Below are 115567 nucleotides of genomic sequence, written 5' to 3'. Positions count from 1 at the left end.
TATCTCGTGGCCGGTTGGCTCAGTTGGTGGAGCGGGCGCACGTGTGGAGGTTTATTCCTCGATGCAGAGGGTCCAGGGTTCGAATCCAACTTGTGGCGGTTTTCGTGCGTGTCTTCCCCCGTCTCTCTCCCCTTTCATGTCTGAGCTGTCCTATCATTAAAGGTGGAAATGCCCATAAACAATCTTTAAAAAAGAAAAAGAAAAGATAGTATCTTAATATCTGGTGACATATTGTGGTCATTTTTTTGATTATTATTCAGTGTTTCCTTAAGGATTTTTTGATACTGTGGTAGCAGAAATTTCAAAATCTGCAGAGTCGAACATAGGCGAAACACTGTTATTACATATTGGACCTTTAAATCGTCGTCATGGGTACGTACGTGGAGATACAGACCTGATGTGCATCTGCCAAAAAATCTAATTACACATCACGGTGACGCAGACCGTAACAACTGATTGGTGGGCTTGGTAGCGTTGCATTTCCCCCGACTCATTTCCTGGTTCTCATTCTCAAACAAATAAATAAAAAACATGAAAAGATTTACCACCGTGGTCAGAAATTAGACCTTTTGTTTCTCCCACTAGGGGTACGTTCCATAGCCCTTAAATTGCATCTCCGACTCCTCCACTTGCCTCCCTTCCTTGCGTCTTAGTCCCTCCCACCGAGGAGGCCCGGGAGAGACAAGTGTTTTAGAGAGATGAGATGTCCTTTCCTCTGAAGCGTCACATGAATTCGTCAACTGTTTGGGCAGAGTTAGCAACTCCTTCAGCTGCACGACTTCCTGGGAAGGCTGCTCTCGTGTATCCTCGGCTATAGCTCCTCGATGCTCGCTCCTCTCTCCTCCGGGGAAGAAATAAGAGCTTTGAGACGGCCTTCACCGAGGAGTAGGGTTGGGTGCCTTATTTCGGTGCCTGACTTTACACTACACTCAACAGCAGGTAACGTTAGCCTACCTTTAGCTAGCAGATGGATTAAACATGGTTAAAATGCTGACAGCTAACGTTAAACAGTGTAAAGTGGGACTGTCCTTCAACAGTCTGCTCTGCAGCGCAGCAGATGCCGACGTCGGAAAAACACAAACTGGTAACCTACAGCCTCGCGGTGCATTCAAAGTTATTGTAAAATACCCTTTTCCCATCTGGTGGTTGTTTTTGTCATTCAACAGCAATTTACTGGTGAAATAAGTTATTGTTTATTATAAGTTATAGTTATTACATTACTATTAAATCATTTAATTTTGACCATATGGCCGTAGTAATAAACAAGTTGTTCTTAAATGTCGCCGACTGTTGTTTAGTACCCTTCTTTTTTTTCTTCTGTTTTTTTAACTTTCTTAAAAAGTATCAGTTCAGGCACCGTTTTAAAAGTACCGCTTTAGCACCGGTATCGGAAAAAAACCCAAACGATACCCAACCCTACCGAGGAGGGACAGATCAACTTCCGGTTCAGTCCGAGGACCGAGGAGCTATCAAATAAGGGTGATGAGATTTAGCCACCTAGCCTGGGTAAACCCTGACGAACTTCCGGCAAATTTTAGATTTGCTCTGCAAGTCAGTCTGGCGAAGAGCCCATTCAAGCCCATTTCCAATGTCCCCAAAATTGAGGCACCAATCACAACCGCTGAGGTGGTCTTTACACCAATCACAACCACTGAGGCGGGCTTTACGCGACGATGATAGTGCAGCGACGGCGAGCAGCTTTTTGTTTACATTCAACATGACGGCTACCGGTCTGATTGGTTGAAGGACTATCCAATTGCGCCCAGAGGCATTTGAGCGGCGTCCGTTGGTGACGCCCCTTTGGAAATGAACTGTCAATGAACCTTTCCCAGACCCACTCTCAGTTACAACTGAGAAGGGTCTGGTGTCAACCAGGCTATCAGCCACTGTCACTAGAGTCGGTACTCGCTCCAAAGCTAATTGCCATCACTCTCTCACTCGCTCTACCACACACACACGCCAGCCCAGCTATTCTCTTAAAGAGATCGACACACACACCAACACACAAGTATAAACTTACTACTTACTACTAAACTTACTTACTATAACTACTATATGTTTACTTTACTGATCACGTGCAGTGAATGGTTAATATGCTTTTACATCCATTTTGGTGAGCCCAGAGGGAAGATATGGCATTTTAAAAGTAGCCTACATTTACGGTAGCTAGGTAACGGTAGACTACAGAGAAAGTGTGATATTTTTACGTCCGTTTTGGAAAGACAGAGGGAAAATATTTCAGTCGACACATTAAGTGGAACCGAAATGAGGAACCAAAATTTTTGTTCTAATCCGGTCCGATTCCTACCGGTTGCGTAGGAACCCAACCCTAACACCAACGCACAAGTATAAACTTCAGGCCACTTACGTCGGCTACGGTGAAAGCTCTGCGTGGAGCCTCCGCAGGACCATGAATCAGGCTTTACCAGACGCAGTGCTCAACGTTAACTGTGCCGACCGGGACGCCGGCTTCATCAGCGGGTAACCTCCGTATCAGGGCTTCTCGATTATGGAAAAAATTATAATCACAATTATTTTGGTCAATATTAATATCACAATTACTCATTGACTTTTGGAAAGATGATTAATTAAACTTCCTCCCTAGGGAGGCGCCCATGGGGCATCCTTACCAGATGCTCAAACCACCTCTCCCTGTTCATCTCACATATATTAATACATCATTGCCTATGTATCCTCAATTAATATTAGAGCTTGCCTTAGCTCACAGTCTGATTCATCCGTAACCTAGATTTAGAGCCGACAACTTCAGAGCAAACTTGCTCCCCTTCCCTTGTTTTCAAAAAATGTACTTGCCAGAAGTCAATTTTTACTGGCCCCTATACAAATAGTTTTTTATTAGTGGTTATCTGGGTTACTGGACTACCGGGGCTCAGGGCTCTGGCTGCCGGCATAACTATAGTATATTTACAGTTTGTAATTTAAGGCATTTTTGTGAATTTCAGAGTTCTTGTTAGGAGGAGGCTAGCTAGCTCTCATTGATAGCGCTCCATCCAGCACACTCGCAGACAAGAGGCGTTTATTTCCCCGATCGTTTGTTTAAATAACTCAACACACATATCCATTATAAGATTAACTGGAACCTGTAAGAGATTGCGGGCGTAACAAGCTCGCTGACCGCGCTCTCACTCACTCACACCGGCCATTTTGCAGGAAGAGAGGAGCTGCAGGCCCTGGTGCTCTGTCAGAACAGCGGCGTTTGGAAGTCCAGTAACCCAGAAACGGTGACCGACAGTCGGACAAAATTTGCAATTAGCCATCAATTTTCATTAAACGGCCCATATTTGACCTCTACGTAGTTGATTTCTCGCATAAAAACGTCTCAGAAGTGAATTTAGTGATGAAATAGCAGATGAACAATGAATACAATTTCTGAGATCTGCGCGACCTATTCAGAAGACTACCTGATCTCAGGTCAGTGGTGTAGTATGTAAATGTTGGGGTTTAACAAAGGTAGAGACTAGAGCCAAATAAGGAGGCGTCAACTCGGTGGTTCGTTGAGATTTGCCTGTTTTCAGAGGCAGTTTCAAATTTCAAATTGTGATTTGCAGAGGAAAGAGGTGTCAATGGGATTTTGAGGTTCTATGTATGTCCTATTTACCCACCAAACTGTCATTATTCTACTATGACAAGGTGAAATCGGTTTTGCATTCTATCACCCCTTTAACGTCGGCTACTGACGTAAAACCACATTGCGCGATCTAATCTACATTAAAATACAATTTGGCCTATATAAAGAAATCTCCTGCTTCCTTTACCTGGCTCCGCTGGATACGCTAACAGACTTTTCCAGTGTTACAAAGAAATCTGTGACCCGTCAGAATGTGATACTGTAGCGCCGTATACCTGCCGCAAATCATTCTGTGACTTTGCGGGAAAAATCAGACCCGGGCAGATGAATTACTTAAAACTATATAGAAATAGCGTTCTTTTCACCGTGTAGTCTTGTTTGCTGTTGTGGAACATTGGAACTTCCCACTGAAGTTGTTCAGTTGAATTTCTTTAAAATTAATAGTTGTGGTACAAGAAAGTAAACGGTCCAAGGGGTGAATACTTCTGTAATCCATTGTAGAAGTTTTACAGGCTCACTTTTGTTTGGAGTAGATGAAGTATGTTTACGGTCTGAACTGCTGGGACAAAAGGACTGTAAGTCTTGACACCAGGTGGATCCAGCTTTTCATGTGTTTAAATTAACCTGCTTTAACACAACTGGGTGTGAATTTGCTTTGCTTTACTTGCTCTGTAATCTTGTCTTAATGTCACTTTGTTTTGTAAATCCAATAAAACATGGAAGTTATTTGTTGAGTTAATTTTTAACGGGTCGTCTGTTTGTTGTGCATCAGTACATTTAGTCAGATAGTGTATTTAAGTACAATTTTGAGGTACTTGAGTATTTCCATTTTCTGCTACTTTCTACTTCACTACATCTCAGAGGTTAATATTGTACTTTTCAATGCACTACATATTTATTTGATGAACTTTAGTTTTACACATTCAGATTATAGACACACTCCTAAACACAGGGAGGGGAAGAGAACGGGACACGCTCCTAAACACAGCTTAAAAAAAAAGAAATAGCTCCACCACATTTAAGTGATTTTTACACATTACACACTGGGTCTAACATCTCCCATAATGCAACCTTTTACACATTTCCATTTAACCTTTCCTAACTGATAAGTGGTCACATTATTGAAACTTCAGCATTTTCGTTCTGTCAATGTGTATTCTTCAATCCTTAAATGAGATAACCCTTCAAATAACATTTCAGCTCCCCCACATTCACAGAAGACATCCCACAACTACAAATAGTATTCTTATTGACAAGTAAACTGACCTTATGTGTAAAACGGGTTGAATGTCCCTTTAGAAAATGGATAAGTCGGTGATTATCAGTTTTCTCTCTAATGTAATGCTCTGGGCGCTAGAGGGCAGCGAACCCGTTTTAGTAGCATCTCTTGGCCAGTTAAAGTAGCACAGTAACTAGAGAAACAAACGCATCTACTGTTACTTTTACGACGTGTAGCGACAGCATTTGCGCATTAGTAAGATTCATAGACTGTATGGTAAGATTAGAGGTAATGTAAAAAAAATTGTTACGACACGCTCCACAATGAAAAGCGACTATTTTGACAGCTTGTTTTACGTGTTTCCTCTCTGATGTCTGGCAACCCGGCGGACCAAAGGCTGAGGTCCTGTAGCGGGCTAGCCAACTGATCCCAGACCGTAAACACCTTCTGACAGGCGGCTGTAGGTGTTTGTCTGCCATGCCAAAGCCTGGGTGACCTGAGGCACTCCCTAATAACAGGTACAATTCAACTAATTATCGCGTCTGTTAGCAGACGGTTGGGTTACTAGTTGGCCACGCTAACACGTTAATAAGCTAACGCTAACGTTAGATATTCTGGCTATTAGGCGACTGTTTTATATTGGGGTGTTGTTATTGTGTAGCTAGCAGGCTAATTTTAATACTTCCGGTGCCCAGTTATGATAGCCTGAGTCACGTACGAAGCCCAAATATGTCAATATTCACAAATCTGACCAAACGGCTATGCTTGATAAGCAGTTCGTTTAGCAAAATATACCAAAATCCTCCCAGCCACCTGTGAGGTGCGCGTTGGAAAGCGCTGTTTTAAAGCTATAGCTAGCTAATCCCCACAACCGAACACGCCAAACCAATCTCCATTCAAATAATGTGAAATTTAACCCTGAGGTAACGTTGCCTCTCAAAGTTTTGTACTTGAAGAACACGATTAAATACTTTATTACACATCGTTTCAAGTCCTTATATACTAACAGGCATTTCGATAAAAACAAACAAGCCTCCATTTATATTGTATTGCGCAGTGATGAAACATAAACGCAAAAAAAACCCACTTTAGATGTTATAAAATTAAGTTCTGTTGAGTTAGAAGGATAATACATTTGCCGAACTTATTAAAAGACCCCAACGATTCCTTTAACATCGGATTTATATTATTTGTGCGTTGTACGTGTGTCAGCAAACAAAGAAACATTAAAATGCCAGATTCTTAAATGGAGTTTGGTTTGACATAATAAGCCTTGGAGCTGTAGCCTACCAAACTACACGCATCTGAACTAGAGCAAGAAATTCAACCTAAAGGCTTACTAATACACTAATATGTCGCACTTTGGATGGTCCGTATCATAATAACTAAAATATACATATTTTGTGGCTTTAGAAAACAATTTTATTTTGAAAACGTCCACGGAAATCTCATTATTTGCGATGGCTAGCTTGACACATCCTTGTTTTGTCTTAAAGGTCAATTGACTTTGTTTTTTTTTCTGATTAAAATCCTGCTCTGTTTGTTTTAAATGCCTTCACACCTGGAAGTCTGATTCAGAGATCAGAGTCTGATAAGTTGTTAATAGGTCAAAGGTGGATACTTGGCTTTTCTTCTTGGTCATGTTTTAGTATTCAGTGTTACTCCAAAGAGGTCTGGAGAGTTATGTTCAGGCGGCATCAAACCTTAGGAGAAAGATGTGATGGTCACCTTTTTAAGCTGTGAAACCTCTCTGCTGTGGTTTCATCTCCTGAAAGATTTTTATTGATCCAGAGAAAGCAGAAGTGGTGTCTTCTTCCATTTCACCCGGTCCATTTCATCTTCTCTGCCATCTGCTCACTGTTTTATTGATTCTTGTTGTCTTTTCTTCACCTTCGCTGGTTATTGTCTGCTAGGTTTTCTTCACACGATTGATCTGCGGTATGTGGCTTTAGTAGTACTTCCCCATGCTGAAACACATTCAAAATTAATCTCAGTATCTTGACGTTCACAACCTTATGACAGCTGACAAGTCAGACACTTCTTTGCTTTGATGTGAGAGTGTGAACATTTGTGTCTGTAATAAGTTAACTACAGAAAGAGGTGGAAGAAGATCTTTTAAAGGTGCTGTAGGTAGGATTGTGAAGATCCAGGACTTAGCCAACAAATTTGAACATCAACAACGTCCCCTTTCTGCTAAAGCCCAAAACGGTCTCCTAAGCCCCTCCCACCACAAGGGAGAATGAATGCTGCATGAGCAGTGATTGACACGCAGTTAGACCCCCCCCCCTGGCCCTGATTGGTGCATCTGAACAGGGAGCGGTGGAATTTTACAAATCTCACTACAGGCTGTAGGTGGAGCCAGAGGAGCTGGATTTTTTTTAAATGACCTGCTTCATGTAGTTCTACTAGAACATAGGAGCGAGCGCCCTAGTCTTTGCCAGACCTTCCTCCAAAGCGCGCTGAAGGAGGGTCTGACTAGTCCACACAGCATTCGGGGATGGGAGGAAAACGTGCTCTGGTTTAATGGCATTTCTTTCAACCAATCAGAATCGTCATGGGCGGTGCTAAACTCCACACCGAGTCGATGCAAAATAGTAGTGCGAGAGAGAACTCAGATTGGACAGATAGTCTAGCTAGCTGTCTGGATTTACCCTGCAGAGATCTGAGGAGCAGTTAACCATAGTCCTCAGAAATCCACCGGAGGTTAGAACGCCAACACAAAGAAAGCGGAAGGAAACCTTAACTACATGCATCCAGCGCAATTTTTTGTTATGCGTTTTTATGCTGAATGATTTCCTAGAAACTTATGAGCACAAAGTGGTGCTTTTTGCATTATTCTTTGTGGAGAAACTCCACAAAGAACATCAGTTGAACACTTCATTTTCTGCATTCTGGTGAATTTTTCTGAATCAGTTTATGGTGCAAATGTCTTATTTATGTATACAGGGTTCATACGTTTTGAAAAAACCTGGAAAAGTTTTGGAATTTGAAAAATGCAAATTCCAGGCCTGGAAAGCTTTTGGAAATGTTAAAAGTCCCAGAAAGTTTTTGAAAAGTCATGGAATTTTTTTTTTTAACACAGCATAATAATATGTGATTAATAAATGTATTTTCACGTCGTCCTAACCTCAACATTGTATTCGGGGTACGATGTTACCAATCCCACTATGAACCACATTAATTGTCATTTTCTTGTTAAACCTCTGAGGGTAAACTTTAACACAGATTTCTATTCTTATTGTATAATGTGGACTGACATTTTCAGGAATACATAGTCATGGAAATTTGCCAAAAAGTCATGGAAAAGTATTGGTTAAAATGCGTTTGAACCCTGTGTAAAGGAAAGTATAATAGATTGTTTGCACTAGCCAGTTTTGGTAAACTGTAAATTACGCCTGTGGTGGCAGCTCTATTAACACGGTCAGCATCTTATCACCGGGAAGTGTAGTGTTGTTGATTTTGTAAACTCCAAAAAATCAATCTATTGATGGTCTTACAGCCCTGCTGCCATCAGCAAACATTGTTTGGATGTTTGACCTTTTTGTTTGACCTTTTTAATCTCCTTACTGTTGGTTGTTTGTTCTCCTGTTCACACGCATGTTAAGCTTCAGGCTAAGACGTCAGCTGAGTGACGGTAATCTCAAGTGTGTAATGCAACGGTCTGTTGGGTTGGAGGGGACGGACATTCCTCTACACCACTGAATACCCTTCGAGCATGTAGGGTCACGAGGACCATGGGAGGGTGGGGGGTGTAGTGTGACTCATCCCAGCTGAGCGGCCCGACATGAGGCCGCCCGCCCGCTCGCTGGGGTGGGGAGTCTGTCTGTCTGTCTCTCTGCTGGACGGGTTCCCAGTTAGTCTTTACTGTCTGGAGCTGAGGGAGGATGAAGCTAGTCTCCGAGCAGCGGGATGAGGTGGGTACATCAGCTGTCAGATGAAGAGTTTTAAACCTGTGGACAGTGGTCGAATGTAACTAAGTACATTTACTCCAGCACTGTACTTAAATACAGATGTTGAGCTACTTGTATTTTACTTGAGTCTTTTTCTTTTCATGCCACTTTCTCCTTCTACTCCGCTACATTTCAGAGAGAAATATTGTACTTTTTACTCCACTACATTCATCTGACAGCTTAATAGTAGCTAGTTACTTTACAAATGTAGTTTATAAAATCTGATGTTTTATTATAAAGTAAACTAGCCAACAATATAACGGCTACAAGTCCAGCTGACATGATTAGACCGTTAAACACACAACTGGTTGGATCCTTTACACTTTCTACAATGGGAGGGGTTTTCTGCATCGAGTACTTTTACTTTTAATACCTTCTTTAGTACATTTTCCTGATGATACTTACATACTTGTACTTTAGTAACATTTTCAATGCAGGATGTGTACTTGTAACAGAGTATTTTTACAGTGTGGTATTAGTAATGATCAGATCTGACAGAAGAAACTTGTTTTTTCAGAGGACCTTTCAACAGTGAATGCAAACTCAAGGCCAATAATTTGATAAAGTGTTAAAATGTGTGTTTGCTAAACTGAAATATCTCAACGTAATACGTATTTTAAAGTCTCGCATTGCCAGACCCTCCTCCACAGCGCTGCGGAGGAGGGTCTGGCTAGTCCACACAGCATTCTGGGATTGAAGAACAAACTCTCTGGGTTGTTTGCATTTCTTTAAACCAATCACAGTCATCTTGGGCGGCGCTAAGCTCCGGACGCAGCAACGGTGACTCTGCTAAATAATCAATGGAAGGAACTTGTTTTGGTGGAATATTTGCACCCCGCAAAAGAAAACGCCACATACAATATTAAACAAAGTTAAAGGAACACGCCGACTTATAGAGACTTTGTCTTATTCACCGTAACCCCCAGAATTAGATAAGTCCATACCCTTCTCATCTCCATGTGCGTTGTAGCTCTTTCCGACGGCTCCACCGGTAGCTTAGCCTAGCACGGATCCTGAAGGTAATTGGTTCAACCTCCATCTGAATAATCAAGAACACATAAAGCTGTCAAAACTGGCCTAAAAGACTTGAATGTTTCTCCTAAAAAAAACACGTAGGGTTCGGACGATATCTACATTGCACATAATGTTCATTAGAGGGCAAACTTGCAACAAGATGCATAACTAGGTATATTTATTTCAAGCTTTTCCCTTTTTGAATGACGAAAAGGTTCCAGCCGCCTGCTGGCATGGAGAGTTCCTTCCTCTCTTGCAGGCGTAGACAACGTGGTAGTTGGCGGTCGGCTTTAGTGATGTGTTCAAGTGCAACTTTTGGGCCAAGACGACGGCGAGGTGAGGCGACGCCACATTCGGCCTTCGTCGCTACTAGTTCTTGGCCGTCCATCAGCCAACTTGGCAGCAAACGGTGGAAAAATAACCTCATTTCATTATTGGAGAACAGTCTGAAAGGGACTTTTTTTGTCTGATAGCTTCAATCTCAGCTGGTGATCCGAACAAAGTGGTTAATATTATTATATAGGATGTTACTCAGCACATACTGTATGTCTACAGGAATACATATGGAGACATGAAGGAATCATAAGATCTGTTTTGAGCTTTGTTTTCGTCAGATGTCAACAATCGGTCAAGTATTTCCCCGTGTTTTTGATTGGAAAGAAGTCCTACTGCCATACTTTATTAATTACTATCTATCTATAGTTGGAGTAAAGACTAAACCAGACTAATATATCTCCACAACTATTGGATGGGTTACCGTGAGAGCTGCAACGATTGGTCAACTCATCGATTATCCAATCCATAGAAACCTAATCGTTTTTTTTGGGTTGTTTTGGGTCTCTGTGGTCATTTGGCGTCTCTTTGCAGTCAGTTTGTGTCCCCTTTGCATATCTTTTTTTTTTTTACATCATTTTTGACCGTTATTACCTGATCTGTGTCTAAAACGTTGCAAAAGCTAGAACAGAAAATAAATAAGTAACTCTCAAAAAGCTTAAAGACAAAACTTTCTAAAGAAGTCCAACAATCATTAGAGTGGAGAAAAGTCTTTCCATTACATTCATTCAGCTTAGCTTCTGCACCTAAACCTTATAATGGCAGCGATAACCCAGCATTCATGTAACTGCTCTGGGGCCAATTCTTAATGTAAACATTGATACTTTTATTAATGCAGCAGGTTAGAGGGAAACTTATAAAATGGTACAACCTCTTTCAAGCAAAATAGTTTTTTTCGCAATTCAAATATTACTATTACTAATCCAATTGTTATTGAATCGGAATCAAATCGATTCAGGAAAACGGTGTCCTGGAGCACAGCGCCAGCTCCGACAAAGCAGCGCCTTTTCTTAACCACGCTAAGCGGTTCTTTTTGATTTCCCCCCCTCCAGGATCCAGACCTCCAGCTCCTTATGGCTGTATATGATGAGAACATCCTGAAGAATCATTTCTACGTGGCGTTGGAGAAGCAGAGACCGGACCTCTGCAGCCGAGTGGCAGAGCTCCACGGCATCGTGAGTCTCACCTGTTGTTACCTGATTATTTGGCTTGTTAAAACCAGCCGGCGTGTGTCTCAGTCCGTCAGAAAGCATAAAGGACAACAAAAGAACATAGGTGACAGAACGGGTGCTTTCTGGATGACCGGACAGTTGCTAAACGTTCACGAACACAAGAATTCAGTCATTTCATCAATAAAAAAATAATTGTTAGTTGCTGGTCCTGTTAGCAAGACGAGCTCGCTCTCTCTTTTTAACCCTCATGTTTTCCTCGGGTAAAATTTGACCTGTTTTAAAGTTTCTATATCAGAAATTTGGGTTTCTTTCAACCAAATTTCCCCAAAATAACGCTCCTCACAAGTAAAATTACAGATCAGTTCACTACTTTTATTGAATTGTGGGTGTTTTATTTAATACTATATCATATCAAGAATGTGGTATGATTTCATATAAATGAAGTTTATTGACTATGAATTCCAAGAATAAGTGTAAAACTAGTCATTGCATTTGCATGTTAGTGGTGTGTATATACTGGTGGTAGTGGGGGGGAAAAGAGTCGAAAACGTCAAAGTGACAAAAATATCAAAAAAGCGACAAAATGGCAAAAGAACAAGAAAAACGAACAAAAGTGCCCGAAGCCTGGAAAAAAAGACATTCTGAAAGCCGGGAGGACAACATAAGGGTTAAAGATAATTGTTTTGGGGCATTTTCGGCCTTTATTTTGACAGGTTAGCTGAAGACATGAAAGAGGACAGAGAGGGGGGGGAATGACATGCAGCAAAGGGCCGCAGGTCGGACTTGAACCGGGGCCTGCTGCGTCGAGGAGTAAACCTCTATATATGGGCGCCTGCTCTACCAACTGAGCTATCTGGGCGCCAGTCTCTCTCTCTTTGATGAATTCTGTGTGTGTTGGTGCAGATGTTTCTGCAGTTTACTTTAATCAAGGTCTACCTCAGTGGTGTAGTCTAGTTTTTTGTAGTAAGTATACCGCCTCATACGCGGCCGTCTCAGAGCGACACCTCATACGTTTTTTGTAACGTTACCACGTACAGTATAGCATCAGTCTCATCCGGCTCATATTCTGTAGTTTCTGTAACGTTAACGTCCGCTGCAGTGTCCCTCGAAGCGGCAGCAGCATAACTTCAGGGGCAGGCTTACCAAAACACTGAAAGAGTGTACATTCGCTGTTTGTTCTCCTTTAGTGATTAACATTAGTTAAAGGAGAATTAAAGTCTCCAAGTACTGGATACTCGATAGGAAAAAAAAAACGACCAAAATCGGTGCTAGCAAACTGGAGTTGCTGCAGCTAATGCAGCTACGCTCCGATCTGCACACTACTGTTTTACCATTTCCCGCAACAACTGAATTCCCACGGGACTTCAGCGCGAGACTACAGCCAGCCTTCAGTAACGCTATCACTGAGCAAGCCACAGGCATCATTTAGACCGTTTCCATGTAGTTACATAGTCACTGATATGGTCATAGCCGCTACAGTGCTATTTTTGAGGGAGAATAAACTTCAAGTTTTCGTCGCGAAGGCATGACCTCCGTGATCGACTCTTCTGGGCTTTCGGTGAAGCGACTGATGGAAAAAGAGGTGGGTGACAGTACAAACTTTGAATTTAAACGGTTTCTTCACAACGTCTGAGTTGAAAACACATCTTTTTGTCACGTAAGGGCCCTGTTCATGTTGCACAGACATTTTAATTGTTCATGCTTAACAGACATTTTGTGTCTGTTAAGAGGCACAAAGGCCCTCATATATAAGATGCCCCCACAACCGGCATTTTAGCTCACTGGGAGCTCTGGCCATTAGCTGCAGCATCTCCAGTTTGCTAGCACCGATTCTGGTCTGTGTTTTTCCTATCGACAGTACTCGGTGACATCTAGTGATCAAGATTCAGGTAAAACTCGGCCGGAATTCTCCTTTAATTTCATATTTGTGCAGAGAATGTCCGCCAAGCAACTGTGTTTTTGTTCGCTACGTAACGTTATCCTTGCGCTTTTGTAAGTGGGTATACGGAACTCCTTGGCCTTTCCTAGTGGCTGTACGGCGTATACCTGCGTATCACGTGGACTACACCACTGGTCTACCTTTTGTCTTGTCCGGTTGTTCAGTGTGTGTGCTGCTTTCTGGCTGCCAAAACAAAAGAAATGTGGGCGGAAACGGCCGTCATGTGTGTGGCGTCCAGTCTGGGTAGAATTAAATTTTCACTCAAGTTTGTTCCCAGCTTAACGTGTCATCCTTCTTTCTTTATAAGCTAAATGTGACCATCCAGACTTCATTTTTCTAGACCTTTTTTAGACTAATTCTCTGAAATGAGGAACTATTCCCTATCTGATGTCTGTCTCCATTTTGCATTTAGGGGCTTTTTGTTTCTGGCAGTTTAATGTTTCCTTGTACTGCGGAGGCTTTCTGTCTAAAAGAGACTTGAAATGTGGGAAATGGGATGCCAGAAAAAGGCAAAACAAATTTCCTGGTAAGATGGGATCCCGGAGGCAGAGAAGGGGAACCTCTGAATAACAGAAAACCACACAAAAATAAGCTAAAAGCTTCATGGCTTAAATGAGAACAACAGTGTCATTGTTTTGCTGCTTTCAGAGGTTTAAAAATTGAGATACAGTAACACGGAAATAAAGGAGAAAATACTGCAGTGAGAAAATGCAACAGCACAATAGAACCTGAGACATTACAGGTGTGAATAGACCACAAACGTGTCTGCAAGTTTCTCTTCTAGCAAAACGCTGCAGCAGCAGAGTCACCGTCGCCGCCTCCTCTCTGGTTGAAGGCTGAATCTTTTGTAAATATTGACACCTATTTAGTCAGAAACTTCTACCAACATCTGAGTCCTTTTTCATGAATTTTATACATCCTCGAGTCCAAGTACAAGTCAGTCCGCGAGTCCAAGTCAAGTCACGAGTCCAGAGAATAGAGTCCGAGTCCAGGACTCGAGTCCGAGTCCAGGACTCGAGTACTCCATCACTGGTTACAGAGGCGACTTCTTTTCAAAGTTAAACTTTTATGTTGAGCTGTCAGACCACTTCCTGTCTTGAGAGCAGGTTGAGCGATCATTTCAACAAGGTACTTTTGTTTGTGGTTTCAGCAGCTTCCTCCTCTCAGCCCACACTTTCCCTCCAATGAGTTTCTCAGTTTATATATAATCGGGGAAGGAGACAGAGTTCAGGGTTTTCCCTACCACTATAAGGCTTATGGCCGAATGAATGTAAAATCAACGTGAGCATCAAAACTAACTAAACGACTTTCCTCAGATCTGGTGATTGTAGTCGGTAGCGGACTTCTTTAGGAAGTTTTGTCTTTAAGCTTTTTGAGTGTTATTTATTCATAACGTGCTCTAGCTTTTCCAACGTTCTAGGCACAGACATGGTGATGATAACCGTCTAAACTTATGTGAAATTGCATATTGTTTTATTGAAAAACGTGACATTTTCTTGAAGGACGACCCCTAGACTCTAAAACCCAAATATGTGCACCGTAAGCTGCAGACACACAGAGCCGACTGCCAAACGTCGGCAGAAAAGCCAGTTGGACTGATCAGTGTCCCAGAGTTGGTCAAAAAAGTGGCTCTTAACACACCAAAGCGACGAGACGTAATACGTCTCCATAACAGCAGGTGGCGCTAATCTGTATTGTCGCCCAAAAATGAAAACCGGCAGCTGATTGGACGAACGCGTCACATGGGTCTGGTTTCTCTGGAAATTCAAAGCCAGACTGTCATGGCGGCTCGTTCAGAATACGATCTCATATTGTACTAAAATAGTTCACCGAAACGTGTTTCTGAAAACATTTTAAGGGAGAAATAGGCCGTGCAGTTGCTGAATCTGTCTTCATTTCAGATCATCAGTCATAGTCACGCTCATTCCGCTCCCCGTTTCCGGGTTAGCTCTCTACCAATCAGATGGGTCATTTGAGTCCGACTGCCGGCAGTGCCCGCCCCGCCGATTATACATGTCAAACCGCCCAAAATGAAGGACGACGGCCCCTCGGACAGACGACGGCACGGAACACACCGAACAGACTCGAGTCACTGACCTCGCCAGACCGTCCAACGGCCGATTATCGGCTTGGTGTGTCAGCTAAGTCTTCCACAAAGTGAGGGAAAACGCTGGAATTAAGATTTTAGAGCTGCAAAGATTTATCGATTAGTTGTCAACTATTAAATTAATCACCAACTATTTTGATAATCAAATAAACGCTTTGAGACATTTTTTTTTAATGAAAATTGGTGAATATTCTCTGATGTCAGCTTGTTAAATGTGAATATTGTTCTAGTTTCTTCTCTCCTCTGTGACAGTAAACTGAATATCTTTGAGTTGGGGACAAAACAAGACATTTGAGGACGTCATCTCGGGCTTTTTGGAAACACTGATCCGCATTGTTCACCATTTCCTGACCTTTTATACAAACAAACAACTCATTGATTAATCGAGAAAAAAATTGACAGATTTATCAACTATGAAAATAATCGTTAGTTGCAGCCCTGTTGCGTTTATTTAACTTTGTCGGGGGTTCAAAGTGTGTCAGACGGAACTTCAACCCTTGTGTTGTCTTCCTGTCGACTATGCACCTTTTTGTTTGTCTGGGTCAAAATTTTAAATTAAACTTTTTTTTCAGTGGTTTTGGTCGTCTTTTTCGACACTTTTGTTGCTTTTCCCGATCTCTTTTTTTTTTTTTTTAGCTTTTCCCCCAATGTTTTGAAGCTTTCCCCGACACTTTTGTCACTTTTTTCGATGTCTTCGTCGATGGTTTTCTGGGCTTTTTTAAAACGTTTTTTTTAAAAAGAAATTTTTTAAACATTCTTTAATCTATTTTTTTTCTTTCTTCCAAATGCTATAAAATGTAATAAAACACCCAAATTCAATGAAAGTATTGAAGAAAGTTTACTTGTGAAGAGTAACGGTTGTATGGAACCATCCACGTTATTTATTTTGTTGACAATTTGGTTGAAAGAAACCCAAAGTTAAAAAAAGAAGACATTTTAGCCTTTAATAGACAGGACAGCTGTAGACAGGAAAGGGGGGAGGAGAGAGGGGGAAGACATGCAGCAAACGGCCACAGGTCCGACTCGAACCTTGAGCCGCTGCGTCGAGGACTGAGCCTCTGCATATGGGCGCCTGCTCTACCAGGTGAGCTACCCAGGTGCCCGAGTTGGTTAATAAGTTTACAGGAAATAATCAAATGTTTTGTATCCCACGTTGCCGACCTCCTGCAGGTTCTGGTGCCTTGTTGCGGAAGTTTGGCCGTCAGCAGCTTCTCAGACTCTCAGTTCGACAGTTATGTCCTGCAGCCTGCGGAGGACGGATACCACACTGTGGATGGAAAGGTTCGTCCTGCTTCACTTCATAAACATCGGCTTCATCCGAGGCACTTAAAATTCTTAAGAAAATTTAAGGTCAATCAACAAAATCAGGTACACAAACTACAAAGAAAAAAGGTCCTGTGGGTGCTGCTTAGAACAAAGAAACCAATATAACTGAAAGAGGCAGCCGTAACGGTTTGTTGATGGTAACATGTCACCCAGTGCAACAGTGTCTTTATGGCTCAGAGGAAGTAGATGTACGTAAGGGTTAATGTAGAGCGAGGCGGTCTAACCCCGACAGAGTGATGCAGGACTTGAATCAGCCTGAAGGGCTTGTGTTCGCTATAATGACCGGCTCGCTCTACGTTACCCCGCCCAATACACGGCTACTTTGCAAATATATCAATCATTTGAGACAAAGTTTGATCTGAAAACGATTTTTTTTTATTGATTTTAAAACGATTGTATTGCTTCCGCTAGCGAAAATAGTCCATTCCTTCTCTACGGTTGTAAAAATGACGTCCATAGCTACGCAAACTCTGTAGCCTACTAGGGGTGGGGGAAAAAATCGATACAGCATAGTATCGCGATATTTTCTGTGGCAATACTGTATCGATACACAGACGAAAGTATGGATCTTTTATTATATATGTGTTGGTCAGTCTGTCTGCTTGACAATCCCATTTTGCAGCAATAAAATTGAAGTGAGATGAACAAACAGAGAAAAATTTAAAGTTGGAAAAAAGGTAAGAAATTGCAATATATCACAGAATATTGCAATATGTTTAAAATCGCAATAATATCGTATCGTGACATAAGTATCGTGCTGATATCGTATTGTGAGGCCCCTACTGATTCCCACCCCTGTAGCCTACCTTGCGATATAATTCACGTTAAAGCTATAGTGCGTAGTTTCTGTCGCCCCCCATGAGGTAATGACAACAACACTGTCGGCGCGTCCACATGATCCAAGCCTTCCGTTGGAAGGCTGTGATACACACACTAATTAATGTCATGGGATTTCCAATCCCACAAATATTGAATATTGCCAGCCTGTCAGCTAATTTGTATTAAAACATTTGGAACAGCTTGTGCTAGAAAAGTCACTTGATTTTGGAGCAGCCAAGAAGAGAGAGCATCATTCTTTGAATTAAGACTTTGACACTAGCTATTGTAGATTTAGATTTATTGGATTTATTAATTATATTTAGTAAATATATACTGTAGCAAACTACCCCCAAAGATCACAAAAGTAAACAAATAATGAAAGATATGTCTCTTTTGCATGCTAACAAATCTGTGGCATTATTTTTTTTTAAACAGACCCTCATCCCAACCCTAACCCTCTTCTGTCAGAAGATCTGTTCTGTGTTTTGTATGACGATAATCCGGATTTACGTACTTTATCTTTGTAATAAAAATAACTGTGTAGCTCAGAGGTCTTACCCTTAACATTTAAGTTTTCATTTATTATTGTTGTACGCAGGGCTCAACAATAAGGATTGCCCGATGGCCCCGGGGCAAGTAAAACGCCACGTCGGGCAAGTAAATATAACATCCCACTGGCCCGTTCGGGCGAGTGGGTCCAGAAGTCATGACAATCAAATAAACAACGTCTGACCGACATTGAAAATAGCGTTATGGACACTGAGGGCCAGATGTACGTACATTTGCAAACGTAGCGTTATCAGCGCCATGGCCAACCCACAGAAAGCGCACGCTGTGATATTTCAGCTTACGTCGTATTTAACAAAGCTGCAGTTCATCGGGTAATCAGCGCCTTTCTCCGCCCACTATACCGTAAATTGCGCTGTAGCAAATGCAAATACGTAGATTCACACGCAATCGCAAGGTAATGTAAGTCAATAGAGGCCAAACAGCATTGATAAACACGCTAAAAAAGCGATTATGCGTCTTGATAACACGGCAGTAATTTTTCTGCAAAAGAACTGCTAAAGTTTGAAGCTGGTTGGCATACCAACTCAACAACATTTATTTAGTTCTTACTTGTTAATAGTGTAACTGTTATTTGTTAAATTATTGTAGTTATGTGTTAGGTATTGTAATTTCCCCTTACGGGATTAATAAAGTATACATTATTATTATTATTATTATTATTATTATTAGGTGACTTAGGTTTACTTATTATATATTTAAGTACTTTAAACGTTAATATTTTGTTAAATTTAAATAATTTTCAATTTAAAAAAACTCCATAAAAGATCCTTTCTTTGATGTCATTTTTCAGTTTTTCAAGAATCGGTTAGGAATCGTTTTAAAAGTACCGGTTTGGCATCGGAATCGTAAAAATCCAAACGGTACCCAACCCTATGTGAGACACGGTGAATGGGACTTCTGCGGGAATATTTACGTTGACGTTTTTGTCCTCATTCATCTCGTTTCCTTCTTGCCCAGGTGCTTCAGTTGACATACCTGGAAACCCAAAGTTGCAATGTAACTATTGACCCTACGGCGGACAATAGAAGATAGACTGTTTATAAAGATGGAGTGATAGGCGCTCACCAGATCTGCTGCCGTTGTCTAGGATGGAGGACAGGATCTTGCTCCACTTTTCCCCACTTTTTCCCACAGCTGATAAATTAACCAGACTTCTTTCTGCGAATGAATGGATGTCCTCCAGAGTGATCAGAACTGCAGCCATGGCAACGCTCTGTTATACAGAATTAGCAGAGTGCAGAATGCCGTGATTGACCAATCAGAATCAAGTATTTAACCAAACCATGTAATAACAGGCTGTGATACACACAATAATTAATGTCATGGGATTTCCAATCCCACAAATATTGAATATTGCCAGCATGTCAGCTAATTTGTATTAAAACATTTGGAACAGCTGATTGAAGCCTTGTATTTCAGTGTCAGTTTTAGAAAAGTCACTTGATTTTGGAGCAGCCAAGAAGAGGGAGCATCATTCTTTGAATTAAGACTTTGACACTAGCTATTGTAGATTTAGATTTATTGGATTTAGTCATTATTATTTAGTAAATATATACTGTAGCAAACTACCCCCAAAGATCACAAAAGTAAACAAATAATGAAAGATTGAAGAGATGAAGTCTCTTTTGCATGCTAACAAATCTGTGCCGTTATTTATTTTAAACAGACCCTCATCCCAACCCTAACCCTCTTCTGTCAGAAGATCTGTTCTGTGTTTTGTATGACGATAATCCGAATTTACGTACTTTTATCTTTGTAATAAATAACTCTACTGTAGCTGCTTACCGGAGGCGTTGGTCTCGTCGTGTGTTTCAGGAGGTCAGGATCCAGGACAGGCAGGTCCTGCTGGGGTCCGGCTTCCCGGCTCCGGCCGCGGTCCCCATCCTGTTTGAGGAAACCTTCTACAATGACCGGGAGCAGAGCTACAGCATCCTGTGCATCTCCAGGCCGGTGGAGATGGAGCCGAGCCCGGCAGAGGTCAGCCCGTCGCCCCCGTACTGCCTGAAGAGCGTGGACGACGTCAGGGAGTTCCTGGGCCGCCACGCCCAGAAACTGGACAAATTCATCCACGGCTTCTGTCAGGCCTTCAAAGAGACAGAGAGGAAGGGACTCCGACACCACATAGTAGGACACATTCTCTTTCCTTTTTTTCCTGTTCCTTCCTTTTCTTCGCCTTCTTTCCCTTTGTCTGTTGTCTTCACTGTTCTTCCACCATCTTCCTCTTTGTCTTCTTGACTTCTTCCACTTCCTTTATTTCCTCCCCTCTTCATCTTCTTTCTTGTTTGTCTCTTCTACGTAATGCCCTAATTCTTTTCAGTTTCTTACTTGCTTTCCTTCCTGCGGCATACTTTCTTCTTCATCGTGTCTTTCTTTGTTTTTTATTTTAAACTTTATCCAGGCAGGATTGTTTTAGCTGACGTACTTGAGAAAAAACATAAAGCAAATCATTTTATTAAACAATTGAAATACAGCTTTTGTGGTTGAGCGTTACAAATTTGGATTTAAAGAAATTAGGACTTTCACAGGCTCCTACACACAGACTAAGAACTTCTAGAGATAAAATTTCTTAATATTTCCTTCCTAGTACCGTATTGGTCCGAATATAAGACGACCCTGATTATAAGACCCCTCCCGCCTCCCCTGTCAAGACTCACTTTTGGAAAAATACTTTTTGAAGACCAAATCTTGTTTTTATAAAGAAAATAATTTGATTTGAAAATAATTCTAATAAAAACACATTGAATAAAACAAGTTAGGCTGTTGTTTTTAACATATTTTAGAAGGTGTCACAGGGCCTCCAGCTGAATGACTGCTCTGGTAATGGGCATCCCATCATTACGTAATCACACTCTCCTGTCAGTCTCTTGGAAGCGGCCGCTTTCCACCATATAACGTTACCGTGCTTTTGGACGGTCGTTGAGGCGCCGTCTAAAACTCTGCCATTTCGACCGGCTGTTGGTAACATTAAAATTGATTATGGATCATGTTATTTCTATAGTTTATAGCTGACTTTACCAGCTGACTTCTCTATTGGCTGTTGAAACAGGTGCTGTCACTTACGTTCTAAAACCAGCCTCTGCGACTTGAACAGCTGAAAGTCCAGACCCCAAATATATAGACGACCCCACTTATTCAGACGTATTTCCAGGAAAAAAAAAATCTTATATTCAGACCAATACATATGTAACTTGAAGAATAATTCAAGGTAACTCTTATAAGATGACAGCACTGTACTGACAGTCCTCCTGTCCTCTCTCTCCACTCAGGACTCGGTGAACGGTCTTTACACTAAATGTCTTCAGTGTTTGCTGAGAGACTCTCGTCTGGTGAGTAGAACTCAACCTCCAACTCATGGAGATACCGGGGAGGTGTTGGGTTAGACATGGATACTGAGTTTCAGTTCAGGTGCAGGATTCTTTGAAACCCATATTTCTACACTGAATATGACATAATATGTATGAGGCGCGCTTTGTTAAGGGAGGGAGCAGCGGAGACAGCAGGTCTGGACAGCTGTGTCCAGTAAGAGTAGCTGCTAATAAAAAGCTCAAATTAACACTACAAATGCTTCACAATCAAATCCCCCTGTTGTTTTGTTATTTAAGAGCTTTTATTGTGAAGCAGCAAAATCAGGAAGTGTTGGCGTTTCATTAGAGAGAAGACACACCAGCCCGATAATTGGGCGTCGGGCCGTCTGGCGAGGTCTGTGACTCGAGTCTGTTTGGTGTCGGCCGTCCGAGGAGCCGTCGGCCTTCATTTGGGCCGACCCGACATGTTCAGTCGGGGACAGGACAGTCGGGACTCACCCGGAAATGGGGAGCGGATGAGCCGCTCAAACGAAATCTTTTAAACTGACCTTTGTTGATCTGAAATGAAGACAGATTCAGCAACTGCACGGCCTATTTCTCTCTTAAAATGTTTTCAGAAACACGTTTCGGTGAACTATTTTAGTACAATATGAGATCGTATTCTGAACAAGCCGCCATGACAGTCTGGCTGTGAATTTCCGGAGAAAAAAGAACCACGTGACGCGTTCGTCCAATCAGCTGCCGGTTTTCATTTTCTGATAAATAATCAGACTGTTAATGGAAACAATACAGAGCAGCGCCGCCTGCTGCTATGGAGACGTATTACGTTTCGTGCACGCGCAGAGCGTACGCTCAAGTCGGCGTCGCCTCAGTGTGTTCTGAGACATTTTTTGGACCTCGGGACCCGACTGATCAGTCCGACTGGCTTTACTGCCGACGGTCGGCCCGTCTGGTTGGTGTGTCAGGGCCCTTAGTCTGGATCAACGGAAGTGCATTTCCAGGATAAAGCCTGGCTTTAAGACGATTGTGATTCGTTTAAAGAAATGCAAACAACCCTGAGCGTATTTGTTCTCCTATCCCAGAATGCATCTGTGGCGTAGCCAAACCTTACTCCACAGCGCTGTGGAGATAGAGCTGGCAATGCGAGATTAGGACTCCTTCAACAGTTAAAATAAAGCAGATATCTGAAAGTACAAACAGAGACGCAGGAGAGATCCTCGTTATGCAGAAAGGCCCCGGTTCCCCTTGCTCTCGCTGAGCGCCGTGTGGCGGGGAAATGACCTACCGACGTCTGATAAAATTGTCCACATGCTGTCCACACCTCACTGACATCTGAACTTATCACGACCCTTGGGATGTGATCTGGCTGATCAGATCCCAACATGAGTAAAACACACATAAATATACATCTATACTACAAAGATGTGGTTGAAATGTATAACAAGATTTAAATAGACACAAATTAAAACCCATGAAATCAGATAAAACCAGAAAAAAAACAAAAGAAAAACGTGTTAACACAATACATCACATTGAAAAGACAAGTTTAACCACCGACATAAAAGTTGAAAATACAGTGCTGCTCTACCTACCTAGATATTGGCATGGGGTACTTTCCATAAAATCATCTCTCAATGAAAATCAAACCAGCTGTTAGGATAACTGCAATAAAACCATGCCAATCTCTAGGTATGGTGAAGGGTATGTGATGATGTGGGGCTATTTTAATTCCAAAGGCCAAGGGAACTTTATCAGGATGCATAGTATCCTGGATCCATGAAATAACTGGCCTTTAAAAATAAAAATCTGCCTGCTTCTATGGGAATTAAACATAGGGGTGAACTGACTTATGCCCCCTGTATTTTAAGGAAGAACATTTATTTATTTACGATACATTATTCATTCACAAAGAAAATTGGTGTCCTTAAAGGTTGGATTTTTCCTCATTTTTTTAATTAAGGCATTAAGATCAATTTCCAAAAGATGATTTTTTTTATTCCTCTTTTTAGTCAACTTTAGCATGGGTTCATAAACTCATGAGCAGCACTGTAAACGTTTGAATACATTTTTGCAGGAAAGTTTTTGTCGCCCATCACTTCCATTTATAAGAACATTACTGTTTGTTCATCACAGGACGTCCCAATTGGAAGTTAGTAACTTGTCAGACAGTTGGCCATCATGTGCTGCGGTTTAATGTCACAACCTGTTCTGTGAGATTGGGTGTTATTAAATTTGTCCCTCTTTACAGTTGATATTATTCACACTTTGTTGACTGAGGACAGCTTACTGCTGATAAAAAAAAACTTCTCCATGCCAGTTCAGAGTTGCATGCGTCGTTAGTTTTGGTCTCTGTGAGTCTTTGTTTAAGGAAGAGGAGCAGTTCTAGTGTTCCCTTCAGGTTCTCTAAAGTAAGCGGTGTCCTCTGAATGACCTGACCCCTCAACTGTGGCACGAACATGTAGATCAGTAATGACGCCACAGGACATGACGATGTCTTGTTAAGCTTTCTCTGGACTCTAATGCCATCTGCCGTGTCTCTCCCTCGTCTCGACGTTCTGCCTAATCTCGGTAACAGGATGAGTTGCATCACATCCTGAACAGTAACGAATGCATTCCTCTGCATGTACTGCTCTGGTGAATGTGTGTTTTCTGTTCCTACAGAAACTTCTGGCGAAGCAGGAGCTTCAGATGACTCTGCTCAAGCAGGCGGTCGAGGTAACTTCCCTCAGAGTTATTACACATCAACTTCACCCTCTCTAGTTTCAGTAAATGGGTTAAAGTCGAAAAATGTTTGTTTCTGAGGCTGCATTTACATTGCTACGTTTTGGTTTGAAAACAAATATCTTTTGCCACGTTAACACCTAGCAATCACGCTGCTGTGGCGTTTCCGAGCCCCTAAACCGGAGACATTTGGAAACACTTCTGACCCGTTTTGGTTTGGAATCTGTGGGGTTGTGTTGCCGTCTCAACGGCCGCAAACGGAGACCTTTGGCAACACCGACACTGACGCCAACGTTTCTCCGCCTGATTGGGTCATGACGTCTCGTTCTCTGAGACTAATGCTGCGTTCCAGGCAACCTGTAACTCGTGTTTTCACAACCTTCTGCCCGTGAAAGCGCCCTGGAACGGCAGTCAAACCCGTAACTTACTATTCGTGAACTTGTACCAGATCGTTGTACTCCCAGTTACAGATTTTGACGTCACACACACATAAACAACAATGGCGACCCCTGTTGATGCTGTACAGACGCCGGTGATTAACGGTGAGAAATAGAAATAAATAGACATAAATAGGCAACGTAAAGTAATTCCGCACATTGTAATCAAAACAATACACATACGATTGTGTACTACTGCAGGTTATGTTTATTAAATGAAGCGCAAAATATGTCGCCGACTACAAATGGCTAGTATCAGTTAGCGCTAGCTAACATCAACGTTAGGTAGCCGCTAGCTAACGCTAGCTAGAAGGGTTTGTTGTGACTCTGCCTGGAACGCTACCAAGTCGTGACTTGAAGTCGTAACTTATGGGCTAAAAATTGTGTCTGGAACGCAGCATAAGCTACTAACATCACCATGGCAACTACCAGCAGCGGGCGGAGTATACACGCTGCCTTCTGTTTATGCCCAGTATACCAGAATGTTGATGACATATTTTTGTTTTGGCCGTGTTAGTTTAAAGATTAGTTCTTTTACTGGAGGTAAAAACACTTGTGTGCACGGAGATCGCTTTTGGCTCAAAACTCTGCTTATAAAACTAAATGTAGCCTGAAGCACATTTCATCAGACTTGATAAGGGAATATTGTGCACATTCTTACTCAGCATCACAATTGATTTACGATACTTAATGTTTCGGCGCCTTTGGATCTTCGTCAAGAGTATTTATCTCCTAAATGGCTCCTAAATGGTGCACTGAGCTCCCCATTGACATCAGGACGGCTGAAGGCCTACACATCTTCCAACTGCACCTTGGATAATAAAAAATAAAAAAAATGTATAGTTGTACTTTCATATGGCTCTTTGTAGTTTGGCTTATTTAAAGCTAATGTACTTGCATTTGAAAGCACTTAATTGGAAGTCGCTTTGGATAAAGGCGTCAGCTAAGTACTATAATGTAACTTACCACAATGCTTAAATGTGCTTTAAGAAAGCAGAAAGAAACGCGAAAGGCAGAGGTATGTCCCTCTTTCGTTAATGTATTTTAAAGATGGAGGCGCTACATGGCGGCCGTCATTCGAGCGACTAGCTTGTATGCATTCTGAATGATTCTAAATGTCAGATTCTACACTTACTAGAATATTTTCATTAGTTGATGGAAGTAATTACACATGAAAGTTTTTTTTTTTTTTTTGTTTTTTTTTTTGCTAAGAATCAACTCAAAAAATTACACAATGTAGGTTTAAACCGTAGAATAAAAGTTACTTTTGGTAAAGGTTAGTTTTTGACGTTCCCACTGCGAATGATGAAGCTAAAAGACATTTAAACCATTACAAATATAAAAACCCACCCTGAAGTTAACTGGCAGCCAATGGAGGCTTTAATATTTTTAGTTAGAGGTGTAAGCTTTGTGTCCAAAACAGACAAACCTGTTACTTGAATTCATATTTTAGCAGTTTTATATCCTTCCTCTTTCTTCATGGTCTTATATAATGCTGCGTTCCAGATACAATTTTTAGCCCGTAAGTTACGACTTCAAGTCACAACAAACCCTTCTAGCTAGCGTTAGCTAGCGGCTACCTGACGTTGACGTTAGCTAGCGCTAGCTGATACTAGCCATTTGTAGTCAGCAACATATTTTGGGCTTCATTTAATAAACATAACCTGCAGTAGTACACAATCGTATGTGTATTGTTTTGATTACAATGTGTGTAATTACTTTACGTTGCCTATTTATGTCTATTTATTTCTATTTCTCACCGTTAATCACCGGCATCTGTACAGCATCAACAGGGGTCGCCATTGTTGTTTATGTGTGTGTGACGTCAACAACTGTAACTGGGAGTACAACCATCTGGTACGAGTTCACCAGTAGTAAGTTACGGGTTTTTCCAGGGCACTTTCACGGGCAGAAGGTTGTGAAAACACAAGTTACGGGTTGCCTGGAACGCGCCCTAAGCCAATATATATAATTTAAAAATCCCCTTTAATAATAAATGAATAACTCAGTTGGGTTCAAATTAAGCTGCTAATTCACCAAATTAAATTCTTTGTCCTGACTTCTTTTGCTAATAAAACAGATGCCGGTGCTGTGATTGCAACTTTTCTTTCTCTCAGCTGTTGTGTTAACTGAAATGTTTTTCTTCTTATCCCAGATGTACGTTCATCATGGTATCCATGACTTAATTTTTAACTTTGTGGGAACGCTTGAAGCCAGCCAGGTATGTTTGCGATCTCACTGCTCTACCACACTGACCGTATACTCTGTGATGGAAATATGTTCTTAACAAATGAAGGAACAGACTTATTACATATCTTCTACATATACACTTCTCGCCTCTTGTAGTGTCTTGCCATACAGATAGTTTTGGCTTTATATGTCCAGGTTTTGAGATTTCTCCCTCTGCCCTTTTACAATGGAGAATTCAGAGTTTTATTTGTGGAGCTCACAGCTTTGAAAATTACTTTACTTACTTTTTTTTTTTAACACTTAAGCAACTTTATTTTCCAGAAACAGTGTTGTGGTTCCTCTGGATACTTTACAGTTTTGTTGGAGCTACTTTCTGCTAAAGGATATCGTAATGGCTGGATAGAGTTAGTGATTTTCTTTTTTGCTGTGTGTGTGATTTGAAAATAAGAAAAACTGGATGCCGATGTACTCGGTAGGGATCGACCGATACTGGGTTTTTTAAGACCGATACCGATTATTAGTAGTTAATGAAACCGATAACCCATATTTGGAACCAATATGCATTTTACATTTACAGTGAAAATGAAAATCTTTAAGTCAAGATAAAGATTCTCACTTCTGTTCCATCTTTGTTGGGAGTCACACATGTGTAGTACCTAGGTAAGGACTACTAGCCAGTCAGAAGCAGAGTATGAGGGCGTGCCCTGACAGTACCTAGGTAAGGACTACTAGCCAGTCAGAAGCAGAGTATGAGGGCGTGCCCTGACAGTACCTAGGTAAGGACTACTAGCCAGTCAGAAGCAGAGTATGAGGGCGTGCCCTGACAGTACCTAGGTAAGGACTACTAGCCAGTCAGAAGCAGAGTATGAGGGCTTGCCACGCTAGCAGCTAGGCGAGCATTATAACGTGTGTTCCAAAGTGACCACGGTTGTCTCTGAAGTAAAGGCTGGACTACAATAGAGCTGTTTGGAGCAGTTTGTGAACAGTGTTTTCTGTTGGAGATGGTAAGTCCCTTTGGGGTGGACTTTGGGCTTTTTGACTTTGTAAACCTATAACATGCACAAAAAAGATATATAACACAATAAAGGAAAGGGGAAAAGCCATAAAGCATAATATGAGCTTTTTTTAGCAAGTATTTAATAAAGTAGAAACTTCCAACATAATCCCCAGTAACAGAGTCAGATAGTGTTGTGGGCGGGACATTAAGTCAGACTCAGTGGTGAGAGAAATTGAAGCAGAGGTGAGTGTTTTAAAAACACAGATACAGATAATCAATTAAAAAAAAAACCCTGATGTAATGTGTCACAGAGCGGCTCTCATGTCTGCTCTGCTGCTCGTCAACAGGACGCCGCCTTCAACAAAACCAGCAGGAGTCTGCAGGAGCTGCAGCAGAAAGAGCTGGGAGTCAAACCGGAGTTCAGGTCAGTTCAACATGTTGCAGCACCTGATAGTCTATGCATATGGTAGTCTGTTTATATCCAATCCATGTCTATCTCAGTTTCTCAAAGACCAAGGTGATGTCTTTAAGGTTTTAGTTTTTTAAAGTCCAAAACACAAAGTTATTAAGTATATTAATACAAAACAGAAATGATGATATACATGATATAAAAGTGCAGGAAACTTTGCTATTAGAGAGGCTAAAAACATCGTTTTCTGACATTTTTGCATCACATTTTTCTTAATTGATTATCGTAATGGACCGACTAATCGTTGCAGCTCTAATTTGACGTGACCTAAGTATGGAGTTATACCTTGTGACAACCAGTGACATGTTTAACTCCTCAAACTGTTCTGCTGACTGTAAGAACCTTTTCAGAAGTTTCAGAAAGGAGTTTATTGCCACAGTACTTTCCCTACGTGGAATTTGCCTTGGTGATTGCTGCATACAGTACATCCAAAACAAACATATTAAACATTATTAAGAATAAACAATAAATACAGAAACAGAAAATAAACTGGGACGAATATATATATATACTAGGGCTGTCAAACGATAAAAAAAATTTAATCGCGATTAATCACTGAATTTCTATAGTTAATCGCGATTAATCGCATGTTTTATCACATGATTAAAATTCTATTATTTTGCATTTCAGAACTGTTTTTAAGTACATATTAACAATGGAAAGCCATTCTTACCAGTGGATCTTGATTGGGAATCAAATGATTGCAAAGAAAGTGACTTTATGAACTTGATTTTAAGATTTGTATTTGTTTGTTACTTATTTACTTAAGATAAATGCGTGAATCTAGTCACACATTTGAATCTAGAGTCAATATAGTGTGCAGTAACTTAAAGTAATTTTGATTACTCACTGACGTCCAGTGATCACCTTGCATCACTTTGCAGCAGTTCCAGTGTGGCTGCTTTCTCCATGTCGTACAGGCTGTGTATGCGTGAAAACTACTGTCCCCCTCGACGGCAATGTATAAGACGGGTCAGAACATGCCAACCGTAGTATGTCTTTAAGACCCGAGTCTTCTACAATGCTGAACAGATCTGCAGTTAGTTGCCACCCATTTTGCAAGAGCGTTAGTCATTTTTTGGGATTTTGGTTTCGTCCGCAGGTCGGCAAGCAGCACTCTCCAAAATAGTGCTTTGCCTGAACCCGCTAGCATCAACCTGAGTCACGTTAGCTGTACTACTGTGCTTAGCTCGTGGGTGGTAGCTCAAGCTTGACGTGCTTCGGTGATATTTTAATTCGGCTGTACACGATGTGCATATGGCTTTCGACCCGTCCGGGAGTTTTGGAAAATAAAAAGCGCCATTCAGAATTTCGTTGCTGCTGTCTTTCTCCATCATGCCTGCAGCCTGCAGCAGCAGGATGTGTTGTTACGAGGAAGTATGGCAAAGGGTCAAAATAATAGCCTGTTAGGCACGACGCAAAGCTGAAGAGGGAGTTAGATTTTTAAGTGGCATGTGGCACGTGCCAGTGGCATGTAATCTGGTACTTCCGTATGTCAGTTGTGATTGCGTCTGAATTGACGCCGTAGCGAGTAGTATGAAAGGGCGAAAATCCGCTTAGGTACGTTGGTCGGGGTGGAGGATGGGTCAAACACAGGACTTTCACCTAGAAGAGATGGGATCGAGTCCCGCGTGTGACTTTGTGCCCCGCGATTGATATTTCACGTTTGTTGTTTTCCTAACCCTAACCCCGTTATTTTTTTCCTAAACCCAACCAGTTGTTCTTTTCCTAAACCCTAACCTAACCCCGTCCTTCTTTTCCTAATCCCAACCGTTTCTTCTTTTCCTGAACGCAACCTGCGTGTCACGTAGCCTCGCGATAAGATATAGCGTCGCAATAACACGCCACGTGGCTTTAGAAAGTGCCACGTATATTTTAACGAAATCTTACTTTATAAGTTATTTTAACGTTATAAGTTATATTTTACGTCTTACGGTGAAGAACTAAGTTATATTTTAACGATGTATGTGATATTTTACATCTTACGGTGAAGAACATGCCACTTCCGGCTGCCACATGCCACTTAAAAATCTAACTCCTACTGCGAAGCTGAGTGAAGTGAAAATAAATTAATAAATGGCGCAAGCGATAAAAAAAAAAAAAATGTAACGCGTTATGCTCGTCCCTTAATCACATTGCGATTAATGCTGACAGCCCTAATATATATACACATACATACATACATACATACATACATACATACATACATACATACATACATACAAAATATTTTCTAAATATATCTCCAAACTAAAGACCCATTTTATGCACACAGGATCCTGAATATGAGATCCTCCCATCTAGCAGCCGCTATAGAGCCAGTAGGTGCAAAAGCAACCGCCTTAAGCTTTCATTTGTCCCCACATCAATATGACTACTGAACAAACAACCAGTCCAGTCCTCATCACTATGATACTGTGCTGGCCTTAACCAATGTAACCTGTGAAAGTTTACTCACCATGTGCTATAGCTTATATTCCCAATTTGAATTCTTTGTTTGGGCAATTCCCGTATTAAGCGTAACTTACTTTATAATGAGGCACATGCAATACTTTACTATATCAGGGCCTGTGCAATATCCTCTTAACTAGTGGGTGATCTCTATTCATTTTTCTTGTCCTAAAGTATATTGTTGTCTTGTTATATATTGTCATGTACTGTACTGTCTGTTGATAACTAATGCATGTGTTTGTATGCAGCTGTTGTCAGCGCTTCTTGCCCAAGACAGATTTCCTATGGGACAATAAAGTTTATCTTATGTTATGTTTTGCTCCTCCTGTTGTTGTGTTTCTACAGTATAAACTTGTCTCGGGCAAAGAGGGAGCTGAGTCAGCTCAACCAGCAGACCTCCCCGCTCCTCAAACTGCTCTGCCTGCGCCGAGTCGCCCTGACCGCCACCCAGACCCCCAGAGGCACCGGTATGCACCGTCTGAGTTTTTGTTTTTTATTAATGCTGCCCCCTCCTAGTCAAATACTTGACTAATCCAGCGATCTTCAACAGGGGAGTCAGGAGTCAATGCAGGGGGGCCTCCAAATTATTGTTGATTCTTGAAAGTTTTTTTCAAAAATGAAAAATATTCAGATTTCCCTTCATTGGAACTGAAGAGTCCAAATCAGGAAAAACAGCTGCAAGACCAAAAGTACACAGACGTAGGTGGTCAGAAGTGTCCACGCACTTCTGGTAATTTAGTGTAGCACCTCCCTAAACTACATACAGTACATTAACATCTCTTCACATTACCCATTTTTATTTATAATAAATTAGGGATGCTATTTTAGATTTTTTGTTTCTCTGACCGATAGCCGACCCTCGTTAACCATCATACCTGTTGACAGACGAGCAGCCAACTGAGTCCCAGTTCACATGTCCGGGGGAGTTAGCAGCCAAGATGTTGCGTGCTTGTTTTGGTCTCAGTCGAATAAGATTTCTTAAGACGATTAGTCATTTTTTATTGCTTGTTCATGCTGAATTACTTATTTCCAAGAAACCTATGAACACATTGTTGGTAAACACAAGGTTTAAAGTGGTGGGTTTTCATGATTCTTTGTGGAGAAACTCCGCTTTACAGATCTGTCGATGAAATTAACTAATTGATTGGCTGACAAAATCATATGAGTGTTAGTCGAGGGCAGCTTGTGTGTGTGGATGTGAATATATCTGTTTATTAAACCTCCAGTTCTTCAGTTTTCTGATCTCCGTCTCTAGATCAAAAGGGTTACCACTCATGATGTTTGCTGATAAAAGTTAAAATGAATGAATCTGAAGAGTGGAACTTAATTTTTACTGCAATTCAACACTTCTATCAGTCAATTCAATTCAATTTTATTTATAGTATCAAAGAGTTATCTCAAGACACTTTATAGATAGAGTAGGTCTAGACCACACTCTATAATTTACAAAGACCCAACAATTCCAGTAATTCCCCCAAGAGCATGCATTTAGTGCGACAGTGGTGAGGAAAAACTCCCTTTTAGGGAGAAACCTGGGACAGACCCAGGCTCTTGGTAGGTGGTGTCTGACGGTGCCGGTTGGGGGTGTGATGAACAGTGGCAATAATAGTCACAATAAAGATAATGGAATTATGACTAGAATAGTATTTGTAGTAGTTCATGGCATAACAGGACGTAGCAGGGCACTGAAGGGTGTAGCAGGGCACTGCAAGGCACTGCAGAGTGTACCATGGTGTAGCAGGGCATAGCAGGGCGCGGTGCAGGACCACGGCAACAGCTGCAACCATGATTTAGGTGCCACCCTAATCCAAGGAAAACTGCTGGGCAAAAAAACATAAGGGGCCCTATCTTGTACCCGGCGAAGTGCAAAGCCTGACGCAAGTGTCTTTGCTAGTTTAAGACCGACGCAGACCAGTGCATATTGTTATCTTGAGGCAGCGGGAAGTGATCATGCTAGTGACCAACAAAAACCTGGTCTGAAGTCAATAACGCAGCATTTCATTGTTATTTTAACAGCAAATTAGTAAAATGCACCAAGGCTTATGCACAGCACGCACACACTATGCTTGTTACACACACGGGGAAGCGCAGCAGCACACACATGCAGAAGATTACAAATAAAAATATTACGGTGCAAATCCTCCATCATAACAGCAATGCTCCAAGGTACAAACGCGCCTGGCTTTTAAAGGGAATGGGAGGTGATCTCTGATTGGTTTATTGCATGTTACGGCCAAAACACACCTCTGATTAATGAATACACTAAATACAACCCTTTAGAACCATGCACCCGGTGCACGGACCCTTTTTTCTGCTGTCAAACTAGCAAAAGTGGATTTGAACACACCCTAAACACACCTGCGCCAGGCGCTTCACGCTGTGTGCTTAGATCGTTAAAATAGGACCCAAGAACTCCGGGGAATAAGCTCCCCAGAGGTAAGTTAGTAACAAGCATTTCTGGGACATTGATGCACACAGATGGAAAGAGAGAGGAGCTCAGTGTGTCAAAGGAAGTCCTCCGGCAGTCTAAAACTATAACAGCATAGACTACAACAGTCAGAAGATGCTGCACATTTATATGTTGATAACAATAAGTAGAAATGAGGGGAATTATGAACTCTGCTGTCATTTCAAAGAAAAGTGGTCATTTAAGTTACCCACAACATCACAAAATTCTACACATGCTTTTCTTTACCTCCATTTGTATCTCCTGCTGTTGTTACACATTTATTTCTGATGATTATTGGAGAAGTGTGGCTACATCTACACTACAACGTACTTATTTTTACACGGGTTTTTGAGACAAAAACGATCTCTGTCCACACAAGAGTTTTAGCTGCAGTAGCAGAACTAATCTCCTTACATATTTACACGTCTGACAACACATATCACATGACCATTCACACACACTGGGCATGTGCTTGCCGATGTAAACAGGAAGCAGATTGTCTGACGTTACTCTGCGGTTGAAAATCATGAATGTATGAGTTGAAAACACAAAAAATACTTTGGAGAAAGAACAACTATGGTGAAAAGTAAGAGCAGGAATTTATTAGACTGACTGACGTGGGTCCTTGTTTCCAAAGGTCTCCGTTTGTGCCCCTCCAGACTACAAAGCAACCCTGGAATTTTAAAACCAAAATGGGGGCAGTTGTGTGTCCAAATGTCTCTGTTTTAGGGGTTCAAAAACTCCTGAGTAGTGTGGACGCGAGGCGTAAAAGTAGCAAAAGTTTTTAAACTAAAATGTAGTAGTGTGAATGTAGCCTTATGTAGTCAGTCAGCCGGTCGCCTCTGTGGACAGGCAGACTGAACTCTCCGTGATCGCTAAACATCCTTGTAATCTGATCAGCATGTAGGACAATACCTGCTCTGTTAGCCTCTATCGTGTTTGTCCAGTTTGCTTTGGAAATCTTATCTTATTGGCCCACAACAGCCCTCGCTGTCAGCCTGCAGAGTGGTACGATCCGCTTCTAATTAATGTTTGTCAAGCGGTCAATTTAGTCATTTTGGTTTGGACATAGGGAGAGTATCCTCATGTGTTTTATGTTTTTGTGTTTTCAGTGTTTCACCTAACTGAGTGTGTGTTTCTCTGCAGTCTGTATAGAGGCTGTGTGTGCGGACGACCTGCTCTCCGTCATCCTCTACCTGCTGGTGAAGACAGAAATCCCCAACTGGTGAGCAGGGAGGGGTGTGGAGGTTCACTGTGACCTTTGTCACAATTTGTGCATTGTCTGGAGGAAATAAAAAACGCTGCATAGCCCTTAAATTGCCTCCTTGAGTCCTCCACTTGCCTCCCTTCCTCACGTCTTAGTCCCTCCCACCGAGGAGGCACGGGAGGATGGATCTCTGAGGAGCTATAAGCGAGGATACGCGAGAGCATCTTTCCTGAAAGCCATTGCTAAGTCCGCCCAAACAGCTGACGAATTCAAGCGACGCTTCAGAGGAAAGGACGTCTCATCCCTCTAACAACACATTTCCTCGTTTCCTCTCTCCTCGTATGATTTCCTCGTGTCTCTCACATGCTTCCTCTGTGGGACGTCCTAAGACGCAAGGGAAGGGAAGGAAACGTGGATGCAATTTAAAGCGTAACTCTCACCAAAATGCAACCTAGGGTCTTTTTGTGAATGTACCGATTCAAACTTTCGTTTAAAAGCATATTTAGGACGGAAACGCCACTTTTAAGATTTACCGTATTTTAGTTTTTCGTTCAAATGGCCTTTTGAATGGGAGTGCTAGGGGCACTTTTATGCTAGCCTCAAAATAGCTATTTTTAAAACACTAAGAAGGCTCGACACAACATGAGACTTTGCTCCAGGTATCACCAGGGGCTTTACACATGAACTCGAGCATTGGGAACATTGTTTGTGTTCACAGAGTTTACTAAAAAGTTTTTGAACAACTCACCGTAGCTCGTTGTTTCCGGCCGCTACCACCTCGGCAGTCAAAACAAGTCGATATCCGAATGCAAATGAACGGACTCCATACGAGGCTCCTTTTTTAACTACGAGGTCAATATTGTTTTTCAATAACGACAAAACAAGAAATAATCTGTGCATTTATATGGAACTAAGCTTTAGGAGCTTTCCATCTTTACTCTCCTCCCTGTTACGTTGCATTCGGAAATCGATTGTTTTTGACTGATAAAATGGCTGAGGCCGGAAACAACAAGACCTATGGGGAGTTGTTGAAAACCTTTCTTTTTAGTAAACTGTGTGTACACAAACAATGTTGTCAATGCTTTCGTTAAGGTGTAGAGCCTCTGGTGATACTTGGAGCAAAATTTCATGTTGTGTCGAACCTTAATAGTGTTTTAAAAATGGCTATTTTGAGGCTATTAAAAAGTTGACCTGATGATGACACAAAGGATCACTAAAGTTATTACAATTCATCACAAGGGGAACATGAATGTGTGAAGCACAAATATGAACCTCGCGGTGCAGCTGAAAGAAAAAGTCAGAGGATCTCCAAAGTCAGTAGGAGTCATTGTGTGAACAAAATGGAATCTTAATCTAATAGTTGTTGAGATATTTCAGTCTGGAGCAAAGTGGTGGATCGCTATTGCCATCTGCTGAGTCATGCTGCAAACATGGCTCAAAACCGGAATCACGCTGTTGCCATGAAGTTTGTGTCGCTCAGTCTGGAGTTATAGCAGTGTTGGGACCAAGTCATCTTTGCTCAAGTGCCAAGTAATTCTCAAGTCATTTGGTCCAAGTCTCAAGTTCTTTTTTGGGGTCAAGTCACAGGTCTTTTAATTAAAGGTGCCGTATGTAGGATTGTGAAGATCCAGGACTTAGCCAAAAAATTTGAATATCAACAGCTTCTCAGTCCATCCCCCCTTTCCACTAAAGCCCAAAACGGTCTCCTAAGCCCCTCCTCCCACAAGGGAGACAGTATATAGAATGGACCAACAGATCCCGTTGCTCTGGACGGAGACCAGTGAAGGCCATTACAAGCACTTTTCCAGTGATGGCTGAGCGAGCGTTACTGCGCAGTCTCCAACTGAGAGAGACGACGTAAATATGCCGTGAGCAACGTGTCTGAAAGTTGTAGCTGTGCCAAGAGAAATCTCAATCATTCCGAATATTGCAGAGACGGAGAGCGTAGGTATATGTAAGGAGATAACATAGACACAGGCTAATTATTGATCACTAAAATGCTAGTTAACATTAGTAATTACACTTAAACAGCTAATGTGAGACGAAACTGCCTGAGAGCTTCTCCTGTACTATACGGTAATTCCTCTACTATGAGACAGTAAGTCGCGTGGTTATGACAGAATCATTAGCCTATTTTTATAAAAACGTCTGCTACGGAGCCATAACGTGAGATACAAGGTGATGGAGCCTTTTATACATTGTCGTGTTTCTTTAGGAATAAACAATGGACAAATAAAGTCTTTAAACGCTTCAGATGTAAAGTTATTCTCTGTCAAAGTGACGCCAAAATGAATGGCAGTCAATGGGATGCTAACGGGAGGTGATGGCTTGTTAGCATCAAAATGGTGCCATAGGAGGTTAGCGGTCCGAGGAGAAGCTTACCCCCTTGGGGAGAATGAATGCGTGTGCATGAGCAGTGATTGACACACAGTTAGACCCCCCCCCCCCCCCCCTTTTAATTGACATGTTCAAAATAAACCAAAGTCAGTTCATTGGTGAGTTACTTTGTTGTTTGTCCTCAGGATGGCCAACCTGAGCTACATCAGGAACTTCTGCTTCAGCCACTCCAGTAAAGACGAGCTCAGCTACTGTCTGAGCACCTTCGAGGCCGCGGTGGAGTACATCAACCTGGGGAAGCTGCAGGACACACACACTGTGAGTCACACACACACACACACACACACACACACACACACACACACACTCACACAGAAGAACAGAGCTGTGGTTCCTTTCATCCCAGTTTGTTGTTTCCAGCGGTGGAACAAGTATTCAGAATACCACACTGTAAAAAATACTCCTGTCCTGCATTGAAAATGTTACTTAAGTAAAAGTATGTAACTGTCATCAGGAAAATGTACTTAAAGTATTAAATGTAAAAATAGTCAATGCAGAAAAATCTCTCAGCAGCATTTAATGTTAATGAAGCTGGTCATGTGTTTGTTTGTGTTGCCTCAGAGCTCGGGGAAGCTGAACGACAAGGCGTTATTCAAAGAGAGGATGAGTCTGCTGACTCAGAGCACTGCCACGCCGATCCACTGTCTCTTTGAGGTGAGCTCAGGGAAACCGAACCGCCGCTCTGCAGGACCAAAAATGCATCAGCAGTTTACCAAACATTCACATGCTAAGAAATAAAAAGAACGGCAAACATTGTGTACTCATCGTTAGGGCTGAATGTTGAGGTTGATGTTCCTCTAACGGCCCCCACATGTTGCCTCCAAAAAAGGTCTAAGGCAAGGATAAACCGAAAATACTTATATGCTGCTACTTATAAATATGCTGAGCGAAAATAGACACTTGGATGATTTTTAGGATTCTTTCTTTCTTTCAGCCTCTGTCGAGGTCTGGGATTTTATTTCAGCTTTCAGAGGTCTCTGAGTAGTTTCCTGTTCTATATATTTTGATTGATATTGGCCAACAAAGTTGCAAGACGTTATTTTCATTATTGATTAATCTGCCAGTAATTTTTTTCTATAAAACATTAGAAAACAGTAAAAAAAAAAAAAAAATCCAACCTTATGTGTGATTTATGGTTCTGTGGAGGCTCCACGCAGAGCTTTCGCCGTAGCCTACGTAATGGCCTGAAGTTTATACTTGTGCATTCGTGCGTGTGTGTGTGTGTGTGTGTGTGGGAGAGTGTGTGTGGGAGTGTGTGATAGAGCGAGGGAGAAGTGAGAGAGTGATGGTGATTATCAAGAGTGAGTAGTGACTCTAGAGTTATAGTGAGAGAAACAAAGTGTCTCCCCTGTTCTTTCTGACCACGGTGGGAAATCTGGAGCAGGAGAAGTTAACCCTCTCCTTGATTTCATGTTGTTTATGAAGGAGAACCAGGAAATGAGTCGGGGGGGTGGGGGGGGAATGCAACGCTACCAAGCCACGGCCGAGCAATGGGCATTGCCGCGACGTGTAGTTACATTTTTTGAGAGGTGCACGGTAGGGTCCGGCGTAGGGTCCGGCGTAGGGTCCGTGTCTCCACGTACCTATGTACATAGCCACTGCGTAGATTTTTTTTCTTATTTTTTTCCCCATGGTTTATTTAGACTTTTACAGTTACAAAATCCATTAGAGGTGTGAATCTTCACTGATCTCCCGATTCGATTACGATTATCATGTCTTCGATTCGATATCTCGATGCATCACGATGCGTCAAATAAATTGTTTTATTAAAGCCATATAGGATATTTAATTCGTAGCTTTTCAAGCTTCAAAAACATAACATTTTTCAGTGCTCTAATACTAAATAAATTGGGTACATAAAACTACAGCACTGAGCACATGGCACTTCCTGAATGTGCAAAAGTTGTTGTCAGGCCTACATTAAATTGTAAACAGAAATAATCGATTATGGCCCGGCCGATTATCGATGCAGCATCGTCCATGTCCACAATTCGATGCATCGATTATTTGATTAATTTTAACACCTCTAAAGTCCATGCAAGAAATATAAAAAAATTATAACGTGTAATAGTATACACACAGTATATGCTAGTTAGATTTACAGTACAGTCTAAAAAAAAAAAAAAAAGACATATCAATAAAGAGACCATTATAAACCACATCCTCCCCTCCCACCCAGCCATCTTAGGCTGTGCTAAAGGAAGTTAAGCTAAACTAAACTTTGGCTGATTATGCATTGAATTATGCGATCGCATAATCACGTTTTTCTGGAGGGACTGTAATTTGACAGTGTCAGGGAGGACTCCTAACAAGAACGCAACAGGGCATGGACCACGGCGTAGATTTTACGTAGAAGCATAAATTACGCTTTCCTGTCATTTTTAGATCGTTTGAAGGCTTTTATTGCCTTTTTAAAGAAGACACACAGCAAAGGGATTTGATTTCAGATTTGAACCAAGGAGAAAAGGAAGCACATTCCCACATTTGGGATGCTGGCACCATCAAATATTTGGCCTTTTTTTCTTGAAAAACTACTACGATTACTAATTCATTATCAACATGTTTGCAGATAAATTTTTGTAGTTGCTGCAGCTGTAGTTGTCTGTTCAGGATCCACTTCTTGCCAACACATTTGTTCTTATAGAAATTAAATGAAGACATTTGGTGTTTGGGGTGCCTCGATGTTTCCTTGTTCAGTTGATTCACTTTATTATCCCAGATGGGAGACTTGATGTGCAGTCAGTAGTGCAAGATAAAAAACAAACAGGTGTGTACAAATAAACGAAAAGACAACAATACAAAAACCAAGTACAAAATGTCTCCTGTACATACAACAAACCAGCACACTTTTACACAATACTCTAAAAACCAATTCTGTGTGTGAGTTAGGGTTCATTGTAGGGCCATTAATTTGCTATAAATAAGAATGTGTGTTGTGTGTGTCGCAGCACATAGCCAATGGAAACGAAGCTGAGGTGCAACGACTGCTGAGTGAAGGAGAGAGCAACGAGGACGTCAGGATGTGTCATCCCCTCTGCTCCTGTGATGTCTGTGACCTCCAGCTGTCTGGGTCAGCGTCCACGCACACGCACACACACACACACACACACACACACACACACACACACACACACACACACACACACACACACACACACACACACACACATGCACACAGCTCTCCTAGAGTCACTTGTTTTACTGGAAATGAGACAAAGCTGCCTGCATCAAAACTGCATTCCAGGAAATCATCTGAGTTTTCTTTTCTCCTTGGGCTCATTTCACCATTTTCAATTTTTTTGTTGTTGCATAAGAGCGGGGGAATCAGGAACGAAAAGCTGTTAGCTCTTTCACTTCCCCACTGAAAACACACACACACACACACACACACACACACACACACACACACACTCTGTTACTGCATTTTATGGACTTGAACATTTGAATCACAGCTGCTTTACTCTCTGATGCTGTTCTCAAAGAATTTAGACCAATCATTCATTAAAAGCCATTTCAAATCTGTATTTATTGACCCAAGCACTGATTCCGGTAACTGTCCGTTTCAGCAACTTACGCTCTCTGATTTACCTGTTGAACCATTAACTACCTGTGTAAAGTAACTGTGGTTGTTGACTTCCTGTTGCAGGCGGCTGAATGACCCGTCCATCGTCACGCCGTTCTCCAGAGACGACCGAGGTTACACCCCGCTGCACGTCGCTGCTATCTGCGGTGAGCAGCTGTTTACACACACACACACACACACACACACACACACACACACACACACACACACACACATACACATACATACATACACTCCTAGTACACACACATGCATGCATACATACACACACACACACACACACACACACACGATATTATTTAACGATGATTTTAACGATAATTTACGTGTGTTTGTGTGCGTTTGTGTGTGTTTGTGCGGCAGGTCAGGCCAAGCTGATCGACCTGCTGGTGTGTAAAGGAGCGCCGGTCAACGCCACAGACTACCACGCCCTCACACCGCTGCACCTGGCCTGCCAGAAGGGATTCCAGGGAGTCACGGTAAACAAACACACTCACACTGCGTAGCACTGCAAAGATGAATCGATTAGTTGGCAACTATTAAATTAACTATTATATTACCAACTATTTTGGCAATCGATTAATCGGTTTAAGTCATGTTTTTATGAAAGCAAAGTAAAAAAATCTCTGATTCCAGCTTCTTAAATGTGAATATTGTTCTAGTTTCTTCTCTCCTCTGGGACAGTAAACTGAATATCTTTGAGTTGTGGACAAAACAAGACATTTGAGGACATCATCCTGGGCTTTTTGGGAAACACTGATCCACATTTTTCACCATTTTCTGACATTTTAGAGCCCAAATATCTAATTGATTAATCCAGAAAATAATCAACCGATTAATCAACAATGAAAATAATCGTTACTTGCAGCCCTGACTCACACACCCTCGTACAACATACAGCATTTAACTGTGTCTGATACATAACACAAAAGAATCATGAGAATGCCCTCCATTTCATTTGCCCATTTACAGAAAGATTATCTAAACATAGCTGAGCATTTAGTAGCTACAGAGACGGATTTTTCCCTCATGAGTTTGCAGAGACCCAAAACAGCTGAAAGAGAGAGAATATTGGACTGACATTCATCAGGTGGACACAAACACAAAGACGCCCGATGAATCATGTTGCTCTGTAACTGCTGAACAGTTTTTCAACATTTCAACTTTAAAGCTGTAGTGCGTTTAGTTTCTGTCTCCCCCATGAGGAATTCTAAGTAATGACAACAAAACTATCGGCGTGTCCACATGATACAAGCCTTCCGTGATCGCGCACTCCCCACCTCTCCTCCACACAGTTACTAGTAACCAAGGAGGACACGGAGGATTAAAAAAACATGATGGACTCTTCAGAAGAGGTAACTATCTTCACTCGAGCTTCTGCGCTGGAAAGTCGCCGGACGCCACAATCTTCTGAACATAGTCATACTGAGAAATACAGAGAGAGTTGTGTGGAGCTGATAGTCTTAATTAACTTTGCAGCAACTCATTTGGCAACGGCTTGAATGTAACAGACCTTCAATAATATCACAAAGTTACGCACTAAAGCTTTAAAGATGATATTTAAATGTGTCCAGGTTCAACAATGAGTTACCAAACAAAGCAGACCTTTTTAGAAAGACAAATAAAGATATTTAAAATCGATGTATGTCATACAACTATCACACAATGCTCTTTCTGTGCTCTAGCTGCTGCTGCTGCACTACAAGGCCAACCCGGACGCTCAGGACAACAACAGCAACACGCCGCTGCACCTCGCCTGCATGTATGGACACGAGGACGTAAGTCAAACACTCACTTTGTCTTTATTATATTATTATGTTATTATATTATAAGTGCTTTCTCAGCACAGATCCTGTCTAATCTTACTATAAATTGATTAGTCCAGTGGTCCCCAACCCAGGGGGCGTAGCACAACATTCTGGGCCCTGTAGAAAGGCATTATCGTGCCTGGGTAGCTCACCTGGTAGAGCGTGCACACATTTACAGTCCTCAACGCAGTGGCCGCGGGTTCGGTTCCGACCTGCGGCCCTTTGCTGCATGTCATTCCCCCTCTCTCTCCCCTTTCAAGTCTAAGCTGTCTGTCCTATCAAAATAAAAGGCCTAAAAATGCCCAAAAAAAAATCTTAAAGAAAGTCATTCTCTATGGGCCCCTCCCCGCATCCACAGCTATTCATTCTAGCATCTTTCTGGGTGAACTAGGTACTCAGTCCTCTTTCCACCCCCAGTCCGACACCCCTGCCCCAACCCTTTTTTATCTTTTTGTCCTTTTTAATACAAAGCAATGGCTGCTCATTACAGGATGCATGACTATAACTTTATTTCACAAATAATTACCAAAGTTTAGAGTCTGAAAAAAAAATCCCTTTTTGTTTTCTTCTGAAAGTGCTGTGAGAAAAGTTTTAGCCTTTAGCATATTCATCACACTTTACTGGTTCAGATCTTCAAACTAGATTAACTATCAATTTCCCCTGTGTTTGCCTGAAAAATGTCACAATGGCTGCTATGATTGGGGGCAATTACTTTTTCACAAAGGGCCAGTTGTTGTTGGGTAACTTTTCTCCTTCAATAAATGAAATAATCATTTAAAAACTGTATTTTGTGTTTACTTAGGTTGTCTTCGTCTTATATTCAATTTTGTTTGAAAATCCGAAACCGAAAACTGTGACAAATACTTTTGAACAGTGCTGGTTTGGCTGCTTTTATCTTTTTTTACATCATTACTTTGACTGTTTTCAACGTCCTTTTGTATGTTTGGTAACTTGTGATGTTGTTTTTTTTACTGTAATACACTAAACCATTTATCGAATGTTATGTTAATGTTAACAGTGCGGTGAGTCCAGAGGTCCAAAGATTTCTGGGCTCTGACGGTGACGCTGTGTGTGTGTGTGTTGTGGTCAGTGTGTGAAGGCGTTGGTGTACTACGACCTCCAAACGTGCCGCCTGGACCTGCACAATGACAAAGGTGACACGGCGCTGCACATGGCGGCCCGCTGGGGCTACGAGGGAATCATCCAGGTGCTGCTGGAGAACGGAGCGAGCACCGACATCCTCAACAAGAGCAAAGACTCTCCGCTGCAGTGTGCGCTCAACTCAAAGGTCAGCAACACGCGGGAACTAAGGTCTACCTCTAACAAGGCTCAAAATAGCACCACACTTCCACGGTAGCATAATGAGGGTCCTTACATGTAAACCGAAGCATTGAGAACTTTGTAAGTGTAGAGACAGTTTATTAAAAAGATAGATTATAAAGACAGTACCGTTCGCGTATACATGCGGGTGCCATCTTGGTAAAACAGTCATGACCAGTTGAACGACGAACGCTGTGCAACCAGTAACCATGAACATAGCTCAAACACGGCATTCCTTTCACCTTTTTCTTTGAACAGAGAGCGCCATCTAGTGAACTCAGAAAAACTTCATTTGACCATCACTTGTAATGAGCTGCAATCAGCTTGCTGTTTGACCGACGTGACAAACTTTAAAGACCCTGAAAACATGTTCTCACATTTTTCACCATCAGTCTTTGAAGCCATTTGATAAATGTGGGAACCGACCGACAGAGACAGTTTATACACCCAGCTGGCTACAGATCAGAGAAAGAAAGCAAGGTTCACTTCATCTAAATGGAGCTCTGTAGTTTCACTAATCTGATCAGCTGCTGCTGTTTCCAGGAACTGAAAGTGTTTGAGCGGGAACAGAGTCGTGGGAACAGAGATCACTGATCCTTTACTTCAGTAAAAATACTAATACCACACTGTTAAAATACTCTGTTACAAGTTAAAGTCCTGCATTGGAAATGTTGCTTAAAGTGCTCATATTATGCTCATTTCCAGGTTCATAATTGTATTTAGAGATTATATCAGAATAGGTTTACATGGTTTAATTTTCAAAAAACACCATATTTTTGTTGTACTGCACATTGCTGCAGCTCCTCTTTTCACCCTGTGTGTTGAGCTCTCTGTTTTAGCTACAGAGTCACAGTGACGTGAGTCACACATGCGCAGTACCTAGGTAAGGACTACTAGCCAGTCAGAAGCAGAGTATGAGGGCGTGCCCTGACAGTAGCTAGGTAAGGACTACTAGCCAGTCAGACAAAGTAGGGGCGGCCCTGACAGTACTAGAAGGCTACTAGCCAGTCAGAAGCAGAGTATGAGGGTGTGCCATGCTAGCAGCTAGGCAAGCATTATAACGTGTGTTCCAAAGTGACCACGTTTGTCTCTGAAGTAAAGGCTGGACTACAATAGAGCTGTTTGGAGCAGTTTGTGAACAGTGTTTTCTGTGGGAGATGGTAAGTCCCTTTGGGTTGGACTTTGGGGTTTTTCACTTTGTAAACCTATAACGTACACAAAAAAGATATATAACACAATGAAGGAAGGGGGAAAAGCCAAAAAGCATAATATGAGCACTTTAAGTAAAAGTATGTAAGTATCACCAGGAAAATGTACTTAAAGTAAAGAAAAATCCTCATATTTTAGAAACCGGAAAGGATCCAAACAGTTGTGTCAATCATTATGCTGAATTAGTAGGTCGTTAAATTTTTGGGTAGTTTAATTAATAATACAACATCATATTTTTAGAAATTACATGTGTTTTGTGTGCAAACATCTTAATATGTAAAGTAACTAAAGCTGTCGGATGAATGTGGTGGAGTTAAAAGTACAATATTTCTCTCTGAAATGTAGCAGAGTAGAAGTAGAAAGTAACATGAAAAGAAAAGCCTCAAGTAAAGTACAAGTACCTCAACATTTGTACTTAAGTACAGCACTTAGTTACATTCCACCGCTGCTTTTAGGTAGCGTTCACCCTGCAGCGAGCCTGACCTCAGATCAGCTGAAATATTTAAAATAGATGCTGAAATATCACGCTGCTGATACAAACGTATTTGTACAAACAGTTTTGCACATCCTGCACTCATCCATACTTCTCAAAGTCCGGACAAAACGGCAAATCAATCCGGACCCGGCCCATACTACAGGTCATGAATACTGAAGTGTAACATTTTCTATTTTAAAATCATCTTTTAATTGATCATAAATTGTTAGTGATGTTCAGAGGTGTCAAGTAACTAAGTACAAATACTTCGTTACCTTACTTAAGTAGAAATTTTGGGTAGTAATTATTTTACAGCAGACTTTTTACTTCTACTCCTTACATTTTCACACAATTATCTGTACTTTCTACTCCTTACATTGTGTTGGGCTTGTTTTCATTCCGGCTTGTCATCGTTAAAAAAAAACACCAAAAAAAACCTATCCAGATAAATCGCGCCATCCGGATAGAGTGAATTTGATTGTGGTTGGATGAGAATTATAAACATATACCATTCTGACACCCTATTGGTTTGTACGCGATCCATCACACCTGCACATGTCACAAATCACGTCACACTCCAGCAAGGAAATAGCAGACGTATGTAGCCAAGTACGAAGATGACTGTGGCAGAGACTCAAGAGAACTTCAGCGAAATGTCTCAACCAAGCACCAGCGAGGAGGTTGGTCGCCAGGAAGACCAGCCAACCCTTCTACATCCCTGGCCGTACCTGGAAGAATTTTTCGAAATGGTTGGATGCAAAAACAACTCCTTTGTAATGCACTGCAAGCTCTGCGCACCCAAGTACCGCGAGCTAATCGTTTCCAAAACTCGCCGTCTAATTTGAAAAAGCATACTTACTTTTATACTTTAAGTAGTTTTGAAACCAGTACTTTTACACTTTTACTTGAGTAAAAAGCTTGAGTTGATACTTCAATTTCTACAGAAGTCTTTTTAAACCCTAGTATCTATACTTCTACCTGAGGAATGAATGTGAATACTTTTGATGTATGTGATGTGATATGACTATGTGATGTTGAATATACATGAAAAAAATCGGTAAAAAAGTTGAAAAAGGCCACAAAAAACAACGGGAAAATAATTACAAAAATATGTCCTTTTACTGCGGGAAGCTCAAAATAAATGTACCGTTGGGTAACGTTACCGTATTCCATGTACCGGTACCCAAATTGGTCCAAAAGTCAACCAGAAAAAGTTGCTTAAAAGTTAAAAGTGAGTTGATTTAAAATGTGTTTTTGTTATTGCCATGTCATTCCTTCCTTAGTTATTCCTTATTATAAACATTCCTTAGTATAGCCGCTGTAATTCTGTAAAGTGTCCTTGAGTTTCATGAAAGGCGCTATATAAATAAGAGTTGTTATTATTATTATTATTATTATTATTATTATTCCGGACCTCTGACCTGGAATAAAAATCAGATGCAGACCTTTCTGTTATACAGTACGTTTGAGAACGCCTGCCATACAGCCTCTTCTTCCTTTCTTAATGTTATATATGTATGTGTTATTTGTTTCTGTATTTATTGTTTGTTTATTTCATATTCATGTTTAAATATGTTTTTTATGTATGCACCATCAACTAAAAAAGCGCTACGTACCTGGCAATAAATCTTATTCTGATTCTGGTTTTCTCTTCCCGTAGATCCTCGTGTTGCTGCAGTTGACTCAGAACAGCCGTCAGCGCAGCGGAGTCAACGTGAGTCCGATCTACTCTCATGACTCGATCAAGTAAACCCCAAGGGGTCAGAGGTCACAGCACCAAATATTCATTTGACCATAAAACGATCAATGGGTGCTAGAAAATAGGTGTTGAAAAAAATGTATTTATTTTCAAAACGTTGGAAAAAAAGTTTGTATTTAAAATTTTGACCCAGAAAAACTGCAAGACTGGCGATTATCTTCAGAGTGAGTAGTGACTCTAGAGTCATAGTGAGAGAAACAAAGTGTCTCCCCTGTTCTTTCTGACCATGGTGGGAAATCTGTAGCAGGAAAAGTTAACCCTCTCCTTGATTCCATGTTGTTTATGGAGAACGCTACCAAGCCACGGCCGAGCGGTGTGCGTCAGGCTACAGCATAGGGTCGGTATCTCCACCTACATACGTACCCACGGCGTCGATTTAACACAGAAGTATAAATCAATCTTAAGAGGGTCAGCCCTATTAGAGAAAGAGTTGAATTTGCTTCCAAAGGGTCCAGCCTGCGTTTATCGTTTCAATTTCTTTTCTTCTTATCCCTCCTGTTGTCCTCGGATCTAATGTGACCCATATTCAAAACGTTTCTATATCAGAAATGTGGGCTTCTTTCAACCAAATTGTCAAAAAATAACGTGGATGGTTCCATACAACCATTAATCTTCACAAGTAAAATAAAAGATCAGCTCAGTACTTTCATTGATTTTGGGTGTTTTATTCAATTTTATAGCATCTGGAGAAAAAAAATGATAAAAGAGTGACAAAAAATGTCAGAAATAGCTTCAAAAACGTGGGGAAAAAACAAAAACGTCAAAAAAGCGCAGGAAAAATGTGACAAAAACATCGACTAAGAAGTGACACAAAAAACTTTGGGGAAAAGCGACAGAAGTGTTGAAAAATGGGATGGGGGATGGGGAAAAGGGGAGGAGGAGGAGGGAGGGGCGAGCTAGCTAGCCTTGTTTTATTTTTAAAATACTTAGGCTACATTCAGACTGCAGGCAAAAGTGGCCCAAGACCGATTTTTTTTTTTTGGGGTCAAGTGACCAGGATCAGACCTCTTCAGAAGTAGTGTGAACACTCAAATCTTTCCCAGATCAGATTTTTTCAAATCAGATTCAGGCCACTTCCATATGTGGTCCTGAATCAGACCCAGGTCTGATTTTTTTTTTTCAATGCGGCCGCAGTGTGAACAACCAAGGCAGATTTGATGCGATTTTTACCTCAATAACCCTCGCTGTGCCCTCTCTCCCCGCGGGGAGGGGCGGGGCCTCCTGCTCCCTGTGCAGCTGTCAACCTGGGCAGACTGTCCTCAGTGTGCACCAACCCCGTCGCCAGGGTGGGGATCGGCTCACGTAAAAAAGGCGATGTCGGCAACCCACCCGACCCGTCTTGAAACACTGGCCAAGGAGTTTAACGCGCGCGCGAGTCAGAAGGTCGCCCCGTGGCGCAATGAAAGTGAGGGCCGGCTCGTGCCGGCTGAGGTGGAATCCCGGTCCCTCGGGGTCGGGCGCACCACTGGCCCGTCTCGCCCGCACCGCCGGGGAGGTGGAGCGTGAGCGCGTGCGAGGGCAAAGCCAGAGTAAACTCTGGTGGAGGCCGGTAGCGGTCCTGACGTGCGAATCGGTCGTCCGGTCACACAGATCTCTGTAGTGAATTTGCAGCCATAACCCCACAAAAGGCCTCTCTTTCTCTTCATTCTTCTCCTTCTCGGCACCTGCTCATTAATGGTACGGCTGCCATTACACAAACATTTTGAACATAAAGCGAAAATGCTTACTTCCTCCATAACCTCCCTAACTTTAGTGCAACAGCGTGCTGCGTCTGATGTCATTGTTATTGGTCTTTTGCGCATGCGGGTCAGTTCAAAACCACAAACAGTTCACACTGGAATCTGATATAGGCCACATTTTAAAAGGTAATGTGAACAGCCAAACAAAAAATAGGATCGGAGCAAAAACATCAGAATTAGGCATTAAGACTTGCGGTGTGAACGAAGCCTTAGAACGTCAACAAGAAGTAACATCACCCAACATCGCTTAAAGCACCTTCGAGTGAAGAGTCTGAAAACTTCCTCCATCTCTGGTTGTAATAAATGACTTTTATTCAATAATCCAGTAGAAAGTGGAGCGGCAGGATCAGATACAGCAGAGCAGAACGTAGACAAGAAGCAAAGTGCTAAATAAATATTTAATAAAATGTTCTCGTCTCAAAAGCAGTCATGCAGCATTGCTTCCCCTAAAAACACTCACTTAATTCAGATCTCTGTTCCTCAGTACTGAAAATAAAACCTAGTTTTGCATCTGGTTTTGACTTCAGAGCCTCAGTGAAAGTCCTGCGTTGATATATTTTTTATCTCTCCTCTGTCGTGTCTTTCTCAGTCTCCCAGTCGCTCCCCGCTGACGTCAGACTGCAGCAGCAGCCGCCGCTCCTCCGTCTCCAGCACCTCCTCCCTGGGCTCCGAGGCCAAACCAGAGGGAGAACGGGTACGACACAGAGAGGTAACGGACTGCAAAACGCCCAACTCAACAGGAAACACTCTGAGGGCGCTTTCACACCCAGAGTTTGTTTGCTCTGGTCCGAATCAGTTCATGAGTTTGTAAACTTGGTTTCACACGGAGAAATATCCCTAGCGTACCAAAACCACGCAAGAACGTTCCCCCCCACTTATTGGTCCGATGTGTCTGAGCAAGAAAGTAAAAAAAGTTAATAAAGGAAGAAGGTCCTGTATTCTGAGCAAGAGCATATTTGCTACATCTAAATCTCATTTCAATTCAGAATTCTGACTTTAAACTCAGAATTCAATACATTTTTTCACATGTGATGTGGCCATAAGCGGACTGGTAATCTGTCAGTTCTAGTGAATGCCAGAAGGGCCAATGCACTCTTGGACCGATTTGGGCCGCTGGAAAAAAGAGGCACATCACACTAGTTTGACAAAAATATGCAAGACTGTACGGCTGCAGCCTAGAGCCTCCTGTCTGGTGCCGTATGGCTTCTACTTTTCAAAATAAAAGCTTGTGTCTGGTCCGTTATGTCTTCGTACTCCAGTGTTTTAGGTGTTTTAAGTATGTAATAATATGTTTTAAATATGCAAGCATTACTATTCTATTCTAAGCTGGTACCATGATAGTTTATTTGAAGGTTTTATGAATTGCTCCAGTGTGAGTATTATTTAATTATGAAAGCCTGTGGGTGCGCCTCATGCTGCTGGTGCCATAGTCTCACGTGAGCCTGGTTTTTGCCATTGCAAAGCAAATAACGTCACCTTCCTGAAATTGGGCCAGTAAGGGACGGAATTGCCAGGGCCGGATTTTTGTCCCAGTCCGCCCCTGCATGTGGCCCTTATCTTCTTCTGTACATTTCATTTAAATTGTATTTAATTTTATGTAACCTTTATATATACAGGTAATTTCATTGAGACACAAGGTCTTATTCTCAAGAGAGATCTGGTTGGGACAATACACAACATCAGTTATCTATATTTTTGTAACTTATTTTATGCCTTTGTTGTTTCATGTAACCAACTGTATGCTTGTTTTTCCAATTCCATTAATTAGTAGATTTCTGGACTTTTGTAATTGCTTATAATACATTTTCTTCACTTCCTTAGCTGAGGTTCCTTCTATAAACCCCTAGGGGGTTTTCTTAATCTCACCTGCACAATCTTATCTTTTTATGTTATCTTCTTGTTGTGTTTCTGTTGACTTGATTTTAAATCTGCACATAAATAAATCGTTACAGACATATTACAATAGTATATACCGGTACAAGATTAACCAAATAGTACATACAATACATAAACCAAAGTGCCAAGTAGACTTAAAACACTAAAATACTAAAAACAAGAACAAGATTGCAAAGATTTTAGTGCCCTTAAAGTGAGTTTAAAACCCCCTAAATAATTTTTCAGATATTGTTTCGCAAGCGACATTGCTACATTTAGCATCCCTGTGGTCCGGTTAGCTCAGTTGGTAGAGCAGGCGCACATATATAGAGGTGTACTCCTCGACGCAGCGGCCGCGGTATTGACTCCGACCTGCGGCTCTTTGCTGCATGTCGTCCCCCCAAGGCCTAAAAATAATCTTTAAAAAAAAGAAAGCATCCCTAAGTTTGCTTTGACCATAAGAAAAATGCAACAATGTCCCCGAATTGCACCGAGTCTACCGAACTATCAGTGTGAAAGCTCCCTAAATAACCTCTAGAGACCTTTTCACCTCAAAGTCTCAGAAAGCAGATCAACAGTAGTTTTGCAGTAGTAATATCAGCAGCAGTGAGGCCCCTTTCATAGTTGTCTGTAGTTGTGATACTAATGCAGAAGCAGCTCAGTAAACTGCAATCGGCTGCTGCTGTTTCCACGGTGACTGACGTCTGTGTGATCGGTGTCGTAGAAATTCTCCTTGTTCTCTTAAACATCACAGAGTTGCTGGTGTGATGAATCAAGTCTTTATGTCATGCTGCATGGAGGTGAGGCGTCTGAATGCAATCCTCTCCGGACATTCACAACCTTTTGCCTTGAATATCCACAAGTGAAACAAAGGGACGCGTGCTGACTTCGTGACAACGTTGATTTTGTTTGGCAATACAGTATACATTTCCTGATGTCTTTTCCTAAAATCACAAGTCATGTTAATGTACTTAACACAAACCTGTGATGTGTTGTAACTAGGGATGCACCAAATTCAGGATTCGGATTTGGCCGAATATTGGGCTTTTTGACAGGGGTTCGGTTTCTGCTGTTTCTGTAAAAACCCTACACTTGCACCACGCACACTACGCTGGTCGACGTAATGACGCCGCCGTTGATTACGGGAAGGTGTTTACGTAGGTGGAACGTTCAATGCAGTAGGCTGTGAGGAAGTGGAAATGGAACTCGTGAGCAGAAAAAGTGTTGTTTGGCAGTACTTTCAGTCAAAAGAAGGCCATTCAAGTCCAGCTACATGTTCAATTTGTGATGCCGATTTGTCTCGTGGTGGCAAGGACCCTAAACTATACACAACATTGCCACTGTTACAACTTTTACGTATGAAACATCCGAAAGAATACGAGTTGTGCATGAAGGAATCTACAGACAGCAGCCAAAATGCAGCAACTTCAGGTACGGCAAAGGAAGGACAGTCACTGTTTACTTCATTAATGTGTTTACTGTGTTCATGGACTGAGGATGGGAGGAGGATTCGATATTCTGTTTCGTATTCAGCAGAATCTTAACCAGTGGATTCGGTATTACGCCCTAACCATTAGTCAAGAAGACATGATCCTTTGAGACTTTTGTCTCTCAGTTGACCGTTAATACATATTTAACAAACCTTACTGTTCACTTCGCACATCGACAGGTGGAGAAGCTGCTGCGTGCCGTGGCAGATGGTGATGTGGAGATGGTGAGAACAAAGTCAAAACAGAAGCAGTTGCATTTTCTCCCTCTGAATATTCACATCAGTTGAAGTGAACGCACTAAGTGCTCTGTGTGCGTTTTGCGTGTTCAGGTGCGTTACTTGTTGGAGTGGATGGACGAGGAAGAGGAGGACGAAGCAGAGCATCGGTCCGAGGCTGTGCTCTGCCACCCGTTGTGTCAGTGTCCGAACTGCGCTCCCACTCAGAAGGTAACATAGCGGAGACTAAGTCCAAACTGTTTAACCGTCAGTCAAAAGTTTGAATTAATTTGTCCCTCTGTGTGTCCTGCAGCTGTCCGTCCTGCAGGCCGGAGCTCTCGGAGTACACAGCTGTAACGTTGATGGTTTCACGCCGCTCCACGTCGCCGCCCTGCACGGCCACTATGCGCTGGCCGCCCTGTTCGTCCGCCATGGAGCCAACGTCAACGCCCGCAACAACCAGAGTGCCACGCCGCTGCACCTGGCCTGCCAGAACAGCCATGTCCAGGTAGGAGGGAAGTTAGTCCAAATCGACGACGTTCCGTATCCGGGTTTGTTCAGGTGCCAGCAGAAATTCCGCCGGATGTCATTCTTTTCAGCCAGATGTCCGTTACCTTCCGCTTCCTTTGTGTTTTAAACTCCAGTGGATTTATGAGGACTATGGTTAACTGCTCCTCAGATCTCTGCAGGGTAAATCCAGACAGCTAGCTAGACTATCTGTCCAATCTGAGTTTTCTGTTCCTTCCCGAGACTATTTTGCAGCGGCACAGTCATTTCTTTGGTAATCAGATTCAACTAGCCTAGAAATCTAGACGCACCCTAGCGGCAGTAAATGTAATTTGCAGCCAGGGTCGTTTAGCAACTCTCCGTTGGCTTGCGAGCTGGAAAAAACAAACTCTAGTCAGGCCAATCACATCGTGTATAGAGTCGGTGGGCGGGCTTAACATAATGACGGCAGAGTTGCGACTGTTCCGCGTGAATTCCCTGCTACTTAAAAACAAAGAAGATGGCTGCTGCTGCTGCTGGCGAACACCGGTCTTTAGAATCGGCTTTGGCCGCGACTCTGGAAGACTTGGAGTTAAGCTTTTCTTTGAGAAAAGAACAAAGAACGGCACTGAAGTCATTCTTAAAAATGGAAGATGTGTTCGGAGTTTCGGTCCGAAAGTTGTCCCAGGAATAGATGCCGAGTCATCCTGAGTGCTTTCTAAGGCAGCAGGTTTCCTGGTGGAGGTAACATTGTTGTTATTAAACGGTGCTGTGTTACACTGTTGTGTCACACGAGTGATAAAAATACACAGTGGCCTGTTATGTAGAAGTGGGTCAACCACAACCCCGATATCTCTCTGCCATCAGGAAGTCTGGCTCATGCTTTAGCCAGGCTTACTCGCGCCACCGTGTGGCAGAAAGGCAGCAGTGCACAAAAAAGATTTAAAGTCTGTGATATTTTAATGTTTTTCTGTGTCACCAAATCTCGTGTTCAAACTAAAACCAACAGTGAATGTATCTCCGGAGAGAGAGGCACTAGGAGAGGTGTGTGTGTGTGTGTGTATGTGTGTGTGTGTGTGTGTGTGTGTGTGTGTGTGTGTGTGTGTGTCACAGCCTAATGTCTCATAAAACAATACAACTGTTTAACAAGTGATGTAATAATGAAAAATAATAAATAACGCCAGGCTTTAAATTAACATGGAGGATTTTTATTGTATTTTTTTTCAAATTTACTCAGAAATGAAACTTAAAATTTAAAAAGAAAAATTATGTCAGCTTGTCATAAATTATTATGTCTATGTCATATAATTACTTAAATTGTGTGTGTTTGTGTCCTCGGTGTGTTTTAGGTGATGAGGTTTCTGCTCGAGTGCAACGCCAAACTGAACAAGAAGGATCAGTATGGCAACACACCTCTGATACAGGCCTGTCTCTGTGGAAACCTGGAGACAGCCACCACCCTGTTACAGGTAAACACTTCATCCCCTTTAGAACCAAGAGGCTTTTTACATTTAAAGACGTCACCTTGGACTTTGTGAAACTGGGATGGACATGTGTAACCACTTTCTGACATTTTATAGACCAAACGAAAAATCGATTAATCAAGAACATAATCAGCAGATTAATAGACAATGAAACCAATCGTTAGTTGCACAAGTGTTTAGGTAAGTACCTTGAATTTGTACAGCTTGATGAAACCAACAATTCAACGTCTAAGAAAAGGCCACACACACACACACACACACACACACACAGCCACAGAGAAGTTGCCGTTTCTAAAAGACATTAAATTGCTTTTAATGAGAAACTGCTTTTTGTGTGTGTGTGTGTGTGTGTGTGTGTGTGTGTGTGTGTGTGTGCGTTCAGAGTAATGCGTTGGTGAATGTGGCGAACCTTCAGGGGAATACGGCTCTTCATGAGGCGGTGCGGGGCGGACACCAGGCGCTGGTGGAGCTGCTGCTGAGGGGTGGAGCCTCACCCGGCCTCAGGAACAAGAGGCAGAGGACGCCACTGGACTGCGCCTATGAGCTGGGCGGAAAGGTGGTGCCACACACACTACAGCGACACTGAAGCCCATTTGACTAAACTGTCACTGTCTCCAATCTTTACTACATGAAATATGCTGCATATCCATACTGTATGTTGTGTTGCTAACCATGGAAAAATGTGTTATTCTTGTCCGGTAAGATAACATATGTATATGTACTAATATTTAAATGTCTCATCAGTGCACAGAAATAGTAACATTTGTCAAAAATCTTTTTCACACACTGTAAACCTTTAAAGATCTTTTTCAATATTATGTTTATATGATTCAGAGCTATTGAGCAATATTGAATAAAGCATTAGCAGTGATAAATGACAATATTAGCAGTAACATTAACTTTTGAACGTTTTCTTCTGCAGAACACAGAGATCCTGAGAGCTCTACAGACAGCGTCCGGACTTTCTCCCGACGCTGAACCAATCAAACTCCTCTCTGTGCCCAAAGGAGCTCTGGGTAATTCATTTCAAAATCAGTTCCTCTTAAAACTACAGTAGATAGAAAGTGAAATAAACGCCAGAATTTCATATAGAGTGAGACCTCTTCCTGCAGCTTTCCCGATCCCCTCTCTGTCTGTAGAACAGCCAATAGGAACGCTCTCTCTCTCTCCCTCTCTCTCTCTCTCTCTCTCTCTCTCTCTCTCTCTCTCTCTCTCTCTCTCTCTCTCTCTCTCTCTCTCTCTCTGAAATGCCCTGCGATTGGCCAAAGTCTCCCGTCACTGTGCTAGAATAGGTGAGATGAGCCAGGCCTGCACAGAATTGATCACCAGCAATCACTGCCCAATGCATGCTGGTTAGATTTGTGTCCGACTTGATCCCAACTTGCTCTGACGTCATGGACAAGTGGGCAACGATAACCTCACAAGATCAAGGCGGCCGCAGGTTTGAGACGCAGACCAAAGAATTTCTAATAAGGGAAGAAGTTCCACTCTCTCGATACTTCCGGCTTCTGAACTGGTTGCAGTTCCACCAGAGTTCCATATAGGGGGCGCTCCCAGGTCAGTGCAGAATGAATGGGACTCTATGGAGCGATACCCCTCAAAATCCACTTTTCTCAGGATATAATTTTTTGTCTAGTAATTTGAATGTTGCATTCGAAAGGGGAGGCTAAGACAATACACACTGCTGGGTGTTAGATTTTTTTTAAAGTGGCTTTTTTGTTCTAAAAAGCCTTTTAAAATGTCAATGACGTCATACACATATACGGCCAGAGATTCTGCTTTACGGCAAGCTCTGAGTCACTTCCTTTGTTCTCTCGAGGCATCGACAACACAGCTGACAGGTTAGACTCTCCCTGTCAATACACGGGCTAGAAAGAGGTTTGCTAATGTTTTAAAGACCACACCGAAATATTCACTCTGACATTCTGGTTCCGCTTCGGATGCCGTCAAGCGGGATCTCCGGTCGCTTTCCGTAGACGGGCTTTGCGCAGACCCAGGCGGACCCAGGGCATGCTGGGAAACGCCTGCCTCTCAGATGATCTAACAGCTGGTTCAGAATCGACTCAACATGATGACGTTTTATTAAACCTTTTTATTGTTTTTGAATTGGAGGGATTTTAACTGCTATTTGTCTGATTTAAAGGCTTAGGGCTCCTGCACACTGACTGCGTGGCGTGAGCTTGGCGTTTCTGTTGCGTGTCAGCTGCGTAGCATTTTCTTTCTGTCTTTGCACACCAGAAACGTGTCTGATGCGCCGCTGCTGCTGCTAGCCTTGTCTGTAGCCATGTACTGTATGTTTCCCATAAACATAAATATAGACTGATTTGATTACAGCAAAGACAACGTCGGCAGTATTGACGGCAAAATAGGCTACAGAATATTTTGTTCTGTATTGACAGGTGCAATATTTGAAAATCGATAATATTTATTATTTTTTGAAATGACATTTATATCTGCATTTATGTCAAAGCCTAGAGACTTTCAAACATCAAAATGTCATTTATTAAATGTATGTGTGTCAAAATGACATATAAACATCTTTTTGTATTCTATTTTGCCTGGAAATGCTTCCAACACGCTTGCATGTCACGTGAAAAATAGACGTCGGTCCTACATGGGAGCCGAAATAAAAACGGACACGCCACGCAGGCAGTGTGCAGGAGCCCTTATTCTGTACAGAACACATGCTGTGTGGATGATAGTGACGTTTAGAAATCAGAGAGACTAAATCCGTTCATATTACGGATCATCTACAGTCTGTTGTTTATTAACATCAGCAACAGATCGCATGTGGAGCAGGATGTGAGTGTTTCTGTGACTTCCTGTTCAGCCTGAAGGCTGCTGTAAAAGGCTGTACACTGTCCGACTTGACAGCGGATTTTCGTCCCCACCCCCCAGCTGCTGCCGCCTGCTCTCGTCCACTTTACAGACGAGGCGCAGCTCATCTCGAACGAGCCTATTATCTAAAGCCTGAAAACACAGCCGAGAGGTGGTGTAGGAGTCTAGTTTTCTCTCAAATCACCTGAATTGCAAAATGCTGAGTGACTATTATGGAATTTCTGCCCAACAACGCCAAAAATAAAGTGCCTACCACAGCACTAATGTTGTCCGCTCAGCCTCCAGGGGGGAAGATGGCGTTTATTCCAAGCTTTGGAACAAAACTATTAATCCATTCTGACTTTTCTGATTTATTTTCAGCCTCATTTTAAACATTTCATGTGTTATTATCAGATGTTCAGTCAAAGTGCTATTAGGTGTCACTATTCATTTTTTAGCAAAACTCTTGTATATTAAATTCTGTCCGTCATTAATTAGGATTTGATTTGCCTTGTTGTCGCTGCAGCTCATTCGTTCGTCCAGCGTCTGCGGCTGCAGGACCACGGCAACGGCCGGAGACAGAAGCTGGCCCAGTCCATCAGCAGGTAGCTGCTCGCCAAACTTCAGCTCTCTCACAAACCGCTAACAGCAATAAAGTTATTATATCTACTGTGTTCGGATGTGCTCTGATTCAGGATGCAGCAGATGAAGAAGGGTTCCTCTGGTCCTCCCTCCAGGTGTTCAACAAACCAGAGCCAGGTACTGTAGAAATATTTTATTAACAAAATGTGTATATGTGCTCGTCGCAAAAGAGCTGTGTTAGTCATTGAGGAAGTGGTTAAAAGTACTCCGGGTGACCTCTGATGCACAGAAAGTTAAGCTTAAGTCATAAAAATAGTTTAGGCTTTTATGGCATAGAGGTGCATTGATTGAGCAGGCGAGGAAGTTGCACCACACAGAGACCCAACCTTGGTGTGTGTGTGTGTTTGTGGAAGAAGACAGTCTAGAAACTAGGAGACAACCCCCTGTGAGAAGAGAATAAAAACGCCGGGAAATCTCAGATCAGAGTTCATTTTCAGACGAGATCTTGGTGGACCAGCTCTGACTTAAAGTGTCTGTTGCCAGGGAAACTTAGATGCTGTTTGTGAATCCACAGCTGTGTTGTACTTTTATGCTGGACTCAGTAAACTTTTTCGTTTTAGCAACTCTCTGTTGGCGTGGGAATTAATAAATTGGAGTCAGATTTGACAGGCCTTAGGGCCTTATTTTAGACATAATTCCCTATTCAGTACACATGTGAAATATCTCAACCACTATTGGACGGATTGGCAGGAAATTTAGTTCAGACATTCATCATCCTCAAAGAATGAATGGTGGAACTTGGTTGCATTATGGGAAATGTAGGATCAAGTAAAGTTTGACTTGAATGTGAGGAACTAAAAGTCCGGATATCTCAGCCTCTGCTGCCTCTATGTTGACAGATTTTCTCTCTTTGTGAGTGCCCCAACTTTCGGGAAGTGCAATATGAAACCTCTGAAGTATTTTGTTAAATAGCACAGCAACATCCAAATCAGAAAGGGCTTTATTGCCAAAGTAAGTTACACTTACGAGGAATGTGCTTTGGTGGTTGGTGCATATGTAAACAAACATATTAAACATTCGTATGAAATAAGCAATAAATTCAGAACCAAATACATACGAAATAGCTATTTTAAAGAAGGGTTCCTCTGGTCCTCCCTCCAGGTGTTCAACAAACCAGAATCAGGTACACGTGAAATATCTCAACAATTATTGGATGGACTGTCATGAAATTTATTTCAGACATTCATCGTCCTCAAAGAATGAATGGTTGAACTCCGATGCATTATGGGAAATGTAGCATCAAGATGTTATGGCAACAACAGAAGAACTCAACTGTAACCGTCAACATCTTAAAGGACACCATACTCGAGGATTAGTTAAAGTAAATTATTTTTTATTCACATAAAATAACTACTGAAGATTTAAGCAAAACTATGGGAGTCTGGAGGTCTGGCCAAAAACAACAAAAAAAGGGAAGAAGTAGAGCTGAAGATCTTTGCCCGAACCTGATGGGTTCGGGCGGGTTTGTGGTAATTTCTATTCTAATTATTATATCTATATTTTACACGGGCTCGGGCCGGGCTCAGGCTTGCGCTGCGAATGAGCGGTGATGAGGTGATGCGTTTCGATTAGCACAAAAATGGATGCTGAGGAGGTGAAACAGAGGCTGGCCTCTGGAGGACTTATTTTATTTCTTTGTTCCAACTTCCAAGTGGCCTGTAACCTCCGTTAGTCATGAATAAATTATGTTAAAAAATGTATAAATGACTAATTTAAGAGACTCACTTGACAAAAGGTAAAAGAGCTGTGTACGTGCTCACATTTGAATAATGTCGGGATGTAAACGGGTTCGGGCTTTTAAAAAGCTGTCAATCAAAATGTACTTGTTGGGCTCGGGCCAAATTCTGTCGGGCTCGGGCCTTGTCGGGCCGAACTTTTAAGGCCTGATTACAGCTCTAGGAAGAAGCCTTGGCCAACGCACAAAGGGCTGTCGGACCCAAGAAAGCTTGACTTGAATGTGAGGGACTAAAAGTCCGCATATCTCAGCCTCTGCTGCCTCTATGTTGACAGATTTGTTTTTGTGAGCGCCTCGACTTTCTGAAGATGCAATAGTAAATCACTGAAGTATTCCTTTAAATAGCACAGCAACATAGAGTAGCTTCAAATCACAGTAAAACACCAGTTAGAGCGTCTTTAGTTACCCTAAGTCTCTGAGTCTGAGATGTGGCCTTTCCTGTTCTGCTTTTTTTTTTAGGTGTAAAAAATATAAACTTTTCTCTGTACTCACAGCCAAACATTAAATAAAATATATATTTATTTTCCTTTTATACTTTGTAACGTCTACAGCCCTGTCGTCCAACTGAATCTGGGTCTTATGGTCTAATCTAGAGCTGCAAAGGTAAATTGATTAATCGATTAGTCAACTGTTGAGTTGATCGCCAACTGTTTTGATAATCGGTTTATCGGTGTGAGTCATTTTTTATTTTTAAATAAAAGCCATTGCATTTCAACAAGCTTCAAGTCCCTGCAAGTAGATTGTTTAGAAATTAATAATATAATCTCTGATGTCCGCTTGTTAAATGTGAGTACGTTCTAGTTTCTTCTCTCCTCTGTGACAGTAAACTGAATATCTTTGAGTTGTGGACTAAACAAGACATTTGAGGACATCATCTTGGGCTTTGGGGAAACACTGATCCACATTTTTCACCGTTTTTTCTGACATTTTAGAGACCAAACAACTAATCCAAAAACGATTAAAAAAAAATATTCAGATGAATTGACTATAATAATTGTTAGATGCAGCCCTGATCTGATCTTTAATTTTTTTTCTGCCCAGGGGAATCCAGACAGGCGGAGGTTGAGGCGAGGGGAGACGGTGGAGGTCAGCAGCCCCTCGGCGAGCCTCGCCGCCGGGCCCCGGCTGAGAGAGCGGCCCCTGAGTCGCTGTCACACCCTGGACTCGGGAGAACAAACGCCGGAGCCCACACGCGCTCCAGACGCGCCTGAAAACACTCCGCAAGAGAGGAATCGGACAGACGACGCGCACACTGACAGAGACGACGCACAGCCTGACGCCAACGAAACCCACTCCAACGGTAGCGAGACCTCACCATCCTCGCCCGCTGATGCACCGTCACACGCCAATAATCCGTTTGAACCCCGTCCCACACACACTCCAACCGCTCGCTGTGCTTCACGTGACGCCGCCGAGCCGTCCGACACCACCGGCCAGAGTCTCCGCTCTCGGAACGGAGAGCTGGAGTCGTCGGACGATCACACTCACGGCAACAACGAGGCTTTGCCGTCTGAGGACACGGACGGAGACTCCGGTCCTTCCTGCCCCGCTGAGCTCCACCCCACAATCCAATCTGACAGAGGCGATCAGAGAGACGGAGACCACACGGAGTCGAATCCTGAAGGCTTCAACTGAAATGAACGGAGACATCGTGAGGATTCGTACAGGGAGATTATTAAGGAGCACAAAACTGACTTGATTTTTCCCCCTTCGCCACGAAGTAACGCCAAAAAAACTAAAAAGAAGCAACGAAAGGACACGACTTGAGATCAGACGTGGCGTCGACTCTACGCAGCCGACTGTCGCTGCATCCGTAGTAGGAGAAACTACACAGTGAAGTCGCATTTCTGTGGGCTGACTTCTACTAAACAGTTCTTCAACCGTTTTAATTTTGCAGAAACAATGCCAGCGTGGAAAAGTGTAAGCGGTTAAAAGAGCCTCCTCTTCCTCCTCCTCACCCGAGTTTAAAGCACTTTCTTCTTCTAGCCTTCACAGTAAAGAAAAAGGGATACAAACTGTTATTTTAATTTGCGTGAATGTTGTTGATTTAGTTTTGATTCAAGCCACCAGACTGTAGCTCTGATCTGCACCAGACTTCATTTGAAGAACACGTTGTTTTACTTGAATACTAGTTCGTTTTTTTTTTAGCGTTCATGAATGAATTTACAGTTTGGTTGGTTTTGCTTGTTTTCCCTGTTTAACATTGTACTCCACTTATATATATTTTTGTTTTATTAGGATTCTTTTAATTTTATCTATGACTCTTTCTGACGGTAGTGTGATCAGAGAGGTTCAGCTTCTCCTGAATGTGAGAATGTGTTTTTCTGCACAGACGTAGAGCACGTTCAAGGATCACACAGCTGGGTTTTTAATGTTTTTATTCAAGCACAGATTGGTCAGCAGTGACGCAGAAGATAAGAGTTGTTAAAGAGCGGAAGAAAACGTGCAAAACCACCAGAGAGAAGAAGAATTCAAACTTATTTAATACAAATTACATTATGAAACGACTGCAGTACTGTAGAATTGTCACCATCAGCGTTACTGTTCACAATAATGTCCACGTCTCTCACTGTGCGTGTTTGACTGTAGTGAGGACGAAGCTTCACTTTAAACCGACTAGGGCTGGCTTAGAGTAATCAATCCTCCGTTTAAAATCAGTCTTTGTTTGCGTGATCTAGAGCTGCGCAATTAATCGCAATTTTATCGAAATCGCAATATGAACTGGTGCAATATCCAAATTGCAGGGGGGCGCAATATTTGTTAAAGGCAAAATATATGTCAAACCGTTCTAAAATAAAGTATTGTGGTGCTGCTGAGACATCCTGGCCTACAAATCCTATCCTACGGACTAAAGAAAAGATTTTTTCTTTTTAATTTTTTTAGATTTTTCAATGAAAATGAGAACAATACAAAAATGATCATTCCCTCCAATATCATGAATCATATCACAATCGCAATATCAGTCAAATAATCGCAATTAGATATTTTCCTCATATCGTGCAGCCCTAACGTGATCCGATTTCGATTAATAAAATCTAGAAATCTATTTTTTTAATTCTTGAATTTTCACAATGACTGTATTAGCAAAAAGTCCTTTAAACTAACTTTTTTGGGGGGTCAATTCTTATTGTAAACGTCATCGTAAAGAGATTCAAGGGTTGCTTCTTGCTTGTACAATTTCCAGCGGAAGATCTCTGAGAATCTTTAATATCCAAGCAAAATTTGTATTGTAACTAAAATTATCCTGTTACCTAATTGATATTGAATCGGAAATGCAATGCAAAATCAATTTTAGGAAATCATTGGCGTCACCTACAGCCCTAAAACTGTGGGTCAGTGTTTTCACTGTCAACCGTCCGTCTTGTTTCCACTCTCCTTCAATGTGTCTACTGTATTACACACACACACACGCACACACGCACGCACACACACACACACACACAGAAATATTCACCGAGTCTCCAGCAAAGCAGCGTCTTTGTAACCTTTCGGTGTCTTATTTAAGATGGAAGGATGTCAAACCAATCAGAAGTCCTAATTATTTTTGTATTCTTTTTTTATTTAATTTCATGTTTGGATGGTTTAAAAATGATGAATGGTGAATGTGCCTTATTTAATTCACACTCAAATAACCAATAATAAAGCTGGCATTGAGACTAGTTGTTTATCAGTGTTTTTATTTCAACTGAAGAAGCTTCAACAACATTTAACATAAAAATGTTGGCAGTGTTGATAAGATAAGATAAACCTTTGTTGAACCACAGTGGGGAAGTTGGGGAAGACCGAAATAAGCATAGATGAATAGAAAAAGGTACAAATTAAATAGGAGTATTTAAAATGGCTATAAAATAGCAATTGTGAACTATTATTAGTTAGGGTTAATATCAGAATATCCATGTAAATATTGATGTTAAAGTAAACATTGATGTTAAAGTACATATTGATGTTAAAGTAAATATTGATGTTAAAAATGTGAGTCCAAAAAATACAATAATTTAATATTTTAGTGGGTGTTTTTCCTCCAACGGCCAAAGGGGGCAGCAATGAGCCCATTCCACAGCTGGTTTATCAAAAGCATTTTCAAACAATATTTTTCTGTTTTAAAAGAGAAGAGACTTAAAGGATTAATCCTGTTGATTTGACAAATTAATGTCAGTCTGGTTAACCCGATTTAACATATGTCAATGGGTTTAACCCGGGATAACCGCCCCACCTCTGTTGCTTTTCTATGGGAGAGAGCCAACGGTATGTTGCATTCAGGGGCTCCTTGGATGGTCCCACTTCCAGAAGTAGGAAGTGGTTCTGCCGTCTTCGGTGTGTGGTGTGTGGATGTGGATAAGCTTTAAATCGTAATGTGGGAGTAAAAACATGGACCATACAACCAAGATGTGTTGCATTTTATTGCTCAGAACGTTTAAACAAAACGTTGATCATTTTCTAGTATCTATTACCAGATTACAAATTACATGTGAGCGAAAAAAAAAATGCAATACGTGAATTAATTTAAACGTTTCTTAACATGAATACAACATTTACTTTATATATGACAATATGATGCCAACTCAGCAAATAGTGTGTAGCCTGTGCGTGTAGCAAAGATTTTGCCAACTTTCCGAGTTGTGGTTCGATAACTTGAATTTTCCCACTCTGGATCACATTTCTCCGATTATCCCGACACCACTGGAATGCAGCATCAGTCCCGAACAGGGGCCAAGCCCAAACATATCAGATTAATTTTATTTTTTTATGACATTTAACCATACATGTATGAATGGTTAGTTTTCAAAAGGTGAGTTAACATATCTGACATAAAGTGATGCATGTTCTAATAATATTAAGAACACAACTCCCAGAGCTGAAGATCAATATTTTAGCGTTTGAAAAATGCAAAATCTCTGTCGTTCAGTCTCATGAAGATGTGGATGTTAATGTTAATATTGAGCTATAATATAATTCCTGTGGCAATATTAATCACCCACAAAATGCATCGTCTCGTCGCGTTAACTGTGGCTCTTGTGTCGGTTTACCTGCCATGTGTTGAATATCTAAAAAGAAGAATTTGTAGCTAAACATATGACAGCTGGATAAGCTAACGGTTAGCTGTGCGCTAGCTTAGGTAAGCTAACGCTAACCAGTGTAACGTTACAGTAGCTAGCTACTGTTTATAACGTTAGTCTTGCTGGTGTGCGTTTGGCGTTATAACGTCCCTGTTTGTAACCAGACCTACTTTATTGTAATTAGACTGTTTATTTTACAGTAAACGGTAGCTTATACCGGAAGCTAAATGTGGCTAACAGCAGCTTAGAACCTAGAAGTAGGTGGCTGCTAGCTAGGTTTGTTATGCTAACGTAGCTTATGACGCTAGGTTAGCTAAATATTGTTTTGGTTTGATTTATGTTGACAGTGAAGGAACGTTGATGGAAGCGAACGTTAAAGTGGTGGAATGTAACTAATTACATTTACTCAAGTACTGTACTTAATAATACAATAGGGGGTATAGTGCTGCTCATAAGTATACATACCCATGCTAAAGTTGACTAAAAAAAGGAATAAAAAAATCATCTTTTGGAAATTGATCTTAATGCCTCAATTAAAAAAATGAGGAAAAATCCGAGATAAGATCCATATCAATGCAAATCAAACCAGCTATTAGGCTAACTGAAATAAAACCATGCCAGTCTCTAGATATGGTGAAGGATATGTGATGATGTGGGGCTATTTTAATTCCAAAGGCCAAGGGAACTTTATCAGGATGCATAGTATCCTGGATCCATGAAATAACTGGCCTTTAAAAATAAAAATCTGCCTTCCTCTATGGGAATTTAACATAGGGGTATGTATAATTATGGCCCCTGTATTTTAAGGAAGAACATTTATTTATTTACAATACATTATTAATTCACAAAAAAAATTGGTGTCCTTAAAAGGTCGGATTTTTCCTCATTTTTTTTTAATTAAGGCATTAAGATCAATTTCCAAAAGATGATTTTTTTTATTCCTCTTTTTAGTCAACTTGACCATGGGTATGAATACTTATGAGCAGCACTGTATATATATATACAGTGCTGCTCACAAGTATTCATGTATGTATGTATGTATGTATATATGTGTGTATATATATATATATATGTGTGTGTATATATAGGCACATAGCAACATAATATACAAAAATACAATATACAAATAAGACATAATATCAAGACAAGTCCACATGGAGTGGGATGTAAAGTGCAAAAAGTAATAGTGCAAAGTAGTGTGCAAGATGCATATTGGAATGATAAGTATGTAATGTGTAGAGGTGTGGGTGTAGAGAATATTTTCTACTTTCTACTTGTAACTGTTACTCCTCTACATCTCAAGAGGTAACTATTGTAGTTTTTACTCCACTACATTTGTCTGACAGCTTTAGTTACTTTTCGTGAAGACTTTTTTTTCATCCCCTTCCTGTCCAGTGAAAACTACGTATCTCCAGATGTGTTGATGTTGAATGTTTGTGAAAAACTGAAGGATGAAGTGGTAGGAGCCACATATTGTATGTTGATTATGGTCTCATTTATATTATTTATTGATTATTGTGTTGTGCACTTATATTGTAGGTGGTGGGCGTTTTCATCGCAGTTTGAGCGGAAGTGATAACATTATATGTGTTTGCTTCACCTGTTCACCTTTTGGTTTTTTGGGCTTTTACAGAGAGGGGGGTGAGCCTGGGAGCGAACACTTTCTGTTGACTGCCGCAGTAACGCACTTATTTCAATTCACAAAGTAACTTTACATTTGGTAACTGCAGTACTAGTTGTATTTTACGTGTGGAGGAATAAATCATTGCAATACAATCTCGAGCGCATCACAGTGTGTTTATGCATCTCTCAGTGTTTAGTCCCTCGCGGCAGCACTTTGTTGGACTGCTTACAGCCGCAACACTTTATGTGTTGAGAAAATTCTCTAAAGAAAGTCTTTAAAAAGCCTCTTGGATCAGCCGGAAAATGCATCCTCACAAAGCTGAAAACAGGGCTGTTTTTCAGACACCATGAAACATTTTAAAACTGTTTTAGAGATATGTGGTTCTCACAGGACAGCGACGCTACAAACATATGATGATCTTATTGAATGTGATATACAGGAGTTAAAATGAGCTCAACCTTAAACATCTACAGCAGTAAAATGCAACATACACATTACTGCAGCAGGAATATTAAGCCAGAAACATCAGATAGAAGAGGAAAACACTGACAGTCAACATACCTTTACTTTTCATACTTTAAGTACATTTTACTGAAAAAACTTACATACTTTTTAAAGTAAGGTTTTGAATTCAGGACTTGTAGTGGAGTATTTTCAAAGTGTTGTATTAGTCCTTTTACTGATGTGAAGTATCTGAATACTTCCTCCACCACTGCCTGAACATTTCTCTCTGTTGTCTGCAGGGATGTGACTCGGAGGCAAAGCAGCTTGTGACTCTATGGAGCAGCAGGAGGAGAGAAGATAATGCTATAAAGTAGAGGCACTTTCAAGTAAGTATGCATCACTGAGTCTAACTTCATCTACACTGATTCAAGCTGGACGTCTCTAAGATGTATCTTTACTGTGAAGTCAGCATACAATGCTATTTTATTTAAAGATCCAGGACTTAGCCAAAAAATTTGAACATCGACAACTTCTCAGTCCCTCCCCCCTTTCTGCTAAAGCCCAAAACGGTCTCCTAAGCCCCTCCCCCCACAAGGGAGAATGAATGCGTGTGCATGAGCAGTGATTGGCACGCAGTTAGACACCCCCCCCTGGCCCTGATTGGTGCATCTGAACAGGGAGCGGTGGATTTTTGCAAATTGCACTACAGGCTGTAGGTGGTGCCAGAGGAACTGGATCTTTTTCAAAATGACCTGCTTCATGTAGTTCTACTGGAACATAGGGTCAGTTTCAGCAAATATGACAGAAAGTTAGTTTTATAACAACAACAACAACAATGTTGGAACTTCACCCCCGAATTGCACCGAGTCCACCGAACTACAGGTGGTGTGTAAGCGCCCTAACCTGCCTTTTCTTCCTCGGTTCCCTCCATCAGGGCAGAATGTCCTCGGGTCACAGGCTGAGGGACGTGGAGCAGCAGCGCCCCCTGCTGGACGGGGAGGAGGAGGCGGAGGTGGAGACGAGTTCCCACGGCGAAGCCAAGCGACTCTGGTTCATCCAGGACTGCTGCGGCATGGTGTGTGCCTTCATCACCTGGTTCCTGGTCTTATTCGCGGACTTTGTGGTCACGTTCGTCATGCTGCTGCCTTCCCGGAGCTTCTGGTACGCCGTGGTCAACGGAGTATTCTTCAACAGCCTGGCTGTGCTGGCGCTGGCCTCCCACCTCCGCACCATGCTGACCGACCCGGTGAGGAAGCTGACGGGAGACCATGTATATGATTTTAGTTTCAATGGTAACAAATAGGGCTGCACGGTGTGAGGAAACGTTGTTGAATATCACGATAACGATATTACTAGGGCTGGGTATTGTTCAAAAATATTTGACATGGTACCGATACCAATACTGTGACTTCGATACCGGTTCCTAAATTATACTTTTTTGGATACCAATTTTACAAAACAAAAAGAAATTGCAACAATAAACATATTGGCACACATTATTTTATTTATGTTTCAGCTCCTACTACTTAAGCCCCGTCTCTGTGTAACGTAGAGTTTCTCCTGCGTGTCTCTACGACGTGTAACATTAGACAGCCAATCACAAACATTAGATCTTGGTAGGAGCATGCTGCAGATTTGACGATGAGATTTACTCCCAAGGTATTAAAATTGGGTAATGAATAACAAGGCATTTTTTGATACTCAATACTTTAGAGGCAATTTGGTCTGTGCCTAAAAAGTATTGAATTCTGTACCCAGCCCTAGATATTACTTGCGATAAATAGATATTAAAGTGAACTCAGTTTTGCTGCTTTCAGTATTCTGATAAAATACAACAAATAAAAGGAAATAATTTCATCCACATTCTTTTTTTGAACAAATTGAACATCGATATAAAATGCCTCACTAAAAAAGAAAGAATGACGGTTACATTTCAATCTGCTCTTTTCTACCGATATTTCCTCTCAACTAACACAAAGAATCTCTGAGTGTCTCTCGCAATATGTTGCAGCCTTTCGCAGTGTGTTTATTGCGCCAGTTAATATTGCTATGACGATAAAATGACAGTATATTGTGCAGCCCTAGCAAAAAGTAGGAGCTCCAAGTTGGAACTAAGCCATAAGATATTTCCCATTCTTTCTTTTCATTGTCCCTGTTTCCTGTTTCCTCTCCTAAGGGAGCCGTTCCTAAAGGAAACGCCACTAAAAAATACTTGGAGAGTCTGCAGCTGAAGCCGGGCGAGGTCATCTACAAATGTCCAAAATGCTGCAGCATCAAACCCGAGAGGGCTCATCACTGCAGGTCAGAAGGGTTCATACTACCTGGAGGGAGTTTCAGTAGTCTCACATTGCCAGACCTACACCACATATAAATTCTGGGATAGAAAAAAGAAACCGCTCTGGGTTGTTTTGTATTTCTTTAAACCAGTCCCAATCGTCTACGCTCCGTAGGGTTTGGCACGCTAAGCTCCGGACGCAGCGACGGGACTCTGCTAAATAGTCTCGGGAAGGAACTTGTTTTGGTGGAACATTTGCACCCCGCAAAAGAAAACGGCACATACAATATCAAATGAAGTTAACTGTTCACACAATACAGTAACGTGAGCTATTTAAATTAGCTGATACATGGTTACACCTCACTATCTCTTACCAGTGTATCTCCGTGTGTACTTCATCCACAGCAATCCCACCAATCGGCCCCAAAACCTCCCAGTTAGAGAGGAAATGATGTTGCCGTAAACATATATTTTGTAAATCTTTAAAATCTTCAGGTGTAGGGTTGGGTATCGTTTGGGTTTTTTCCGATACCGGTGCTAAAGCGATACTTTTAAAACGGTGCCTGAACCGAAAAAAAAGAAAAACAGAAGGGTACTAAACAATAGTTGGCGACATTAAAGAACGGCTTGTTTATTGCTAAGGCCATATGGTCAAAATTAAGTGATTTAATAATAATGTAATAACTATAACTTATAACAGTAACTTATTTCATCAGTAAATTGCTGTTGAACGACAAAAACAACCACCAGATGGGACAAGGGCATTTTACAATAACTTTGAATGCACCAGTTTCAGTGAACACAGTGTTGTTTTTCCAACAACGGCAGCTGCAGAACTGTTACGTCCCGGTGTCGGAATCCTCTACAGTGAAATACAGTCACATTTTACACCGTTTAACGTTAGCTGTCAGCATTTTAACCGTGTTTAATCCAGCTACTAGCTAACGGTAGCCTAACGTTACCTGCTGTTGAGTGTAGCGTTAACTAGCGTCACGTGCAGCGATGTTTCTGTTGCCTCTAATGTCTGTTTTGGAGCATCAGAGAGAAGCGCAGGCATATCAGTGGCACTGAAATGAGGCACTGAAATCTGCGTTGCTATTCGGTCCGGTAGGCACCAGTGCCATATTAGCACCGGGTTCAGAACCCTAATCAGGTGTCAGGCTTTATCCTGGAAATGTACTTCTGTTAATCCAGACTAGAGTTTCAATATTAACTCTATTAAATAAAGAAATAAAATAATAATAATAAATAAATTCTTAAAGCTGCACTGATTGATTTGGGAGGTTTTCTGGAAGCAGAACAAGACACTGAACCAATTCTTTGTCATCATCTTTAGCTGTTATCGACAAGGCAGCTGAGGTGATTGTTTTAAAACTGTTAGTAAAGTTAGTCAGGTTGGGAAGTAATACTGCCGTGTTATTCCTTCCTCGTTCTTCTGTAGTATCTGTAAGCGCTGCATCCGCAAGATGGACCACCACTGTCCCTGGGTCAACAACTGTGTCGGGGAGAAAAACCAGCGCTTCTTCGTCCTCTTCACCGTAAGCTCATTTACTGTCCTGACCACTTACTCATCTGATTTTCTTCTTTCTTCTTCAGGCTGACTTCCACACACGTCTTGAATTTGAGAGACAGACGGTTTTGTTAATAACAAAATGGTTATTTTGTTGCATGGTTAAAGGGTAACTGCCATTTTTTCAACCTATTTTCCTGTTTTTGTGTCTAAGTGACTGATGGGAACACCAATCTGTGACATTGGTCCAGTATTAAGCGAGATCTCTGCAGTCGGCAGCGGCGAAACAGGCTACAATGTAAGTTAATAGGACAATTGTCCAGCTTGTATTTACCTTCACAAAAGTGCTCGTTTTGCCGCTGACAGGCTCAGGTTATTATTCAAGTGTGTGACAACATTACATACATATATCAGAGAGAGACCTTCTAAACCTCTTTGAGACCTTTCTGTTTAACCAGAAACAGCTCTGAAGTCACTAGCTCTAAACCCACCAGACTCCATTTAAAAAAAGCAATACTTTTAGCGTGTATAGAGCCAACACATTGTCACATGTAAATCGGTAAACTATGTGTTTATTTAAACCAAAACTAGTGTTATGACGGTTGGAAAAGTGGAAAGACGACCCAAAATGGCTTTTCATAGTTTTATTTGTTTCTGTCGACTTTGAATTAAGTGTATTTTACGATGCTAAAATTACTGTTTATTTACATGGAGTCTGGTGGGTTTAGCGAATGCGATTTCGTGGATGTTTTATGTTTTAAAAAATGATCTTACTCTTCAACAGAAAGATCGACCTCTTTAGAAATCCTTTCCATAACGTTGTCACACACTTAGAATATTAATCTGAGTCTGTCAGCAGCAAAACGAGCACTTTTGTGAAGGTAAATACAAGCTGGACAATTGTCCTATTAACTTACATTGTAGCTTGTTTTGCTACTGCTGACTGCAGTGTTCTTGCTTAATACTGGACCAATGTCAAAGATTGCTGTTCCCATCAGTCACTTAGACACAAAAACAGGAACTAGGGTCCAGGTTGAAAAAAACAGTAGTTACCCTTTAAATGACTCATATATTTTTTTTTTTTTTTAATGTTCAATCCTGACTCTTGGGCACCAATCAGTCATCATTTGCTGAATGAGGAAGCAACAATGGTGACAAATGTGTGTGTGTGAATAGATTAGACTGGGTTGCAACTAGAGCTGCAACGATTAGTCGATGGATAGAAAAATAATTGCCAACTAGTCCTGTAAAATAACACAACATGCTGTGTTCAGCCTCTCAAATTTGGAGATGTCCTGCCTATTTCTGTTTTATGTCATATTAAACTGAATAGCTTTAGGTTTTGGATAAAACAAAAGAAATTTAAAGAGGTCATCTGGACTTTGAGTGAGTGGGATGGACATTTTTCACCATTTTCTGACATGTTATAGACCAAACGATTAAGCCATAAATCGAGAAAATTATCAGCAGATTAATCGATAATGAAAATAATCGTTAGTTGCAGCTGTTGTAGCACTTTTAGTAATAGTTACAAAACTGTTTAGAGCTTAGATGTTGCAGCAGATGAAACACAAATACAGAGAAATATAATGAAAATACAAAAGAAAAATACAAAGAACACTTTTTGCACACTTTTGCTCACTTTTCTGCATTCAAGCAGCTCCCCTCCTTTTTTCTTTGCATCTAAACTTTCGGTCATGTTACACATTTTGGCACCACAACTAGCTGAAGCTAATGAAAGAGAAACGTATTTTCAAATCCTTTTAGACCCCTCCGACTCTGAGATGTTAAAACACTAACAGAGTGAGGAAGTCTGGTACATTTTCTTCTGTCCACAGATGTACATAGCTATGATCTCCAGTCACGCTCTGGCTCTCTGTGGATACCAGTTCATCACCTGCATCAAAGTCCAGTGGAGAGGTGAGTCCTGAAAACCACTTGAAAGGTACTAATGTGAACAAAACTCTCTGAAATTGGTCCAGTATTTAGGAAGAACTCTGTAACCGTGAACGGGACTGCAGTGTGATCCTATAGGGCAAATGTGCATTATTTTATGTCCACTAAAAGTGCTGTTTTTGTCACAGACTCAGGCTCAGATTGTTATCCCAAGTGTCTGACAACATTATGGAAAGGATCCCTACAGAGATAGACCTTTTTGTTAACCCTCCTGTTGTCCTCGGGTCAAATTTGACCCATTTTCAAAAGGTCTCTACATCAGAAACTTGTGTTTTTTTCAACCAAATTGTCAAAGAAAATAACGTGGATGCTTTCCTACAATGCTCTTCACAAGTAAAATAAATGATCACTACTTTCATTGAATTTGGGTGTTTTATTACATTTTTATAGCATTTGGAGAAAAAAATGACAAAAGAACGTTGAAAAAAAGTGTTAAAAATTCTCGAAAAAGATTCAGAAACGCAGTGAAAACATCAATAAAGCGCCGAAAAAAATCGTAAAAAGTGACAAAAAAACTTGGGGGGAAAAAAAAACGTGACATGTCGAAAAAGAACAACTAAAATTTTGACCCAGAAAAACAAAAAGTTGCATGGTCGATAGGAAGACAACACAATGGTTAAAGAGTAAGATTCTCTTTGTCTAAAGGCCGTTACAGACCAACCAGACGGCCGACCGTCGGCAGAAAAGGCAGTTGGACTGATCAGTCTCCCCGAGTTGGTCAAAAAAGTGCCCCAGAACACACCAAAATCAGCGGGCGGCGCTAATCTGTATTGTCGCCCAAAAAAATGAAAACCGGCAGCTGATTGGACGAACGCGTCACATGGATCTGGCTGCTGCTTCCGGATTTTGGATTTTTCGAACGGCCATTACTGGCGACTCATTCAGAATACGATCTCATATTGTACTAAAATAGTTCACCGAAACGTGTTTCTGAAAACATTTTAAGAGAGAAATAGGCCGTGCAGTTGCTGAATCTGTCTTCATTTCAGATCAACAAAGGTCAGTTTAAAAGATTTTTGTCAGATTTTGAGAGGCTCATCCCGCTTGCCATTTCCGGGTGAGTCCCGACTGCCCTGTCCCCGACTGAACATGTCAGGTCGGCCAAAATGAAGGCCGACGGCTCCTCCAACGGACGATGGCACGGAACACACCGAACAGACTCAAGTCACCGACCTCGCCAGACTGTCTGACAGCCGATTATCGGCCCGGTGTGTAGCTGCTTTAACATGAAACGGCTCAGAGATCCCACCAGACTCCATGTAAATAATCAGGACTTTTAGCGTGTATAGAGCCAGCATATTTCCACATGTAAATGGGTGAATTAAGGTTTTATTTTAACCAAACCAGAGTGGTGATTGGTGGAACAGTGGGAAGACGAACCAAGACGGCTTTTGATTTATGTTTCTTTTGACTTTGAATGAAGTGTGTTTTATGATGATAAAATTCCCGGTTAACGTTACTTTGTAGCTTGTTTCACCGATGCCGACTGCAGCAGTCTCGCTTAATACTGGGACCAATTTCAAAAATATTGAATACACAAATATATATGTATGTATAAATATATGTAAATATACACAAAAACTTTTAGGGTCCAGGTTGGAAAAAAAGTTACCCTTTAAACTATTTTAATTTTTACTTATCATTTCTTTATCTAGGCCTGGGCATCAAAGTGCTTGTTCTTGTTTGTATCAAGCGATACCCAGTATCACCTGTGTGGTTATATCAGGAACCCCCCCCCCCCCCTCCCCGGGACTGACAGGAGCTAGCTGCAGTTCACCGTGTTGTTTTTTCTTGCGTCCAGAGTGCAGTGATTTCTCTCCTCCGGTGACGATGATGCTGATGATCTTCCTCTGCATGGAAGCCCTCCTCTTCTTCACCTTCACAGCTGTAATGTTCAGCACTCAGCTCCACTCCATCTGCAACGACGAGACGGTGAGGACATAAACTCGCTGTCTTTCATTCCCCCGAGACCGTAGACTCAAGAGTATCCCGATTCAAGAGCAATAAGAGTAAAAACTCCTCCGTTCCCTGTGCAGTAATGGGGATGGGTCTCAAGCCCCAGTTCTATTAAGTACCCGGTTCCAAATTTCTCAAAACCTGAAAATCAATAAGGTGTGAGCTTATTGATACTGTTATCGAGACTAGTGGATGATATAACGTTATGTCTAAAAATAGATACGTGCGCAAACCGGAAAAATTATTTACGAGCACAGTGTGTGCCTAAAGACCCTTAGCCTGGTCCTACCAGACTCTGGTACACTAGCCTGGTCCTACCAGACTCTGGTACACTAGCCTGGTTCTACCAGACTCTGGTCCATTAGCCTGGTCCTACCAGACTCTGGTCCATTAGCCTGGTCCTACCAGACTCTGGTACACTAGCCTGGTCCTACCAGACTCTGGTACATTAGTCTGGTCCATTAGCCTGGTTCTACCAGACTCGGGTACATTAGCCTGGTCCTACCAGACTCTGGTACATTAGCCTGGTCCATTAGCCTGGTTCTACCAGACTCTGGTACACTAGCCTGGTCCTACCAGACCCTGGTACATTAGCCTGGTCCTACCAGACTCTGGTCCATTAGTCTGGTCCTACCAGACTCTGGTACATTATCCTGGTCCTACCAGACTCTGGTCCATTCGTCTGGTCCTACCAGACTCTGGTACATTAGCCTGGTCCTACCAGACTCTGGTACACTAGCCTGGTCCTACCAGACTCTGGTACATTAGCCTGGTCCTACCAGACTCTGGTCCATTAGTCTGGTCCTACCAGACTCTGGTCCATTAGTCTGGTCCTACCAGACTCTGGTCCATTAGTCTGGTCCTACCAGACTCTGGTACACTAGCCTGGTCCTACCAGACTCCTGAACCCCGTGGGGGAGGAGGGCCACAACATCATGGTCACCAACACAACTCAGCAAAGACTGTTCTTGCTCTGGTGACAGAAGTCACAGACTCACAGTTTCTGTTAAGATTAAGAATTTGTCGTCTCGTCTTTCCACCAAATAATAGAAAAGTATCGATAATGGTATCGATAAAGACTCGGATCGTTAAGCAGTCTCGAAAATGGTATCGATATCAATAAAAAACTAACGATCCCCATCCATAGCAATAACTCGGCTTAATCTGCACATGTAATTTTAATAAAAAAAATTAGAGATTGCTGCTGTAGCATTGTGTCTAATTGTGTTCTGTATATTTTATGTTCTGGAAACATTTTTGTACTTTATGTTTTTGTGTCGTTGTCTTTCTAGTTTATGTGTACTTATTATTTCCCATCTGGAATATAAAGTGACTGAACTGAATATCAACTCATGTTCTGTATATTTCACTGTACTATAAATAATATGTTATAATAGTGTTTCAATACTCCCTGTCTGTCTCCGAGTAAGGTAAGACTATTTATCTGTGTGTAGTGAAGGTATGTATGTCTGTGTGTAACGAGGTAGTGTGTCTCTGTGTGTCAGGAGATCGAGCGTCTGAAGAATGAGAAGCCGACGTGGGAGCGTCAGACTCGCTGGGCGGGGCTGAGGTCAGTGTTTGGAGGTCCACCCTCGCTGCTGTGGATCAGCCCCTTCGCTGGACTCAAACTACCAACCCTGCTCCCCAGACGCACCTGGAAGGGCGGTGCTGAGTTCTCGGTCTGACCAGCTGTGGTTCAACCACTGCACAGTGGAGGCGACGAACCTGCATGAGTCCAGCTGGGTTTGCAGAGCGCTGCATTGAACCTCAATGGCTGTTTTCCGAGCCGGAGAAGACCAGGTTCAGACTCGGCTGCAGTGCCCAGAAGCAGGATGCTTGGTCTCCGTCTCTTAACGCTTGACCTCTCCTCACCTTTCTGGGAGAAATTGAAAGATCTAACCTGGTAAGACTGACTGCAGGCCGATGCTGCTGGATGTGTAGATAATCTTAAGACGATTTTCTTCTACATGAATCAGTCAGACTTACATTTTTTTTAATTTGCTCATTAAGATGCTGGATCTTCTTAGAGCAGTTACAGACCCCAGAAAATGACTCTTTGACTGCTTTTCCAAACATTTAAGGAAACTATGACTATCACTGCTCTGATTGGTGGTCTTTTTTAGTGTCTGTAGAAGTGGCGCTGTGCATCAGCATAAAACGTAAAGCCACAATGACATGAAATATTCTTTAATTATTGTAATGATTCTTCCTTTGTGTTGAATTTAAATAATATCACATAGTTAAAGCTGCCCTGTGGATTTTTCTCATAAACAAACAAAAGTTGTGTTTACAGGCAGAGTTTCTCACTAAAACACATTCTGGGAATTCTTGAGGGACAACAAAAGTGTTGAATTAAATTCCCTTATAAAAGATTAAGAACTATCAGAAGCCGAAAAGGATGCATTGCCAAGTGAGTAGCACTTATGAGGAATTCGACTCATCATATTGGTGCATACGTTACCTCATTAAACATTGATATGAAATAAACAAACAATAAATACAGAAACAAATAACGTAACTTAAAACTATTTAACATTAAAGGTCAAGTGTGTGGGAATTTCTCCCATCTAGCGTTGAGATCATATATCGCAGTCAACTCTCTCGCGCCACGCAGTTCAAAGTACGTATTAGAGCTACGGTAGCCTTCACGCTTCAGAAAGTCGGTCTCTTGCTCTTTTCAATCTCCTTTTTCTTTTTCTGGGCAAAGAAGAAGACTCCTGTTCCTGAAATTTGGATTTTGAATATGTGTTGGTCCTCCATGTTTCCTTCTTCAAACTTTGCCGGGGCCGGGAAGCTACGATACCCATTAGCAGCACCTGTGAGTTTATCATGTGACAGCGAAAACGCGAAAGGCGGAGCAGTATGTCCTGTATGTCCCTTACCGGCTAACGTATTTCAAGATGGAGCATGAATATGGAGCGTTAAGCTAATAGGAATACTTGGTATTGATGGTGGTGGTAAATGAAAATGAAAAAGGACAAGTTTGTGAACGGACAACACAGATTTTGATAATGAACAACTAAACACGTTACACACTGGACCTTTAAGAAAAAAGAAGCTGCATGGAGAGGCAAAGGTTCAGGATATATACAGTAGAATGTATGGAGGAAATGTCCAGTATATAGTCCAGGTTGTAGGATTACGGATTACTGAATTATTTTAAATCCTCTAATGCAGGGGTCTTCAACGTATTTTAAGCCAAGGACCCCTTAACTGAAAGAGAGACGGAGCAGGGACCCCCTACTACATATAGGCTATTGTATAAAATGAAGTTGCATAGTATTAAACTGGGCCTACAATAACGTGTACGGTGGCCTACAATTTTTGCATAGAATGCTAAGCTATTTAAATACCCATATCATTGTTGCCATGATTTTATAAATCCCATTTTCATTTTGTCTGGCACAGTAAATCTTTAGGATTAACTGTATCTTTGGATGGCCTTAGTGACTATACCTTACCTATGGGCCAGTAAGCCTATCTTCAGTGGGGATTTATATTTGCTAATAATATGTTGGATTCATTGAAAAACTTTCAAAAATTAACAATCATTTGGAGGCCCCCCTGCATTGACTCTGAGGACCCCCTATGGGTCCCGGACCCCCTGTTGAAGATCCCTGGCCTAATGTTTGCATCCATGTCAACTAGCGTGCCGTTTTCTTGGCACATTGCTGTGTTTCTTGCCGCAATACAAACTGTGGTTTGTAGATCAGTGAGAGCTGAACACCTCTGGCAGGAATGTGTAATCCTCAAGCTCGAGACAGACTAAATATAGACCCACAACTGATCCGTGGCGCCATTAGAGGTCTAATGGCGTTTTTCCATCACATGGTACCTGCTCGACTCGCCTAGACTCTAATCGCCTGTTTTGGTTTGTCCATTATGATAAAAAAAAGTCCCAGGTACTTTATTTTAGTATCACCTCCGTCGAGGTTCCAAGCGAGCTGAGGCGATACCAAAAGGTGACGTGAAAACCTGCAGACGGGGGGGGGGGGGGCCTGAACAAACCCGCCATTTTTAAATAGTTTAGCCAGCGGTGTTTTTTGCTGCCTCCAGCTTCTTTTGAAACAAAATGTGTTTTCTGGCAAACAGCTGCATGCCGAGAATCAAAAACAACACACCTTCCACGCGCGTTAGGTCACGGCAGTTTCCTGCGGCGTCGCTATGACGACCAGCCATGCTCGCCTCGCGCATGAGGTGGTACTAAATCTGCAATGGGAAAAGGAGGATGGGACACCGCGGCCGAGCTGGTACTAGCAGTGGGTAAGCGCCAAAAAAACTCCACAGGATCCTTTAATAAATCATGTTCTATAATTAAAAGGATGCTCAAAAAAATCATATCTAAACACAGTTTACTTGGTTGCTTCAAAACCACCTATCATTAAATGGTAAATAGGTGAGTGAGCTTCACCAAACCTTCCTACCTCCAACCTAAATGTTCTGTTTTTCTGTCCGACATCAGCGAAACAAAAAGGATTGTAAAAGTTGCCGCGCCAAAATCCTTCAGTATTTAAAATTATAAATGCCACAAATGCTCTGATTATTTTATGACTATTAGTCTACTCTAAGGGCGGAAATCTCGATCCATCGTTTGGCATTATGTGTCTAGTACTTTGGTTTATGACCAGATACCTGCAAAAACAAATGGTATTTCCATTCTTTAGTTGTAATTGGCAAATGTTAGCATTCTTAATCTCTAATCCAAGACAGCGGTCACGGTAAATGTTTTACCTGCTAAATGTTAGCATGTTAGCATTTAGCTCAAAGCGGTGCTGTTCTTAAGTACAGACTCAGAGCTTCTAGCATGGATGTAGACTCTTAAGTCTTGTTTTATTCATTGCTATTTTATTTGGGAAACATTTAAACTACAAATAATTTACATTAAAGCTGCAGTGGGTAGAAAGCGGAAGGAAAAAAACGCCAGAATTTCAAGACCTCTTCCTGCAGTTTTCCTGCTCCCCTCTCTATGTGCATGTGTAGAATAGCCAATAGGAACGCCCTCTCTCTGAAATGACCTGTGATTGGCCGATGTCCCATGACATGGGCTAGATTTAAAAAACAGAGCCAAGAGGGAATGCAGAAGTCTAGTTTAAACAATATGCTGAAAGATTATTATGGAGTTTTTGCCCAACAACGCCAAAAAATAAATTGCCTGCCGGTGCAAAAACAAGGAAAACTGTCTGCTCTGTTGACATGTTCTCTTAAATAACTTGTTTGTGCCCCTTAAGAACAAATGTGCCCTTATGAATGGTTCTTTCCTGAGGCGTAATATCCTCAAAGTGCCGTTTCTCTGTGACTTTTAATGTTTGGAAAATGTAACCGTAGCCGTTACTGTGCACAGTGACCTTGAACCTCGTGTTTTTGTGTTTTTTTGACATTCCTGGAGAGAAGGAAATGGTTTGTGGTGTTGGATTTTATTTTATTTTTTTTACTCAAGTACAATCTGTTTCAAACCACAACGACCAATCAGGACTGCACAGTTTTTCTTCACCACCTCTGAACACACTGCTTCCTCCGCCTGCTCAGGGGAGTTTCCTTTGCTAATTATATTCACCAAATTATGTTCCACAAACTCTTAAATAGTATTTTACCTCTCAAAATAAAATCAGGGAGTATTAAGGTCTTGGAAAAGGTCTGGATAGTCTTCAATATCTAAATACAAACCCTAAAATGGCCTTTTAATAAAATCTAAAGTGTTCTGATCTTTTTTGTTTTTATTTCTTAAATTGGTTTAATATTGAATTTGTAAAATACTGTTAAGTCTAAATGTAAGCCTGATGAGACCCACAAACCATCTGGTAAAAGTTTTTAAAAGAAAATTGAGAGAATCTGTCTTTTCAACGAGTGTATCTGAGTTGGAGCAACTGTACTTTTATTGTATGAGATTTCAGAGACTTTTAAATGTTGATCTGTTTCCATTTTTCAAGACACTTAGAATAAACTGAGTACCTTTACCTCTTTAAAAAATATCAGCTTTTAACTGTTTCCCTAACTGGCCTGATTGTAGTTGCATTTATTTTGAATATTCATGCTCCCCCAGAGGATGAACCCTTATGTTTTTGGTGACTCCATGACTTCCTTTAGCACCACACTCCGGACAAACATTTTTAGCTGCTCCATTGGTAGGACTGTGAATTACCATCCTAAGGACCACTATCAGGTCTTAAGATAATCACTCTTTTTTTCTAGGCTGTTTTTTATTTAGCTATGCTAGCAACGTAGCTCTGGGGAAGGCAACATTGGTCGCTCGGTCTGTCGGTCCACCACTTTGGTCCAGACTGAAATATCTTAACAACTACGAGATGGATTGCTGTGAGATTGTGAACGGACATTCATGTTCCTCAGAGGATGATTCCCTCTGACTCTAGGAATCCTCTGACTTTTCCTCTCGCGCCACCATGAGGGTTCACATTTGTGTGTTTGGAGTGAAATGTCTCAACAACTGTTGGATGAATTGTGATGTTTGGTTCAGAGTTTACATACATACATTTTTAATGATTAAACCGACGGCTCTTGTCTTTTTGTCTTGTGATCACTTGGCAGTCATGTTTCAGATGTCTCTGAGTTGTAAGCTGTTCCACCAAAAGAGACAGTAGAAGTGCAAATACATCATCATTAAGCTCTCTAACAAGTATCCTAAATATATCTCTCGTGTGGCAAATTGCATAGTGCAGCCTTTCCTTTTTTTCTCTGATGATACCATTATTATGGAATCCAAATCCCCCCTAATCTGTTATTGTGTGTTATAATCTGATATAGGTATATAAATGCAGGAAGAAGTATTAAATCAGAGCAAACAAGAATATAGAGACGTGGATGTGTTGAAAAGTTGCTCACTTTAATTTTGAAAAAGAAGTGGTACCGGTGTTGCACCGAAATCTGTGACCCGTCGTGATCTGTGTCCCTCCTGTTAAAAGCGTAGCGCCCCCCTCCGTGGTTAAGGTTAGGGACAAGGGTTTGGTTCAGGTTGTGGTAGGGGGACACTGATCTCGATGGGTCACAGATTTCGGTGTAACACCGGAAACAGTTGTACTTAGCAGCATAATAGTCTAGAAACAGTAGAACATGTAAACATTAATTGTCCTAGTTTCCAACAGGAAAGCACGATTCCAAGAGGTTGATTAAGTAAAGTACATGTAGTAGCTAGTTGTAGTAAGTCGTACTGACCAACACTTAAGAAGGTGGCGGTAATGCACAACAAAGTTTCTTGCCAACCACCATCAAACGTCTGAAGAAAAGAGGAAGCATTTGTGCTTAACTTCAGCAATACGGAGTTTCCGAGTTTCTCTGTGAGTCCTGCTCTTTCCGTCACGTAACGCATCAGATACAACCGGAGTGAACCACCAGAGTCTGTATGTATTGATAGACTTGTTTAAGTGGACGTTGTGTACATTTTGAGGACGTTTTACCGCAGACTCATCTCCGTCAGCCAAAAATGCTAATTGAAGTTAGCGTAGCCTGCTAGCTGGAAATGGAAGGAGACGGAACTCGGCCACACAGCGCTGGTGGGTGAGACCAAACTGTAATTTTCATGGACCCACATTGTCTAGATAGACCTGTCTGAATGGACTCTGTGCTGTTACCTTTATTTTGAAAACGTCTGAATTATCTCCTGGTGTCCTCAGAAACTAGCAAATAAAGTTAGTTTGTCAATTGACGCAAGTAGACGGATCCATACGTAACTTAGCAACACAGCGCACGTCAGAGTGAGCAAACAGTTTTTTAACGAGTGTGTCTGGAGGAGAAGTTGCTGTGATTAAGTTAAAATGTCTAAAGTGCAAATGCTGAGAGCTTTTGTCAACCAGCGACTAACTGCGGCTGCTGAAGAGATATTTGAGCTGTTTGTAACAACGATAGCAGAGTACGAGGAGGAACTCGGTCGTTCAAAAGAGGAGAACGAGCAACAACGGAAACTCCTGGACGCCGTTTGCAACCCTGAAGTCCGGTTACACAGAGCAGGTTTGTTCAGCTTCATTGTTATCACCTTAAACTGCTGGGGAACCAGTGGAGGAGGACGTAACGTTACAACTTTTACTGAAGCAAAGATAGAAATGACAAACTTCCCCTTCGTGTAGGAAAGACAGAGGCTGTCCTCTTTGTGTCAGTAATTAAATTGATTCTGAATATTTGATTTCATTGTAAAGAGTGGGCTGACAACAAATTCTCATTATCTTTTATCAGTGTAAGACATGGCTTTAAACTAGGGCTGCAGCTAACGATTATTTTTCATAGTCGATTAATCTGTCGATTATTTTAGCGATTAATCGATTAGTTTGATCTATAAAAATGTCAAAACATGGTGAAAAATGTGGATCAGTGTTTCCCAAAGTCTAAGAAGACGTCCTCAAATGTCTTGTTTCGTCCAAAACTCGAAAGATATTCAGTTTCCTGTCCCAGAGGAGAGAAGAAACTAGAAGATATTCACATTTAACAAGCTGGAATCAGAGAAATCTGATTTTTTTTAATAAAGAAATGACTCAAACGATTAATCGATTATCAAAATAGTTGGCGATTAATTTAATAGTTGACAACTAATCGATTCATCGATTCATCGTTGCACCTCTACTCTTAACAACCACTTTCTTGGGCCCCCTCTTCTACGTCTGCACCGGGACTGCTATCTTCACACAACACCCGCCAGGGTGGGGGCCACTGCATTATGTCTCGTCGTCATTTGTTATTATTACTCAATGTACTCTGCTCGAGGTCACTGTGACCCTAACTATCTTATATTTACCGCTTAAGCTAAACCATCTGTGCATCATTTTCCTTTTAGCCGGGGAACCACCGTCTCTATGACAGCACACAACTCTGTGCAATAAGCATACACCAAAACACACTTGGTCTCTTATGGAAACCTTTTACATTCTTATTATATTTATCTGCAGCTAGTAAAAACATTATTCTACAAAAGAGTTGACTGATTCTGCGAGCCTTATCTCCTCGGGCAGGTCGTTCCAAAGTCGAAGAGAGGCCCTGATTGCAAAAGCACGGTCACCGATAGATTTTAGCCTTGACTTTGGAACAGCCAATAGTACCCATATCTTTTTTTTTTTTTTTTTTTAAACGATTATTTTTTGGGGCTTTTTTCCCTTTATTTGTAGTGGCAGTGGATAGACAGGAAAGTTGGGAGAGAGAGGGGGGATCGGGCAGGTCGGATTCAAACCTGGGCCGCTGTAAAGGCCTCAGCCTACATGGGGCGCACGCTCTTAATGGGTGAGCCAGAGGTTGCCCCGGCCCCATATTCTTGAACAAATTAATGAACAAAGTAAACATTGAACTGAATATAAAAGGCACCACTAAAAAAAGAATGAGAGTTACATTTTATAGCTTTGTGCGTAAGTTTTTGATATTAATGAACGTCCGTTACATTCAAGCCATTGCCAAATTGCTACAAAACTAACTAAGACAATCAGCTCTCGGTATTTCCTAGTATGGCTATGTAAGGCTTGTATCATGTGGAGGCGCCGACAGCTTTGTTGTCATTACTTAAAATTCCTCATGGGGGCGACAGAAACTACGCACTATAGCTTTAAAGTGCAGTTTTCTACTGATGAAAAAAATGTGAGTGTCTTTCGCAGTAGGTCGCAGCCTTTCGTGAAATGTGCATTGCACAAGATAATTTTGTGATGTCAATTTAAAAAACATTTTGTGCAGCCCTGATCACAGTACATGAGGTGACCTCCAAACAGTATGCAAGCACACACTAGTATATCGCTCACAATGAATGATTTCACAATGAATCAAAGGACTGAACATAACACAAGAATGGTCTATTTTATCTTGGCTTATGTACAACTAATTAACACAGATCCTTTACAACTTAAGATGACGTGCCTCAAACCATAAGCACTAAACGTGTCATATGAAATCCCCCCCCCAAGGATGTGGACTTGAGCCTCCCTCGGCATATGTTGCCGGATGAGGAAGGTCAGATAGAGGCCAGAACGACAGTTATCTGAGTTCCCCCTATGATGACATTCATCAGACGACATTAAGCCCAGTTCAGACAGTCATGAGGCATATCTGGATTTGAATGAATACAGCATTCTCTTGAGGCATACGTTGGTTACATTTTCACTACATAGGATCTAAAGTTCAGCAGTTTACACTAAATGGTTATATTGGGTGGTTTTTCCATCACAATGCTCACTATATTTAAGGCTCAGCTTCTGTGCAGGGCTTGTTCCCCTTCATGCACGTTTGAAATTAAACCAGATAAAAGTCAGAGGTTTCGTCTCACACCCTCTTTTATTTAGATCCTGTTCAGATTTCTGCCACATCAGTCTCTAAAAAAACAATTTACAGACTGCACAATGATAAGCTGCGTTTTAAAGCTGTCCCCCCCGCACACATCTCGATGCATTCATTTAAAAAAAAAAAAAATTAAGCTTTCTCCCTGTGGATAAAAGTGTGGGGCAAATTAAGATGGATAAGATTGTTTTCAGTTTGTGTACTGATTAGAGTGCGGATGAGGCCGCATTTTTCTGTCCGAGCCCGGCCCGCATCTGACAGGCATTAAAGGCATGCTACGTAACTTCAAGCGCGGCTGTAGTTCCAATGAGACAACCTGTAGGGGGACCGAAGAGGGAAAAGTAACATAGTATGCCTTTTAAGATATTTATGTCGGAGCCTGACCCGAGCCCGACACAGTGAAAATCTCTTTTTTCTCATACTAATGACACATACAGTACATTTGTTTGTGTGGAAAGCCCGCTCTTATTAAGCAACTGTAGAAAGGCATTCGGAAATGTCAACAGATGAGTACATCAGCGCACACGGGGCAACAAGTGCACGTTAATAAGCTGTTTAATTTAAAATGTTCAATGCCTTATCGCGCTGATGTGACCGAGCCCGACCCGAACATCATTTCTAAATATCTGTCCGAACCGAGCCCGTCGGGTACCACCGGGTATCCATCCTCTACTACTGATGTCACATGAAGGCAATGTATCTCCATAGGGCACATGCTGTGTTCATCTTCTCACCCTAAAAGAAGAGCCCTATGTATTTGATGTAATTAAATAATTGAGACAAAAATAGTTGTACTTAAAAATGTAATGACATTTTAACGTATTCATTATCATCTAGACAGGATAAGGGGATAAAAATATATCTAAGGCTGTAATATAAAACCAAAGAACTGGTTTCTCCCAGTTCAATACTGCGAGTAATATTAACATCTGCCCCATTTGTCTGCTGTGCTAAAACAAATCCGTCATTGTCACACCGCACCCTTCAGCTTACTCTCAGGGGCTGAATCTGTGAAACCTGCAAATTAGAAATGTGAAAACTGTTTGAAGATATTGTAGTTTTCTATCAACATGTGAGCATAAAACATCTCAAAACTACCCACAGTTATATTACTGTAATAAAGGGCTAAACTGGAACAGCTGTGTGTTTTTTAAGGGCTTAGTTGGGTGATGTCAATGACACCAACACACACATTTGTCTGCAGTCACACAGAACTAGCTTCCTCATTTTGATGGCACTTCCCTTACTGACCCTGCGATTGGTTCATCTGCACATATATAGGAAGTCAGACTGCAGACTGCAAGTCAGAATACTTTTCAGTGACATTACACGGGAGAGATTTACTGCAGATGGAAATCCTCTAAATACCCTAAATGTTGTTTCACTTTGCAGTGTTTTAAAAGTTTAGCCCGCCGAGGGCAGACTGTTTCTATAGGAACCGTGGCAACAGGGACGACTATGCGTTTCAAAGGGCAGGTGTGGACAAGTTTCAGTACTGTAGAATAATGTTCTTACTAGTTGCAGATAAATATAATAAGAATGTAAAAGGTTTCTATAAGAGACCAAGTGTGTTTTGGTGTATGCTTATTGCACAGAGTTGTGTGCTGTCATAGAGACGGTGGTGCCCTGAATAAAGGAAACGCTGACGCACAGATGGTTTAGCTTAAGCGGTAAATATAAGATAGTTAGGGTCACAGTGGCCACGAGCAAAGTACATTGAGTAATAATAACAACTTTTAAAGCTGCAAGCAGCGTTGGACGGGCATTTGCGTGGCACTCAGACACTGCAAATCATCACCAGTGAAGAAGGAACTATCTGCTGAGTTCAATGACACCTCACACTAGACTGTACCTTAAACAGTTCAAATGTTATGAAAGGGGCGTGGCCTGAGTAAGTGGGCGTGGTTAAAGTATAGGGGCCGGCTCAGTATCACATGTAGACCACACATAAGTTTCATGTAAATTGGATGATGTTCATCATATAAGCTGATTTCCTGTTGCCAGCGGGGGGTGCTATGACCAAAAGTAAATTTTGGCCTATAGATGACCTCAGGCCTGGACCCTTGTGAATCGTGAGAAATTTCGGGCAGATATGACAATGTACACTAAAGTTACAACAACTTCTTAGTTCATCGATAAATGCTCAAAATGGCGACCAGGCCGCGCCCACACCAACAAGTTTTGCTTTTAATAACTTATCATTGTTGAGGTCTTTAGATGACACAAATTAAATTTGAACTTGTTCGGATGAAATCTGTACGAGGAGTTCGTTAAAGTGTGGCACCTTGACTTTTAGGCCTACTTCCTGTTGCCATTAAGAGGCGCTATGACTTTGAGTCAGTATTGGCCGGTAGATGTCGTCAGAGTTAGTCTTATGAATCCTGAAAGGTTTCGAGCCAATTGGACAATGTACACTCAAGTTACACCCACTTCTTGTTTCGCCATCGAAACAGGAAGTGGGTGTACGTCTTGACATGTTACATATGTGTACCACGTTTCGTTAGTCTACTTTAAACGTACTGCAGGGGCTCAATTTTTTTTTTATTTTGTAGGGGGCGCTAGCGAGCCATTTTTGTGCGCCTATTCCCGAAACCCTTAAAATACGTCAAGTTTCACCAGACTTGATGCGACCGGCAATTTTGGTGAGTTTTTGCGTATGTTAAGCCCCTCAAAAAGGTGATTTAATTTGCCGGGAAAATCGGCGCTTGGGCCCTCATGAAACAGGAACAGAATGTACGATGCCGAGACATAATACAGTGGCCCCCACCCTGGTGGGTGTTGTGTGAAGATAGCAGTCCCGGTGCAGACGAAGAAAAGGGGACCCAAGAAAGAAAGTATAAGACACGAGGGGAAGAATAGATCGGGGCTCACAAGGTCTGGCAGTCTAGAGATACGTGGACCGGCTCCAGCTTTTTGTCTGTTGCTAGGGAAACTTAGTCTCTGCGTGCTTTGTGATCCCACAGATCTGTGTATCGAAACTCTGATGCTTGACTGAATAAACAAATGTATTTGACTTTATCTTATTGTCTTATTTGGCTCTTGCAATGTAATTCCAATTTAATGAATGTGCGGGGATATATAGGTCTTTTATTTGGAGTCAGACACATTAGGGGCTTTCCGACCGGAGGGATTTTTGCAGTTCTTAGAACTAAATGTTCCTAGAACACTTTTTTTTGTCGTGTTCCAACAGGAAAAATTTGGGGATTTTTAAGTTCCTCTGGCCCAGTAGCGTACTTTTTTAGCTCCTACTTCAGAGCAGGGTCTTTTCCCTTTTCCTAGGTGTACTTGATTGGTCAAACTTATAAGTCACGCCCACTGCCAACTCGGAACTGGCAGACTAACAACGGGACATTTTAAACAATTTTCACCATCTTATTCATTAAATTCACTTCTGACAATGTTTTAGGCGAGAAATTAACTGTTTAGATTTCGAATATAGGCAGTCTTGCGAAAATTGATGCCGAATTGACAATTTGCTTCAAAGGTTTCGGAGTTCAGAAGCTCCATCAAGTGAGGCGACAGCCAGCAGGCGCCTGCCCTGGCCTCTAGCTCGTCGCTGGGCCAGTCGTGCTCTGACACCTCGCGGTAAGCTGGAGGTCTCTCAGACCGCTCTCGTAAATAAGAGGCTTTTATTTCGCCGTTGACGGATCGTTTGTTTAAATAGCACAACACATGTCCATCATAAGATTAACGGGAACCTGTGGTTAACTGTCTTTTCGGAGTTAAACTCCACAAGAGTGTCCTGCGAGATTGACCCTTTGCAAACACGTCACACAACCACGTGACGGCGCCATGACGGACGGCGGAAGCACAGGCTAAACAGTAATGGACGAGCGGAAAGTTTCATAGTTTCAATCAGTTTGAAATACATAACACTAAATAAATTGTATTTGTGGCTTTATATGGCTTCTTCTATTGAACAACAAGTTGTGCCGTTATCGGTCGAGGTACGGCATCTGGTAGGTGCTCACAAAGAGCAGTATTTGGAGAAGTTGGAGATAGCAGGATTGGATACAGACCCTTAATACGTTCTCCCTCCGTTTTCACGGACCTCATTAAATCACAGAGTCTGCCCGACTTAAGTCCAAACGATCTGTACCACTATGTGGTAAACGGGGTATCCCCATATACTGGTGCTGATCTCAAAGCTTTTAAAAGTCTGGATGCTAACCAGTTCCTTGTAGCTGGCTGGGTTAGAGGTACGTGATGCTACGCTAACGGTGGGGGGAGGTACCTCATAATGGCAAAGATAAGACATCAATCTAGGGTTTATTTTGTATTAACATCTATTCTTTACTTAAAAGGAGAATTCCTGGCAATTTTTACGTTAATCTTGATCGCTATAGCTACGCGAGTACTTTCGATAGAAAAACCCCCGACCCGAATCAGTGCAGGTAACACGGAGAAGCTGCAGCTACGTACTACAAGCATCCACTGAGCTAAAACGGCAGTGGTCGGGGCCTTTGTGCCTCTTAACAGACACAAAATGCAATTAATGTCTGTGCCACATGAACAGGGCCCTTACGTGTCAACAAGATGCGTTTTCAACTCAGACATTGTTTAAATTCACCTAACCTGGTCCCTGTCTCGATCCTGCTGGTAGCTAGCTTGCCCTGCTAGCTGCCGTCCGGTGAGTGCCGTCCAGCCACTACCAGCTACGACCACTGCCGTTTTAGCTCAGTGGATGCTTGTAGTACATAGCTGCGGCTTCTCCGTGTTACCTGCACTGATTCGGGTCGGGGTTTTTTCTATCGAAAGTACTCGCGTAGCATAGCGATCAAGACTAACGTAAAAATTGACCGGAATTCTCCTTAAGTAAAGATTTATATAACACGTAGCCCATGTTTTTAGAGGACATGGTCGGTCGTGGCTACCCATACCGTTGTTCACTGGGTGTGCCAATGCAACTTCCTAGCTAATGGATGCCTGAACACATCCCAGCTCTTGGAAGTGCAGTCATTAATTATCTATCACACGTTAATCCATGCAGTAAATTACGGAGTGTCTATGATCAGTAGTAACCACACATACTTGTAACATCTAGCCATCTTCTTATCTGTGATTATTTTCGCTGCGTAGCCTATGTTTAGATTTGACCGGTGGATATTACGACGCGATGGGCAGCAGCTAGCCAGCCGTCCAAAGCTAGCTGCAGCTAGCTCGTCAGCTAGCCGGGGTAGGAGCTCCGCAGACCCGCATTTAACTCGTTTTTGAAGCTTGTTTCCGTGTCATGTCATCTTTAATTTAACCAATATTTTTTGTATGTGTGTTAAGTTAAATGATCAATGGAACGGCTTTCTTTTTTGGATATGTAGCTAGGTCAGTGAATAACCGATGTTAGCTAGTTATGTGGGTCATCATCGGGTTGGACCTGTTAGCTGGTTAGCACGGCAGCTAGCTGGTTGAGGATCATTTTATTTATCACTCATTTCCATTTGAAACAGAAAGGCAATACATACACATGCTTGTGTTGGTGAGGATTACTCTGCACATTGTGAATGTGAGAACACAAACACGAACGAAAACGTACGAGTTTAGCTTGCAGTCCATCTACAGCATAGCTCTTCCGCTGTCCGTCATGGCGTTCATAATTCGCGCGAGTGGAGCGTGACGTCACGTGCAAAGGGTCAATACCCTTTTCTCTTCGGGAGACTTGTTTAAATTATGACAAATATGCTACATACATTAGATTTAGTATTTAGTTCATACTTTTTTTGGTGTATTTGTTTTCTGATTTTAATGCTATAAAGACCGTTGCCGTGCTTGCATCACTCTCTTACCCCTCCTACCAGTCCCTAAGGCCACTTGGCCAGTGGGAATGTAAACGGAAAAAAAGATTTTGGGGGAGAGTAGTTCTTAGAACTGCTTAGAAGTGTACTTTTCCTCTAAAAAGTACAAGTACTATCCGGTTGGAAAGCCCCTATTGTCCCCAAAGTGGGGACACAGAGGAGGAAAACCCCAACAGTACCTTATTAAAATAAGATGGGTGAATCCCGATCGGTTACAATAGCAATTTGTCTTAATATAAAAGAGATTCTCAGAGAACTAATGCTGTTACAAGGAACCCTCTAACCTCCTGCATTCTTTAAAATATTAATGTTGACGTTTTGAAGTGACCCGACAAGACAGAAAAAAAGAGACGCTATACCTAAAGCCATCCATCTGTGTAAATAGCCAGGCCAGTTTTTCCCTCGCCAAAATCAAGGACCCCTTAACTGAAAGAGAGACGGAACAGGGACTACATATATTGTATAAAATGAAGTTACATATACAATAACGTGTAGGGCAGCCTAAAGCCTTTATACATTTTTTGCATTAAATGCTAAGGTATTAAAATAGCCTAATAATTGTTGGCATGGTTTTATAAATCATGTTTTAATGTTAAACATACATGTGGCAAAGTGAATCCTTAGGATGAACTGTGTATGTGGATGGCCTTAGTGACTAACTTACCTATGGGCCACTAAGCAGTGGGGATTTATTTTTACTAATGTTGGAATCACGCTAAGATTTTTTTTGAAATTTGGAAAAAACTTTCAAAAATGAACAATAATTTGGAGGCCCCCCTGCCTTGACTCTGAGGACCCCCTATTGGTCCCGGAACCCCTGTTGAAGATCCCTGCCTGCCTTAGATTGTCTATTTTCATCGGATATTGTTAGAAAAATTCTACTTGTGTGTTAAACTGTTGCATGAAAACTGTTATAACAATTATGTCTGTGCATGACTGAAACCAAAAGGACTGAGTGACCTTGCAAAGAACAGAAAGCGCCTGATGTGTGGGAAATCATTCAGACTGTTGTCACAGATAGGGCCTCCTGTCCTCATTACACCATTAATAGGGTTAAAGGACAATTCCGGTGCAAAATGAACCTAGGGGTTAATAACGTGTACCGAGTCGAGCGTTCTCTGTGATCTGTTTTCATGCTAATCGAATGTGTGTAGCTTGAAACCGCAAACCGGTGTTTAGCTGCTAACGCTAGCTAACGGGGCACAGGGTAAATCACTATTTCTACACCATTAACAAGGCGTAAAATAGCACCACAATTCCACGGTAGCATAATGAGGGTCCACACATGCAAACAGAAGCATTGAGAACTTTGTAAGTGTACAGACACTTTATTACAAAAATAGATAACCTACTTGGTTGGACTTGGACTGTCATGACCAGTCAAATCACGACCGCCCGTTTTGATGTGTGTGTGTGTGTGTCTATGCTCAGCTATTGTCGCATTTAGATAATAACATCATGGAAAAATTTCAATCTGGGTTCAGGGCTCGTCACAGTACAGAATCAGCCCTTCTCAAAGTCTCTACTACTGGCTTTAGACTGTGGTAAATGTGCCATCCTAATTCTATTAGACCTCAATGCAGCATTTGATACAGTGGATCACAATATTTTATTAAACCGTCTTAAGGACCAGGTTGGCATCCAGGGCACTGCCCTCAAGTGGTTTGCCTCCTATTTAGCCGATAGGACTTTCTCTGTTAACATTGGCAGCCTCTCCTCCTCCACAGCCCCTATTTCTTGTGGAGTACCCCAAGGTTCCATTTTAGGGCCTATTTTATTTGCTCTGTATATGCTCCCTTTGGGGTATATATTCCGCCAACACAATGTCTCTTTCCACTGCTATGCCGATGATACACAAATCTATTTGCCGTTAAATCCGGGGGATTCCAACTCTGTCACATCCATTCTCAACTGCCTCCAGGATGTGAAATGCTGGATGGCCAAAAACTACAACTGAATGACTCCAAAACAAAGGAGATTCTTTTAGGTCCCCCTAACACCACAGTGAGCATAGCTAGCCACCTAGGTCCGCTGTCTCTTAACCTGCACACCCATGCCAGGAATCTTGGTGTCATCTTTGATTCATCACTTTGTTTTGAGAAGCAGATCAATTCAGTGGTGAAAAGTTGCTTTTTTCAACTCAGGAATATTGCTAAACTGAAGGCCATCCTGTCTTCTGATGACATAAAGACCGTCACCTTTGCATTCATCTCCTCCAGGCTGGATTATTGCAACCCACTGTACCTGGGTGTTGGCCACTCTCTCGCCTGCAGCTGGTGCAAAATGCTGCAGCGAGACTTCTGACTGGCACAAGGAAAAGAGAAAGCATCACACTGATTCTAGCATCCCTGCATTGGCTACCTATTAAATGCAGGATTGATTTTAAGATTCTTTTATTTGTTTTTAAAGCCATACATGGACAGGCTCCCCAGAATATTTCAGAAATCCTCAGCCCATACTCCATTTCCAGGCCTCTTTAGATCCTTGAATCAATTGTTTTTAACTGTTCCCTGATCGAGGTTAGTGGGTAAGGGAGATTGTGCCTTTTCTGTGGCAGCTCCAAAGCTTTGGAATAATATTCCACTTTGTCTCAGATGTTCCCCCTCCATTGGTAGATTTAAAACGCATGTCAAGACATATTTGTTTTCAATGGCCCCTAGTTGCTCTTAGAGGTTTTTAGCATTTTAATAATTCATTTTTATTGAATTATTTTAAAATTCTTTTATTCATACATGTTGTACTGGATTTTCTTGCTTTTATTGCTATTTTATTTTTATTTATGTTATGTTATGACTCCTTTTGCTTTGATTTTATTTTTTACGTTTTAAACATGCAATATAAATAAACGACTTGACATGGGAAGAAGTGCAAGACTGACCCAGATAAGATGTTTGCTGCCTTTGTTTCATGTAACAAGGGGTGTAACCTCCTGCTGCTTGAAAAAGCAACTGCTGAATGTGATCAGCAATCAATTCTGTACTGATGCGGTGCGTGTATTTGATTCCTTGCTGCAAGTAAACTAGCTTAAAGAAGATTCTAGTGACTGTTATTTTTATTTTGATAAATTATCCTAACCGATACCAATATCTTCACTCTAGCTTTTAAATGGAGCCTCCTTAAAAGATTGATCTCTGGATTTTATGAATAGATATCTAGCCCTACTAATACGTGTATTTCCTTATCCTCCTCAGACGCCCAGCAACTGTTGGTGGTTAAAAAAGAGATTAAGCAGGAGGACACAAAGCCTCCACGCATTAAAGAGGAACAGGAGGAACTCTGGATCAGTCAGGAGGGAGAGCAGCTTCAAGGGCTGGAGGAGGCTGATATCAAGTTCCCGTTCACTTCTGTCCCTGTGAAGAGCGAAGATGATGAAGAGAAAGCTCAGTCCTCACAGCTTCATGAAAGCCAAACTGAGGAGAACAGAGAGGCAGAGAGAACAGGAGCTGATGGAGAGGACTGTGGAGGACCAGAACCAGCCAGGAACTCAGATCCAGATAGTCCTTTACAACCAGCTACTCATGAGAAGACTGCAGACTCCTCTGAGACTGATGACAGTGGTGACTGGGAGGAACCTCAGTCAGGTTTAAACTCTCTGCAAAACAATGAAGAACCTGGAAGTGATGTGGAACCTCTGCAGAAACGCACTGGAGTCCCAAAAAAAGTGAAACAATTTTGTTGCTCACTTTGTGGTAAAAGATTCTCTCGGAAGTACGCCTTAACCACTCACATGAGACTTCATTCAGAAGGAAAACACTTGACCTGCTCAGTTTGTAAAGCAATTTTCTCTCACAGCAGCACTTTGGCTGTGCACATGAGAACCCACACCGGGGAGAAACCATTCAGTTGTTCAGTTTGTAGTAAAAGATTTGCACAATTGCCAACTCTGAAGCAACACTTGACTGTCCACACCGGGGAGAAACCATTTAGTTGTTCAGTTTGTACCAAAGTATTTGCACACCACAGTACTCTGAGGCAACACTTGACTGTCCACACTGGGGAGAAATCATTCAGTTGTTCAGTTTGTAGAAAGAAATTTGCACGCCATAGCAATCTGACACGACACATGACTGTCCACTCCGCAGAGAAACAATTTAGTTGTTCTGTTTGTGATAAAAGATTTACAGACTATAGTAATCTGAAACGACACATGACTAAACACACCGGGGAGAAACCGTTTAGTTGCAGCATTTGCGATAAAAGATTCAATCGGCAGGATAGCGTCAAAAGTCACAAGTGTGTTGGTGAGAGCAGCGGAAATGCATGAAGCTGCACAGATGCTTGCTGAGCCAATTTTCTTTCAGCAGACTGTAGGGCTGCTCGATTATGGAAAAAAATCATAATCACGATTTTTTAACACCATTCCGCATTCTTTTGGCAAGTTACAAAACCAGTTGAAAACAGTGAAAACACCTTGAACTGTGAAATTTCCCGTGTAATTTTTTTCCCGTTTGATTTTGTTTTTTTTCCAATCAGAACAAGAGTTTATATGCAAAACATAGTGTCCAAGTAATGTTTTTTTCTCAAAAACCATGTTTCTGTGATTGTTAGGAGCCGAAATTAAGTTTATTAACTGCAAAACCCTAACTGAGGGCAAGACTTGGTTTAAGACTGATCAGCTAAAAACTGTCAGACTTTAAAATGATCCTGTACAGCAAAGGTGTAAAAAGCAAAGAAGCTACACAATCAATTTAAGTTGTTTTTATTTTACTTCTTCTAGCTGCTGTACTTTTTTGTTATTACATGTATTCACTGATTAGACTTTTAAATGGTCTAAAAGTATTTTTTGTTCCCCAAACAGCACTATGGACAACATTTGCGATTTAAAGCTATAGTGCGTAGTTTCTGTCGCCCCCATGAGGAAGTCTAAGTAATGACAACAACACTGTTGGTGCGTCCTCTTTGCCGTCAGTCACTTTATTTGGGGGATTTTAGTCCTTCTGCTGAACATGTAGTTTTTTTCTTCTTTTCTCTGTACAATCACTGACTGAAACATTTAGTGGGCGCTTCTTCTGGTTTTCAGCCACGCCTTTACCTGTTGCAGCAGTCCTCTCCGTCTCCAAAGCTGAACGCTGTCGTTTCCTTTCTCAGCTGTGACATAAAACATAGCCATACTGAGCAATACAGAGAGCGTTTTGTGGAGCTGAAAGGCCTAATTAGCTTTTTCCTAGTCTAAACCCACAACGTTCCACTTCCAGGATTGCTCCGTTGCTGCTGGGAATCCAGTGGAGGAGGACGTAACGTTACAACTTTTACTGAAGCAAAGATAGAAATGACAAACTGCCCCTTCATGTAGGAAAGACAGAGGCTGTCAGTCTCAGTAATTAAATTGATTCTGAATATTTGATTTCATTGAAAAGAGTGGGCAAATTCTCATATTATTGTATCAGTGTAAGACATGGCTTTAAAAGCTCTTAACAAAATCACCCACAAAAAAACAAATTTCTGGCTAGAATAGCAGAATTGTTGGATATACTAACCCTAAAAACTAGCTGGAGCATTTATCTTACGCCACTTTGTGAAATGCTGCCACCTTTGGTACAATAGCTCCTCTCAGTTGTGATAGAAATCCATCTCATATGAAGTGATGAACTGGTATGTCCATAGAAACAAAACGCCCTAACCCCATTTATTTATACAGGTATGTTCTTTCTGTAACCAATGATGTAATAGCTATAGAGACAAATTATACCTCTAATGAATGCTATTATACATACACAAAAGTGGCTCTGTTATGTACCTTTGGGATATAACAAAAACCCTCTTCGACCAGTATTAGAATGAATGCTAGCGTGAACTCAATTTAGCCTTTCACTGGCCTCTGCTTGAACTCTGTTCTCTGAGTCTGGCGTGGTACTTTTGGTGCTTTCCATATTATAATAATAATAATAATAATGATAATAATAATGATAATAACTTTATAAAACACCTTTTAAAAACAAGAAAAGTGATTATAAAGAGTCGACTGATTCTGCGAGCCTTATCTCCTCGGGCAGGTCGTTCCAAAGTTGACGAGAGGCCCTGATTGCAAAAGCACGGACACCGATAGATTTTAGCCTTGACTTTGGAACAGCCAATAGGCCCCATATTCTTTTAATGAACAAATTAAACAAACTGAATATAAAAGGCACCACTAAAAAAAGTGAGTTACATTTTAAAGTTTTAGTGCGTAACTTTTTGATATTAATGAACGTCCGTTACATTCAAGCCCCATTGCCAAATGAGTTGATACAAAGCTAATTAAGACTATCAGCTCCACACAACTCTCTCTGTATTTCTCAGTATGACTATGTTCAGAAGATTGTGGCGTCCGGCGACTTTCCCGTGCAGAAACTGGAGTGAAGATAATCACCTCTTCGGAAGAGTCCATGTTTTTTTTTAATCCTCTTGTAGAATAATGTTCTTACTAGTTGCAGATAAATATAATAAGAATGTAAAAGGTTTCCATAAGAGACCAAGTGTGTTTTGGTGTATGCTTATTGCACAGAGTTGTGTGCTGTCATAGAGACGGTGGTTCCCCGAACGAAGGAAACTCTGACGCACAGATGGTTTAGCTTATACGGTAAATATAAGATAGTTAGGGTCACAGTGTCCTCGAGCAGAGTACATTGAGTAATAATAACAAATGATGACGAGACATAATGCAGTGGCCCCCACCCTGGCTGGTGTTGTGTGAAGATAGCAGTCCTGGTGTGGAAGAAGAAGAGGGAGTCCAAGAAAGTATAAGAGATGAGGGGAAGAATAGAACAGGGCTCACAAGGTCTGACAGTCAAGAGATACGTGGACCGGCTCTGGCTTTTTGTCTGTTGCTAGGGAAACTTAGTCTCTGCGTGCTTTGTGATCCCACAGATCTGTGTATTGAAACTCCGATGCTTGACTGAATAAACAAATGCATTTGACTTTATCTTATCTTATTTGGCTGTTTTTTTAGGATCAATGTAATTCCAATTTAATGAATGCGTGGGGATATATAGGTCTTTTATTTGGAGTGAGACACATTGTACCCAAAGGGGGGACACAGAGGAGGAAAACCCCAACAGTACCGTATTAAATTAAGATGGGTGAATTCTGATCGGTTACAATAGCAATTTGTCTTAATATAAAAGAGATTCTCAGAGAACTAATGCTGTTACAAGGAACTCTCTAACCTGCTGCATTCTTTAAAATATTAATGTTGATGTTATGAAGTGACCCCAAAGCAGTTACATAGACAGAAAAAAGAGATGGTATACCTAAAGCCATCCATCTGTGTAAATGGCCAGGCCAGTTTTTAACCCTCGCCAAAATCAAGCCTAACTTTGGAGTGTTATTTAGCATTACGTGGATTCCTCAGGGGTCTTCAACGTGTTTTTTAAACCAAGGACCCCTTAACTGATAGAGAGACAGAACAGGGACTACAAACAGTTGTGTTCAGAATAATAGCAGTGTGTTTAAAAAAAAAGTGAATAATGCTCAAAATCCTTAGAATAGCTTTTAATTCCATAATATCAATGCATTGGGAACACTGCACATTTAATTCCAAATCAAAACATGACCAAAATTGATCAAGTTTGTGTTTATACCTTTACAGAAAGTGAAGAAAAAGGAATATTAGACTGTTAAAAAAAATAGCAGTATTTGCATTTTTCTTTACAATCTTAAACATTTACTGTATGAACTGAAAAATGTCTCAAGGGTTGGCTTCACTGTGAATCACTGCACTAATATTTAGTTGCAGAACCATTATTTCTGAGAACTACTTCACATCTGTGTTGCATGGAGTTGACCATCTTTTGGCACCTGTGAACAGGTATTCCAGCCCAGGACCATTGAACTACATTCCACACTTCCTCTGCATTACTGGGTTTTGCCTCAGAAACAGTATTTTTAATGTCACCCCACAAGTTTTCTATGGGATTGAGGTCTGGGGATTGGGCTGGCCACTCCATAATATCAATCTTTGCTCACTTACTGGTGTGTTGGGTCATTGTCTTGTTGAAAGACCCATTTCAAAGGCATTTCCTCTTCAGCATAAGGCAACGTGACCTCTTCAAGTATTTTGATGTATTGAAACTGCTCCATGATCCCTGGTATGCGATAAATAGGCCCAACACCACAGTATGAGAAACATCCCCATAACATAATTTTTGCACCACCATGCTTTACTGTCTTCACAGTGTACTGTGGCTTGAATTCAGTGCATGGGGGTCGTCGGACAAACTGTCTGCGGCCCCTAGACCCAAAAAGAACAATTTTGCTCTCATTGGTCCACAGAATGTTGTGCCATTTCTCCTTTGGCCAGTCAATGTGTCCTTTGGCAAATTTCAACCTATTCAGTACATGTCTTTTTTTCAGCAATGGGACTTTGCGGGGGCTTCTAGCTGATAGCTTTGCTTCTCATAGCCGCCTTCTGATCGTAACAGTACTCACAGGTAACTTTAAGTCTTCTTTGATTTTCCTGGAGCTGATCATTGGTTGAGCCTTTGCCATTTTGGCTATTCTTCGATCCATTCGTAGTTGACCGTTTTTTCCCACGTCGTTCAGGCTTTGGATGCCATTTCAAGACATTTGAAATCATTTTGGCTGAGCAGCCTATAATTTTCTGCACTTTATATGTTTTCCCCTCTCCAATCAACTTTTTAATCAAAGTCCGCTGTTCCTCAGCAAAATGGGTCGTTCCAGACATTGCTCTGAGTATTTCAGTGTGAAATGCACTATAACCAGCATGCACAACATTTGCTTCCTTCCTTCCTTAAATATGGGCCATAACTGACACCTGTTTCTTCACAGAATCAATAACCTCACTAATTGAACACAACACTGCTATTATTTTGAACATGCCCCTTTCAATTACAGATTAAACTAGAACTGCAAGCAGTTATGACGGGGTCCAAGCCTCCCACGCCAGTCGCCCCCAACGCCCGGGGGAACGCGCGGAAGCCGGAGGGAAGGCGGCGGGGAGGCAAACGGCGCTAAACATCGAGAGGCGCGAGCCGCGACGTCTGCGGTACGTCGCCGTCGCAAACGTAGCGGTCGACGGTTCACCTCCAAGCGTGTACGGACCGCCTTTAAGAATGCTCTACAACAAACAAACTTCTTAACCCCCCTGACCGCGGGACACAGCGGAGGAAAATGAGAGAGTGACCGAGAGGGTGGAGGGGGGAGGCAGGTGTGGTGGTTGAAGGAGCAGGGGAGGCGGTCAAGTTGTTGCAAATGGCGTCATAGGCACCGATTTATGTTTTCCTCCGTGGGTGCTTCGTGGGAAATTAAGCATCGATGCCACCGACTTAACCGATCACGCTATGACAGGTGCTCCACTTAGCACCAATTGCAATGTTTAATTGCACGGTATCGCCGCCTACGAATGGTGTTGATATTGGATTTAAAAAGTGAGAGAAAAGAGTTGCATTTGTCCACTGTGAAGGTTGTAGAAACTTTGTCAGGTGGGTTAAGAAGTTTGTTTATTGTAAAAAACCAAAGGAGCATGCAAAAATGAAAACAAAAACCTAACGGTAGGAGGCAAACATCAGTAAATATTAAGAAGTGTGAGCTGCAAGGTCTGTGGTATATTTCCATTGCAAATATCCCATTAAAATTGAGTAAAAGGGCCAAAACTGGTCTACGTTGATTATAGCGCCCCCTAATGGCCAATCTTCGCCAAATTTGGTACAGCGCCTCAGAGCCGTATGCCGAACGAGCACCACAAGTTTCGTGGTGATTGCTTTTACCGTGGCAGAGATATTGCATATGCAAATTTTCCCATTTAAATGCATTGAGTCATTGGCCAAAACAAATAAACGTTGCTTATAGCGCCCCCTAAAGGCCGATCTTCGCCAAATTTGGTACAGAGCCTCAGAGCCACATGCCGAACGAGCACCACAAGTTTCGTGGTGATTGCTTTTACCGTGGCAGAGATATTGCAATTGCAAATTTTCCCATTTAAATGCATTGAGTCATTGGCCAAAACAAATAAACGTTGCTTATAGCGCCCCCTGAAGGCCGATCTTCGCCAAATTTGGTCCAGAGCGTCGTAGTGGCATGTTGAATAAGGATCCCAAGTTCCTTGCTGATAACTTTTAATTTGGCCGAGATATGATATGATACGTGTGTGGTAGCTAGCTATGAAAATTTGTTTGGTCGTCAAATGCGCATACTTTAACGTAGCAAAATTCCTTGAGTAACTTTTGGTCAGGTCCATCTGGAGATGCTACCTACCAGGTTTCGAGCTGATCCGTCGCACGGCCTAGGACGAGTTCGAAAAAGTTGGTTTTGCGCATTGCGCGATTTTGCGAAAAAGATTTTAAGCAAAAATGGGCGTGGCCTATATCATGTGATTCAGCTTGATTCAAGGAACACGTGGATGTATGGTTTTCTAATGTGCGATGTGTAATGTGGGAGATAAAGGCAAAAAAACATTATAGCGCCACCTAGTGGTCCACATGTGTAATTTTTGGTAGGTGTGGTCCATGACCCATTGTCTATCTACCCTGTAAATTTAAAGTTGTTCACATTAGTGTAAGTGGTGAATCTAGACTTGGGTCCCATAGGCCACGCCCACTTTGACCCCTCAGTACCCCACTCTAGACATGGCCTCAGAAGTGTCCCTAGATGGTGCCCATCAAATTTTGTAAAAATCAGATGAGCCGTTCATGAGATATAAACTTTTTGTACTTGTAGCGCCCCCTAGTGACCAATCTTCGTAAAACGCGTGGGGCACCTCCAGAGGGTCATGGCAAACAAGAATCTAAAGGTTGGCGTTGATAGCATTTATTTTGGCCGAGATATGGGAAAGTTGGTGTTTTCATAGTTAGCTACACAAATTTGTTCGTGCGTAATATGCGCAATTTTTGTCCTATCAAAATTCTTTTTATTAACTTTTTGTCAGGTCGGTCTGGAGATGCTACGGTCCAAGTTTCGTGCAGATCGGTCGCACGGTCTAGGAGGAGTTCGAAAAAGTAGGTTTTTGATAAATTGCGATTTTTCACGCATAAAAGTCTAGGCGGAAATGGGCGTGGCCTATATCACGTGATTCAGTTGGATCCAGGGAACGCGTGGATATATGGTTTTTAAATGTGAGGTGTACGGTGTGGGAGTTATAGGGCCAAACGCGTTTTTTCTGCTATAGCGCCACCTAGTGGTGGAAGTGGGTGAATGTTTGTGCCTGAGGTCCTTGCGGCGTTTGGGACTAGTCCTGAAAACGGCAACCCCCCACCATGTACGGTTTAGGCTGTAGTCGGAGTTTTACGCGGAGAAGAATAATAATTATGATGATGATGATGATGATGAAAAATCAGTAGAAAAACAATAGGGTTCTACAGCCCTGCTGTATGAACGGCATAGCTTTGCTATTGCCCGTTCTTACAGACTCGGGCTTGGACCCCTAATTACACAGAATGAGCAGCATGCATGTCATAACTGTTGGGTCTGTTGGTTTTCTATGACTCTACAACACTTACTAGTCAATTATTTGCCATGTAGAAATATCACTTCTACCAAAAAACTTGATTTTTTTGAATTTGAGGTTAGTGATGTTGGACTGCTGTTATTTTGAACACAACTGTATATTGTATAAAATGAAGTTGCATATACAATAACGTGTAGGGCAGCCTAAAGCCTTTATACCTTTTTTGCATAAAATGCTATGGTATTAAAATAGCCTAATAATTGTTGGCATGGTTTTATAAATCATGTTTTAATGTTAAACATACATGTGGCAAAGTGAATCCTTAGGATGAACTGTGTATGTGGATAGCCTTAGTGACTAACTTACCTATGGGCCACTAAGCAGTGGGGATTTATTTTTACTAATGTTGGAATCATGCTAAGATTTTTTTAATTTTGGAAAAATCTTTCAAAAATGAACAATAATTTGGAGGCCCCCCTGCTTTGACTCTGAGGACCCCCTAGGGGTCCCGGACCCCCTGTTGAAGATCCCTGCCTTAGATTGTCTATATTCATTGGATACTGTTAGAATAATTCTACTTCTACTGCTGCTTGAAAAAACAACTGCTGAGTGTGATCAGCAATCAATTCTGTACTGATGCGGTGCGTGTATTTAATTTCTTGCTGCAAGTAAACTAGCTTAAAGAAGATTCCAGTGACTCTTATTTTGATAAATTATCCTAACCGATACCAATATCTTCACTCTAGCTTTTAAATGGAGCCTCCTTCAAAGATTGATCTCTGGATTTTATGAATAGATATCTAGCCCTACTAATACATGTATTTCCTTATCCTCCTCAGACGCCCAGCAACTGTTGGTGGTTAAAAAAGAGATTAAGCAGGAGGACACAAAGCCCCCACACATTAAAGAGGAACAGGAGGAACTCTGGATCAGTCAGGAGGGAGAGCAGCTTCAAGGGCTGGAGGAGGCTGATATCAAGTTCCCGTTCACTTCTGTCCCTGTGAAGAGTGAAGAAGATGAAGAGAAAGCTCAGTCCTCACAGCTTCATGAAAGCCAAACTGAGGCGAACAGAGAGGCAGAGAGAACAGGAGCTGATGGAGAGGACTGTGGAGGACCAGAACCAGCCAGGAACTCAGATCCAGATAGTCCTTTACAACCAGCTACTCATGAGAAGACTTCAGACTCCTCTGAACCTGAGACTGATGCCAGCGGTGACTGGGAGGAGACTGAGGAACCTCAGTCAGGTTTAAACTCTCTGCAAAACAATGAAGAACCTGGAAGTGATGTGGAACCTCTGCAGAAACGCACTGGAGTCCCAAAAAAAGTGAAAACATTTTGTTGCTCACTTTGTGGTAAAAGATTCTCTCGGAAGTACTCCTTAACCACTCACATGAGACTTCATTCAGAAGGAAAACACTTGACCTGCTCAGTTTGTAAAGCAATTTTCTCTCACAGCAGCACTTTGGCTGTGCACATGAGAACCCACACCGGGGAGAAACCATTCAGTTGTTCAGTTTGTAGTAAAAGATTTGCACAATTGCCAACTCTGAAGCAACACTTGACTGTCCACACCGGGGAGAAACCATTTAGTTGTTCAGTTTGTAGAAAAACATTTTCACGGCATAGCAATCTGACACGGCACTTGACTGTCCACTCCGCAGAGAAACAATTTAGTTGTTCTGTTTGTGATAAAAGATTTACAGACTATAGTAATCTGAAACGTCACTTGACTAAACACACTGGGGAGAAATCATTTAGTTGTTCAGTTTGTAGAAAAAAATTTGCACGCCATAGCAATCTGACACGGCACTTGACTGTCCACACCGGGGAGAAATCATTTAGTTGTTCAGTTTGTGATAAAAGATTTACAGACTATAGTAATCTGAAACAGCACTTGACTGTCCACACCGGGGAGAAACCGTTTAGTTGTTCAGTTTGTACCAAAGTATTTGCACACCACAGTAATCTGAAACAGCACTTGACTGTCCACACTGGGGAGAAATCATTCAGTTGTTCAGTTTGTAGACAAAAATTTTCACGCCATAGCAATCTGACACGACACTTGACTGTCCACTCCGGAGAGTAACAATTTAGTTGCAGCATTTGCGATAAAAGACTCAATCGGCAGGATGGCGTCAAAAGTCAGAAGTGTGTTGGTGAGAGCAGCGGAAATGCATGAAGCTGCACAGATGCTTGCTGAGCCAATTTTCTTCCAGCAGACTGTAAGGCTGCTCGATTATGGAAAAAAATCATAATCATGATTATTTAACACGATTCCTCATTGTCTTAGGCAAGATGTTTCAATTATTGAAGTTACAAAACCAGTTGAAAACAACAGTGAAAACACCTTGAACTGTGAAATTTCCCGTGCATTTTTTTTTTTCCCCGTTTGAACTTTTTTTTCCAATCAGAACAAGACAAAATAAGAGTTTAAATGCAAAACCAAATAATCATTTTTCTCAATAACCAAGTTTTTGTGATCGTTAGGAGTCGAAATTAAAAGTTCATTAACTGCAGATCCCTAACTGAGGGCAAGACTTGGTTTAAGACTGATCAGCTAAAAACTGTCAGACACAATCTATTTAAATTCTGTTTTTATTTGTCTTTAATTCAAGTTTTCTAGCTGCTGTACTTTTTTGGTATTACATGTATTCACTGATTAGACTTTTAAATGGTCTAAAAGTATTTTTGTTCCCCAAACAGCACTATGGACAACATTTGTGATTTAAAGCTATAGTGCGTAGTTGTTAAAACCATTTCTTTTCCAGCATTGAAGTACGGAGGGCAAGAATTGGTTCAACATAGATAAGTTACAACCTTTGAGATTTAAGGCTGATACAGACTCCAAAATAAGCTGCAGCTAAATCAAGCTACAAGCAACATTTTCTCTCCAGTTTAAAGCCATTACTTTTTGTTTTTGCTTCACTGTAGACACTGTTTTGTGCCATAACTGAAGTGTGACTATAAATGGAAAAGAACCATGGTTAATAGTCGTGTTCATCCTTGTTTCTTCTTTAACATGGTCGACAACTGATTTCATCATCTTTGATATATTGGAGTGATTCTGTTTCTATGTGCTCGATGAAAGGAGAATCGTCAGCCAATTCAGGACAAATTTCAGTTCTTTGTTCTTTGTTCTGATGTGCAGGATCCTTTTTTAGGAAGTGGATATTTGTTTACAGATTCTCTGTTTAAGGGAACAAAACAGTTGAAACTGCAGCCGTTGTTTTCACCATAATAACTGTAATTCAAAGTTGTACTTCAAGATTTGCCACAAGTTACTTAATAGTGTATTGCTAACGCCGCCTTCCCACTGGCACTTGAAATCAGCTCCGTAATACGCAATACGCCCCCAGCGGACGTCGTACTACACCGTTGAAAAGCTTCGGAAGTGACTCACAAAAATGGCGGAGAGACTAGAACGACTGATAAGTGTCTGAATGTCCGATTCTCTCTGACCTCTCTTATACAGATATAAATAGAGAAGCTGCTGCGTGGAGAAAAGTTGCCCAGGACGTTGACATGTCACGTCGGTTAAATGTGATATAGCGGTAGAATGTCAATGGTTCGATGTCTGTTGCTAGCTAACCAATTAGCATTATCAGGTTTGTTTTTCAGTACCATAGCAACACTAACTTCCGCTGGAATTGTCGGATAGGAACCGTCCGTAGCCTTTCGCAAGAGTTCAATTTTTTTTAACGCATCCAGATGACCAACTGACAAAAAAAATTTCGCATCGCATTCGTTCGGACCCATTCACATAGGGTCTGCGAATCTCCATAAGAAATGAATGACTTCTGGTCGTTTCGAAGCCGTATCGGAGCTGATTTCAAGAGCCAGTGGGAAGGCGGTGTTAGGAAACAGGACACATGTTATGTATGTTGGTTTTTTTATTATTTACTTAATAAAAATTAAACTTGAAGATTTTTAAATCTGTTTATCATAAAAAAGTGGTGGCTAGTAATGCGCTACATCTAAACCATTTATATAAAAACAGTTTAATTTGACTGAGTCTTGATGACGGAAACTGCAAATTTGACATAAACTGGATTAAATATGATTATTCAAAAACTCAAGAATTTGTCAGAGTTGAAGATGTTTTTTGATAAATCAAAGGTCTTAGAAAGCAAAACATTTTTTTTTTAAATAGCCAGAAATATGATTTCCTTATCCTCATCAGACATCCAGCAACTGTTGGTGGTTAAAGAAGAGGTAAAGCAGGAGGACCCAGAGCCTCCACGCATTAAAGAGGAACAGGAGGAACTCTGGACCAGTCAGGAGGGAGAGCAGCTTCAAGGGCTTTCGATTAATTATTCACATTAATCATGTAATTAATTAGATTACATTTTTTAATCGATTGACAGCCATATATATATATATATATATATATATATATATATATAAAAATAAAATAAATTACATACTGTAGCTTTCCTATTTTACTGAAATAAAACAATTGTTATGGAAAACAAAAAACCCAAATCCTCAGTAATCTATAAATGCAGGAAGAAGTATTCAGCTCATACCACACTGTTAAAATGTTTACACTACAAGTAAAAGTCCTGCATTCAGATGTACTACAACACAATTGTTTTTACATATATTACATATTAAAGCTTTAGTGCGTAACTTTTTTATATTAATGAATGTCTGTTACATTCAAGCCATTGCCAAATGAGTTGCTACAAAACTAATTTAGATTACCGGCTCCACACAGCTCTCTTTATGGCTATGTTTAAAAAATGGCGACTTTGCAAACAGAAAATTGACTTGCTTACATTTTAAGGTATCAGTAATAATGATCCAATAATATACTAAACAGTATGAGAAATAAGAATTCGCATGCAGGGGTCATTCTGCTGCACAACATGGGCATGTAAACAAAAGTCTGCTCACTTTTATTTTGAAGAAGTGCTACCGGAAGCAGTTATACTTACCGTGGCTAACTTGAGCAATACGGAGTCTGGTTAAAGAGGGTTGTTCACGGCTCATATATTGTTTTTTCCCCGTGAGTCCTGCTCTTTCCGTCACATAGTTCATCAGATACAACCGGAGTGAACCACCAGAGCCTGCAGGTATCGATAAACTTGTTTAAGTGCACTTTGTGCACATTTCTGGGACGTTTCACCTCAGACTCATCTCCTTTCGCCAAGAATGCTAAATGAAGTTAGCGTAGCCTGCTAGCTGGAAATAGACGGAGACGGAACTCGGTCACACAGCGCTGGTGGGAGAGACTGTTGGATAGAGACCAAACTGTATTTTTCATGGACCCACTATGTCCAGATAAACTTGTCTGAATGGACTCTGTGCTGTTCCCTTTATTTGAAAACGTCTGAATTATCTCCTGGTGTCCCACGAAACTAATGAAGTTAGTTTGCTAGCTGCTGGATGTAGACGGATACGTCCTGCTACACAGCGCACCTGTCAGATTGAATACACCGTTTTTAACAGTGTGTGTCTGGAGGAAAAGTTTCTTAGATTTAGTAAAAATGTCTAAAGTCCAAATGCTGAGAGCTTTTGTGAACCAGCGACTAACTGCGGCTGCTGAAGAGATATTTGAGCTGTTTGTAACAACGATAGCAGAGTACGAGGAGGAACTTTGTCGTTCAAAAGAGAATCACAACATAAACTACTGGACGCTGTTTGCAACCCTGAAGTCCGGTTAAACAGAACAGGTTGGTACAGCTTTCTTGTTATCATTTAAAACTGCTGGAGAAATAGTGGAGGAAGTATTTTAATCGTTACTTAAGTAAAAGTACTGTTAAGACACTGTGGAAATAGCGTTACAAGTAGGGTTGGGTACCGTTTGGATTTTTACGATTCTGATGCCGAACCGGTACTTTAAAAACGATTCCGATTCCTAAACCGATTCTTGAAAAATGACATCAAAGAAAGGCTCTTTTATAGATGTGGTAGCTGTAATATGCTTTTACATCCGTTTTGGTGAGCCCAGAGGGAAAATATGGCATTTTAAAAGTAGCCTACATTTACGGTAGCTAGCAATAGACAGATAGATATTTTTACGTCCGTTTCGCAGCATCAGAGGGAAAATATTTCAGTCGACACATTAAGTGGAACCGAAATGAGGAACCGAAATTCTGTTCTTTCTCTCAATCTTTATCATTGTAGCACTGGTGGTCCTTTGGTGCTGGCTAAAACCTCTTTGGGGCGGCGGCAAAAATGTCTCTATGTAGGAAAAACCCAGCTACTGTAGGGCTGGGCGATATGACCTAAAAATAAAATCCCCGATTTTTTCCAAAAAAATCCGATTTAAGATTGAAATCGATTTTTTTCTCCCCCTACTTAAAATCAATCTGCAGATGACAAAGAAATTGTTCAAAACAAGTTTTAACTTTATTTTGTTTTGACTCACACACACGCACACATGGGGCATGTATACCATTATGATTATTCATGCCAATTTTGTGGAAATATAAATTGGTTTGAGTGTTTTCCCTTTTTTAGGATGGGGGGGTGGCTATATATTCAACAACAAATAAACGGATGCGTGAGATAAAGCTGTTTTCACACATACAGGTAATTCACTTCTCGCTCCTCGCTACAAGTTCAAATCATTTTAACGTTATTGCGCAACCTTGCCCCTATTTCCACCTGTTGCTGAGGAACGTACATTAACATCCCATGGTCTCTTGAATGTAGCATACCTGTAGCGAGCTCCTTCGTAGTAACTAGCGGTAGAAACAAACGTCGAAGAGGAGCTCCGTGCTACAGAGCGGCGATTGCTAGTTGTTTAAGCCGCTACAGACCTCCGTCACAGCTTGGTCGTATCAGCGGCATTTAGTAGATGTGTTGAGCCGCAAAAGAGTTCCTCAACACCGCCTCTGGTGTCCCGCATGGTGGTCCTTTAGGTCAGCGGTAGCTGGTGGTTCAGTTATCTGAGAATAGGTGACTCTCAGCCGGGGACAGAGCACCGCGAGCTGCCGGTCATTTCGGCGGAGATTACGGATAAGTAAGTAATGAAACTACTAGTTAAGAAAAGAATTAATGTTAGTCCCTGTCGCTGCCATGTTGTTTGTGTATCTCTATGGCAAACGCGCGGGGGGAAGGCTGAGCCCGTTCAGAGCTATGGGAGCCCAGAGGGGAGCGTCGCGGATGTTAAGGAGAAAATCGATTTTCATTTTAACAAATCGACGTTAACTACACATTCGAGTTAATCGATAAAATCGATTTATCGCCCAGCCCTATGCTACTGTTTTTTTTTCTGGTGGAGCGGTAAGTCCGCCTGCTGAGCCCCGTTACTCAGCACGAGTCAATTTTAAATCCTTAACAGTAATAACAAAGCAGTTTGCCATCTCTTTTCCATGGATCTGACACATGATGTGCTACGCTTCTTTTGGACAGCAGTCATCCAGGCTGCTGTCAGGGAACGGGGAGCTACATTAGCTCAACCTGTACTGGTTAACGTTACTGGGGACTAAAGGCCTTTTTACAGTCGCCGCAGCCAACTTGTCTCACACCAACGTGACGCCAATGTGACGTCAAATTGACGTAGATCTCGCTGGCGCGGCAGGATTTTGAGACTATTTTTTTCAGCGGCTCACAATAAAGCGGAAACGTGAAGCATGGACGAGTTTGAGGGCAACCGGATGCCAGGACTCTCAGAGTGACTGCAGGTCTCTCTTGTAAACTTACTGGGTTAAGATGAGTTCTTTTATGGTGAATGAAAGGCTTGATCCGACCAAGTAGGTCATCCAATCAAATCATTGCATTGACGTCAATGCTCCTGCCAGTTCTGCCGTTGTTTACCTTTTTTCTTCTTCTTAATAGCAAAGTCGGTAGCCTTTCCTCATTAGCGCCACCTCTGTTCAGGAGAAGACTGCAACTAGTGTCGCGACCACCACGCGCAAGTATAAATAGTTACGGCGCTCCCATGACGTCACATTTGCGCGCGACAGGTCGGCCGCGGCGAGTATACTGGACACCTAACAGCGGCTAATGTTAACGATTGAGAGCTTTGCCTCTAACATGACAAATAAACTACAGTTATTACATTTTCGATTATCACATCAGGAGGCAGAGGAATAGCTTAATTTAGGGATAAAAGGCTGCGACTAACCGCTAAACTAAAGCAGCTAACAGAGCTAATTGTGTGTAAACAAGTGTGGGATTAGCGAGAATGCCCCTAAAAGGAGGTAGCTGTGATTGCTTGAGTGAACTAGTGTAACGTTAGGTTTAAATGTAATTAGCTGCTGTAATGAAGAATATGACATAAAGAACTGCGTTGAGTTATCGAAGCAAGGCGCTATCAACACAGAAGCATGTCAGCACGTCAGCCAAGCAGGAGGCAAGACAGCCGAGCTGGTGTAGTTTCATTGATGAAAGTGGAAGCTGCTCTGCATATCCATAATATGTTATGTCCAGTTACGTGTTCAATGCAGCCTGTCACACTGGCGATCAGTAACCACGATTGGATGATTTGAAAATATGAGGGGTCGCCTGAGCCTAATATGCTGTTTTACTATTTGCCGTTTTCAATAGGTAAGTTTAACCTCGTCCATTTGCCATTGTTTGTAATGGCTGCTCCCATTCCCAGCTGGTTGGCTTAACAGCAGTAGCGCAGTTTGCTAATCCAAAACCAAGCTTACATCGATTCTGCCATATTTCGTTTAGTCGGCAGAGATACTAGCAGAAGTGGTCACTATTGCAATGCTCATACGTCCATGAATCTGGGGGGTGGAGATTAGATTCTGAAAGGGGGGAGTTGTATTTGTTTGGCAGTTGAGCTCAAATATCAACAATCTTTTCACAGCATCCCTTACTGCACGTTTTTAATTGCAAATTTGTACTTGAGTATTTTAATTTTAAAACCATGTTTTACAAGTGTTGACAAATAACAGTTTACTAAGACTTGTGCGTGTGTTTCATTATTCTCCTCAGACGTCCAGTAGCTGTCGATGGTTGAAGATGATGTTCCCCCCGAGCAGCAGGAGTGGAGCTCCAGTCTGGACCAGGAGGACCCAGAGCCCCCCCCCCCCCCCACACATTAAAGAGGAACAGGAGGAACTCTGGACCAGTCAGGAAGGAGAGCAGCTTCAAGGGCTGGAGGAGGCTGATATCCTGTTCCTGTTCACTTCTGTCCCTGTGGAGAGTGAAGAAGATGATGAAGAGAAAGCTCAGTCCTCACAGCTCCATGAAAGCCAAACTGAGGAGAACAGAGAGGCAGAGATAATAGAAGTTGATGGAGAGGACTGTGGAGGACCAGAACCAGCCAGGAACTCAGATCCAGATAGTCCTTTACAACCAGCTACTCATGAGAAGACTTCAGACTCCTCTGAGACTGATGACAGTGCCGACTGGGAGGAGTCTCAGTCAGGTTTAAACTCTCTGCAAAACAATGAAGTACCTGGAAGTAATGTTGAATGCAATACTTATAATAAGCTTTGGCCACGAGGAACATCTGCAGAAACACACTGGAGTCCAAAAAAAAAAGGAAAACCTATTGTTGCTCTGTTTGTGGTAAAAGTTACACTCAGATGAAGTCCTTACGGGTTCACATGAGACTTCACTCAGAAGGAAATGGTTTCCCCTGCTCAGTTTGTAAAGCAATTTCCAAGATGCCTATCAATGTGACTATACACATGAGAATCTACACTGGTGAGAAACCATTTAGCTGTTCAGTTTGTGGTATAAGATATGCACAAAAGGGAAATCTGAAAAAACACTTGATCACCCACACACACAAACCATTTAGTTGTTCAGTTTGTGGTAAAGGATTCTCTCTGAATAAGACTTTAACCACTCACATGAGACTTCATTCAGAAAACGTCTCACCTGCTCAGTTTGTAAAATAGTCTTCAGTAACATTAGCAATTTGGTTAATCCCATGAACGTCCACACAGGGGAGAAACCATTTTGATTAAGTTAAGATAAAGGATTCGCTATAGAAATAAAATGTATTAAAAGGACATTGAACAGTTTGCCGTGGTCATTTGATTAGTACACAACAAAATGGCAATTGTTGTTAGTTGTCATGGAGACAACACCTGTCAATGGGGCCGCAAACTGGCTGGGAGGAGAACGGCCCGACCATGGATGTGTATTATTGAAATGGATGTATTAATGATGAGGCAGTTTTTCTTTCCTGCAGGATTAAAGTACTCAGGGCAAGACTTGGTTCAACACTAATCAGCCAAAAACTGTCAGACGTGGAGCTGATACAGACTTTAAGATGATCCTTTACAGCTAAGATGAAGCTACACAATCTGGATATTTTGGCCTTAATATAAATGTATATGTACCTTCCAACATAATTTTTCATTGATTATTACTCCCAGAAATTTAAGTTCTTTTACTTTTTCTATTTCAATGTCATTTATCATAAGTTTTTTGTGTAAATTTGTTGCACGATTGCCTCTTGTGTTACTTAAGTTCAGTTTATCTGTACTATATGTCAATACATGTTTTCATTTAAATTGTCTTAAAAGTATGTTATGTTCCCTTTTTAAAGCTCTCTGGTCAACATTTGTGATTTATGAATAAAATGAGTTAACTCCCAATTTAATTTAAAGTTATTGTACTCTGCTGGTCTTGAATTGATCCCCTCGTGTGTAAAACATAAACAGTTGATTCATGAACGCCTCAAACTTTATTTGGTGTTATTTCAGTCCAGTCACAAGTCTTTATTCAAACTTTGATTGGACACAATTCAACAGCTGATGTGTTGGATTTACCTAGCCTGGTTGACACCAGCCGTCGCCGCGCTATCGTGTAAAGCCCGCCACAATGGTTGTGATTGGTGCCTCCATTTGGAAAAATTGGAAATGGGCATGAATGGGCTCTTGACCACACAGACTTGCAGAGCAAATCTCAAATTTGCCAGAAGTTGGTCAGGGTTTTCCCAGGCTAGGATTCACCCAGTGGCCTCTAAAGAGTGGGTTCAGGTTGGTGTAAAGCAATGTAATATTTGCGTTGTGTTTTTTTACTTGGATGGTTATTTGCCCAAACTCTTTTGAGACTCTCTGCCAGACAATCCTAACTTAATCATCTTTCAAGAGTTTTTTGCAAGTCTTGTGGTTACCATCTACGACCTTTGCTTGGCCTCCATTTAGTTTTCGGCATCCATAAATGTTGCGTTACTACCATATCCTGTAGAGCCTCTGGTCTCGCCTCGCATTTGGTAATTTTTTGTGGCACACAACAGCGCGGTACAATAGTTTCCACACAAATCCGATTGACATTCACAAATACATTTCCATTTAATATGCTATGTTGAGCATTTGCAAATTAATTTAAGGATTCATTTGACTTTAAGGATTCACACAAACATTTTTAAGTCAGTTTACATGTAGCCTATTCAAATTATGGGTTTCAATCACTCTGCATTTATTAGTGCATTGTGTTTTACAAGACTCAAGTCACTAGACAATTCATTCACAAATAATTTATATTGCCATTGAGAAATGCCAACGTGATGTACAAATGATACCGATACAAATCACTATGCATTTATTTGTGCATTATGTTTAACATGTTATGTAACATGAAATTTGTTTTTTTCTTCTAAACTTGTAAGTAGGTGTTTTAACACAATAAAACACATGCAAAACATATGTATCTGTTGACCAGTGGGCTACAACACTGCCTTTACATTCTCTTAAAGCCCACAACAATCACAACATCAATTCAATGTTAAACTTAACTTTTCACATCACATTTAACCCATGGATAGAGTTGCCACAAAGGATGCAATTACCGGTACGTTTGTGCGTTGTTGATCGATGTAAAACATGCACTTGGCTAGTAACAGTAACCTGTCTTTCTTTGTATTCATATTTGATAATTGAGCCCATATATTTTTGGTTTTATGCCTTAGTTTATGTACATGGCTAGGTGAGTGGTGTAGTCTAATGTATTGTAGGGGTATACTGTACCATATATATATATCAACGTGTGGGGTTTGGGTGGTGTGGGGTCTGGGTGTCCTCTCCCAGGGTTATTTTGAGCGTCAAAGACTTCATTTCCTGCATTCTGATACACTTTTATACTATGATGCACCAATTTACGGTGGGAATACCTTTACTTAGCCTATGATAAGGAAAACACAGATGGCATTCAAAATATATCAAATATATAATGTAATATAAAGCAGTAAGGGGGCTTTCACATCAGGGTCTAAGTCTCTCTGCATGTTCTGCAGTGTTAGTTTAGTTTGCTGTCACATTACTCAACCCCGTATTTGTGAATACAAATATCTGAAGTAAAAGTTGTCACAAAACTATGTTGTTGCGTATCATTGCACATTTTTAGATGGGTATAAGGAAATCCTGGAGATTTCTTAGAGGGTATACTGCGTAAACCTGTGTATCACGTAGACTACACCACTGGGCTAGGTGATAAATATATCTTTTATTTTTTATTTCAGTGAGGGCTCTTATTTTGAAGCCTAGACTCACCTGCTGACTTCAGGTTAATCACGGTGGGTTCACGTGTCTCACTAGTTAGTGCGCACATGAAGACGCAAGCAAACACCACATTATTTGTTTCAAGTTTCTTTTGTTACCTGTAAATAGTGTAACGGACTTTGTCTAATTGTACATGTTAATGTTTAATCGTGTGTTTAAGTCTCACGGTTCATAGATAGAAGTTCAGATAAGTGACTGTTGAGTGAAACACTGACATTTCCAGATGTCAGTGAAGTTAGATGCTGTGAAGCCTGTCTGCACGGCAGCTACTTATGAGACAGCAGGAGATGACACACCCGTGGTTGGCTGAAGGCTAAGTGGGCGCGACTGTTGTTATTCCTGCAAGAAAGGAAAAAGTTTAGTTTTGGGACGGGAGGCTCAAGCTAACGTGTGGCTTAGCTTGAGCCTCCCGTTAGCTTCAGCGTCTTTATTCTTTATTGAGTTTCTTTATTGGCGTTGGCTACGGCCCACAGTAGCCTGTGCTGAGGTCAGTAAAGTTATAGTCTCGCTTTGCCAGACCATCCACACGCTGCAGAGCAGAGGAGGGTCTGGCTACTCAACAAAGCATTCCGGGATGCGATATTACGAATCCCACTATGGCCACGCCAAGACCCGGCCTTCAATAGCATTCACACACTACTATTGGCCAAGCGTCCATGCTTACATGTTCAGGTCCTATCCCCTGATCAATCCCCTAACCCTAACCTTAACCACTCGAGGTGAAATGCCTAACCCCAACCAATCGAGCTGCTTCGTAGGGCGGGTCTTGGCGTGGCCATACTGGGATTCGTAATTTTGCTTCCGGGATGGGAGAAAAACGTGCTCTGGTTTATTGGCATTTCTTTAAACCAATCACAATCGTCATGGGCGGCGCTAAGCTCCGCACAGAGCCGCTGTAAAATAGTAATGCGAGAGAAAACTGAGATTGGACAGATAGTCTAGCTAGCTGTCTGGATTTACTCTGCAGAGATCTGAGGAGCAGTTAACCATAGTCCTCAGAAATCCACCGGAGGTTAGAATTCCAACACAAAGAAAGCGGAAGGAAACGGAAAATACATGCATCTGGTGTAATATCCTGCAGCACCAGAGCAATCCCGAAAGTGGAACGTCAAGGATATAGACTAGAAAAGTCGCAACAAAACTAATTAACGTCTCACCGTCTGCCTATTGAGGGACGTTCCACTCAATATTATTGGATCATCATAACTGATATTGTCACACTGGACTGTTGGAACTGACCTGCTACAAGCAACCTTTCAAACACGGTAAATAACACAACTCTGTTCTCTTTACTGTTTGTTGTGGAAAGCATGTTAAACTATCTGCTGGGTGTCCACAAGTGACAATCCTGGCCTCCATAATGTAGGCTACTGAACACCTCTCTTACCTATAGTGCCAGAATTGGAACTAAAAAGATGCCAGTACCCTAATTCAGCAGTTCGATGTGTCTTGGACATATTTATACATATATCTTGTAGGGGTGACTCCGAATAGTAGACTATTCGATGATTCAGTCGAAGGAGCCTGATTTGACTGGCAATCTAATGGTCGAATTGTAGCAGTTTCTGAAAATGTGGTTATGAAACAAAGGATGATTCCATT

At 41.5% G+C, this 115567-nt stretch overlaps 3 protein-coding genes, 1 long non-coding RNA gene and 1 pseudogene across 12 annotated transcripts; all 5 read left to right on the top strand.

Moving 5' to 3' along the window:
- Window positions 1-5084: 5084 nt before the first annotated feature.
- Window positions 5085-62074, top strand: ankrd27 (ankyrin repeat domain 27 (VPS9 domain)). 2 transcript variants are annotated; one of them, XM_031279822.2, is made up of 28 exons: window positions 5085-5326; window positions 11158-11280; window positions 16494-16604; window positions 19854-20162; window positions 21305-21364; window positions 24005-24058; window positions 26657-26722; window positions 28036-28112; window positions 30954-31075; window positions 34204-34282; window positions 36787-36919; window positions 37223-37315; window positions 39610-39731; window positions 40308-40390; window positions 40608-40723; window positions 41930-42022; window positions 43143-43340; window positions 46717-46770; window positions 49144-49263; window positions 52099-52143; window positions 52249-52365; window positions 52448-52642; window positions 53970-54089; window positions 54487-54660; window positions 55027-55120; window positions 57448-57526; window positions 57617-57680; window positions 60340-62074. In XM_031279822.2, the coding sequence occupies exons 2-28, from the start codon at window positions 11179-11181 to the stop codon at window positions 60931-60933; spliced, it is 3474 nt and encodes a 1157-aa protein (XP_031135682.1). In that variant the 5' UTR covers window positions 5085-5326; window positions 11158-11178; the 3' UTR covers window positions 60934-62074. The 2 variants fall into 2 exon arrangements, with proteins under 2 accessions (XP_031135682.1, XP_031135681.1); XM_031279821.2 differs by lacking the exon at window positions 5085-5326 and adding an exon at window positions 8634-8722.
- Window positions 62075-63838: 1764 nt separating this feature from the next.
- LOC116036349 (palmitoyltransferase ZDHHC7-like) lies at window positions 63839-76659 on the top strand. Of its 2 annotated transcripts, none has more exons than XM_031279875.2 (8): window positions 63839-64087; window positions 66723-66809; window positions 67358-67669; window positions 68600-68724; window positions 70140-70236; window positions 72047-72128; window positions 73966-74096; window positions 75626-76659. In XM_031279875.2, exons 3-8 carry the CDS (start codon window positions 67364-67366, stop codon window positions 75803-75805), a joined length of 921 nt encoding a protein of 306 aa, XP_031135735.1. In that variant the 5' UTR covers window positions 63839-64087; window positions 66723-66809; window positions 67358-67363; the 3' UTR covers window positions 75806-76659. The 2 variants fall into 2 exon arrangements, with proteins under 2 accessions (XP_031135735.1, XP_031135736.1); XM_031279876.2 differs by lacking the exon at window positions 63839-64087 and adding an exon at window positions 64094-64222.
- A 1278-nt stretch (window positions 76660-77937) lies between these two features.
- Window positions 77938-80652, top strand: LOC116036373. Its single transcript, XR_004101570.2, has 2 exons — window positions 77938-78087; window positions 78526-80652. It is a non-coding gene; the product is annotated as an uncharacterized LOC116036373 (long non-coding RNA).
- Window positions 80653-81145: 493 nt separating this feature from the next.
- LOC116036334 (oocyte zinc finger protein XlCOF6.1-like) lies at window positions 81146-103912 on the top strand. 7 transcript variants are annotated; one of them, XM_036003647.1, is made up of 4 exons: window positions 81149-81625; window positions 81746-82079; window positions 93355-93416; window positions 102364-103912. In XM_036003647.1, exons 2-4 carry the CDS (start codon window positions 81887-81889, stop codon window positions 103627-103629), a joined length of 1521 nt encoding a protein of 506 aa, XP_035859540.1. In that variant the 5' UTR covers window positions 81149-81625; window positions 81746-81886; the 3' UTR covers window positions 103630-103912. The 7 variants fall into 7 exon arrangements, with proteins under 7 accessions (XP_031135719.1, XP_035859541.1, XP_035859542.1 ...); XM_031279859.2 differs by lacking the exon at window positions 81746-82079 and having other exon boundaries at window positions 81146-81625; window positions 93355-94165; window positions 103293-103912; XM_036003649.1 differs by lacking the exon at window positions 81746-82079 and having other exon boundaries at window positions 81148-81625.
- A 2411-nt stretch (window positions 103913-106323) lies between these two features.
- LOC116036345 lies at window positions 106324-111402 on the top strand (annotated as a pseudogene).
- Window positions 111403-115567: the final 4165 nt, after the last annotated feature.

This window comes from Sander lucioperca, chromosome 7, assembly GCF_008315115.2.
Source record: "Sander lucioperca isolate FBNREF2018 chromosome 7, SLUC_FBN_1.2, whole genome shotgun sequence".
NCBI classification, from domain to species: domain Eukaryota; kingdom Metazoa; phylum Chordata; class Actinopteri; order Perciformes; family Percidae; genus Sander; species Sander lucioperca.
The sequence above is the reverse complement of the archived record's forward strand: the minus strand, read 5'-3'. Positions and strand labels throughout refer to the sequence as shown.

Excerpts from the sequence above, each read along its gene's own strand:
- ankrd27 (XM_031279821.2), top strand. The coding sequence starts at position 8,693 with ATGAAGCTAGTCTCCGAGCAGCGGGATGAG. Across the intron at positions 39,732-40,307 it reads TGTGACCTCCAGCTGTCTGG|GCGGCTGAATGACCCGTCCA; the intron begins GTCAGCGTCCAC and ends TTCCTGTTGCAG. Across the intron at positions 54,090-54,486 it reads CAGCCACCACCCTGTTACAG|AGTAATGCGTTGGTGAATGT; the intron begins GTAAACACTTCA and ends GTGTGCGTTCAG.
- LOC116036349 (XM_031279875.2), top strand. The coding sequence starts at position 67,364 with ATGTCCTCGGGTCACAGGCTGAGGGACGTGGAGCAGCAGCGCCCCCTG. Across the intron at positions 68,725-70,139 it reads GAGAGGGCTCATCACTGCAG|TATCTGTAAGCGCTGCATCC; the intron begins GTCAGAAGGGTT and ends GTTCTTCTGTAG. Across the intron at positions 70,237-72,046 it reads GCTTCTTCGTCCTCTTCACC|ATGTACATAGCTATGATCTC; the intron begins GTAAGCTCATTT and ends TTCTGTCCACAG.
- LOC116036334 (XM_036003647.1), top strand. The coding sequence starts at position 81,887 with ATGTCTAAAGTGCAAATGCTGAGAGCTTTTGTCAACCAGCGACTAACT. Across the intron at positions 82,080-93,354 it reads AGTCCGGTTACACAGAGCAG|ACGCCCAGCAACTGTTGGTG; the intron begins GTTTGTTCAGCT and ends TATCCTCCTCAG. Across the intron at positions 93,417-102,363 it reads AGGACACAAAGCCTCCACGC|ATTTCCTTATCCTCCTCAGA; the intron begins ATTAAAGAGGAA and ends ACTAATACATGT.